The sequence below is a fragment of the Pieris napi genome, chromosome 9, assembly GCF_905475465.1.
Source record: "Pieris napi chromosome 9, ilPieNapi1.2, whole genome shotgun sequence".
Classification (NCBI taxonomy): domain Eukaryota; kingdom Metazoa; phylum Arthropoda; class Insecta; order Lepidoptera; family Pieridae; genus Pieris; species Pieris napi.
Window position 1 is genome coordinate 1,577,817 of NC_062242.1, and position 144,179 is coordinate 1,721,995.

The 144,179-nt window shown below is 33.3% G+C and overlaps 8 protein-coding genes and 1 pseudogene across 18 annotated transcripts in view; 3 read left to right on the forward strand and 6 right to left on the reverse strand.

Annotated features, from left to right (window-relative positions):
* Positions 1 to 27,632: 27,632 nt before the first annotated feature.
* Positions 27,633 to 84,543, reverse strand: LOC125052703 (transcription factor collier). 6 transcript variants are annotated; one of them, XM_047653690.1, is made up of 16 exons: positions 84,040 to 84,543; positions 82,396 to 82,531; positions 76,161 to 76,317; positions 74,344 to 74,407; positions 72,229 to 72,284; positions 63,546 to 63,619; positions 61,859 to 61,927; positions 39,838 to 39,919; positions 36,168 to 36,285; positions 33,895 to 34,052; positions 33,076 to 33,202; positions 32,418 to 32,506; positions 31,487 to 31,661; positions 30,151 to 30,279; positions 29,221 to 29,463; positions 28,621 to 28,731 (listed from the first exon to the last, which is right to left on the reverse strand). In XM_047653690.1, coding segments are annotated over exons 2-16 (1,671 nt in total). In that variant the 5' UTR covers positions 82,524 to 82,531; positions 84,040 to 84,543; the 3' UTR covers positions 28,621 to 28,729. The 6 variants fall into 6 exon arrangements, with proteins under 6 accessions (XP_047509647.1, XP_047509646.1, XP_047509645.1 ...); XM_047653689.1 differs by having other exon boundaries at positions 32,418 to 32,509; XM_047653688.1 differs by having other exon boundaries at positions 36,141 to 36,285; positions 84,040 to 84,542.
* A 13,938-nt stretch (positions 84,544 to 98,481) lies between these two features.
* Positions 98,482 to 104,265, reverse strand: LOC125052542 (trypsin-1-like). Its single transcript, XM_047653456.1, has 7 exons — positions 104,117 to 104,265; positions 103,258 to 103,359; positions 102,012 to 102,124; positions 100,731 to 100,905; positions 100,170 to 100,289; positions 99,542 to 99,676; positions 98,482 to 98,856 (listed from the first exon to the last, which is right to left on the reverse strand). The coding sequence occupies exons 1-7, from the start codon at positions 104,228 to 104,230 to the stop codon at positions 98,626 to 98,628; spliced, it is 990 nt and encodes a 329-aa protein (XP_047509412.1). The 5' UTR covers positions 104,231 to 104,265; the 3' UTR covers positions 98,482 to 98,625.
* Positions 99,010 to 99,128, reverse strand: LOC125052796 (annotated as a pseudogene).
* Positions 104,266 to 105,082: 817 nt separating the features above from the next.
* On the forward strand, positions 105,083 to 110,148 carry LOC125052541 (ovochymase-like). Its single transcript, XM_047653455.1, has 6 exons — positions 105,083 to 105,256; positions 106,585 to 106,730; positions 107,169 to 107,328; positions 107,755 to 107,871; positions 109,005 to 109,130; positions 109,939 to 110,148. The coding sequence occupies exons 1-6, from the start codon at positions 105,116 to 105,118 to the stop codon at positions 110,146 to 110,148; spliced, it is 900 nt and encodes a 299-aa protein (XP_047509411.1). The 5' UTR covers positions 105,083 to 105,115.
* Positions 110,149 to 110,840: 692 nt separating this feature from the next.
* On the reverse strand, positions 110,841 to 116,556 carry LOC125052574. Its single transcript, XM_047653499.1, has 8 exons — positions 116,546 to 116,556; positions 115,036 to 115,198; positions 114,425 to 114,493; positions 113,572 to 113,693; positions 112,650 to 112,806; positions 112,355 to 112,465; positions 111,643 to 111,774; positions 110,841 to 111,056 (listed from the first exon to the last, which is right to left on the reverse strand). The coding sequence occupies exons 1-8, from the start codon at positions 116,554 to 116,556 to the stop codon at positions 110,841 to 110,843; spliced, it is 981 nt and encodes a 326-aa protein (XP_047509455.1).
* A 1,801-nt stretch (positions 116,557 to 118,357) lies between these two features.
* LOC125052188 (mucin-17-like) lies at positions 118,358 to 127,981 on the forward strand. Its single transcript, XM_047652844.1, has 3 exons — positions 118,358 to 118,487; positions 125,506 to 126,528; positions 127,165 to 127,981. The coding sequence occupies exons 1-3, from the start codon at positions 118,454 to 118,456 to the stop codon at positions 127,326 to 127,328; spliced, it is 1,221 nt and encodes a 406-aa protein (XP_047508800.1). The 5' UTR covers positions 118,358 to 118,453; the 3' UTR covers positions 127,329 to 127,981.
* Positions 127,982 to 132,619: 4,638 nt separating this feature from the next.
* Positions 132,620 to 140,139, reverse strand: LOC125052187 (cyclin-dependent kinase 8). 3 transcript variants are annotated; one of them, XM_047652841.1, is made up of 9 exons: positions 139,581 to 140,137; positions 139,056 to 139,307; positions 138,534 to 138,723; positions 137,995 to 138,208; positions 137,502 to 137,670; positions 136,693 to 136,806; positions 136,148 to 136,183; positions 133,692 to 133,764; positions 132,620 to 132,817 (listed from the first exon to the last, which is right to left on the reverse strand). In XM_047652841.1, exons 1-9 carry the CDS (start codon positions 139,824 to 139,826, stop codon positions 132,693 to 132,695), a joined length of 1,419 nt encoding a protein of 472 aa, XP_047508797.1. In that variant the 5' UTR covers positions 139,827 to 140,137; the 3' UTR covers positions 132,620 to 132,692. The 3 variants fall into 3 exon arrangements, with proteins under 3 accessions (XP_047508797.1, XP_047508798.1, XP_047508799.1); XM_047652842.1 differs by having other exon boundaries at positions 139,584 to 140,134; XM_047652843.1 differs by lacking the exon at positions 136,148 to 136,183 and having other exon boundaries at positions 139,581 to 140,139.
* Positions 140,140 to 140,299: 160 nt separating this feature from the next.
* On the forward strand, positions 140,300 to 141,432 carry LOC125052189 (iron-sulfur cluster assembly enzyme ISCU, mitochondrial). Its single transcript, XM_047652845.1, has 3 exons — positions 140,300 to 140,598; positions 140,668 to 140,971; positions 141,170 to 141,432. Exons 1-3 carry the CDS (start codon positions 140,506 to 140,508, stop codon positions 141,241 to 141,243), a joined length of 471 nt encoding a protein of 156 aa, XP_047508801.1. The 5' UTR covers positions 140,300 to 140,505; the 3' UTR covers positions 141,244 to 141,432.
* Positions 141,433 to 142,574: 1,142 nt separating this feature from the next.
* The window catches only part of LOC125052315 (protein Son), a 17,723-nt gene continuing 16,118 nt past the window's right edge, over positions 142,575 to 144,179 (reverse strand). For 3 of the 4 annotated variants that reach the window (XM_047653075.1, XM_047653078.1, XM_047653073.1), the window contains exon 15: positions 142,575 to 143,130. In XM_047653075.1, coding sequence (XP_047509031.1) covers positions 143,107 to 143,130 — 24 coding nt within the window. In that variant the 3' untranslated portion in view covers positions 142,575 to 143,106. The remainder of the gene's footprint in view (positions 143,131 to 144,179) is intronic. The other variant, XM_047653074.1, reaches the window with a different exon arrangement.

The following is a 144,179-nucleotide window of genomic DNA, read 5'->3' on the forward strand; positions in this document are numbered from 1 at the left end:
AACAAAATTCTTATACCCTCCATCTTTGAATATTTAAAGTGGCCGATGTCTCGCCCTCCTGAAATTCATTACAGAGACTGTAAAAACACCCTCTTTGTTTAAACACAAAATCACAATAAACTTGGTCTTGGAATGGCCTATGCATTTTGAGGACCAAAACTTCCTGTTTATTCTTTTAATCGCAATTTTCTTTGTACATTTACTTAGGTAAACATAATTTTTAATTGTAATTTGAAACTATATATTCGTATTTACTTGTCTATGCAACGCAAAGCGAATAATATAGTTAATGTCGTTGTTGAAAAGCTTCCTCACACAGCTTTTAAAAGCACAAATACTTTTACTTTTACTTTTTTATAAATACTTTTAATAGTCTGCATAACTATTTTTGTATAAATTATGACTATACTATGACTATACTGCATATAACAAATATCCTTCCGATATTTAAAAATAAAAAACCGGACCCGGCAGTATATTCGGAACCTTCCCTTAAGTGACTACTTTTAATAATTTATTTTAGTTATTATATTTTAAGGTTAGTTATTGTTTTTATTGTTCTTCTAACTAAATAACATGTAATTTATGTAAATACATATCCGATTAAAATTGTGATGATTGATTTATTAAAAATAACTAAATATTTATTATGAATATAGGTAGTTTATTTATTATTATATTGAACAAACTAAGCTATGACGATATATCGTACGGAGCAATTGGCCAAACTTTTCGCCCTTTATTAGCGAAGCCAACAACTATTACTAATCTAATTTCTTGTTGGATCATATCCTGAGGGAAACGTCTGAGAGGATCAAAGTTGTCGCTAACATAATTATAGAGACAGATTAGTTTTACTCAGGTACTTTGCCCATTTCACCTGACCGTAACTATTTATTAGCAATTAAATTATGATTGATGGATGTAAATTTCTGAGGGTAGTTATAAATTTAAATTGTATAACAAACTAGTGGCTTTATATCGGGCTTTATTTCCGTCTTATTTAGGTTATTATTTAGGTAAGTAGATGATCAGCTATCTGACGGACACATGTTTCTGATCCTTGATATGCCGGTGCCAATATTTTTCTTCAAACAAACAATTGTTATCGAGGGCAAATATTCTTGTCTAGACTCCAAACTGGACGTGTGTAAGGAACAACATATAAGGTAAGGTACAAATCACCTATTTGTTTATTTAAAGAAAATCAATGAAACCCAGAAACGTCTACCCCATGCTGAGAGGTTCCGGGAACCAATACAAAGCCAAACATTTACTTGACTTCATATCCATTCTAAGGATATTTACGCCAACAAGAATATTCGCTAACATGATTATATTCATGCAGGCAATTTTATGAAATTTTGTGAAAAATGATATAACTCAGTACTGTCAAGTTCGTTAGCCGGGTCTCCAGAGGGGATGATCCGTAGCCAGTAACTACATGCTTGTTAACTCGTCTCATATATTATGAAACTCTGTCAAATGTACCGCGTGTAGAGGGTGGTACATTAAAATCGTGTTTTGTTGCTTATTAATTGATTACATGATTTACTCTTGTGGAACATTTATTTATGTCCAACGTATGTATGGCCAAATTTCAGCTAAAAATATTATACAAGTAAGTAATCACAAAATTATTAAAAATTACCATAAACGCACGCACCCATCTGAGAAGTAGACCCAAAAAATCAGTAAAATTCTTCTTTTTTAACCATATTTACTAACTGTTGAGACCGAAACACCAATAATAAATTTACTTTTGTAATATGCATTCGTATATTATACTTTTATATTTGTATACTGTCCGGAGTTTGTCGTAAAAATTGGACATAATTATAAAGCCAATCCATACATATTTACCTGAAATATTTGTCATCTACTCGTTTGATTGACGAAATATTTGGCTTTATTCGTAATTAATAATTTAAATATCTGATCTTTAATCTGATAATTAAAATATACAATGTATAAAATAAAATTGCGGAATACGGTATGAAATCCTTTATGGAGTTGTTCAGTTAGCACGTTTTTAATTTTAGAGTTATTAATGTATTTTTAAATACATTATATTTATATACATTATTATTTGAACATCCCGTGTATAGCTAGGAAGTGAAATAAAGCCTTGCCGAATGTCGTATGCCTCGACCTTTGGGGAGTCGGTCGCGCACTTGTTTAACTTTATGTGAAACTATCTCCCGGCTCAATATTTACATCCTAACTACATTATGCCGTTATACATTTTAATGTCTTACTTTCCTTTATTCAAAGGAATTACAAACTACTTCATTACATTTTTGAAGATATACTTCTTTAGGCGCGTTATGAAAAATTGATGAGAGTGAAATTTTACGATGCGCGCGCACCGTGACACAAAATTAACAGAATGAAGTTGCCCACGGAAGATACTACGGCATTGGACATAATAATAAATATTTATTTATTTAATTTTTCAAATGTAAACTGAACTTTATTGACTTTAATGACTCCTTTTCCAGCCTTTGATTTTTGATTTGTAATTAATTATTTGCATGCAATCAAAAACTATTTTTAATAATGCCAAAGAAGTATAACTTCTTACGCGCGTACATAAGTACACGCACCCTTTTTTATTTTTTTAAATCGTAAACCTTTTTGTACGATATATATTACATATTTTATCTTTGGCTATATTTTTAGTATAATATTGTTATATATGTATAATTTAAGTTAGCTGTTGGAGTACAAAATATATAAATAAAAAATATTATAAATATGTTTAAGGCTAAATTAATTGGTGAGCCAGTGATTGATACTATATTATACTTTTAAATACTATGTAAGATCACACCTATCCCAAAGCATCTCTAAAGGTTCAGGTTCGAATAATCACCAACGAAACCGTTGATTTATCCATTAATCTTGTCTTGTTCATCATCATTCCACGTAAAAACCCCGCAAAACCAAATGTATACAAAGAAAAGATGATTTGTCAAAATAAATTAAGCATAAGACAGTCGGCGGAGTCACAGCCTACTCAAATATTTATATCGGGGTTACCCGCCGTTACCAATGATAATGTACGCAACGTTTGTGATAAACTCCACTAGAGAGAGGGAATTATTTTATTACTTAAATGTTAAAATTTAATAGAGACTGTAAGTAGTGTTATTGGACACTTTCCTATGTTAAATATTCTGTAGTAAATTAGGTTAGTTTTAAATTACTTATAAGTCTTAGTAAAGACACGTGTATAAAAAAAACTTAATTACAGACGAACTTTGGATTGCGGTATACCGAAAGAAATAGACGATTAAAATTCTAGACTGTAAAATTTTCAAAATATACTATTATTTATAAAAACTACGTATACCACAATTTGAAAGAATGAGACGTGTACTTTACTTTAGTTCTGATTTAGTTCTTAAAACTATATGTTGATTTGTGCACATTTATAGTCAGTTTTTTTTATAGTCAGATTTAAACGATATTGATTTACAAGTCCTAAAACTAGTATTAAACAAGAAAATATGACGCCAAAAAGTTTACACACATATTAGAACATCAAAATTTCAAACAAGCAAATACTAAAACTAAATAGAAACTAATTAACAGATATACCAACATACCGAAAATTACCGATTTACTTTACAAATCAAAGATATGACAAAATTAAATAGAAAATTAAACCTTACTTAATACAAAACTACGGTACAGTAGTTGTAAAATATATCAACATTAAAAAAATTTAATCTTTCGTATCAAAATACATCTTCCGTTACTTTCACAATACTCTGTACACGTTTATATCCATCTTTTAGTGGAACGTATAGCAGTGTTAGGGGCAAATCTCATGTGGCTGGAGGCTAACAATCCATCATCGTCCAGCAACCGTAATAATGCCCTTTCATAATACCAAATATACAAAAAGGAATGCCGAATTAAGGTGAAACGAAATGTATTCAATATTTTGAAATGTTGTATGTAAAGTCGAAAGAATTATTTCTATTGAAACATGATTTACTTGTTAATTTATTTATTTATTTTCTCACAAAAACTTAAACTTAGGACATAAGCAAGTGACAGTTATATTCTTACTTCTGTTAATGGAAAAGCTAGTCTGTGTGAGACTGATGCCTGCTAAAGGTAAGAGTACCTGTGTTACAGGTCATCAGGCCCCCACCACTTCGGATCGACAGAAGATCTTATACAATACAATACATTACAATATATAGAGGAAACCACATGGGGTATGTGTGTATGTGTAAATTATGTGTATGTCTGTGGGTGTGTGTCTGTATATGTTTTATATTTTATTACTTAAGTGTTAATCTAATATCAATATGAATTGTGGAGAACAAAAATATTTGTAGATAATATTTAAAAAATGTGTTGTGAATGCAATGATTATAGCTGACAGTAAATAAAACACACTTTTAATTCTTCTACTTCTACGATTTTTTAAATAATGCAATCAGGAGGCTCATACAATCTTTAGTGATAGGGAACACGCTATGTGGCTTGCACGTTGTCGGCCTTTTAAATGTAGTACATTATGTGCCACACGTTTGAACACAGTTTATACGGTTGTATCTAAGTCGTTGCGTTGTTTTGTATTATTTAAAATATCCTTAGCTTATTTAGTCTTTTAGAATAATAATCACACTTAATTTAGATCACAATAACACAAAACAGCGGAAAAAGAAAACAAAATGTAAAAAAATTAAAATAATAATTAACAAATGCTTCGTTTGTGTAATATAGTATTTTGAGTGAAGAAACTTATAAAATAGGAATTTCATGTGTTAATCAAGCATTGCTTTTTGCGAAAAAAAATACCAATGAATTTATATTATATACTATTAATATATATTTTTACATTATTCGGATTCGTTCCAGGTGTCTTAAGTCTTGTCAGTCATCGCAAGTAGGAAAGCGAATACGCTTTGCACGTCTTTAAACACTCTTGTCATGCCGCCATTTGCATTTTATGTCTTTGTAAATTATTATAAACATAATTTACATCCATATGAGCCTTATCCTTACCTTCTTCGGACACGTATCTCGGCGTGGTGATCAGTCCATAGAACGCCTTGTCGTCCAGGGGAAGGTGGAAGGCACTAGACCGCGCGGAAGGTCACCTACGCGTTGGACTGACCAAATCAAGTCTGCCGTAGGTGATTCACTCAATCAGTGCAGCAGGATGACCTCTAATAGGCAACGATGGCGAAACGTCGTGAAGCGCGTCACATCTGCTCCTTCTATTACCACGACTTCATAGTGATCACGACCGCTCTATCAAGAGTGTACCGGATAGGAAGAATAAACATCATTTAAAGTACAAATAACGCACATACTAAATTACCTAACCTAAAATTGTATAATTACTTTAACCGATCTCATCATACATAAGTAACACAATGTAAAATTCATAGCTCATGTCAGTCTTAAGTAAATGCGCTTGTATCAAATCTCCCCGAGGATTGAGAAAATTAAGTGTCATCCATAACAATTCGTACTGTGCGTGTGCACTTAATATTCATTAATTGTGTTCCAAATTTAAATTCCATTCTTAAAGTTATATGATTTCCTTGGAATACGTTTAAATGGGTTTAGATGTTTCGTGTACGAATATAAGACAATAGAGAAAAACGCGTACAATTAATGAATTAAATATTGAATAATTACTATTTCTAATAATAATAAAGCCTCTTTTATTTCCATACGACGACTCATTGGTCTAGTGGTTAGTACCCCTGACTGCGAATCCATGGGTCCCGGGTTCGATCCCCGGCTGAGACGAACATCGATGTGATGAGCATTTGGTGTTGTGCTTAGGTCTTGGGTATTTATATGTCTATCTATCTATAATATGTATGTATATCCGTTGCCTAGTATCCATAACACAAGCTTCACCAGCTTAGCATGGGACTAGGTCAATTGGTGTGAATTCTCTTTATAAATAAAATTAAAAAAAAAAAATTACTTAATTTCCATTAAATCTTGTTAGTATTTGCTTATACATTATATATTTTTAAGATGCTTAAACGTTTCATTTATTCTAAAATAACAGCTACGTTATGATATATGAACCCTTTTAGAAAGTAGCAGAAGAAAATTAAGAGTCGTGTCGTGTGCACTCTGGGGAAATTCGGCCAATCACTGCTCGCTATATCGTTCGTTATTGCTTCATATTACTCTACTGTAAGCTCATAATATATTTGTATCGAAGTTTTCTATCCCATATATAATATAACTGTAGATTATGACAGCATGTTTTAGGCGTTGAGATCAATCTTTCAGTACAAATAGCGTTAAGGGTTATTTATATAAAAGTTTTGGAATTTCTTTCTATGTGCGCATTTAACATTTGCTCGAATGGTGAAGGAAAACATCGTGAGGAAACCAACATGTCTTAGACCCAAAAAGTCGACGGCGTGTGTCAGGCACTGGAGGCTGATCACCTACTTGCCTATTAGATTTAAAAATGATCATGAAACAGATTCAGAAATCTGAGGCCAAGACCTATAGAGGTTAATAAAAAATAGTACACACGTAATTAAACTGGTTTTTCAATGTATTTTTTTCCACTGTACCAAGCTTTCGGTATCCCTAAATTAATCCCAACGCACGGACGAGTTAGCGGGATACTTCATATTAATAATTATTTATTTATTTGCAAGAATGTGGTACAAAAATATTGTGGTCGTATAATCTAATTTTCGCATATTCTGCCACAAAATGGCGTGCAAATTTGTTTTAAACACAAAAAGGTAGAATTTTACATAGTTGTTACATGTTATCATTATCAAACATATCTTCATAGTCAATTCTTATATTATTTTATCACTACACATCACGTTATTAAAAGAATTAGTTTTAATAAACAACTTATTATTACAATCAAATATACAGTATTTACAATTTTCTTAACCTACGTAGCAATAATAAAAATAAATTATATATTATCAAATAAATATTAATTATAATGTTTCACTCAAATATTCATTAGTAGATTATATTTTTTTCCAATAGTAGTTTATTAAGTCGTTCGTTTAAACTCTTGTAGGAAGATCTTTGAATGTTTTTGATAAATTATTATAATCCTTGATTGCCAACAAAAAGTGTTTTCTAACAATTCCAGATAAATTTTTGGCATAAACCATTTCTCCCCACGTCTACTTCGGCAGTTGTCTATTCCCGTTGACGTAAATATATTTATGTTTCTGTGAATTAGAGTTTATTACTAAGAAAGTAATACAACAGCAAGACAGTGGCAATCCAAAGCCAGTATTATAAAAACACTTGTCAAAACACGAACAATAAGCGAATCCCGCTGGAGCAAATTCCGATAAACATCGGTAAAAGCTTTTAAAATTACACTTCATTCATTCCGAGTATTCCTTTGTCACACTCCCTTACCGCAAAGTCGTTTTTAAAACCGCCCACCGTCATGAAGAAATATAAAGATTGGAAGAAATTCAAATCCCGCGGGAGACGTCACATCGCTCCTGGATTACTGATTGATTATGCATTCGCGTCACGGGTGACACGCCGGGGTGAAAACAATGTATAGCGGCGTTTCAACGTGAGTATGTCGATTCTGGTACAGTAAATGTAAAACGAAATTATTGGTACTGCCTTGCGATATTGCGATAACTCACTTTTCGAACTCTCACAGCGGTTTTCGCAGCGGCGGTCGCGCTTAAATCAGTCGTAAAGCAGTCATGTTACTATTTGGCATTCTGATGAACAATAGACTACAAGCTCCCTCCTTATGTGTGAAAGTGTGTTACAGAATCGCAAGGCTGTTCTGCGACTGAAAAATGTAATACAGCCATTTTCCTTGATTTTACAACGAGTAACAAACTGAATTAAAAAAAAACGGGGTCGCGTGTGTATCTTTTTCATGATCATTTGTCAATCTAAAGGGCAGGTAGGTGATCAGCTTCCTGTGCCTGACACACGCCTCTCTTTGGGTCTAACGCAAGCCGGTTTCCTCACGATGTTTTCCTTCACCGTTCGAGCGAATATTAAATGCGCACATAGACAGAAAGCCCATTGGTGCACAGACGGGGATAAAACCAACAACCTCAGGGATGAGAATCGCACGCTAGAGCCACTAGGCCAACAATGCTGCAATTATTTAAGAATTAAAATTATTGTCTAAAAATTTCACGCACGCTCAACGCCCGTATCATCAAGTTTTAACGTATCATTTAAAATATCTAAGCCCCCTTCAAGAATAATAATTTAGATTTTTTTAAAGCATTTATCGGTATTGCCAGTTAATGTTTTCAATATTATTTGCACACAGACATTTAATACACACATTGATAATATTTACATAATCCAAATAACATTAAATATCCCAAGAGCGAATATGAAAGGTTAATTTTCAAATCAATTCCTCTCATTAACGAGTGACCCTTCTCATAAAAGCCCTTCCCAAGACAGTGTCCAGACCCCGATGGCGACCGCAGATATCCCCAAAATGCCCTGCAACTGTCCTGATAAATGCCAACTGTTTTAAACACCCCATATAATGCTCCCTTAACGAACTGACGTGGGTATTTTAAACACGACTTTATTTATCACATTTAGTTTATAGTATTGTCTTTTATTGTCCTTTACACATTTAAAGAAAACACTTTTTAACCGGATTAAAGTTATGTACTATTTGTCTTCAGTCACCGTAACCACGCACGCTGTAAAGCACGCGAAACGTTGGTTAAATTTAAAACGATATAAAATAATTGTAAATTTATAATAATACATAACTTTAATCCGGTTAAAAAGTGTTTTCTTTAAACATTTAGTTTAGTTTAAAACAACACATTTTATGTAAATATATCAAAATCTCATATATATAATACAAATATATTCAATTTCTAAACGTGACTTCATTAAATCTCAATGGTTAATATATTTTACTGGGAAATGCAAATCTCATAGCACAAAGATACCCATCTTTGTTCGAACATATTTAACTCAAGAGTGGCCGGACTGCTTTTCAATTGTTTTTGATTAGTTGTCCCGTCACAAATAGAACAACTATTTAAAACATGGGGGAAAAAAATGAATACTAAATGTTCCGTAACTCGGCACGAAGTTCGCCGGGTCAGCTAGTTCGTTATAAAAATTAATCGATATTTTATCGACACTAAACAAGTCGACATGCAAACACAGGCAGGTAAAATCTTGCATATGAGGTGCGAATTAAGTACGGATAAGATTAAGAATGTTGAAGACAAAAATAAATGCAAATATATGAAGGAGGCTTTTACCTTAAAAGGGGCCATATAAATACAAATACTAGAACAATAACTAGGGCTACATCACCAGTAGCCCCAGGCCTCCACAAAAGTACGACCCACAATAGATACTTCGGAAAAAAAAAAATTCCGACTAGTAAACACTAGTAAACAACTTTTCTTTTGATAAGATTTTTAAATACTAAAAAAATCTACTTGGTTTCACAATTGAAAAACTCGACTGATTTTTTTTCATTTTATTTGGAAAATAATTTGTGGCCAGGGGTCCACTCACGTCTCACACTCCACTCCTTTCATGGCCCGAGGCCTCGATACCTCTAAATCCGGACCTGAACTAAGCTTAATTTTTAGGATCTTATACTAACACAACTAAAACTTAAGAAATGTAAACTAAACAACTGTTGTATGGATTACTTAATAAAGATTTATTAATAACAATAAGGTTAAAGATAAGAAGTCGACACTTAGGGCTAATTGTCATAGTATCGATTTTCCTTAAAGAAGTGTAAAGTTACTTTATTGAAATAATTGTTTAATAAGAACACATTCTTTAGCTTTTGAACTAGCGTGTAAAACTTTACCATACTGTTGATCAATAAAGATTGATATCGCTGTCCAAATAGCCAATTAAAAACCAAAATTTGGAGCGACAACTGTTTGTCTTGTTAGCAATATTTTTAATTGAGACAGACCCTACGCGTGTTGGCAAACAATAGTTCTCACCGGCCATTTTAAAATGACCTTTTCTGGGACCTTTGATTTTAAAGTTTTATTCACTGGAATCATTTCTATAGGTCAAGTTATGTTTGTCGGTGTAGGGTTCATGTTTACCTAAGTCGAGCAAATAATTAAGAATGTTCAGTGGTTTTGTCAACACAATACGTCCAGTATACTGAGGGATCCAATTGTTTGATTTCATATATATTTATATTTGTTTATATTCGTTTTAAATCAAAGATATAAATATTGCCGTCTTTGTTTTATTTAATTTTAATTAGATTATTATCGAAAGCGATTCCGGTCACAAAAGTTCACTTCTGTATAAATAAAGATTAAATAATTGGAACTAAATAAGTATTAGGGTCACAATATATATTAAAAGGCCGGCAGCGCACTTACCTTCTGGCAATGTGAGTGTCTATGGGCGGCGGTATTACTTAACATTACATTAAAAAAATCGATATTGATTAATTTTTTTAACCTCTAATATTCTATTAATTAAAATTTGAATTACATAAATGAATTATGCCTACAGTAGAATTATCAATGATCACCTACTGTTTCTGTATTATTGTCTATAGAAACGACAGATCACCCCTCAATAAACTAAATTTTATAAACAAGTGTTTTAGAAAAGGTTAAGATGATTTTTTAAAGGAAACCAATCGCCAACTTTCGATTCAAGTTAAATTATTAAAAGGCAATTTCTTTTACCCATTCCTTGGATTTTCCCTTATTAGAGGCAATGTTTATTTTGTCCGGGTCCAACTCGCCCGAGGATTCTCGGGTCATTATCCGGCAGGAGCATGTGATCCGTGAAATTATTTCGTACTTTACACAATTTGGCTGTGCGTATGCGCCCTTCTATTTAGGGTGACGTTGGAATTACGTGGATACGATGCTAGAAAACATATAGGTTTTTTTATACACAAATATACAGTATTTACAATATTCTTAATGTACATAGTAATTATACTTTATCGAATAATTTAAAAGTTGGTTGATTCCTGTGACAATGTACCTTTAATGCTGGCAGCATTTCCTCGCTGTATTGCGATACTTTTTGTTGAGCGAGAAAATATTCCGTTATGGAAAATGCAGCCTACTATAATATATACCTAAAATACTAAGAGTTCACTGCTACATGGACTAATCTTTTAAAACTTATATTAATCGTAATTGTTGATAAATATCCATATTAAATATTGTAATAGTTATTGAAGATCTAGCACTCGCACAGCTACATAATATAGCCAGCACCAACGTACTAGGTGCGCCTTTAACATTCACTTGAACGGTGAAGGAATACATCGTGAGGAAACCGGCTTGCCTTAGACACAATGAGTCGACGACGTGTGTCAGGTATAGGAGGCTGATCATGTACAGCGCCACATACTTTTCTTCGCGGCTGAAATTAGTACTACCGTCGCCATTGAAATGTCAGACTGACATTGTCAGTTAGCTCTCAAATACTACTAACTAACTATTACAAACATTTAATAAAAATAGAACTAAAATGTATTTATTTTTATTCCTTGCATTATTAATTATAATAGCAAAGTTTTAATTATCGAACCATAATGATTGCTAGGTATCATAATAGATATTATATTGATAGTTCCTATGTTTTACCACGCTTTTTCATAATAATACCAGTATTTTTTGTTCATTACTATTTCCAGCCCAAATTAGGAATTATTTTTCACTTTTTAGTTTGATGTGCTTTAAAAGCGTGTTTTTTAGTTTTTTTTAAAGTATATTTTTTATATATGGCATATCTATGTTAGTCCCGCCAACCACTCACAATTTCTATAAAATGAACTTGTAATGCAATACATCTGCTACAATGGTGTTTGACATCATGATACATTAATCCGATTCCTATTTATAATTGTGTAACGTTTTTCGAACACATCGTTTAGACATCGTTAGTTTTAATAAAGACTAGCTGGTGCCCGCGACTTCCTCTGCGCAGGATTAGTATTTGGAGTAACTTATATTTCCGTGGCGTAGAAAAGACCTAACATTATGAAATTAAAATTACCACAGCCTGACAAAAAGATGTTAGCCCTAATCATAAGCTAAGCTACTACAGTATGTAGCTACAGTAATTTATAGGAACTATTTATGATAAAAATTTCCATCATTTATTAGATACATATGTGTAACTCTAGCGGTTTTGGCAGCGCACCACAGAACACAATATCTTTATAAATTGTAGCCTATGTGTTATTCTGATGTATAAGCTATATTATTCTATGTTTCATTAAAATCCATTCAGTAGTTTTTCGTGAAAGATTAACAAACATCCATCCATAATTACAAACTTTCGCTTTTATAATATTAGTAGGATTTAGTTGACAGGGTTATTTCGGGTTTTGTAGAAAAGTGACTACAAATGAAGGAGAGAAAAAAGTAAAAAAATAGACGCAAAAATTTATGTGAGTGTCACTTTAGAGCCACTAGGCCAAATATCCCTGCAAACTTACTACGTTTTCAAACTCAACTTTAAATTCGGGATCTCCATCGCTAATGAGATTTACAAAACACCGGCCTTTTAATATTTACGTACCACGCAAGTACAAGTGAAATCAGGAAGAACCTGGTAGTTCACCACGAAATTTGTTTTCACCGTTTGATGACGTTTCGCTCTTAATCAAAGCCAATATTGCGTTATTCGTGTCTTACTTATAAAATGTCTTAATCCATAAAAAGAAAAGAATTAAGAACACTACAATTTATATTAAAAACAAAACTCGTCGTTAATTTTTATTTATTCATTTGTTACGCCTTTTTCCCGAAGGCGTAGGCACAGACCACAGATCTCCACTTACCACGGTTCTGATATACCTCCCACACTTCCGTTTCCATCACCATGCATGCATAGATAAAATTTAAGGTCTTTTTTGTACTTTTTAACTATGTAAACTTAATAATTGCCGTCCGCACATTAGAGGCCACACGTTAGTTGTAATTTGTATAAATATATTAGATTTCTTTTACTGTTATTTAATTGAGAAATAATAATTTCAAAAGATACAGTATTTACAATATTCTTATCCGACATAATATTAAAAATTAAAAATTGATTAATAGATAATTAAAACACATTTAAAAAGTTTGGTCTCTTGCAAAAGCAGTGTTTTTTCTCGCTGTATTGCGATACTTATTAAATTTTTTTTATGTGCGGCTATAAATAAATAATAATCAGCTTATTCGCTACTACGCAACACAGGCGAGTTGCGAGTCTGTTTTCGCGTCCCTGAAAAGCGCTACAAAATGGTAAAAGATTTTACACGTAACAAGTTGAGCGTGTTAAAAAGAATTTCAATTTATCCACGCTCGCACGGCTTCACCTGTCGAGCCTCGTTACAGATGGAGGATATTAATGATTTTCACCACCTTTCCCCTTATTCATTCACTTATAAACAAGATTTTACATTGCGACGGGTTTATTTAGGAGAATAATAAGATTTAAGAAATACATGGGGTGGTGTTAACAAGATTCAAATTTACATATATTTATTTCAGGTTTTTACGTAAATACAAGTGATACATTTGCATTTTTGGTTATATAAGAACTGTACTGTAATGTATATTGGCCAAACGATATAATGATATATGCAGAAACCCTGGGATACCTTGGGCGTGACAGTCCCTTGCTTGAGCCACAGGCATGTTTTTATTATATATAAAATTTCGTGAATTTCATATATATTTGCTTTTGTTACTATTTACAGTAGTTTATCAAATATGGCATATATATTAATGGCAAGGAGTCTTATTTTTTAGACTTTTTTACGGTTACGTTGGAATGAAATTATCTATATATACAAAAGGTGATATGTTGGGTTCGTTTGACCCATTTAGTATTTTACCAACACTGGATTCTTATTATTATTGAAACGCATTTAAAGAAACATTCAATTTAAACTGACGGGATTCATCATTAATAATCATTCAATCATCAATAACTATTCAAATTAAGTCACCAAAACTGGACAGCTTTAGATACCACGAATGTATGTTCTTAATTAATTATGTAAATGTTTTTTATCTCTACTAAATAAAGCGCAAAGTATTGTATTTGTAACGAAAATTGGTCTTTGAATACATTTAGCCACTCGGCCACTAGTGAGAAATTTAGAAGAAAATGCTTTTTGGTTAAATAAGATTAATTTTTATATGAAAAAATCATTGCTTTATTTAAAACCGATTGCCTCTTGTCTACCCTATATCCATAGTTTCCTTGCCACAAACTATCAACGCCGTATGCAAAGATATTGATGGATAAGTGCCTCGTTCGGGGAAATAGCGGGTCTCAACACGGCTTAGCACTTTTAAGGTAACTCAACACCGTCTAACTTTAAAATAGCGAGGTGTTTTAGTTTTATGGAGGACACACGAAAACTTTTCAATATTCGTTTTTGTTTATCTTAAAATTCGTAAATGGTCACCAACATCACCAACATTCTATGCAGAAATAAATAGCCATAGGCTGCCGCAGTTCTTGGAATCACATATTAGTGGGTGCGTTGCCGACATTCATGCGAGGAGTATGCTCTTTAGTTTGGATGTCGTATCTCCCAGGAAAGACCGTCACTGGAAAGGAATTCCACAGCTCGCTTGTGCGCTGTAAAATATTTTTTTCGTTAATAAAGAAACTATATACAATGAATATATGTTAGAAAAAGGAAACACACGTGTGAGTATGACATGAGAAGTTACGAATCAGGCGCAGCGCTAACCACATCCATACATATACCTCGCAATCAAGTAGTCTACGATATCGCGGCATACAAAACCCGATAAATTTTGAGTATTTAAGAAGTCGCATGGGCTTATTCATATGTCTGTTTAGAGAACTATTAGTTAGTTATTTTAATTTTTGAAGACAGAAATGCTTAGAATAACGCACCCTGGATTCTGCAGGAGTAAGTACTTGGTGTTCCTCTTATTTGATTCTTTAAAAGAGCAAGAACTCTTAAACTCATTTCTCCGTCTAAAATGTAAAATAATTCAAAAGTTCCATGTCATATTTATTCATTACGTTGAGCTTGTATCTGATGATAAAGTTTCAAATCCTCAATCGCCTCACTGAAAATCAGTACTATAGTCACAAAGCTTGTTCGAGTGTCTACAGTTGGTCCAAATAACAACTACACAATTTTATTAAAGGCAGTTTCTGCCGCGCACCACCACTATGTGAAACCTGCTGCCCACTGAAGTATTTCCGAACCAATTAGACTTAGGGTTTTTAAAGAAAAGCGCGTACCAATACTTAAAAGGCCGGCAACGCACTCGCGAGATTTGAGAGTGTCCATGGACGGCGGTATCTTAACATCAGATGAGCCTCCTGCCTGTTTTGTTTGTTCCATATAAAAGTAGTTTAATCTTTGATATTGTGTATTATTAAATGTTTCTTTCCTTCTTAAGCTATTGCTATTTAATACCGATACCATATAATAATAGTAGTTATAAATGTATATAAAAACAGTCCCTTGACTTGCGTATTCGAAGTAAATGTAAATTTAGAATCAATTTAACATCTCTTCTGTTGACGTTCATAAGTGTACTTGGTTACTTATATTACTAAAATTATTTTGACTTTGAGTTTGAGTTAGTACACAAAGAAATCAAAATTGAATTGTCTAGTGATTTATTCTCAAATTCTATAATTATAGCAATACATTATAATCGTATTTTCAATTCACCCCTTTCCCGGCATGTGTTAAAACAATTATCGACAATGCGACCACTACAATAACAAGTGTGAAGATGTGACAAGCAATAAATTATGCCTTTGTGTTCATTGACGTTTAATGTACGGTGAAATAAAGACGTTAATGTCGTTAGGGTTAGGCGATTGTAGAGCAGTTTGATTTTTTGTGATACAATAGAAATAATAGTACAATATATCTCGCAATCGGGTGCGGTTCTGTAAGCGTTATATTGTAATATTTACGCAGCAGTATGTTTGTCATATGCGCAATAGAAGAGCGAATATTGAAATTGAAAGAGTCGAGTCGAAAACACAAAATTTTGCTTTTACTTTTACATATATGTATTTTTTCTATGCTATGGTAGGCAAACGGAGGCTAACCTGATCTTAAGTGATACCGCCGCCCATGGACACACATTGCCAGAAGGCTCGCAAGTGCGTTGCCGGCCTTTTAAGAATTGGTACGCTCTTTTCTGGAATGACCCTCGAATTGGTATGGAAATACTTCAGTGGGCAACTGGTTCCACACAATGGTGGTGCGCGGCAATAACTGCCTTTAGAAACTATTATGTATATTCTTAAACTAATATGTGGTTTATTGCAGCAGTTTACAGTAGTCTTATCGCTTAGAAGCATTCGCAATTAACAGTTGAAGAGAAATTGTTTTAATTACAGATGGATGCGTAAAAAGAAACTTATTTCTTAGGTGATTTTCAGTCCCCATCAGATGAACAAAAACGACAGCGTAAATTAAAAAATACTGTTATATATGTAATAAAGAAAGGCTTATTTTACAAAGTATTACAATTGAAGTACACGCATGCAGAGCCTAAAACAGTTAATGATCGACGAAGGAAAATGGCGACTGAATAGTACAAGAAATAAGTGCGTCATTTTATACAGGTGTGTACAGTACACACAGATAACACCCAGGCACACTACACTGATAGATACAACCACTTGTGATTACTCTGATTTTCAGCATCCACGTCAGTTGGATATAAACAGGAGTGTTACATACCTAACAAAAAATACTGTTAGGTTTAGACGAAAATTTTCTTTTACAAAATATTAAAATGGTAGAAATACAATCATTATATACACATTGCACAGCATAATAAAACGGTTAAATATTGACGGAAAATGGTGACTGAATAGTACATTTAATACCTAGGTGTTAAGTTTTATGCCTCGCTGTGTGTGCTGTACACACAACGAGCACACGGACTGATGGTGTCTTTCACTGATTATCAGTGATCCCGTCATGGGCATACACAGGAGCGTAAAATTAAATTACAGAAGATTTTTAAGTAGATTTTTAGTTATTTTGATATAGAAGTATACAACAACCAAATTACAGAATATAAAAGTAATACTAATATTGCCTTGTTCGCCTGGGTAATCGTCAATCATTTTAACACAGTTTTTATGAGAAGAGAAGAGGAAATTTCTATAGTATGAAAAAGAGTTCTGCTATCTGTAAGTACGTTTGAGCATTTAGATTTCTTTTCTCAAACATACTAGTAAAACAAGGTAATAATTTTGAGAAAATGATGGTAACGTAATTAAAGCTTTGACCAACAGTGGGACAGATTAAATACCGAGTCTATTAATTCAGTTTCATTGCGTGTACGATACCAATCACCAATTCCGTATTCAATCAGCGTCACAACACTCAAGGGATGACTTTATTAACAAACGTCCCACATAAAGCGGGAATTACGTCACCTTCGAACGACATTCGAAATTACCTATTGCCAACATTTTTTTTCATTCAACTCCCTGTAGGCACTGAAAACTTCATGGGCGTGGACAATGACAAGTAGAATACTCCCATTGGCTGTTTAGAACACGCCCACCTCGCCAACAAAAAGAAACATTTCAATGTATCGAGCGTATCCCAGGGTAATACTAAAAACGGAGGTTAGAGAATTCGTCTTTCTCTTTCTCAAGTCATTTGTAGTTTTAGGACGGAACGCGGTGAAAATGGTTCGTGTCGAAGTCTCAAGAGACTAAACAACGCCATCTTTTGGTGACCTTGTGAACTACGACGAGTGGAGAGCTTTACAAGATGGCGTCGTCAGTCAGGTGTAAGTAATTGCAAAGTTTTATTTTATTTCAACTTTGAGCGTAACTTGTAACTCTTGTGTTATTTTCAGGAGACAAATCGCGAGATAAATTGCTGCTATTAAGCGATGGTATTTTGTTAGTATTAACCGTGTATTGTCACTTATTCTGAATCTAATCTTGCATAGGTTCTAATAAATATTATAGTCAAACTATTTCTTTTATAAGAAACTACTTAAGACATGAAATTTCATACAATAGCCTAGGTGAAAACAAAGGAGATATACATTGATATATGAGCTTAGTGTATTTTTTATTTATTTCCTTAATTAATAAAACAAAACATTACCATTAAACATTACCAGGCCTTCTCAGTACCGTGTATACTACCTAGTAGATTTGGAACGGTTTAGAGTTGTATAATAATAAACCAACCAAAAATTATTATAACACCTTTGAAAATTTATAAAGTATTTCTTCATTTTAAATTTTCCTCAGGCCTACCTCTAGCATATAATAATATGATTCCTAATGTAATATGTAACTTCTATGTAAAATTCTACCTTTTGAGACAAATTTGCACGCCATCCTAGTGACAGAATATGAGAAGTTTAGATTGTATATAATATTATTTTGTGCCTGACACATTTCGTCCATTTTTGGGTCGACAAGCCTTCATCGCGATTTAACTTCACTATACCAGTATAAATCAAATCAAAATACGTTTATTCAATTTAGATGCTTCTTAGAGCATGCTTATGAATGTCATCAACGTTTACAAAATTCACGAAAGAGCAGGACTACGCCATCCGTTCGCAAAACTACCAGGAGGCCTTGTTCTGAGAAGAACGGGCAAGAAACTCAGCAAGTTTTGCCCTCCCTTTACATTACAATTATTCAAAGGAAAATGTCATAAACCACAACGTCATTAAAGTTACATAAGTAAAAAAACATAAAAATCTGTTCTGTGATTTACCACATTCACCATAAAATATAAATGTACTCACTCGTACGATTCGCAAATCGAACGCTTAACCACTAAAATAACTTATTATATAGTCTGTGAAAGTACAATTTCAAGAGAGAATAAAATCTCGCTTTGATACAAAGGCCGTCTTTAAAATAATGCCGCATAAAATCGATCTTCATAAGAAGCTTACCAATTTTATAAGAGAAGATTAGAACGTAGCTATGCTTGGAGCTTATTATGAACGTTGTCTACGTTGAACTATTTATATATTTGTTACTAGTCGATTTGGTGGACTTTTGATGACTTTGAGAGGATTTTATTTGGTTTTCGAATTACAGGTGTCCTTGTTACACTGGAACTACACTGTGATTGAGAGTTTTTTTTATGGTATAAAATAAATTTTTTGTTCAGAAAATTCTCGGGGGGAAAATAAACGCAATTATTCAAGAGTTCTAATTTTTATTATCGAATACCATTTTTTTATTTTCTGTAATGCTAAAAGGCTCGCTAGTGCGTTGTCGGCCTTTTAAGAATTGGTATGATTTTTTCTTGAAGGACCCTAAATTGAATTGGTTGGAAAATACTTCAGTGGTCAACTGGTTCCACTTAGTGGTGGAACACCATTTTTAAAATCTATCTTAGTACGAATATGTTATTTTTATATGAAGTCAAAATTAATATATTTTTCACAATTACTAGATCCTCCAAATGCTGTCAATGGGAATCGAACCCTTGACCTCTCAGGCTTAGTGATCCGTACATATTTAAAACCTTTTCTCTTTGTCAACATATTCCCATTAATTAAAGAAATGAAAGGAATCAAAATCTCAATTGAGCAATTGGATCAATTGTTTAAAATACTTATCTAAGAAATCGGAACACAAATCAATCTTCACGTTGCGTTTAGGAAAAACGTAAATTTATTGTACAGAATTGCATCGTAAGTAACATTATGGTAATAGGTAATTATCCGGAATCCCATAATCGGTCAGGATAGGAAATCGGCCACCGGGGCCATATTAGTGGTCTGTGCGATTAGAGCTATAAAACTCGATGCGATCTTGATAAGGGACTGCGCGAAAACCGCTAACGGATGTATCTCGGTTTCGCCAAATTAATGCGTATTTGCTTAGGTATGCTAATTCTCATCTATAATATATATACATGTCACCGTAAAATTGTAAAAACCGTTAGATTGTAATCTATCTCGCGAGATTGTAAACTGTCGAAAGATTGTGAACCTCAACGAACTGCTTACAAATTAACGTATTATTATTCGGTAGTTATATGAAATTGTTGGGAAGTAAAATTAATCTGTAATTGACCAAAGAAGTTTCAATGATAACTAAGTTAGTGTAGTACAATCTACCGAATAATAATACGTTAAATTGTAAGCAGTACGCTGAGGTTCACAATCTTTCGACAGTTTATAATCTCGCGAGATAGATTACAATCTAACGGTGTTTACAATTTTACGTTAACATATATATAAATGAATCCCTATTTCCCTTGGTCACGGCATCACGCGTGAACGGGTCGACCGATTTCGCTAATTCTTTTTTGCTGTGTTTATTATTGTCAGGAGAAGGTTCTTATGAAAGAAAAATTATAGTTTAAAAAAACTAATAAACACGCTTTTAAAGCACATCAAACTAAAAAGTGAAAAATAATTCCTAATTTAGGCTGAAAATGGTAATAAACAAAAAATACTGGTATACTGGTGAAAAAGCGTGGGTTGCTCTATAGACGAAAAATATGGCACAGAGCGCCCCACGCTTTTAGTAAACTATTATTTATTTTTAGGTTAATTTTTTTTATTTTTTTTTTCGGATTATTGCATTGTCATCGATCTTTGACAGGTGTGCAAAATTTGAATAAAATCTGTCCGTTTAAAGTTGGTCAAAATCGAGTCCAAAGGAGTCGATTACATACATACATACATACAGGTGAAGCTAATATAAAGCGTGTTAAAATATAAAAAAGCTTTGAGGCAATAAGCCCAATATAAGCAAAGCTGTTACTGTAATTGTGTATGTTATAATAATTAAAATAACACGTTATTTCTATCACAACATTTTTATACTGCGTGTTTCAATGTTATCTTCTCTTGACAAGGGCTTAATGGTGTTTAATATTTCACTTGTAATGTCTAGAAAATTGTAGAAATAAATTAAGAAGGTGTATTGCAGCTAAAGTTTTGTTTTGTTACATATTCTGTGTAAATGTAAATAAAACGTAAGACGAAAAGATCACGTTCCGATTGATTCTGATTAGTCAAGAGCATTACAATTCGCGTTGGCATTATTCATTCATGATATAACTAACAGTTTCGTCCATTATATGTTGTTTTATTGTCTCTGGGTCCTGTTTAAATATACGGACTTTAATATACGTTGAGTACACTGCTCGCTAACGTATTTACGAACCAATTCGACTTAGAGTCCTTTAATAAAAAAACGTAACAATTCTTAAAAGGCCTTTGAGCATTGAGAGTGTCCATGGGCGGCGGTATCACCTAACATCAGGTGAGCCACTTGCCCGTTTGCATGCTAATAATAATTTATTTAAAAGAATATGGTACAACTATGATATAGTGGTACAATCTATAGGTGGCATATGCTGCCACCCATAATGGCGTGCAAATTTGTCTCAATAGGTAGAATATAAGTTACAATTACATTTTGGGTCATATCATTATAGTCAATTCTTATATTATTTTATCACTACATTATCACATTCTTAAATTATATTATAACGTCATCAAATTAATATTAATTATAATGTTTCACGCAAATAATCATAAATAGAATATTATTTTTTTCCAAAAGTACATTAAGTCGATTTTTAAAAACTCGGAAGATATTTGAATGTTTTTGGTAAATTATTATAAACCTTGATTGGCACACAAGAGGTGTTTTTCCTATACATTACAATTATTTTTGGCATAAACTAGGTTAGTATATATTTGAATAAAGAGTATGCATTTGTTTTAGACAAAAATACATAACTATTCTACATGCAGAATTCACAAATTGTAAATTTTTCCCAACTGTAATGTTGCTCTCAAAAACTTTTGTCTAGTTGGCATCCCATCGAGGAATCAGTTAGGAAAATTTTCCGACATTCAAATGCAGTTTTATTAATGCATATTCAAATAGTTTGCTGTTTCCATAAGTTATACTGTACATGCTAAACCACTCTCAGGGGTTCCCAGAATAGAATTATTTTCATAGGCTTTTTATTACTGGTATTTATATATATGTAGGTGAGCAGAGCACTGTTGGCCTACTAAGAGTGGGTTAGAGATTTCGGAGAGTGCGACTCCCTTTACACCAATTGACTTTCTGTCTATGTGCGATTTAAATCTTGCTACCGTAAAGGAAATCGTTAGGAAACCAACATGCGTAAGATCCAACACGTTGACATGTGTTAGTGTCAGATGGCTGATCACCAATTAGAAAAACAAATGATCACGAAACAAATACAGAAATCTAAGGTCCAGGTAAAAGAGTTTAGCGCCATTCGTTTTATGGATGTAGGAATGAAGTAGAAAATGGTAAAGCTCTCTAAATTTTTTTGAGTTTCATTATTTATTACGTATGAACTTCCATTTCCTTAAATATTTTTAAATTTGAGGCGGTACTCTATATGGCTATAACTTCCAATAACGATATTAAATGCGCTTATTTCAGATTAACATATAACTGTAGTGATATTAATTATTAAATATACAAAATATAATTTTCTATAGGGTTCAAGTGCACAGGCTAATTAAAGTTTTAAGTTGGCGCCTGGTAGATAGTACCGGTGACCCCAGAGCTGGTGCTTACCTCGCTCAGCGAATAAGTATCGCAATACAGCGAGGAAATGCTGCCAGCGTTAATGCTACACTGCCACAGGGACCAAACTTTTTAAATTTATTTAATTTTCTATTTACCATTTTTTAATTATTATTAATATGTAGGTTAAGAATATTGTAATTATTATTATATTTTGTAATTAGAAACTATAATTTCCTTTGCTTTGAAAGTTTATTTAAGATTAAATCTTAATTAGACAATTAAACAATAATGACTATATACCTAAATAAAATAAATATAACTTTAATCTGTTTATCTGAACATTGATGGAGGCAAGAGGGCGGTGTATAATGTCGTTGAGCAATTTTGGCAAGGCCATGATGTCCAAGGCACATATTTTGTAATTACATATATTGTAGTCAAATGTCGGATGAGTGAACTGACTAAAGATCTGCTTAATATTCCTAGTCTAAATATTTTTATCTATTACTTTTTAATATTGTGTTGGTTTTTCTAATTTTATCTATTGTTTTTTATGTCATATAAATGTAAATAGCGCATTAGAGTTATCTGTTATGGTAGGTAATTTTATAAAAAAATGTAAATAAAGAATTTTCTATGTTAAATTACAGCCAGTTCACACATTATCAGGTGTTTGTACTAAACAATAACGACACAGGCGAAAGTTCCACTAAACTTGAACTGTTTTCCTCGCTAATTCTATTTCATTATTAACTTACATAGTGAAGTGTTTTATCGATCAGTTGTGGATGATGTAATTTTTATCCTTAATAACAGGTAAATAAAACTTTATAATGTTGATTTTTGCGCAATAAACGTTTGTTTGCCTGTTCTAGAAGAAATTACATTTAAAAGTTCTGTCCTTGTGGCGGAGTACCTTTAATGCTGGTAGAATTTCCTCGATGTACTGCGATACTTATTTGTTGAGCAAGGAAAGCACCAGCTCTGGAGTGTCTGGGTTAATTAGCGTCTGAGCACTTGAACCAAAAGTCTACTGCAAAAGTAATTAAATCAAATTTCAACGATAGACTCTTGTAAAGATATTTAGATATTTCATTAAAAAATATCCACCAATAGTTACTCGATATGAATAAATAAACAAAAGAATCTATCTAGCACGGCGTGCACGCATCGATAAAACAAAAGCACATCACTAGCAACTTTGTGGTGGAGTCGGCATTCGACAAAGATCTCAAGCTGAAAACTTTTAATACTTTAACTCGACACTCACTCAATTTCGCTTAACGCCGCTCGTTGACACGGCTCGACGCGATATCGCTTTATAACTTAACAACTGTACATTACTTGGATACACTTTGCTGTGTCTGTTCCAAATTTGAATGCAAAAACAAAACTACTGTACGTCGTTGCAGGTTTACGAAAAAGTATGACTTCTATGATCCATGACACGAGTTTTTTTATGTCAAACTTAGGAATAACGAATTAACGAATTGCACCACCCAAAACACCACCTCAGTTGTTTTTGTCAAGTGTTTTTGAATACGAAAATGATTTCACTCTTTAATTCAATACTCATATTTTTCTTCGGACCCATGGTTATAAAAATAAAAGTGAAAATGTTTTGTAAATGTACAAAAAGGCAAAAACGCGAACCCAACTTATCAAAAATGAGGGAAACAATCAAACAGACTGACGCCTAGTCTGAGGTGGTATGGTGGTGGAGGTATCTCAAATCTTGCTCTCGTCTCAAAGCAAAATATCGCTCTAATCTAAAAACACTCGTACATATGTGTATAGTACACACAAGGAATAACGGCTTAATAAAATTCACAAAGTGACGACTTATTGAACTTTTATTTCCAATTAAACGCTTCGCCATAATCAACAAGTGTCGCTATCAAAACACCAACTAACCTAATAAGAGCGGTGGAAAGTACTCGCAATAAAACAAAACGTAAAACGCGTAAGAAAGTCCTCCGGGGTGGGTGGGGAGGCCGACAATAGGTGTACTGATAACTTTCCTTCCTAGAGTCAATACCGACCCAAGGGAGTTTTACCCTCGAGGTTCCGCCGCTTGGGAAAACTAGACCCTACAATATAGAAAAGGACAGGCTTACACGCGACTGACGGGCGGAAACGGTGCATCGCTGTACTTATGTATTAATAATATATAAAGGAAAAATGCCGAGGACGTGCGCGGAGTGATATGTTGCGACTGTTAGCGAGAGAGGGATGGATGACATCAATTTGTCGTGTCGTGATGGGGTTTTATTTTGTTTCTGCGTTTACTATATGTTTCGTTGGTTTCAGTTTAAATCGGAATAGTTTTTTGGTGTACTGAAATTTGAGAACACTGTTCAAAAGTTCTGTAAAAGGCATAGGTGACGCATTTCTTACCAAAGATTCTCTGAGGTTCTAGAACAATTGTAAATGTTTTGCGTAATTGCATTGTAGAATAATATTGTCTTTGATTGACATAACCTTTACACATTTAATGAAAAAACTGTTTTTAACGGATTTTTTTTTTTTGCCAAAACCCTCCATCTTTTAGTCGATACCCACTCCGGGGAAATAAATACAGATAATGCAACTTTCTCTGCAGCTGTGATACTTTTTGACATTCAACACCTTTTGTCTTCAGTCACCGTGACCACGCACGCTGTAAAGCACGCGAAACGTCGGAGAAATTTAAAATTATGTTAAATAATTGTAAATTTATAATAATTAATAATACATAACTTTAATCCGTTAAAAACAGTTTTTTAATTAAATGCATTGTAGATTATAGTTTTATTGTAAGTAGTTCGTTTGGATATACAAACGGAAACCTGACTCGGTGTACCGAAATGCGATTAAGGGCGCGTGCACACCGAGCGCTAATTTAGTAATGCGTCGGTCACGTGACCTGCGACCGACACGCGACAGATTGACAGGATGCATCGGGATAATTTGTTCAGTTAGCTTATTTGATAGTTTTGTACGACGTATTAAAATTTTACGACAGACGATGTACTGTAATATTTTTTATAAGTTTTTATTAAATTATTCAATAATTTTCCACATACTGAATTCATTATTACTATTATAAAAATTAAATGCAGACAACAGACACATTATATGTGGACCGAGCTACCCACTGAAGTAATTCCGAACCAATTCAACGTAGGGTCCTTCAATAGCGTACTAATTCTTAAAAGGCCGCCAACGCACTAACGAGCCCTCTGGCATTGAGTGTTCATGGTGGTATCACTTAATATCAGGTGAGCATCCTGACGGTTGCCCCATGTAATATAAAAAACACACTGATGAATAACTATTAACTTAACTTTGCGCTTGTATACAGTAGAATTAACTTATGTGTATATATTAAACTTAGCTTTATATTGTTTAGAATTAATAATATATAAAAAATATAGAACAAAAGTAAATTATCAACATTACCTCTAATTATTTTTTTCCTTATATATTACTGTCTAACTATTCTATGTTTAAAGCAAATAATCATTATTATTATAAATATTTCGATACATATCAGATATCACTAAATATTTTTCAAAGCTCGAATTTCAAATTATGTCACTCAACGGAGAGGCTTGAACGCCGCGTGCGCAGGCACGTGCACCGCACGCGTCGACAAACTGCCGCCACTAAACATTTCGATTATTGTACCGTAATTGAGTTACACAATTTGTATCTTTTCGTTAATCTTCTAACTCGATTTCAAGGAACGATTATTTAAATTCAAGTCTAGGTTTAAACGAGATATCAATTAATGAAGCTTTTTAATTATTTATCGAGAAAAAATAAAAAATTTAAAACAAAAAACTTATCCTAAGAAGGATTTGTTCGTATATTGTTTGATATGAAAAAGTTGAATGAACAGTTTGTAAACATTGTGACCGGTGTTTGGATTGCGTATGGAACCAATATGACTTCTGGTACCGACATCAGAATCCTTACTCTGGTACTTCTGATAGCAACAGCAATACTATTGTTTATGTATGGAAGTTTGATGTTGTTCTCTTAGTATCCATAGCGCTGATGTTTGGATCACCAAAACTCATTATTTGGATCGGGTTCTCTGTTGGTGAGAAGACCGCTCAGATATTGTTTGTTGCCTTTTTAAGAATACCAACGCCGATCCTATACGGCCCCTTAGGGCTATTTGATGCGTCACAAATGTAAATAAAAATATTACACTAACATTTTTCCATGATAGGTCATTGGCACCCAATATCCTTTCTTACCCAGAAACTTCTTGATTTGAATCAAGCTTTTTGCAAATTGATAATTGAAGGTATATTAAACTACTCTAAATATATCTTTATAATAATTAACTTTAATAGTCAGTAGTCTAACATCAAAATGATCTGTAAAGTATAATAAAACATAAACATACGGCGAACACTACTCAATCGAAAAAATCATAATTAGTTTAGAAACGACAATAAAGTCTATTTTAATGTTAATTCCGAAGTAATACAATCCCCATTCTTCACTGACACAATTAGGAGCAGCGATAAACCCATGCATTATCTAGTCAAGAATAACAATAGAAATTATTACCCTTCGAGGACAAAAATTGTTAGTATAATATTACAAGTGGGGTGCCAACGGTAGCATGTGTGAAATCACAATGCTTTAAACTATTTGAGATGTTTTTGTTCATGTTAAAAATGATGGATGGACGCATCCAGTGTGTAATATTATGACCAGTTAAACGAAGATTTCAGTATTATATATAGTTGTATAGTATTATGAGTGCGTGGATTGCTTATGCAATTAATTACACTTCTGGTCCCGACAGAGCGGTCAGGTACTTCTGATAGCGACAGCAATACTGTTGTTTTTGTATGCAAGTTGGATGTTGTTCTCTCAATATCCGTAGCTCTGATGTTGCAACTTGAATCGCGCGGTACAAAAACTCATTCTTGGGATTTCTGTCGGTATCTCTATTGAAAGTTAAAGTCAGGGCTCAGGTCCTTGTAGCATACCAGTGCTTAAAAGGCATCTGAAATTGTGAGTATCGTAGTGGTATCATTGTGAGCGAACTGCCCTTTGTTCTAAAAAAAATAGGGAGAAATTTCTAAGATCTAAAATAAATAAAACAAGTATTAGTATAATATGTATTTTAATGTCACTTTGAACGATTACAATGTACAAGTCTTATTACTATATTTCGTTTCCACAAATTGATTTCGTTCGATTCGGAAGTTCGGTAAACGGTGTCATTTTATTTCGTATACATTTCGTAGCTTCTAAGGGAATAATTTATTTTCTTTTTCGTTGTAAGAAATCCCCATAGAAACGATTTCACTAGGATATGTTTTGTTTCAAGATATGATTTATATTCATGTATGTACACTTATAAGATTAGCGTGATTTAAATAAAATATACAAAGTACTTACAATAAATTTATCACAGATTTTACAAAAGAAATTGAGGGAAATTAACGAAAATGAAATTGAATATTATTAGTGAGCTGATTATTTATTTACAATATGTACATTATACGGTCATATTGAGCAATACTACAAATAAGATTACCAATTTCTATAGAAAAATAGTGCTAATTTTGATGTTTAGCTGAAATTTGTTTAAACAAGTGAAAATCGTTTACTAAGAGTGTCAAGTAAAGCTTAAAAAGCACTATTGCTTTTAACTTGTGTTTACTTTTTAAACCATCACATTCAAATAGTATATTTCAATGCGCTATGATTCGTGTATTATAATCTGTCATTAAATTTAACTACTACTAACTTTACTCTGCAAGAGTTGCACAATAGGCAGGGAAAGTTAGAAATAATTAATTTAGATAATTTAATGAATAATAATTCTGGAAATTTTATATTGAATTATTAGTTTGTGTACATCTTAATTAGCACTAAATAAAGAGTATTTATAAAATTTAATGTTAAAACGTATACAACAATAATGTTAAAAATAACTTTGGATAAATTAAAATACTAAATAACAAATATACTAAAAGCCTGAAATAGCTTTTTTATCATTTTTAACCCGACAAAAGCAATATTATTAAAATATTACTTTCAAGCTGTATTAACAAAACATTATATAGCTATTTAAGGTTAATAGTTAATTCAAGTATTACTTAGATGCAAGTGGAGCTGTCTGCGCATATTGTTGGGCGCTGCACGTTGGTAGAGAGAAGGGATTCACGCTGAACGGTGATGATACAAGTCCTCCCATTCCTGGGGACAATAAAGCTCTTTAATTTTGTGGTCCCTTAAAATTATCATCATCAAAACAATCATCGAAATACGTAACAATTATTGTTAAGCGAGGAATCGAACCCAAGATTACAAGGTTATAGTCAGGACTGCCTTTATTAATATAAGCATTACTCGTTTATCGTCACACAGACCCTTATAATCATAGCTTTGTGATTGAAATTATTATTGACTAGAAAAGTTTATAACACTTTAGTAGAATAGAACAAACATTTTAAATTCCTTATATGCCATCCAAACAGAAACATAACCTCGTCTCGAACCCAAAACAAATGCTTCAATAATGAGGAGCAATTGACAGCAACAGACAATTTTTACTACAACTAGAACGACCTTGAACTAAAGGAAAAATTCATTACTTATTTGTGATCAAACGGTACTATAACGTGCAAAAGAAATATCACAAAAATCAAAAAAGCAAAATGCAAATAAAAAAGCGGATCTACTAACACTGCACGGTGAGATGTTGCCAATTTTGTTGAAAATGCGGCGGACTTTGTCTTACGACCGCGAATGCGCTTCTCTTTTCTTTCGCTTGCCCTTTCATAGCATCGCATTTTGTATGAATGTTTGCGGGACAGTCATCTTTAGACTCCACGTTTCTTTCAATGTAATCGCTATCTTTTGGGTACGTGTTATACTGGTCAGTTAAGTGTCCATTCATATTCGCCGGATGATATGGCCCCAGAGACACTGACGGAACAGATATAGGTTAACGAAAAAGCGAAGCGTATATATATGTTTTGTGTAAATATATATATATATATAGGTGGACTGAAAAGTTCGTAAGCTAACAGATTTTTTTATAGGATTGAATATTTATTCCATCCAGCCTTCGAAAGTGATACTACGATTATAGCGGTCATACAATTTTTCATGTTCCTTGTTTCATTTTTCAAAAAGCCTATTTTGAGGCTATAGACAAATCGTACTATAAAAATGTTATCGAAAAATTGTATGACCTTATGATTGTATTTTCGGCGATTACCTCTTTCAGCTTCAGCTTTTAAGCAATATTAAATAAAAATTAAGTTGTAATAAATTACGCAAATATTCGAAGCTTTTAACTAAATTTTTCTACTTTATATATGACCTCTACAGTCTACATTATATTTGAACTTTAAACCACAAATTTAATATGTTACTAAGATGCTTACGAAGTGGTATTGAAGAAAATATTTTTCTGATATACAATTTTTATGCAACCAATTAAAAAAAACATTTAAATAAGTAATTTAGATGTTGGTGTCTCTGACTATATTAGTTCAATAAACATATTTAAAAATCATTGGCTATTAATAAATCGGTAATAAAAGTTATCTAAACAAAAGAAACAAGCAAAAAAAATTCATTGTATTTGGTCATAAAATTAAAACTCACGTGAAGTTGTGTTGAAGATGGAGGTCGGTGCCGGGTAATGCTGTGGATGGGGGTAAGAGGCGTGCGGTGTGGACGCGGCCGAGCAGTACCGAGGGGACACGGAGCCGCCACCACTACGCGCGTACTCCTCTAGAATAAAAAGCCTGAACATCAACAACATTCCCGTTAGGGAATTCTATCCGAAGAAATACTTGTAACTTGTGTTGAGTAATGGTTAAGCGTGAGCTGCGCCGGAACTATAATTTTATAAACATAGTCAAATAATATTGTCTTTTATTGACATAACCTTTACACATTTAAAGAAAAACATTTAACCGGATTAAAGTTATGTATTATTATAAATTTACAATTATTTAACATAATTTTAACAACGTTAATGTGTTAAAATTAGTTGGATGTTATTAATATTTTAATAACATCCAACACCTTTTGTCTTCAGTCACCGTGATCACGCACGCGAAACGTCGGATAAATTAAAAATTATGTAAATATAATATAATTATGTAATGTATAAATTAAAGTTATGTATTATTATAATACATAACTTTAATCCGGTTAAAAAGTTTTTTCTTTAAACATAGTAAAAAACAAATGCCATCGGAGTCCAATTCTTTTGTTTCATTTGACCCTTTATATTTGGTTAAAAATACTTTAATCTACGTATTATAAAGTAAATACACATACACGAAGTTAAACATATATTCACTATCTTGAAGGTGACATTATAACATACTAAGCTACATACTACATAGCCCCAAAGTGATGATGATGACCTGTCAGTCACTCACAAACAAGCATTTCCTTCAATAGAAGAACATTATTTATAATAATAAATAACTGTTGCTTTATTTTATGCTCTATGAATGAAGTTTTTGTGAGAAAATAAATAAAGATTATTATTATAATAGACAAATACCCTTTAAAAGTAACAAGATGTTAATAAGACAAATGTATAATAAGTAATAATATCAATAATTATATTTTTTTATTAAAATTTTTATGGACAACAGCTAAACTACTTGAAACATCCAGTTATGTTAATAATGTAATGATTTGGTTTAAAAGAAGTCTGTATTAGTATGTAGCAAATATCTAAGTGATTTATTAAATATTGCACTCAAAATATGTATATGGGATCAAAAATTTAATTCTTGCCCTCAAATCTATTCAAATTAACTATTACCATTAAACTAAAAATAACTATTAAAAAGTGATTATAAATGGGGAAATCAGATTTTAGGTGCAATAATGTAAGAATTCATGTGATTTCGAATCACATGAATTCCTATGAAGCTAGGGTATTTTTTTTCCTGAAAAAATGTCTGTATTAACTTACCGTCTGTCCACTGGGAAGCAGCTGAATCTTGAACACTGACAGCTAATTGCCCAGTATAGGAGTTGAAAGGCATACTGGCAGGAGGTGACCTTGGCGCACCCAGACCTAACTGGTTATTCCGGGGCATCGAATACAATGCCTCTGCTAAGTCCGCTGCCCGTTTTAGAATTATTTCCTGTAAAATGTCACTTAATAAATTCTCACTAAGAATATAACAACATTTAAGTACAGTATACGATAGCTTATGAGCTAATTGTGTAAAATAAAAAGTACAACATTAGGCAAGAACCAGAAGATTTATATAGAAACACAATGACATTGTTTAAAAAATTAAGATTATTATTCTTGATTGTATTACAGATGTAACTATATATATATATATATATATATATATATACATATACTATATGTTTAAAAAATTTAAGTAGAGAGTTTTAATCAGTTTAATATATATTATTATTAACATATATCTGGAATTGTATAGGAAAAACACCTTTTGTATGGCAATCAAGACATTCAATAATTTACCAAAAACATTCAAAGATCTTCCTACTAGACTTTTTAATCGACTTAATGTACTACTTTTGGAAAAAATATTAATGATTATTTGAGTGAAACATTATAATTAATATTAATTTGATAACGTTATAACATATTTTAATGATGTAGTGATAAAATAATATGTGATTTGATATGTAATTATAACTTCTATTCTACTTAATAAGAAAAATTTGCACGCCATTATGTGGCAGAATCTGCGAACTTTAGATTCCACCACTATACAATTTTTGTACCATATTCTTGCAAATAAGTAATTATAAATTTATTTTACAAAGTTAAAATATAATATACATATATTTTAAATCGTAAAACTGTACTAAATCTAAATTATACCAAAAGTATTAATGATGTATTTGATTTCAGCACGAACCTTTGGCAGTTTCTCCGGATCGCCGGGATGTCTCGGTATAAGTTTCTGAAGCCTCTGAAATCCGTAATCTATCGTGGGCTCGTTGAGTGCTGCTATGCGAAAGAAAACAAAATCAATCATTAGTCGCTCCACTAACGAATGAAATCCTAATTGATGGATCACATTAACAACGAATTGGGGTCTACATTTTGGACATTCATATAAAAGCGACCTGCTTCGCACGGCTGGACATTTTTTCAAATATGTTGGATATAAATATAGCCTATTTTACTTAGGGATAAATTATCATATCATCGGTCTAGTATTTTTTAGTTAAGTCGATTCAAACATTTAAAAAATCCTCTTAATAATGATAAGTATACATCATGTTCACTATGTACAAAAAATGCAGCAGTGTTATGACTTCAGCGTGCGACTCTCATCCCTTCGATCCTAGGCTGTGCACTAATGGACTTTCTTTCTATGTGCGCATTTAACATTGACTCAAACGGTGAAGGGAGACATCGTGAGGAAATCGTCTTGCCTTAGACCCAAAAAATCGACGTGTGTCAGGCGCCGGAGGCAAATCATCCAATTGCCTATTAGATTGATTGATCGTGAAACAGATACAGAAATGCAAAAATGTTTTCAAAGTCAATAAAATTGAATATATACTCACAAACATAAACGAATCTTCCAGGTGCACCTTTGCAGAACTGTTTACTCTTATAGGACAACGTTACTTCTACAACACCTGGAATATGTCTCGGCGGTGTCTGTACTCGAATCGCATGTGATGTTATCAACTGTAGAAAATATTAATCTTATAACAATAAATAAATAAATAGGCCAGAAGACTAACATTAGGACGCTTGACGTGCTTTTCGTTCATATTATATGTATATTAGGTTTCTCATGTAAAGATATATCATTTTGTACGACAAATTAAGTTCTTATGTTAATAATGCGTATTACTAATGGATCAATTATAACTGTTAAATAAAAATAATTCGGTAGTTGCAAGTTTTGAATTGAACTTACAAGAATTAAATACCAATTTTATGGTGGCTTTATTGTTATGAAGCTATTTCTTGTAGGCAATTCTAGCCCTGCCCTGTTTTATGTCGGTATAGTAGATAGAGGTTTTTAGTATTGATCAATGTTTTATATTTAATAATCCAGGATTTAAAATAAAAATAAAGAAAGAAAATTAAAAGTGAGCGAGAATGAACCACAAAATAGGTAATCAATTTTCCAAATATATATTTTTTTTATTTCTTAATCCTACAGCTAACATAAGTTATATATAACAAAAACAATTATACGTACTAAAGATATAGAGAAAGATGGAATACATAACATATACAAAAAGGTGCAAACATTAGCGAAAGGAAGGAAGGAACAAACAATATTTTTTTTAAATACATTTAACTAAGTAATCCCTTTAAATGTTTACTTAATTAAACCAAGCTTTAGAATAAACCTTATCATATATTACCTCACTCCACACCAGCATAGTGCCAAATACTACTTGAAGGCCATCGAAGAAATTGTCGCCCACTATGATAACGGTCGAACCTCCCGATGTCCATCCTTCACTTGGAGATATTGCTTTGATGCATGGCGTTGCTACTGGCAACGGTGGATATAATCCCGCTAGAAAGAGAGTATTTTATTTTAAATTAGTTTCCTTGGTATCTTTCAGGTCAAATTATTTTACAAGATATGGTAAGACTTAAGACCGGGCACTAATCAAATCACTCATCGTAGATTTGATTTTATTTAAGTATGTGATTCTTGAATTAAAAACAATAAATATGCATTGATCCTTTACAATAATTTCAATGGTTGACTCTACACTAAACAATATTAAAAATAACAAAGTCACCTCTAACGTTTACCTAAATTCGTTTTTATTCAATCATGGCGAGTGTTATGGAGCCTAAATATAATTAGGATTAGTTTGGTCGAGAGCTGTTACTAGTGATTTTATTAAATATTGTATATTTTACGAGTTATTTAAATAAAAAGCAATTCCACCTCATTTGTTCCGCGAAACACTGTATCGTCCGTCTCATCTCACACGAACTTCAGGCATACGTTTGTTTCACCAGAGGAGACTCGCGGGTGAAATCAAGAATTTTGCTTGCCTAATGCGCGCTCTTAAGAAATTATCATTGTCACAAGTCAGACGCAAAGTATAGTAATGAAACTGGTTCTAGATTGTTAGTGTTTTTTCTGCCACGGTTCATACGGATTCACATTTCTTTTATATTTTCCGATACAATAACTTGATACAATTACGGTACTTTATAAGCCGTATTCTATAGATCACGAGTTGAATAAACGCTAGTTAAAACTCTTCCGTTCTTTCTGAAGAAACACAATCGAAACTAAGATACTATCGCTAGAATGAACTATGTTTTGTGAAAATGAATTTTAATGAAACGATATAGAGTTGACAACGTGAAAAGGTGGTTAAGACCTTATTAAACTTTGTAGTGAGGGGGACACGCACTGTAAGACAAGGGGCCTCGTCCTGAAATCTTACAAACAAAACGACGCGGTAATAAAGGCAAGAGAAAGTGAATTTAAGGGGACGAAAGGAGATTACACCGGCGGCGGTTCTTTATTAATTTGAGTAGGTAAAGATTTTTCTGGAAGAAATTTTAATTTTTAATATTCAATAAGCTGGCTTTGAGTATTAAATTAACTTCATTATATTTCTGAAATAGAGAGTCGACCCCTGGTTCGGTTTCCAAAATAAGAATCGTAATTGCTACGGGACGAAGACATTTCCATAGAATTATCAAAACAAAAAATTTTGTCTGATTAATGTGGTTTCAATATAAAGAATTACGGCTCGTAGTGCTTTTTCTATATAGCCACAGTAACGCGTGGCTATATATCCCGAATGGTAATCATTTTTGTATTGTAGTTACGAAGACGCAGAATTACTTTTCTATACACTATTAACCTCTTTAGCAAGTCTTGTGTAGTTGAGAAAATACTAATATTCGTACAAATTCCATATCGAAAGCTGAATTTCTTACATCAAATGATTTTTCCGATACCAAAGAGCGATAATTCGAATTTTTCGCGTGGAACAATTCATGAGGAAATTATCCCTTTTCTCTTCATGCCTCCGACGCCTCCCAGCCACCCTCGGTCAAAGTTGCTTGCGAAATGTCTACACTGATTCTCCGCATACAAACGACATTCTCAAAGCTGTATTACGACTTTACACATTATCTTACCCGTTTTATTGTTCACTTTACTCACTTCCAGTGTATTGTTATTAATTACGCACTGTTTTATATAAAAATAAACTAAATAAGGGTTTTATTTAGTTATTATATAACTAATTTTAACAGAGTGTTTTATCTAAAACTCTCTTTAATTTCAACACAGAGTTTTCAATCACAACACAATTTGACAGAAAAATAGGGGTGGGAAGGGAAAACAATTATGGGATACTATTTAAGGAATATATCTGGAAGTCAAAAAATTTGTTCTACCTCAAACGCTTTCTTTAGTCAAATTTTGTACCAGACGCCGGACAAAATTCAGCTTCATTTAACACGTTACACGTTTGCAGTTAAGTAATATTTAAATTACAGAGGTTATAAATACTAAAACGTGTGCATAAGTTTTTTTTGTACGAAAATGTTCGGATAAAAAAAAGAAATATGAGAAAAATCTATAAAAAATCAATAGAAATAATAAAAACAAAAGAGAACGTACAAGTAGGTTCGATTGCAGCTTCTGTACCTTCTGTAGGGTCTAGCCGTTTCGCTCGGCGGCCATGTTTGCTGTTATTATGAACAAACATATTATCTGATATTGCTAATAGCGGGCCGTCTACCATCACCTGTGTTGATATCACCACCTGTAAAAGAATTAGCTTTAAATAATTGTGACTCAATAGTATATAGAGGTTTATTAACAGTTACTTCAACCTTTAATGTTTTCGATCGCTTAATATGTAATAGCAACATTTTCGTACCGAAGAATTCCCGTTCGAAATAAATAGATTGAAGACTCTGGGTGTAATATTTGAGGCATGTAGTATTTACTATTTGATATTCTGAATTTTTAAATTATTTATTAGACCTTATAGGAAAAAAAATCTTATTATTATGTATGTAGAATTATAGTCTGGCTTTGTAAACAATCACAAATATTACTCTTTTTACGATTCCTGACGAAATATCCTAAAAAATGAATTTGTTAAATCAAGTCACTTGAAGACCTTAATTCAAACTAGCGATTGATTATAATTAAATCCTATTTTTCATAATTTCATCTTATACCAATATAATCATATTCAAATCAGGTAAGTCTAAACCATCTCAGGGACCACCCGGCAATCGGAAGGCCAAATAAGAGTGCAAATTGCACTTCCTTGCATACCTACGCAATCGTTCGACCATTTCCTCAAGTCGAGACATTGGCCCCACCTCCCAAGGGACTCTCCCTTTCTGTTGTGTATGTGTGTGTAACGTATACGAGGTTATTTTTGTAACTATATTTGTGTGATCTTGAACTTCGTCGCTAACCAAATGTTTAGTACATATTTAAATATATGCTTTTAGTGCATGAATTATTCTTTATCGATACATAATTTAAAATTAGTTAGCAATTTCCTAGGTATTTAACATTCCTATTAATAGCTATGTCACCGTAAAATTGTAAACACCGTTAGATTGTAATATATCTCGCGAGATTGTAAACTGTCGAAAGATTGTGAACCTCAACGAACTGCTTACAATTTAAGGTATTATTATTCGGTAGTTATATGAAATTGTTGGGAAATAAAATTAATCTGTAATTGACCAAAGAAGTTTGAATGATAACTAAGTTAGTGTAGTACAATCTACCGAATAATAATACGTTAAATTGTAAGCAGTACGCTGAGGTTCACAATCTTTCGACAGTTTATAATCTCGCGAGATAGATTACAATCTAACGGTTTTTACAATTTTACGTTAACAGCTATACCACTAAAGATTCTTACCCTTGAAACGTGGGGAACGACCACTGAATAATTCAATGACACACGGAAAGTCCAAATATAGACATAGCTACATCGACGTATCGAAATGTACGCTTAATATTAGTTGTATTAAGTTCTATATTTGTTTAAAGTTCGCAGAGGACACGTAAGACAAATATGTCTTGGGAACTGTGGAAGCAAATTTGTACTCATAAGTAGAGTGAATGCACCTTTACCGCAGCGTTAGGGGTGACGTTAATTACTTTATATGGCTGTTAAAGTTTTAAACAAGAAAGTTAATGGTGTTATTATTATATAAATAAGTTCTTTGTACTAGTTACTATATTAGTTGTTATTATTATTATTAATTGATCATTATATTTCTAATTTAAATTTGACGACTCATTGGTTTAGTGGTTAGTACCCCTGCGAATCCATGGGTCCCGGGTTCGATCCCCGGCTGAGACGAACATCGATGTGATGAGCATTTGGTGTTGTGCTTTGGTCTTGGGTGTTTAAATATGTATTTATATGTCTATCTATCTATAATATGTATGTATATCCGTTGCCTAGTACCCATAACACAAGCTTCACCAGCTTAGCATGGGACTAGGTAAATTGGTGTGAATTGTCAAAAAAAAAAAAAATTGTTGCAAGAATACTTAACTAAATTAGCACGGTCTTAAATATTATTGAATTCGTTTAATAACAAGATTTTTAAGTTGTTATTTTATCACTTATCACGGTGCCAACGAAAATTTATATTGCTATGAAAAATTGAAAACAAGTGACTTAAAAATTACCTGCACATTAAAACAAAAGCTGAACATATATTTATTTAATACTTTGGAAATAGAGCCTACTCTACACAAGTAGACATAAAATCATTCTTATGGGGAAAGAATATATTGATAAACTTAAACGCGAGCGTTCACCCACTTAATAGAATTAGAGTTGAGAATTAATGTTATCAAATTCAAACAAATCTTAACTAGAACAAATCAGTACAATTTAAGTAAATAGATAAACTCGAATAAATAAATTTAATTTCATCCCTCGGCTAAATTGGAGGCGCTTCAAATATTAAAGAGTCATGAACGCAACCCTTCCTTCACTTGAGGGCGATACTGTTACTGTATGCCGCAAGCTTTTATTTATTTTAAGAAAAACGAATAACTGTACTTTTAAGTTAGTCTAATAGATTGTTATTCATAACGCCTTGAGTCACACATGTAGTGTTAAAACATAGGTATACAAAAAAGAAGTGATCAATATGAATTAAAAGCCGGATTTATTTATTCATAAAAACCCGCTCAATTATTAGGTAAAAAAACCTATACATATTACGTTGTACTTCTGCCCTTCTCTTTATATAATAAAAATAAATAAAGAGCGTTATTTACAAAGTTATATAATTGAAATATAAAGCATTTTCCTTCTCTGTATATACACTTAAGTAAATACTTCCAACCTGTGTTATCAATTAGCTTCAGTGATAAAATAAATAAAGCACTGGCGCTACAACCTTTTCAGGTGTAGGCTTCAGATTTTTGAATCTGTTTCACGATGATTTGTCAATAAGCAAGTAGGTGATCAGCCTCCTGTGCCTGACACACGCCGTCGACGTTTTTGGTCTAAGGCTAAGGTTTCCTCACGATATTTTCCTTCACCGTTCAAGCGAATGTTAAATGTGCACATAGATAGTCCATTGGTGCACAGCTGGGGATCGAACCTACGACCTCAGGGATGAGAGTCGTACGCTAAAGCCACTAGGCTGCTCTGCTTCAGTGGTTTAGATTTAGATTCTTAAATTGACGTCTTTTTGCCGTCTGCTTAATAAACAGTACAAGAAAAATATAAAGTAAAATTTATTCAGCGGTTGCAGAAGAAAGTATTTGACTTGTACCCTTCCCTATACGCGATAGAGATAGACTTGTGAAACACAGTAATTTTTCCTTTCTCTAGTAAATACAGAAATTTCTTTGTTCAAACCGTAGGTTCTAAGAAACGAACGTTATACTTGACAGCGGAAAGATTGTACAAAATAAAAACTTCGTAAGAAGTGCTTTTGACAATTATTTTATTAGTCTAGTCGACAAGTTGAAAATGGTACAAAATAGAGATACTGCTCTTAAAATTATGTGAGATAGCTCATTGGATCCGGAATGACGTCTAGAAAAATGTGCCAAAAGCGTGTATTAGCACATAAAAAATTGCAAAAGTTATAAACAATTAAAGATGAAACAAAAATGGCATTTTTTGTACCATTTTCAACTTGTCGACTAGACTATATAGACATTTCATAGCTATGATAAAAGCTTGCTTTTTACTTAACTTGGAGGTCATGGGTTTGATTCCCAGCGAAACCAAGCTTCGTGCTATAGCTTAAACCTCATTCTAGGGTAGACTTAGACGTAAATTTAAATTAAAGTTTGTGCTCTTTACCTGAAATCTTCTCATATCCCGAGGATTGCCAGCATTCTTTAAACAGTTCTGATTGCATTTCAAGAAGAACTTTAGAAAAAATCTGAAACAAACAGAAGCGTTTCTTAATACCAAAACCTTGTAGTAATTAAATAAATGTAACAAGCCGTTTCCACTTCACTCTGTTTTTGTTGCTTTTTTTAAACCAAACTATTAGCTGTAATTTGTTTCTTATGATCAAAATTTGTACCTTCCGCCCTTCTTACTTTTTGTGAAGTTCACACTTTTTTCCAACCCAAGCAAAATCTTTGAAGGTCATTATTTTCTAGAGTGGCATATCGTATTACATAAAGCTGATTTGTGCAATTTATTCTTCAAGGAAAAATGAGCTTTATACGGTCGAGATAGGGTCGAGGAGGGTGGCCGATGCGTATTGAGCGTACGATAGGCGATCACGATGAATGCTTCAGTAGAAATATTTTACATGGCCCGCGGCTACAGCCACGCGAATATTGTTGTGCCAACAGACAATGAGATATTCCGAGAGCTGTTACAACTTAACAAAAACTGATTAACAACGAGGGTTTAATGTGAGACGATAGATGAGGTAACAGCTCTGTATAATCCAAAATCTGGCGTTTCCGAACGTATTTGTAGAGCCCGCGGCGTCGCACATCTGTTCCCGCATTATTTATGTTAAACACCTTATGTCACAATATTGCGAGTTAGGAGTTTACGCCTGTCAACCGACACTGGGTCTATGAATGGAGATATTTTAAGAAACTGAGGACAGATATATCGCCTTGACAGTGAATGTGGTTTGTCATTCCGAGAGCCGCTGCTAATAAAATGACAAATTTTTTTAATGTAACAACGTTACGTTGACGTATAGTACAACCCATTAAAACATATAATCCTGCTTCATGTTGGGTTCAAATAATATTACTGAATAGCATAGTATTGCCACATATACATATTTCCACCTTGACCCCTAACTATACACTACCATCTAGCTATAGTAAAACCTATTAAAACAATAGAGAACGCATAGCGCGTGCAATCAAACTCCATGTTGGGTTTAAACAACATTACTGAATATGTATTATAATAATATATTCCCACATATACATATTACCATCTTGACCCCGAACTATACACTACTATCTACGTAGTTTTTTCCATATTTGTTACAATTATTAAGCGTAATTCTAAGAATTAAACTATACCGGTTTATCGGCTAAAGTTGTTGAAATGTTCGCATTTCACAATACGAGTAGAGACCCGACAGGCGCTAATTTATATGAAGCTCCACGTAATTTACGACTACCTTACCACCTTACATCTGCTACTGAATTAGAAAGAAACTTTTATTGAGAGCTTTTAATTTAAAACACCCATTAACTTTAGTTAGGAGCGTATTTCAATATTTTTTTATTATTCTAAACTATCAACTGTGCGTGTGCGTGTTTGTTACAAGGCAAAACCTCCTGGAGCAATTTACAGACAGACATAACATTTATTAGTAACGAAACAGACACACAAAAAAAACAAAAAATATGGAAAAAAAAAGGAAATAGGTACATTTTAAGTTTGTAATGTGTGTGTGTTGCGCATGTGACTGGCCCTGACTCAGCATTATGTTGTTTCGCAGACGTGTTCATCAGCACTGGTCATCCTGCCAGAGACCACAACAGATATTTTGCGCCTCTGACGCAAAAAAATAAAAATAATGTACGTAATAATAATAGTGGAAAAAATTATAATAGTAAAAAATTTAGAGTGAAAGTAAAGAAGTCAGAATTAAGAATGTAATACGAATAGTTTAGAATTACAATTAGATGATTTTTAATTGTGTATCTATAGGACAACGTCTATGCTAGTAGGTACATTATAATACGATGCATTCAAGATATTTTGCAGAATTATATGAAGTTTAAATAGTATATTTTGTTTTTGAAAACCATGTGTACTAGTACTTTAAGAAATATTGAATTTCATTGATTTAAAATGAAGAATTAAGTGGAACACCCTAGCAGCATATTCATTGTTCACGATTATATACTTTACAATTAAATTTCAAGATGAGGTATTATGAAACTTGAAAATCAACGCCAAATATTTATTTATAATTTTGGTACATACTTTAATCGTGAAATGTATTTATTTAGTACTTTTATTTCAATTTTGGTTAAACTTAATGAATAATACAAGTATTCACAGATGTGTTAAGTGTAAAAATTTTGAAATAAAAATCAAACGCGTCCCTTACAAAAATGGCCGCGTTCTATGTGAAAATATTTTCCCCGTAGCAAGTACGAAAGAAAAGAGTGCTTTCGTCGTAAAAACTAACCCTCCCTTTTCATCCCTTACTGTGTGTAATACAGCCCCGTTCTTAAAGGTTTATCTTTAGATACCTATCATAGGAAAACTGCGCTTTGAATAACCAGTACAAGTAGGCCATTTTGATTGACCTTAAAAAGATTTTCATAGTACATATATTCTTTTCTACATGTTTTATTATAGGGATTAATGTTATTCACACTTTTTGTTAACAAATAAATAATAACAATAACAATAAACTTAAATGGTGCAACTGGCGGCCTTATTGCTACTACCCGATCACTTCCAGGCAACCCTAAATAAAGAAAACAGTAAAAAAAGAAAAGATTTGTGAAGCCCAACCTAATTTATAATAAAAACAATAAAATCTTAATTTTAATAAAGACAAAAAAGCAGAACTAAAAGAAAAAAAAACTAATGTTAAGATGTATATATGATAATAAAATATATTCTCGTATCTTTAACTTCTACTGAATCTAATAACGGTTTGAGTTGATAAAATCATAATCACTTTAATAATTAGTAAATTTAAAAAAAATATTCTCTTCTGAGCCTAATTAAGCGGATTAACTATTAGAAGCTGAGATTCCAGCAGCATCAGAAAAATCACAGACATTTTTCAACTGTATACAGTTGTAACATCTTAATACTAGACGACATTCATAACAGGTTTACTAGCATAGTATAATATACATATCAAAATAATAAACATTGATTGCTCATAGTTTCAGTTGGTATCTTGACTATGTAAAAAATCTACTACGGCATTAAGTCGCGGTGAGGGGTGGCGCAGGGTGAAATACTTGAAGCCACCCGCCTCATCCTCCGCGCCCAAGATACTATGTTTATTTGCATAAGATGTTCTCTTTTAAATAACTAAAACTATAGCGGAATAATTTATTGCGCTAACATTCTTTATACTTTCAGGTTCAGGTCCGACAATCGCGATACAGAATTTATATTAGTTTTAATTAGAAGATTTTTTAAACCCAAAAAGCAGGTCCTATATGAAACATTTTAGATACTATTGCAACGAAAATTGAAAATAATTTTCTATACGACACCTATCTGACATGATAATAATTACAAGAGATATTCTCTTGTAATTCTCTCTATTTTTCTGTCGTTATCTTTTTGTTTATCTATTTATCTATAACAAACTGTTAAGTTGTATATGATTATAAGTAAATAATAGTCTTATCAGTAATAACTCTATAATCTACGCCGTAATTTATTGCAAACTTTCGAAGCTTTCATTAAACGAAACCAGCAATATTCAGTATTATCAATCGTAGTTAACAAGTGAATATCGAAATGACCACGAGTCGAATCGAATTGAACAATCGAACGTTCAGGAAGATCGCGAGCGACAACAAGCGGTCTCCACCAACTTTTCCCTTTTAACCTTTCGTCCCCCTGTACTCCCTCGGGAGGCGGTCCCCAGGGCAGGCATTGACTCCCCACGCCCCACCACCACTCAATACCGACACGCCATGCGGACGCCAAAGATTAAGTACGCGGAAGGTTGAACAAGCTTGTAGCTGGTTTCAAAACATAACTGTCCAAAGTTTTAGTAGCTATAAAGTAATAAGAGTGACTATTAATTTAAAAATATTGTCGCTTGATTTAGTTCCTTTGTGTGACTGTTTTCTTAGATATAGTTTGTAACACCATGCTGTGTTAAAAATCAGTAAGATAATATTGTTAACTACCCATTTAAATAAAGCTTTGTAAACTTACCCAAATATTGCATTATTAAATTATTTTTTCGAATGCTTTAAACTTCGAACGGTACGATATTTCTTGTATTATAAAAAAGCTATAAATTATTATTAATAGTTTTTGTCTTAATAAGATTTTTTTTTATCTTCGCTATATTTAAATGGAAATGTAAAAATGCGTCCAGTCTGTGCTGTATAGTCTATGTTAACATGCGACGGGCCCATAACGGGACCAGTTTTTGACTTTGTTTTTCCGCATGTGCCTATATCCCGCGTAAATATTTTAGTACGTACCAAATTCAAGGGTTAACTGCCCCTCGACCTTTTAAGTAAATAATAAAAAAAAAAACAAAAAAAACTACTAGACAGCTTAAAAACTGCTATCATAGTAGAATATACTCGTAAAAAAATATTACCTTAAATACTAATTCAACAGTCGAAACGTAATTTTATGTTTAAATCCCGCGTCCCTTAAACTTAGAAATCGTTAGAAAATTATTAGTAAGAAATAGAACCTTAGACAAAACCTTAGAAATCTAAATGTACCAGTATGAAAGAATATTTATAAAACTTCAAGAGACGCTATAACAAATTTTGGCCTTGGCTTGGAGTTCTGCTGAATATTCTTTGGGCATGTAAGTGGGCCATCTGTGATTGACACACGTCGTTTTTGGGTCTGAGAAGGTCATGTCAGTTTCCCGAAGTTCTTTTATTGACCGAGAAAGTGATAATAGCAGATTTGGAAAGAAAATTCTATATAATTCAGCGGGCTTAAAACAGTCAGTAGATTACTTTAACAACGATATAAAATAAAGTTATTTTTAAATCAAATCGTTCTTGCTATACATTTTTATAGGTACATAAAAATGCCATTTTTATAACATCCATAATATATTCCAATAAAGCAATGTAGTAGTTTTTCCGACGGAGGGGTATCGCAGACGACGCAGCATCCCGTTGCCATGGCAACGCGATAAAACCTTTCCTTTCATAGTCGTAAGCAGTAAAAGTACGATTTTCAGATAAAGCAAGAATATCGTTTGTCTACACAATTTTTATTATGTTTCTCTTAATAATTTATCTATGATCTCTCTCTATCTTTATACAGATATTAATAAATTTGATGGCTTTAACCAAGTTCATATGAATCCACATATACATATAAATTTATATTTATTTTTCAACATTATCTTATTGACTCAGTAGTCTTAGGATAGTGTATATATTTTTTGTTAAAAAATAAACATTAAATAAAATGTTATATATATATATATATATAAATATATATATATAGATATATGAATGTGTTTGTAATGAAATTTAAAAATACAAAGCCAATTAATTATCGACTATAATATTAGGACTGCCCTACTAATATTAAAAAACCTCCCGCAGAAATTTTTTACTACGCTACGCGAGAATTTGGAAAAAAATATATGTTTATCGCAAAACCTTTCCTATACTAAGTCGGTCGCCTGACTGAAAACGCGCTCGGCGCCGAGTAGTTTCTATTGACAAACGCGCTGAATACTCTCTGCGCCTACCTGCTTATGCTAGTATACTTACGGATATTCATACTATTGAACGAGTATCGCGAATGCCATATCTACGTATCTGTATGGATCTATATCTAATAATGACGGCTCTATTTATAAACGCGACTATCAGAAGTTTGTCGCCAACCAGATACCATGCTTGCTATACACTCGCATATTAAATTTTAATACCAGCCGATATCTTTTATTTAAACCTAAACAATCAAATATTCAGTATTTATATTTTTTAACCACAGTACAAATATAAATAATTAAAAATTAAAACAAATTTAAAAAGGTCCCTTGTACAGTGTACCTTTAGTGCTGGCATTTCCTCGCTGTATTGCGATACTTATTCGTTGAGCGAGGAAAGCTTTAATTTTACATTTTATAGAAAAAAAAATACATTTAGTGTTAATAAATGTTATTAAACATTAGATTTCCAAGCTACAAAAAAAATCCTCTGGCATACTTCGTACTGCAAGATATGATCTGTTTCAGTATAACATATTTGTTTTATCGTAATCCTTTTAAAGTTTTCCTAGAGGATTGGAGTAACAGGAAAAGTAGATGAAATTGAAAATTCAAATCCTGTACAGTCGTGTACAAATTAAGTTCTTTCGGGTACAATCAACATATAAAGACAAGGGCAACATTACCCGTCACTTCATTGTGGGCACCGCTCTAATTGTAACTACACTCTGGGGCACCATCAGCCGCTCAGCGCTATAGTAGGCGTGGGCCACTAATCTTCGACCCCTACATAAACGACAAGTACAAGCTAATACGGTTTTTACTAGCCACGTAATAGAACACTATTTTGCGCGCCTGCGCGGTCGACATTTGCGAACATAGCGAGGGTTAACGCACACTATCAACTCATTAAATTGCATCGCCTTTTTAATGAGTCTGAAAGTGAACAAAGGATATTGAGCACGATTACATTAAGTACGTTGTAGTAAGATAGTTTGTTTTTGTCGACAATGAGATAAGCATTAATACGTACTAATTTCCAACTCGAGATATCGTTTGAAATTGTTTTCCGTCTTTTGTTGTTTGATTTGAAAAAAGAACAATTTAAATGTATCTGTAAATTGCTTTCGGGATTCGAATGTGTTGTTATGGGGAAAATTATAAATATATCGAAAACCTTAATTTACAAGTAATCAATCGGCGCTACAACCACCTTAGGTTTGGACCTCAGATTTCTGGTGAAATTGGTTCGGAAATACTTCAATAAGCAGCTCAAAATAATGGTGGTGCGCGGCAAAACTGCCTAAAAAACGCTCAGTTATGGAACAACGCACGTCGAGGTGATAAGGGTGAAATTTCGTATTCTGCCTCGACGTCCGATGATGAAACTGGTTCCATATAGAACGACGGACTTCGAAGCGAGTGGAACATTTTTCTCTCACATTCAGGACCAGCTCATATAAATCTATCTACATATATTATCGGTAAATAATTTTTAATAGATATAAATAATGTTGTATGCGATAAATGGTACCAGCTCATGCTAAATTTAGAAACGTTCCATACGTAGACAAAATGAATGTCCAACAACAATATTCCGAGCTCCAAAGCAATACATTTGTAGAACACATCAGCATAAGTACGCCACCCTCTCATATTTACACGTTGAATATGCTATAAAGTGATATCACTTGATCGTTTTCCGGGTAATAGTTATAAATTACCCGGGTAGTTTATAAAAGCCGGTTAACCCGAGGTAAGCGGACAAGGTCCATAATTTATTATTGGGAAATTCGCGTACATGTTTTCATATTCTCTATTAATCATGTCTGTAACGCTAACAGTCCTATTATAAGTCTGATTATAAAGATTTATTCATTGCTTTGACATGCTGTCGTCATTTTATCAATTCTTAAAAGACCGGCAACGCACTAGCGAGCCCTTTGGCAATGTGAGTGTCTATGGGCGGTGATATTACCTAACATCAGGTGAGCCAAATTCCCGTTTCCCTCATGTTACATAAAAAAGAAGCTCTAGACAGAAACCGGTGGAAATAGTGACCACAACACTAAGACATGAGCTACAGAAAAGAGAGAGAGTATTACATTTATATTAATTACAAAAAGATGATGATGAGAGAAGAGATGATTCAACTAGAGATTAACGCATTATATACATATTTATTCATGTATTTTTTCTCAAAAATACATACATTACAGTATTGGCTTTGATGCCGACAAAATATATATATAATATTAAACACACAGTATCGCTACTGTCGCTTGTCGGAGACAGCATTCAGTAAGCGCAACGTCTTTGTTAAAGGGGATCTGTGCAACAGACTGGTTCTGGCCCTTGGTATCGCAAACAACCTTGGACTTCGCCATATATTCCCTAGGTACGAGTACTAAGACACCGAGTTCTTGGCTAACACTTGGGCTGCTCACCAACCCACAAGACTTTAAGTATATAGTAGGCCATGCGTAATTTTTATTTCAATTTTATATTGAAAAGAAATTACGCAACAAAAATGGCGGCCCATAGGACTGATTAGCGATATCAAACTCTAAGTTTCAAAAGAATTTCAAGACTATATATAAACGTCGAATTACTGTTCTAGTAAGTACTTATACTCCACATTCAAGTGCTTAACAGTCTGAACAAAAGAAAAATTATAATTCTGTAATATTTGAGCTAAACCAAAACAATAAACGTTATATCGGCGATCCTACAAAACGGCGATATCAAAATATAACGACCGCGATAAAAACGATGAAAAGAAAGGAAGTAGCATCGTATTATATAGTGTATAAAAAATTAAGCAGAATGCTCTTAGTAATTTGTAATATCATAAATGAATTTTATAAAAAAAATTATCACTACAACCTTTTTAGGTCTGGGTAAATCTAATAGGCTAGCCGGTTTCCTTCACTATTCGAGCGAATAGCGCACATAGAAAAAGTTAATTGTTGCACAAACGGGGATCGAACCTACAACCTCCGGGATGAAGGTCGCACGCGGAAGCCACAAGGCCAACAAGGTAAAACAAAAGTTATTAATACTATTTTTCGTAATACGTCAAAATACACAACAAATCCAATCGCTTGTATATTTTTATTCCACGATATAGAATCTCTTTAATTATAAGGTTTTTGTCAATTCGCCTCAACAAAGCGTCTTGGAGCAACGTCATTAATCTTAGAAAGGCTGGCAGCACAGCAAACGACCTCCCGTTAAGACCCTCCATGGGCACCCGTAATATTCTTGCAAATGTAAAAAATACAACAAAACGCCACCAACTGCTAAGCTAAATGCGACCTTGTTGTTATCGTAATTAGTATTAGTAACGCATGCTTCACGAGGAACTTGCAACAGTTTGAAATAAGTAAATGTGGCGCGGAAAAAACTTCGTAGAATATACTTTTTCGCAGTAGGATTGTTAAATATATCGTCCAATCAGTATCGCAGTTTGAACGGGGAATTAGCGTTAGAAGTGACGGGCTGAATCCTGGTATCCTTTTATGGCCGGTAAAGGGTAGTCTTATTTGAATTTGGAAGACGAAATAAAAAGACAATGAAATCTGCTCTAATTTAAGCGGAGCGAGTTTCTAGACGATTTCGGGGATCAGCCAGGAGGGCTTAATTAATGCATTAAAATTGAAAGTCCGTTCCCCCTCATGAGTCGGTTTTGTCATTTTGTACGCTTAAAAGTGAAGGGTACATACTCTAGAACTTTCATATAAGGTACTAGAACGTAAGGTACGTGCATTGTCTTCACATATAATTATTTAACAAATGTAAACGAAATATTGTAATCCTATTTTAAAAGAGTAAGTGTGGAGTTTCTTGCCCATTCTTCTCCACCCGAAACTACCTTTTGGAAGAGGCAACTAGAATCATCTTTGTATTTTCTTTGACGTTCAAAAGTGCCATTTTAGGTGGTCTAATTGAAATAAATGATTTGACTTTGACTTTGATTAGAAAATTGACATCTTTTTTACTCGCTTTATATTAGCTTCACCTGTATGTATGTATGTAACCGACTCCTTCGGACTCGATTTTGACCCACTTTTAACGGACAGATTTAATTCAAACTTTGCGCACCTGTCAAAGATCGATGACAATGCAATAATCCGAAAAAAAATGAAAAAAATAATTTTTTTTTAACTAAAATTAAATATAGTTAAAAAAAACTATAAAACACGCTTTTAAAGTACATCAAACTAAAAAGTGAATCTGTGCCATATTTTTCGTCTATCGAGAAACCCACGCTTTTTCACAATAATACCAGTATTTTTTGTTCATTACCATTTTCAGCCTAAATTAGGAATTATTTTTCACTTTTTAGTTTGATGTGCATGTATGAAGCGCAAACTAACTGTTATGGTCTCTGGCAGAATGACCAGCGCTTTGGAGCGTCTGCTCCACAGTATAATGCCGGGTAAGGGCCACCACAATACACACACATAACACACTTAAAATGTGTTATTCCTGTTTTTTCTTTCCATAATTTTTTGTTATTTTTCTCTTTTGGTTATTATTTTGTGTTTCTGCGTGTGTGTCGTTGGTTATAAATGTTATGTCTGTCTGACAAAAATATTTTCGTATTAAAAAATATATAAAGCCTTTTTCCTTTTATATAAACCTTATCACAGATAATCGACACTCACGTCTCCTCGCACAAAGATAACGGAGGTCCTGATTCCGTTCTGGAAACCGTTAAACGAATCGTATTCGATGTAATGAAAGCTAATTCTTTCATTAACTTCTTCGAATAGGAAAACTGCGTCCTTAATAGATATTTGTGGGAATAATAAAATTTACTACAGTTTCATTATCCACAATGCTTATAGTAAAGTTTATTATTTCCTATAACTGATTTGTCTGCATTAAGAATCTTTTGCCATTGTTACGAGTATGTATAATATATATTTAATAACTTTTGAGTTGAGAGTACTTTATAATATGCATACTAGTTGTGCTGAATTTAGTATATCTAGTTCTTCAGCTTCCGCTGAGCAGGCGAAAAATAATAAACGGCTCAAATATAAAAGTCTTTCCTACAACTTTGATTTTGTTCCCTTTGGAGTAGAGACTCTTGGGCCGAGGGTTCAAGTGCACAGGCGCTAATTAAATATTTAAGTTGGCGCCTGGTAGATAGTACCGCTGAACCCAGAGCTGGTGCTTTCATCGCTCAACGAATAAGTATCGCAATACAGCTAGGAAATACTGCCAGCGTTAAAGGTACACTGGCGCAGGGACCAAACTTTTTAAATTTGTATTAATTTTCTATTTATTAATTATTGTTATTATTACTATGTAGGTTAAGAAAAATTTAAATACTGTATATTTGATTGTTATGATTACTAATAAAGGTATATATAAATTAATAACTTTAATCTCGGTAAACGGTTAACAAATAAATAATAAAATAGATCAGTGGCGCCACAACTTCTTTAAGTCATGGCCTCAGATTTCTGAATCTGTTTCATGATCATTTTTAAATCTAATAGGCAAGTAGGTGATCAGCCTCCACACACGCCGTCGACTTTTTGGGTCTAAGACATGTCGGTTTCCTCACGATGTTTTCCTTCACCGTTCAAGCAAATGTTAAATGCTCACATAGCAAGAAAGTCCATTGGTGCACAGCCGGGGATCGAACCTACGACCTTAGGTATGAGAGTCGCACGCTGAAGCCACGAGGCTAACACTGCAAACGATAAACGGCGGTCCAAAGATTTTTATTCAATGTTTTTCTAATAATCTTATCATTATCGACTGATAAGTGCATTGATATATTCCATTTATCAAACGCATAAATCGAAATCCGATCTGACAAGGCGTTAATGGGTAGCTCAATGCAATTTAAGCGAACCCCATTGATACTATAACTGAATTTCTTTTTGTAGGGAGCTAAGTGCAGATGTACCCAGAAAACGTATTCTAAAATATCTTTAGAACCTGTAAAACATTGGTTTTGGGCATACAAAGGTAGTACTCGCTACAATAAGTGATAATAATAATAATAAATTGTTTATATGCCAATAGAGTCGCACGCTGAAGCCACAAGGCCATCGCTGCTCAGTCAAAATAAATAGCATTAAAAAAAAAAATAACAACTTAGAGATGTTATTATGATGCCATCAATAACTTGTTTTTCAATAGCGTGTTTTTTAGTTCTTTTAAACTAAATTTATTTTCCACATTTTAGTCCTAGCAGCAATACGTGTTGTCTCAATTTAATCGTATTGCTTTGTGGACTTAAAATAATTTCATTGTTTTTTCGAGATAAACCTATGAAATTATTATATTGTCGCTGATTCTTTATAAGTGTACAAAGTTTGAATTAAATCTGTCCGTTTAATGTAGGTCAAATTCGAGTCCGAAGGAGTCGGTTACATACATACATACATTCATACATACATACATACATACAGGTGAAGCTAATATAAAGCGTGTAAAAAACCAAGGCTCTCACACATTTCTTATACCGTAAAAAGTTGTAAGATCCATCTAATACCAAGTCGGTCGTATTATTCAGTCAATTACTTAAGGACCTTCTACTAAGACTCCTTACAACATCGTATACTGACTATATCAATAACATATATTTTATGTTTTAAATAAATTCATTTATATAATAATAAGTTTTCTTCTCAACTTGTTATCAATTCATTAATTAAAATTGGGTTCAGTGTTGTGAATCACGTTGAATGAGACATATTTTGACACATTTCTGTTGTTTTCTTATGTCAGTCTTAAAACTGTCATACCAACCTGTCCATTATTATTTCACCCTTACGCGAGTGATACATGACGAAAATTGGATTTACTAGTTACAATTGAAAAAGGCGCTTCTATCAAATCCGACCCCTGCGATATGTTTGCCGAAATATAGTTTAAAACCTCTCTATTCTCGTAGAATATACTCGTCCAAAAGGCCATTCAATATCGTATTATTTACGTAGAGAGACACATTTTTGTATATATGTATATAGAAAACTGGGTTTTGGATAGACTTTTATGCTTTTAAATATATAACAAAATAAAACAGTGGCGCTACAAACTTTTTAGGTGTGGGCCTCAGATTTGTGTATAAGTTTCATGATCATTTGTAAATCTAATGGACAAGTAGGTGGTCAGCCTCCTGTGCCTGACACACGCCGTCGACTTTTTGGGTCTAAGGCAAAGCCGTTTTCCTCACGTACGTGCGAATGTTAAATAAGCACATAGACAGAAAGTCCATTGGTGCACAGCCAGGGATCCAACCTACGACCTCAGGGATGAGAGTCGCACGCTGAAGCCACTATAATTTGCAAAACCCCATACTAATCTTGGTATGTATGCGTGAAATACCTACTAGAAAATCTCCAGTAGTTAAATCTAAATCAGTTATTTTTACACTAGGAATCGAATCCAATAAATACAGACACGTATTAAGTTGGCATGTTGATTTTTAATAAGCTGTGACTTGCTGGTAAAAAACTATATTCAAAAACGTTAACTAATAATAATTCACGGACAGGCATTTTTAGCTAGCTATAAAATGATTTGAAACCGCTTTCATATGTATGCCTCAAGCCAGATAACACTATCGGTAAACAAAGACAAGCAAACCACGATAATGCAATTTACAAAGCAGGCAATCAGGGGCCACATTGTTGTTCGCCGTCAAAGAGTCAAAGCAAGGAGCTCTGGGTTCCTTAATAATTAATTGGCGCTTAAACGTGCTGACGTCTTGTGTCTGCCACTAAAGGAAGCTAACGGCTCGTATACATACCCCTTTTATACTTGACTTATGATTAATTCTAAACAATATAAAGCTACGTTTAAAATAATAAAATACATATGTTACGTTAATAGTTATCAGTGTGTGTGTAATAGCAGGGGGCATACGGGTAGAAGGCTCACCGTGTGGACACTCACGTTGTCAGTACGATCGCAAGTGCGTTGCCGGCCTTTTAACAATTGGTACGCTCTTTTCTTGAAGGACCTAAGTCAAATGGGCTTGCCCCAAAGAACTCCCTTAAAAAACGCTCAGTTTTGGCACAACGGACGTCGAGGTGACACAGGTGGTATTTCGTATTCTGCCTCGACGTCCCATTATGAAACTCAACACTCTCTGTGGTAAATGCGGTAGTGTATTTGAAATTCAAAGTAAAGAGTTATATTTTTGTTTAAAACTGTTTTCCTTGAATGACTGTTCTTAATTTTAAATAATACTCCAGCAGTCCAGAAGAGCTACAACCCTTTATGGGGTTGGGCTCAGATTGCATCTGCTTTTGTTGGATTATTTATATTTTACAGACAAGTAGGTGATCAGCGTTCGGTGTCAAATTCAAAGTCAAATCATTTATTTCAATTAGGCCTATTAAAAAGTTTGAAAGTCAAAATTACAAGTTAAAAATATTTAAAAAATATGACTCTAGTATCCCCTACCAAAAGGTCTCATATGGAGAAGAATGGGCAAGTAACTCCTTTGTCTTACAGATAATCGATTTTTAAGATCTAGACATCACAGTTTCCTCACGATGTTTGCCCTCACCGTAGCTGTAGGAGGAAATCCTAATTCCACATTCCACAGAAAGGAAATTCCATTTGTGCACAGCCGTTATTCGAAGGCAAGACCAGGGAAAGGTCTTTTAAGCCACTAGGCCAACATTTCTCTTAGGTCCTGGTCCGCAGGGGCATCCCCAATAAGAGGTTAACAGGATCGGACTATTTCATTGAGATACTAAAAAAATACAATTTAGAATTTCACTTTCATTTAATAGTCAATTCAATCAAAAATGTATCAAATGATATTCCTTAATGGATATTAAAAACAGATATATTCCATTAATATTCCGCAATTATAAAACAAAATTGAAGACTGAAGAGGCCATTAATCAAATGAAAGGTCACGATTACATTCAAATCATGATAACTAATTGAATAAGTCACTCGTATTTAATTAGACTTAAGTGAACTTTTGATTTTCAAATAATAAACGCTTAGAGACGGTATATTTTTCCTTTTGTTTTTTTTCAGCCTTTTGACCTCCAAAAGATATAGGCCGCTCTTTCGATTGGTATAAGGATAGAAAATGACACTTTTAAAAAAGAAACTATAACCAAGTCTCTAAAAGGTATTATACTTTTTTATTATTTCACGAAATTATTAAAAAATATATTTTTAGTAAGACTGATGTCGTCTTAGAAATTGAACGTTGTTTTATAAAGTTATCCATATATTTTGTACAATCAAAATAAAAAATGAAACAACCAAATTACTTTAAAATGCCTGCAATTAGTAAGTTAAGTTATTATAGTAAGTATTCCATTATAAGCGTTTGTACACATTAATACAGGAATATACTATGTATCTTTACGACATAAACGTGTTTGCTCATAAAACAAATACCATGTCCACAATTCTCTATTCCAAGACTAAGTTCACAACAATTTGTTTGCTATCTGACCCCACCTCACGCAATGCCATCATAAAGCGACAATTAACTTTACTTAATTTCACTACATTGGAATAGGTGTGCTCTTAAATGTGACGTGAAAAAATTTTGCTTCGACAAATGACAGTCTGAAATTCTTTTTAAGCTCCGAAGAGAGAGGGACCGATAAAACCTTCCCACTAATTAAATGAACACGGAGTTGTCTTTTTAATAACGGTTATTTTGTTGTAATAAAATTGGAAAAAGCTTGCCACTAATTAATCGAACAAAATGTGGCCGTATCTATATCGTCTAAGTTTTTTATCGTATACACACATATTTTATATCTGTGGCCATAGGTCAGAATGATAAATGCAATTTCATAACTTTACAGAACAAGCAATTATTAAGAAATCTTAAAGGCACTTTTAAAATATGAAACGCTCGATATATGTACTTATCACTGTCTGATCTATGACCACAGATATATTTCGTACGTACATTGCATGTACCAAAAGCAACTAGCGTAAAAACTGCTGAATTTATTTTTAGTTCCTTTGAGGACATTTTATTAATAGCTTTTGACAGATCCTTCCTATTACTTTTGTCTTGTCTATGAAAAAGCAACGAAATTCTACTTTTAAAATAATGTAATAAAACCGCTCATAGATTAGAACTAACATCAGGATCGTACTAGTTGCAATTCATCATTATTATTCCAGACAATTTATCAAGCGGTTGGCTCGCCTCGCTCGACCGGATCGCACATTCTAACGAGATGGTGAATTTTCACCGAATAATTTCCGAACCGACGAATCACGTATTGGAATCCAAAATGAGGTCGAAATTGAGATAGAAGACTTGCACATGGCTAAGAATAAAATGTTTAAGTTTAAAAAGTTCGATGGCTTCATTATATGAAGAAAGTCATCATTTGTTTGATACAAGTATAACTTTGATAAAAGATTTATCTACATAAGAAGAGGTCTTGTAAATGATGATATTTTTTAATTTACGAGACATTTTGCAATGCCTTGCGAGTTGAAGGGTCGTTGCGATTACTCGAGCTCATTACGGCGACATCATATTTCAATTTACGATCGTCACCCAGACTTATCGAGTAGAAATCAGAGGGTACCAGTGCGTCTATATTACTATAAATCAGAAATACGACATCTCATTACTTTGCTTCCTCGATTTATTTTTTAGTACCAATTAGATGTAAATCTTTTTGTTCAATAAAAAAAATTAAGCAAAGGCCACATTACATAGAAAATTTAAGCTGAACGTTAGATAAGTCGACAAGAAAATGCTTGGTTAGAGGGAATAAGAAAACGGTCCTAGTTGTTAAGTCTTGCACAGTTTTGTCGCTATCTTAAGGATAAGAAGCCTAATCACCGGTCGTCGTGCTTGTATCGGGCCGTAGCGAAACGCGGCCTCCCCCAGGGTACACTTTTGGGACCAGTTTCCTTTTTTGTATATATAAGGCTAAGTGTGACGATTTCTTTTGTTGAATCACAGTTCTTTGTTTGATATTTTTGTATGATCTAATATACTTTTTCTATTGTATTTTTTATTAAGATAGACTTTTGTTTTACTCAATAATTAGAGACACTTTAATTCAAAGATTAAACTTGAGTGTGTTTTCACGACGCGATTTTATAAGGCTATTAATAAAGACTTATGAAGTTATAGAAACTCTTACAGCAGAACTTTCAAACCTACCATTCGGGGGTCGCGCTCGAATGAACTTTTGTTTGCAAACTATTTGTTATGGGACATTGCCTTGTTAATGAAGCCTCTATGTGCCGAAAGACATTATAAAAATACGTTTAACTCATAACACAAACTAAAACAGGAACCATAAATACAAGATTCTAAAGTTAAAACAAATCACATAACGTAATAAAGGAAATCAAGCGTTCAGAAACGAATTTATTTGGCGAAAAGAAAAGAGGCGCACCGCGGCGCGGCGTGTCTAATGAGATAATATAATAGCAGTGATTCGCTCCCACCAATGTTCACAAGACCGAAAATTACCGGAAAACTGCAGTCGAGAGATTCTCGTCTTTATAGAGAAACATTTCCCTAATGTAAAATTAGAATTTCGGCCCACAAATAGGTACTATTTGTGGTTAGGAATGTGTGCGAATTTATTGTTTGTTCGTAAAGTTTTTTGTATTAATAATAATACTGCGATGAATTAATTTCAAAACTATACAGCATTATTTTAGTATAAATCGATTTCATCCAAAATATGCTATCAAATAGAGAAACGGAGGGCTACATCAAATTGGGAATCGATTTTGTCACACCCGAAATAGGGTGTAAAGATTCCATTGTAATGAAGATGTATGCCATATGCGGAGTTATAAGTTTTTTTACATTAGATGTATTTAAGTGGTATACATCAGACAGCCATCTGTATTGATTTCCGGGATTTTCGGACCTCGGGTTTTTTAATCGGTTAGAATTCCACGTGTAATTTCGTTGTTAATATTTTTTCTGCTAAACAAAAAAAATCTGGTATTTTTATTTTGTCTTGTACATATTTTAATTGTATTTTTTTGTAATAGGTATTTATGTTTACCTAAATTGTCATGCATATATAAATAATGTATGATGTGGTAAACTTTAATTAATAAATAAATAGACACAAATATATGGAGTAAACACTTTATACAAAGAAAATGTGTGAACGGCGGAGCTTTGAGGTTCTTACAAAAATGACTAAAAAACAGTTAAATAATATACAAAGTGTGATGACCCTACTTTTAATGCTTACATTGATTCCATGTAATCAATTATGATTCCCTAAACTATTAATCTACTAATAGCAAGTCACAATATGTTTATAGAATAGTTTAATACGATCATCAACCAACCCTCGGTCATCGTTTTAAATTCAAGTACAAAACATCTTAATCATTCCGCTTCATAAAATTCTTAAGTGATTGCGTAGGGAACATTGAATTGGAAATTGATTTAAAGTCCATCAAAGTAGAGTATGGGTATCCTAAATTGATGTTTTATTAGGTTTTTGTACCTCCAGTTACAAATAAGTTTTTTTTTAATTGAACAAGATTTGAACGTTTTTTTTCAATCCGTGTATGGCTTGTAGGTGATACTGACAATGCCAATGGACACCTACAACGCAATGAGGCTTGCAGTGGTGGTGTGTTACCGACTTTTGTGATTTTAATAATATATAATAATCAAATATATATAATATAATAGAATTGAATAGAAAATACATAACCAAATTTTATAATAGTTAAAAGTCACCCCAAGACAGCGACCAAAATGTTTAAGCTCACTAATTAACAAATACGTAGATTTTAGTTATTACAAAATGTATATTGAATAAGTTAATAGTAGAGTCGGCAACGGGCAGGCGAGCAGAGATAATGAAATTGTGTACAGGAGCGCGACGAGCCGCGATCGTGTCTCGGGCAAAAATCCACTTAACAAATTGCTGCTGATTCGAAGGGTTCTGGATTGTTGCCTGCTTTTACAGTTACGTCAGTTATTCGTGTTATCCGTACATACATGCATCAATTTCTGCGATCTTCATTTGTTTTATGGAATTATCCTATATAATTATAACTGTGTGGTTGGTAGACAAACGCATGTTTTATAAATTTAATTTCATAAAACATTTAATTTGAGATAAATTTAATTGCTTATTTATTTATTTATTAAAGCACTCATCATATATACATTTTCTATAGTATGAATTACAATGTATAAATTCTAAAATATATGACAATTATGGTCAACAAAACTGCGAAAAAAAATCCAAATTTTAGTTTTTACTTATAAAAAAATATTATTTACTTTGCACAAGAACAGAGTGTCGATCCCTCAATAGAGACTGTAAGTGTTATTGGACACTTTCTTATGTTTAAATATCCTTTTTAGTAAATTAGGTAAGTTTTTTAGTTAATTATTGGTTTGAAGTTTGGCTTGAACGTATTGTTAAAATGTGCCTTTGTGCAGAGACTAAAAACTTAATTAAAGATACTTATCTGTAAGATAAAAGTTTTTTTAGTTAATTGCCCTGCTAAATACCTTATAAAAAGCAAGTGTTTTGGGGCACTATGTCGTATTTTTTTTTAAATCAATTTTTGTTCTAAATCTTCACATATAATTATTATCAAATCAATGTATCAAAATAGTGTAAAACTATTTCTTACCCATTCTTCTCCATATGAAACCTTTGGAAGAGGCAACTACAGACATTTTTATTAATATATTTAACTTGTAATTTTGTATTTCAAAAGTGCCTTTTTAATAGGCGTAATTGAAATAAATGATTTGTCTGGACTTGATTTGTAACGTTAACTAAATCCCATTTTGGTGTAAGACAGTAACTAAGCTTATAGACAAATATCTTTATACGGCACTAAAATTATTAACACTAACAGGTAATTAACATACAAACAGAATGCGACCTAATTCTGTAATTCACCATCCATTTGCAAAATAAACAATTATAGCACACATAAAATAATTAAACCATCAACGCTATTACGGCCGACGCTGGATAAAAATGGAAAAAATACCATTGCAAGGAGTGTAATGAATTCGGCGCGGCGTTTTGCACGCAATTGCACAATTTCAATTATCGAATTACTAAGCGACTGTACCGTGGGCGGGGTGACTGATGAATTAATGTATCGAAGAACGACGCTTGTTTGGTCTGTTTTATTATTTCGTGTATAAAGCTTTAGTAGCCAGAGTAACTGGTCAACTGGTCAAAAAAAGGATGTTTGTCTTGACACGTGTATTACTTATTGATGATCTCGAAATACTTCAAGTTTAATTTGAAGTTTTTTATGGGACTGGACGCAAACGCAGACGGGTCACTTTGAATTAAGTGATAACCACTGCCCTACAACCGGGCTAGCTGGTGAGTTGTCGATCTTACAGGGAATGGTAACCTCTCTTGAAGGCCCCATAGTCGAGTAGAAATACCATGACAGCTGGTACAAATAGTGGTGGTGCGCAATAGCAAGTATCTTAAAAAGCGGTGTTATGTGGTATACTAATTTTTAAATTTATTCACTGAATAAAGTGATAAACGCCTGCAACACTGGTGGTTTGTGGATGAATTGCCGATCTTTCAGGGAATTGTTAGCTCTTTTCTCGAAGGCCGGTTCGGAAATACGGGTGTATACGTAGGTGCGGGAACATTAAAAAGCGCTGTGCGCTTGTGATGACATAAGATAACTGCTATGTTAAGGCATCGAAGTTTTTTTTATTTATATATAACCCCTAATTTAAATCCATAGTAATCATAGTAATTCACAATCAAAGTATTAGGAGACGCCTATTTCCATTCAATTGACGAAAAAGCAAATCAATTAGAACCGCGTTAGTCCTACCCTCACCTATGAAGTTTTCTATTTCTATTGTTATGTTGGTATTTGACAGCCTGATTAGCTTGCGTTCTTTACGAAACTTTATGAATAACTCAGCATGGAGGCTATTCTGTGTGACTTTTGTACGAGTTTCGTGGGTTGATGATTAGCCGAGACAATCATGATTTTTAGCCCTTTAGAAAATATTTACCTTTTAATTTCATGTTAATACACTATTTTAGTTACACAACTTTGTTTAATTGACGGCAAGATAAAAAAAAAACAACGATTTTTTTTAAATTTCGCAATAAATATTTTTGAGTTTTAATAATTACTTGATTTTACTCTAATTAAATTAATTAATAGATAGGAAGTGAACAAGCACAGATTATTTCCTTAAGTTTTGTTTACATTCCCAGTTATTAAAAAACCTGTCTCACCGCTTTAATTAAAGTACCCATTCATCTCTTTTCATTGCAGTGTAAACACAATTTGACAGACAGAAACAAAAGACAACTTTAAGATTATGCAAAAAACATGTCTTAATAATAATAATAAAATTACGCAATATCTTTAAGATAAAAGGATGTGGTCGAGTAACAAAGTAACAATATAACATTTTGTCCATCACCGGAATAACAGTTACACGAATCTCTAAATAGTAAGTTCTCCCGACCTCCCTATCTTTAATAAAAGCAGTATTATTAAATACGGTAATAGTAACCCGCAAATTTCTACAATATCGTAACCCATAAAAAACTGTATTCACGGCTTATGCCCATGTGTACAGTCTATCAGTATCATAAACCGACCCGACTAAACATAATAATAAATCGTTTAGTAAAAAATCTAAAATTAAACCACGTCCGATCAAAACTCCTGACATTCCAGAAAAGTTAACGGATAACAATGGTTCGTATGCATTTGCGTTAGAAAGTTTTTTAAAATCTGTCATACAAAGTGATAAATCACCGTAAATAGATGTGAATGAGTTAATTTGTTCGAGACAGACTTCGCAGACGAAATAATAACAGTACCAAGTTAAGAACTGAATAATTAACTACCCTTATCCGTGCGTCCCTTAACCAGTGGCAGATATGCTGTTATTTTTAACGAGATGATGTATAGCAAATATGTTTATTTATAAGGAATTTTACAGCTACTATATTATAAAAGAAAATACTTAGACAATATATAAAAAGAAAACAGTTTACAGTCATAAACAAATTATATGAAACAGAAAACATACGTCAATTAAGTACGTTCATAGATCAAAAAATTAAATTAAATATTAAACAAACGAAAACTTAATATTTTAAAGAAAAAACTAAATTGTCCCTTCGTAAGTAGTATTGTAATTTCATTTATTATAACAGCTTGCCAACGTTCGGCACACTACATTATAAAAAAACTAAAGGAAAAGGAGGTTGGCTCTAAGTAGATACAGAAAGGCTAGATCAGAGCGTACTGTAAAAAAATGGAGGAGGCCACGAGGAAATGGACTAAATAAAGAGAGTGATGATGATGAAATGGTAATTGATTTCAACGTATGACGCAACTGTGGATATTCATATAGAATATATAATACGATTTAACTAAGATTAGGTTAGGTTAGGATTAAGCTAAGGCTAAGATTGTAACGTTTATATTATTATAGTTACGTAGATTAAATCGATAACTTACCGGTCTATTATAACAGGATCTGATGGTGTTTCATTTCTATTTCCACAACTCTTCTTATCACAGCAACGACTGCAAAAAAAAAATTATGTAGGTAGCTAAGGAAAAAATACATACGACATACCCCACTAAATCTAAATATTGGCGAATATGTGCATATGTGTAAGTGTGTATGAAAGACTATGTATGTGTTGACATACCGTATTTCCAAGTATTTCAGCAGGTAAGTAACTAATAGAGTTACATCCCACAACGAATCATGTCAATTCTTTTTCTTTAATAAACTTCAAGATATAACATTTACTAAAGTCTATCAACTGAATTACAAAAGTACTATTTATTAAGATTTTGTAGGAAGCCATATCCACATTAAGAAAACTCTTGCGCCCTACGGCTCCTTGACGCAAAGGGCAAAGACATTGAAAGGACAGGCTCCCCTGAGACTCCTCCCCGAAGACGAGTGACAGGGATGCACATATCGTGCAACACGAGACGAAAACATTGCGTCTAAGGTGGAATAAAATTTTAATTGATCACACATACAACACTTGTGTATTTACGCACAACTACATAGACAGTGCGGCGAGACGCGTAACGGAAAAACCACCCCAAACAAACTGTTTAATACTACCGTGTGCTTGCTTAAGTTAATGTTCTATATTGCATTAAGTACGCACGTACAAAATTAGTATACGTAAATCACACACACACAATCACAGGTAATATTAAAACTTTAAAATTATACTCGACTAAAACTCTTTAAGAAACATTCCTAGTGATATTTTACAGACCAAGTGTTTAACGCAAGTAAAATTGGAGATTTTCAATTTATGACAAAACAATTCTTCCTGGAGTTGATGATAAACAGGAATGTCTCTGCCATAACTCGTAGGGTTGGGAAACCACAACAGATATTAATTGATATTTGAATCATTTCGATATGTAGGATTCTCAGAAGAATGATTAGCGAAAGTTAACAAAAGACTGCTGGGAATAAATAAAGTTTTTCATATGATTGATGATTGTTCCCGAGAATCAATATTTACGTAGCGCGCCTTATTGTGGTACTTCCGTACTTCTGATAGCGACAGCAATACCGGTACCCACCGGTTTTGTATGCAAGTTCTATGCAAACTTGGGTTCGCGCGGAAAAATTACCCATTATTGGGGATACCGTCTGTATTGGAAAGTTACGTGGAAATTTAACCGCGCTTCTCTATTGCGTAATAGAGATCTCTGCGGGATGAGTAGCGACTTTGTTGGATACAATTTTTTTATACGGGAATGGACAACTGTCGAAGTAGACATGAGGAGAAATTGGTTATGCCAATTAATCTGGAATGGTATGGAAAACTTTTTGTATGGAAATCAAGGTTTATAATAATTAACCAAAAACATTCAAAGATCTTCCTGCTAATGTTTTATTATATTTATGGTTATTTTAATGAACAATATATTATAATATTTGATAATGTAATAATGTATTTTAATTATGTGATCATGTAGTGATAAAATAATACAAGAATTGACTATGATGCAATGATTGATAATAATTAAAATTCTACCTTTTAATTATATGTATAAGACAAATTTGCACCCCATTATGTGTGGAATAAATATAAATAAATATAGTTTAGATTGTACCACCATAATATTTTGTACCATATAAATAAATTATTATTATTATTACCTGCACATAACTTCGTGTGTCAGCAAAACCCTGCACATCTCTGGATTCTTGTCCTGTCCTTCATAGACGATGGGCTGAAAGAACAAAATAATTAAAACCCAAATATGACGCATCGTTTAGACTGGGACAAGATTAGGCATAATTTAATTAAAAATCGGCTTGTAGATAAGATAATTTTTCGTCTTCATCAAGTTATTACTTTTTGCTAATTTATGCACCCTTTAATACATAATCACATTTCATTATCTAAGCCGAAGGTCATTTGCATATCGTGAACCAGCTCAATAGAGCGTTTTGTTTCATAAATATTTTAATATTTTTATTTATTTAAATGTAGCTAGCTATACTCAATGGTCACATGTTAGGGAGTGGACGGGTATTGCGACTGTGGAAGCGTTGCTGCATCTAGCACAGGACAAGACACGCTTCAAGAGAGAGATGTTTCTTCAAAGAAGAGAAGATACTCAATTGATGTCTAAGACTTAATTTAGATTAGTAACTAACTGCTAAGTGACCTTATTATACATATGAATTCAAATTATTATGTATCAACCGTGGTTCTCAACATATATAAAACTAGCGGCTTCGTATGGGTGGACATTTATTTTTTAAATATTTTTTGTAAATATTAATATGTTCTTTAATATTGTGGAACATTTTTTTTTTCTATCATCAATACTTTTCGCAGCGCATGCGATGCGATTTATAGGATTTTTTTTTAATACTTTGGACAACATTATTGTAGTTTTAGTATGGATGCTTATATTTTTCTTGCAATAAAAATAGCCAATATTAATCAGTGATAATGTAGCATACAAATGGTGAAAGAATTTTTTAAATCAGTTCAATACTTGTTGAGCTAATTACAAAAATACTTACATACAAATATTTCTTCTTTATAATATTAGTATAGATTACTATATAATTCATATTTCTTCGGAAACTTTTATTCAATAAATTACCATACACAGTTTATCTAAGTTATTAAAGTTACGATAAAATGTATTCACTATTTCGACCCCATACGAGCTGCCCCACACGTGTTTCGTTTATCTATTAATATCTAATTATGGTGGGCCCCGGGCTAGGGAACTAATCCCGACCATTCGATCCTTTGCCAAATGTTCAATGCAATGCATTGCTTCTGATCCAAGTTTAATTTTGTGCAAACTATTACCTAACCTAGCCTTTTAATTTAATTGTTTTGTTTTTTGTTCTTATCTCTTTTGTTTTTTATTGTTATAGTTTGGAACAAACTGTATTTAGTAAAAGTCAATCTCGTTGATAAGTCAAGAACTGCTTAAAATTTATGTCGCGTACATTGCGTCTATTGGTAGAAGACTACCTTTAAAATATTGGTTGCTTTTTATTTTTTAAAGATTAGAGATTAGATCTTGATTTATTCAGTAGTTTTCTAATCAATTTAAAAAAGAAGCATTGATAAGGGCCTATCTACGCAATCCGTTGTTTTACTAGTAATTTTTTGCTTAAAATCTAAAATTGGAAACGTAATTTTTTTTATTTTGTGTTATAAGTTACCTTATTTTCATATATTTTAGAAAAAATAGCTTATAACACTGAAGATATAGCATTATATATGATATGTTATACTTTAATAAATAAAATCTGACTTAAAATAGCAGCTTAACTTGAGTGTCATTAAAAAGAAATTCAGAATAAATTAATCCTTAAGTATAAATACCGTAGTTAAATCTTATAAAGAATAACCATAATAACATAGGATATGTAATCAAAATATAAAATTAGCTTCCTAAGACCCTTAAGCCAGCAGGATAGATTTTTCCCCAACAAAATATTTAATTGAATATGAAAGAGTGGAGCATTATCATCTTTTGTACGAAGGATTTAGCCGGATTTGTGGAGATAGGGCGTTTTGTAAGGTATTTAAGGGTCATATGAAAGTATTTTTGGGCAGCTAAATAGCTGTAGGGTATAATCGGGCAGCAGGTGATATCAATAAGTGTATGGAAAAGGTCATTTCAAAGTCAATAAGTGTGTCGTATTTCTGTAACAAGTGCTGCCAGTGTTTTGTTCGGATTTTTAATTGTGAACGTTCATTTGTTTTTAGTTTTCTTTTCTTGTATAACTTGTTTGACTTCTAACATTATTCATAAAGTATTAGAATACTTTTGCAATAAATTAATCTCAACAACTCGAGCACAACTTGGATTAAATAGTATACAGTTTAGATGTGAATATTTTATACGTAATTTTATGAACGAACAGAATATCAGTTAAACATAGGTTCGTGTTAAGTATGACAATGTTCTACTGGTGAGTTTCGTGTAGGAGCATTAGTGGACATTTTTCGTTTATTCCCTGAACTGAAAGAGTCCCCGCGGAGATCGGGCGAGAGGTATTGGCCGTCAACGCCGCATGGGATTCAATCTCTGGGGAATTTGTGGGGATTTAAAAAAAATATATTCCTATTACAAACCTACTCGTTGAGGTATTAAGGATAATTGTGGTATTACATGTTGTAATACATACTATATGCATTTAAAATCCCGAAAGCATGTCAGGAAACGACTATTCATACTCTAACTAGTTATGAATAAAATAGAAAGACCAAGGAGGGAGTCAACTTTAAAACAAGATTGTAATACTATTATTTAAATAAAAAAATATCCTTAATACTGTAATTATAAAAGAAACATTTGTGTATCAAATTTTTAATTTGTATACGATTTTCAAAGCAGCAAAAAGCAGTGCTGGCCTAGAGCCTCAGCATACGACTCTTATCCCTGAATTCGTAGCTTTCAATTTCTGTGAGGAAACCAGAATGTTTCTCATCCAAAAATCGACGATGTATCAGACAGCTTACTGCTATGAAATAGAGATGATTAAAGAAACGGACAGGTTCGTAGCGCGACAGAACTATTAGAAGATTTTAAAAAGTGAAGATGCACTATAACTCAATTCAATTTCCGTGACATTTAAAAAACTCTGATAAAAAAATCAGTGGCGCTACAACCTGTTATATCTTGGCCTCACATTTCTGAATCTGTTTTATCATCATTTTTAAAAAATCTAATAGGCAAGGTGATCGTGCCTGACACATGCCGTCTAATTTTTAAGTCTAATGGTGCGCTTACACGAGGGCAATAATTGCTCGGCGATACGAATGGACCGATCTGGAGCAATTAATGGAGCAATTTCAATGAATTCAATAAATTTCAATAAATTATTTCGGCGATATTGCTTCTAATTGCTCCAGATATTTCATATCGCTCAATGTCGCAGATTCGAATTGACGAATATCCAATGGACTTGGAAATTCCTAGCAATTTTTGTATATGTCTCATTCGCACTTGTTTGTTTTGCGGCTTGCCGTCTTGCTTCCGCGGGGACAGCGAGAGGTCTAAATAATAATAATTTCTAATTACTTTATTCAAAAGTAATTCAAAGTATGTTCGTGACATTCTAGTAAAGTTTTTGAATAATATATTATCTAATTCTTGAAAAAAAAAACAATTAAATTAAAAAATTAAAGAAAAATTAAAAAAATAATAAATTAAAAATTTAATTAATAAATTATTTTTTTCTTTAATTGTTTAATTTATTTTCACAATGAAAATTGCGGCCTCTTTGCCAAAAACGATCGCACCCAGATTTGACGCACCAGACGCCTATTCCTTTTCTTTCTTTTTTGTTTTTGATTAATAATAAAAAAAGCGCAACAAGCCGCCGCAGCAAGAAGAATGTCGTCCATAGCGAGCGAATACGGAAATGCTCGTGTATGACAGTATTGCCTAGTTGATGAAGTTGTGCCATATCGCTCAATATTGTATTGCGCAGTATTGATGCTTGTTGCCGTTGCCGTAAATTGCTTGATGTAGTCGTGACGTCATAATTGACGAGTATTGACTGGAATTGAGCAATTTTAATTGCCCGTGTAAGCGCACCTTAAGACATGTCGGTTTCCTCACGATGTTTTTCACCGTTCGAGGAAATATTAAATGCGCACATAGTAAGAAAGTCTATTGGTACACAGCCAGGGATTGAATCTACGACCTCAGGTATGAAAGTCGCACGCTAAAGCCACTAGGCCAACACTGCTCTATAAACTCTGATACTCTTTTTAAAACACAAAACTTGTCATCAGTAACAAAAGATTAATTTTTATCACACTGAAACTTACACTCGCAAGCATGAAGTGAACAAAGAGGAAATAAAAATTCCTTTAGAAAAGAAACCGACAAGACGCAGTGCGCTGCAAACAACGTGATTTACATGAGCGACAACAATTCTAGACTTTGAATTTGTTTCTGCTTTTGTTTATACTTGATGTTTGTAAAACTAATTATATAAAGACGGCAAACAACATTTAAACCCTATATATATTTTTCTAGGTTTTATAAAGTTAAATAATATAATGAAAAAATTAAAATATCTTACATATATTATGTCAAGTGACATAAATTAACATCGTCGATGAGACGGCAATGACAACATTATAAAAGAGTTAATATAAAATACAATATAGACAATAGTTTGTATAGGAAAATATATTATGTTTTTCTTACTCATATATAATAATGTATCATGTTTTATTGCAAATTTTAGAGATAGAAAACGTCCCTGGACACAGTGGCAGGGGAGTAGAGTAATATTAATAATAAAAAAAACTAATTATATTATTCTAACATGAGACAATTCTAAATCCCAATTTATTTAGTTAGTCAGGTACGGAGTAACTTATACTCTCCCTCCTTTTAGAAGAACGAGTTTTGACCACCGTTATCCAGATTGAGCATTCTGCTAAATGAGTCTGGATACCCATAGATAGTTGTTCCCCTTACACTTTAAATTAATTTTCCTTTAGTTTTATAATTTAATTTTTATTTATCCCTTCGTGTATGTTATGCTTTCCTATAAGTGCTCGTCTCATTAAATCTTGTATTTTTTTTCTTATATTATAGTAACAATATAGTAAGAATAGTAACTGGATCTTGGCCTTTTCAGCCTCTTCGGTCATTTTATAGACAAGTAGGTGAACAGCCTTCTGTAGACACATGTTATCGATTTTTATATTTGAGATATGCCGGATTCATTACGATCCTTTACCGTAGGAGAGAGTACTAAGGCCACACAAAAAGAAAATTCCATTTGTTCATAGTCGTGATTCGAATCTAAGGCCTCAGGGATGAGGGTCATACGCGTAAGCCACTAAGCCAACACTGCTGATATAACACACCAATAACTATAGTATATAAAGTAAAGATTAATAATATATATTCATTATTCCAAACTTCTTAATTTGATAGCGACATCCGACGATATAAGTAATACGATACACTTGCATGGGAAAAATTTCAAAGTTTGTAATGCAGTAATCGACTATTATCACAATGGCTTCCGAAAGTCATTTCGCCAACAAAAAGAACCAAATTAATATGTTGTTTGAACGATGTAAAGTAAACACAATCAGTTGGTCACGTGCTACGCGCACGGCGTCTATTCAAACCGTCCAAGTTCTATGGGATTTGGCCGAATCTCATTTTACGTTCTTAAGACTATGTTCAAACAGAGGGTCTGATTTTAGATATTGATATGATAGTGATTTAGTGTGAGAATATAAATAATCCCCTCTTTGTTCGAATCTATACTTATATTATAAAGAGGAAAGATTTGTACCTATGTAAGTATGTTTATAACGACTCAAAAAGTCGACCGATTTTAAGAATTCTTTCACCATTTGAATGCTACATTATCACTGATTAATATAAGCTATTTTAATTGCAATAAAAAAATAAGTATCCCTACTAAAATTACAATAATGTTACCCAAGGTAACATTATTGTAATATAAAATAATTCAAAATATCTTTCATCGCATGCGCTTGCGCAAATATCTTTTAAACGATTGATGATAGAACAAAAAAATATTCCACAATATTAAAGAACATATCAATATCTACAAAAATGTTTAAAAAAAATCCAACCGTGCGAAGCCGGAACGAGCCTTTAGTTTATTAAAATGAAACTGCAAATGAATCATCAGCGTGAAAAGACAGCCCTTTAGTAATTAATTCTTGGTTACATCTAGCGTCTAGACGTCTATTTTTTCGGTGGATAGTTGCGTGCAGGGTTCGCATGCACGGTTACCACATTAGCTGATTGCTCGTGTGCCCTCAGCCTAACGTTTTAATACAATTAAATCAACCGCAATTCGCTATTATCCGAACGCCATCTTTGTCGACGTTTAGTTCAATGACTGCTTTGCGTGTCACTCTCGTCTTTTAAACGTTAAATCATATGTTACAAACATATATATATATATATATATAAACATACTAGCAGACTCAGCCAAGCGTTGCTGTGGCTATATTATATTACATAGTAGTAAGCTATTCAAGAGAAACGGTAGGAGAACACCAGTCATGGGGACCACCATGCTTTTTTGGTGGTTATTCCATTAGATTGTAGCGTAGATGTAGATGAGAAACGTTGCTAATTTTAACACAGCGCTATGTTTTAGAATTGTAACTGTCAAACAATTTGCAATAAAATATTGCGAGTATAAATTGAGATTTATGCTATCCTATCTTTTAAGTTAGATCAAACTGCACAGGGTGTGCCAATTTGATAGAAATCGGTTAAGTAGTTTAGGAGTCTATAGCGGACAAATAACGTGACGCGTAATTTATATATATTAAGATAATACTTGTTTACAGAATAATTCGCCATGTCACGAAACAAAAGCGAGGGTCTCGCAAGGTTTGGCAATTATCACACACGAGTTTATTACATAAATAACAATTTTAGCTTAGCAAACCATCATGAAACTTTGTGTACTTCACATATATAATTTCAACACGTCCCGGCCTCTTAGTGTTGTGTAACAAGAGGCCAATTACGAAAGATTTATGCCATGAACATAATTAACTTAGGCCGAACGTTGTTAACTAAGAATTACGGAATTGTTTCGCATTTGTTCCTTTTCGTTGCAATCTTCTGCCATCTCATTTCTATTGTTTATTTAACTGGTAAAGGAAATTTATATAATTTGAGTAGTGTTGGCCTAGTGGCTTCAGTGTGCGACTCTCATCCCTGAGGTCGTAGGTTCGAGCCCCGGCTGTGCACCTGACTTTCTTTTTAGAATTCGCTCCAACGATGAAGGAAAACATCGAGAGGAAACCAGCTTGCCTTAGTCCCAAAAAATCGACGACGTGTGTCAGGCTCAGGAGGCTGATCACCTACTTGGCTATTAGATTGACAAATGATCATGAAACAGATACAGAAATCTAAGGCCCACAACTAAACAGGTTGAAGCGCCATTAATTTATTAATTTTACACGAAATTTATAAACAATTATGATATCATCATTTTGATTTAATTTGTTTCACCTCAGATTTCTCAGTATCTATTTCGTCACTTACTTAATATTCAAGTATTAGCTTTTTGTATCACACGCCGTCTATTTGTGTCTAAAGCCGTTTCCTCACGATGTTTTGCTCCACCGTACGAGTAAACTGTTTATTGCGCAATCAGGTAAAAAGTCCTCGATGTCATGGTACAGAGTCGCACATCCAGCCCCTAAGCTGGTAGCAATTAACAATAACAAAGGCGAGAAGGCTGTTTAGTTTTGTAATCTAATTATAAAAACAATTAAACTTAAGTAGTTGATGTCTATTATATGAAAATATTTCTTCGTAATAGAGAGTGGCCGTTGCGTTATAAAGAGTAAATTTGTGTATGGGGTTTTTGTCAAACAAATTTTACCAGTTTTTACGTTATAGAGAATTTTTCGTTATAACGAATGACGTTATAAAGAATGTACGATGTATTAAAATACTAATAGGAACAGTAAAATATGATTCCCATAACCTTAGGGTGAATTTATGTCAATTTAAGTTGACCAGAGGTTGGGTGGGCGTGCAGATTGTACCTAATCTGTGGGCGATGAGAATTGGCCGCGCGTAGGCCACGTGCACGTCACGTGTCTGTGGTACCCTTACAGAGGTGACTTGTGCATATTTCCTATTACTTGATGTTATTACTTATTAGTATTGTGCATACACTAATCTTTCTTGTAAGCTGATCTGTTTTCTAGGGATTGTTAACGCTACGATGGCTACGGCGTAGCTACTGGTTGACGGGTTTTAGCAAGTTTTTTTTGCTATGGTATGCCTTATATATAAGAGTAAGATAGATGGAGAGTAAGACTAAGTAATATCAGTATGTCAAAAGCCAATTGTTAAAACGTGCTAGTCTCGACTCTGAATTGCTTGTGATGGTCCCTAAATATTTGAACTTCGAGTTGGGCTAATGCATTTATGTGTATTGATCATAATTTTATTGTAAATAGAGTCTTCTAAGCAATTATTATATCGCTCAAATGAAACCCAAGAACGAACTATTTAGTAATACCGAGCTTTTTAACAAAAAAATATAGTAAAGGAATTGTTGTTGATTGTTACCTCTGTCCATGACAAGAATTGCATTAATTATAATTAGTTAAAAAAAGGTTTAGGTTTTATGTTTTCTTCTTTTGTTTATAATATGTTCTTCGATTAATTTTTACATTAATAAGTTTTCTATTGTTTATTATTAAGTTACGTAAGAATTACTAATAATGATTCCATTACAAAATATGAACATAAAATCATTAAGAGTATTAAATAAAACTAATGCAATATGAACTATAAACAAAACTCACCTGTTTGGTAACGGAGTCTATGAGCCGAACGAATATATCCTGTTCCTGTCTGATGCCTGGAACAAACGCACTACAGTTACATAAATCATCATTTGAGACAGAAATGTTTTCACAACTCATTTGTACTCCCTAACGTTAGACTTGGTACACACCCTTTAAAACGTAGGATATACACTTTATATATTAGTGATAGGTATTTTTTATACTACAAAAATATATATGTATAATTGAAGTTATACTTCTTTAGGCGCGTTATGAAAAATTTATGAGAGTGAAATTTTACGATGCACGCGCACCGAGACACAAAATTAACAGAATGAAGTTGCCCACGGAAAATGCTACGGCATTGGACATAATTTAAAAACAACATTGGAATAATAATAGAATTTATGTTACACTTAATGTAAGAGAATAATAATATATTTATTTATTTAATTTTTCAAATGTAAACTGAACTTTATTGACTATAATGACTCCTATTCCAGTCTTTGATTATTTAATTGTAATTAATTATTATTAATAATTGCAAAGAAGTATAACTTCTTACGCGTGTACATAAGTACACGCACTTACACTTGGTTACATAATTTTATAGAGCGTTAAAAAACGTATTAGTAACACCATAGAATTTACATGAATTGTAAATAAGTTAAAATGTTTTAACATACAAACTATGTAGATACATATTTCATAATAAAATATTACACAAGAACAGAGTGTCTTCCCCTTAATAGAGATTGTAAGTAGTTTTATTGGACACTTATGTTAAATATATTTTTATTCAATAAGTTTCAATGATATCTTTGTGTAGAGACAATTATTATTTACGTGATATTCAGATAAAGCAATGAAACGTAATAAAACTCTTTATCAATCAGTGTGGAGACTTGAAATAACAAAACTATTTGAACTAGTGAATTAGTGTCAGTGCACGAGTTAGTCCTAAACAGTGGTAAGTGAAAAAAATAAACAAGAATGTCTTCTATTTATTAGAGACTGTAAGTAGTGGACACTTTCTCATGTTAAATATCCTTATTAGTAAATAAGTTAGGCAGAAAATACTTATTAGTCTGAAGTTAGGCCAGATCGTAAATTTCCATGTCTTAGTGACATAAAGAAGTATTAAAAAATAATAATAAGTATGAAAGCGGAATAAAGAAATTATTTAATGTTCAAAATAATCTAAACCCAGCTTTAACAGTGTTACACATAGCAGCAATAAAACGCAAGCAAGCTTCCTACGCCAAAGACATTGCACAATTTGTTAACTCCTTCAAATTACATTTTCCTTTTTCCTTACAGGGATTATATTATAGCTGAATTAAGAAGCACCCTAAGCGTTAATTTGTATGTAATTTCCTTGCCATATTTAATTTTGTGCGATTGCCACGCATTTATAGGGCGATAGGGAAATTATTTAGTCACGTATCCGACACATTAAAAATAGGAAATCATAATTGATTTAATTTAAGATTTTAGTTTATTTTAATTAAACCCTTAAATTTTTTTGATACGCTTTTGATGTTACGGAAAATAATAACTACATAAACTAACACAAATTTGTGGTGTTTATGTTTTTTTGTTTTATTCATACATATTTTGTTCTTAGTTTAATTTATATATTAATAAGTGATCTATTGTATTGTTATTAAGTTAGTAGTATAGCGTAAGAATAGAAAATAAGGTAATAAATGAACAAAGTTAAATTATATTTATTCAAAATCGTTAAATAGATCTCAATTATTATGTATTTCTCCAAACCGAATATTTATTCGAATATAAACATACTATTATTTAGTACCAATTTTCCATTATTATGACCGAACCAAGACGACCAATATTTACTATCGGCCTATGCATTGTCTAGAGTAGCGATGAGAGAATAGAGCATTGCACTGTCTACGCTGTATGATAGAATTTTAATAGGACTTTAGGGACTCTACTAAAAGGTTTGATTTCAGAAGAGAGAAAATATATATTTATATAAAGCGACATAATCCTAAAAATAGGCCCAAAGAAGAAATCATAGGCTGCTCGTTATACAATATACTTTCAGACTAAATAATATTTTGTTTGTAAATTATTAAAGTGTGGAAATATTTTAGTTGAACTCACCATTTGCATAAAGCAATTGAAGCCTATATTGAATCCCGTTGTTTGTTTTTTGTCCTTCGGCTTCCTGTAAAAATAAACATTTATATCCGTGACAAGTTTATTGATATTTTTAACTAGCTGTTCCCAAACTTCGTTTCACCTTTATATAATTTTTTTACTTTTAAGTAGCTACATACTAACATTTGGAACACTATGCTATGATGACCCATAGAGATTGTTCGCTTTTGCGAAACAAAACTAATAAATTTTCCTTACCATAAAACCTTTTTCAAAGTTCAAAATAAGGAAAATATATATTATTTATAAAAATATTGAATTATAGACTATAGATTTTAAAACACTTTCATGAAACCATAGACATAAATTCCATCTACGAGTATTTATTGCTGGCCAGCGACAAATTGAAAAGTGTTTGGAAATTAAAAACATATGCATACTTCTTTGATTATAAATGGGTTTTAAAAAGTTTTTATACCGGAATAAAAAGTAAAATGATAGCATAGTACCAAGTAAACAAGCTATGATAGCATGTTTGCTACTAAATAATAAATGCTGGGTGAACAAACAAGATGTGTGAATGCGCGACCCGCGTGGCCTACTTATGTTATTTCTACAATTTTTTCCCGCGTTTTTACTTATGTTTTAAATTAACTGTATTTAAATTAATTTATGTTACGCTTGTTAAGTGTAAATACCATTTCCATACAACGAAAACAAAAACTTCATTGTTCGTACATAAAAAGAGATGCCTATTATATTGACAAATGATCTTGAAACTGATACAAAATCTGAGGCCCAGACCTAAAAACGTTTTAGCGCTACTGTTTTTTTTTTGTTTTGGCCCCATTATTAAATTCTAATCTTAATATAAAAAAATAAAAATCTTTAAACAACTCAAACACTATTTTAAAGTATTTAAATATAATATAATACCACCAACGCAGTCAAATTATGTAAATACAATTGCACACAATAGAGAGCCATGTACGATCCTGATTGATGGACGAACCGGCTGATTCACGATATTTATCAAATGGATTTATTGATAAACGCACCATTTATACATTGTACTAATACAAAGAATAATTTTAATGCTTTAATCTCGTACCAGTATAAAGTATAAAGATGTACCTACGGGGTTCTTTTTTAAAAGAGTTGATAATATAAAAACAATATTTTTTTAAATACATAGGACCCCTTTTTCGGATTAATACTGCAGCTAAGTTTCATCATCGGACGTTGTAGCAGAATACGAAATTCCACCCGTATCACCTCGACTTCCGTCGTTCCACAACGGAGCGTTTTTTAAGACAGTTTTTGTGGAACCAGCTGCCCATTGAAATATTTCCGAACCAATTCGACTTAGTGTCTTTTAAGAAAAGAGCGTACCAATTCGCATTCAGATTGTCCATGGGCGGAGGTATCACTTAACATTAGGTAAATCTCCTGCCAGTTAGCCCCCTGTTTAAATAAAAACCCCCTATATAGTAGCCTATCAGGCACGCCATCTGGCAGATCTGTGGCCAAGAAGATAGGCCGCAGAGGAGTGACAAATCTCCCCTCCTCCTCCTAAAAGAGAGACTTTATTTGATTTAACTTAGGTTTAGTAAAGTTGGCGTCGCCCACCGGGCCCTAGAGACAACTTCTTTGGAAAGCTGGCCGGACATTTTTCACAATTCTATGGCAGAATTTTTCCAGCAAAACTATAAATATGCTAGAGTAAAACTACATACTCCAGCTAGTTATAGACCGGTGTAAACTAAATCATTGTGATGAAGCCATTTTAATTCAGTATATTGCATTAAAAAGTATCTTACTTGATCCTTTTCTATAAAGCCTATGAAAGCAGTGCGCTCAATCTCGATTGGTTGTCCCGCCCGATCATACAACGCGACCACGAAATGGAAGAAGTTGCTCTTGCGCAGGTTGCTAGGAGGTTGCTTCTCGAAGTGCGCTCGACCAACACCCACGCTACTAAAAAAAGAAATTAGAATAACATTACAAATGGAATCAGTTTATTTTATCCAAAACTGCACTATTCAATTACAAAAATGTGACAGTTGCTCCTCTTAAAACAATATATAAATATTTATTAAGATCCGTTACGTAAATAAAACTTTAATATCCAGACGTGAATGTAACAAAAACAATAGATTTGGCGGCAATGGCGGCCCTTGGCGCCACACTCGATGTTGCGTCAGTGTCATCCAGGATACAATTCAGCTTTCATGTTGCAAACTGACAGTTGTCACTGTCTTATTGATGTAAGTGTTACAGTAGGTATCGTATGATAAAATATGTATTTCGTATTACTGGCTTTAAAATAAAAGGCATTTTCGTTGAAATATGTACATATCGTCAGTCACTATTAGGCAATATTACATTAAAATTTTTGGTTATGATATTTCAATTATATTTGAATTTAAGCTGTCATAAAAAGATTTAGAATATCTTTAAAAATCATTTATAATTTATTGCTTAATTAAATTGTAATTATAATCTCGGAAAAATAAAATATGATCATCGTTATAAAAACACAAATTTACTTAAATGAAAGACAAAACATAAACCAGATTATACCCATAAATTACTCGAATAAAGACAGTCATAAACTACAGAACGTCATCTATAACTTTAAAACCACAGTGACTAAACATTTTACGGTCTTATTCAAATAAACGGAAACAATAGAACAGATTAAAAATCCTTTCAAAATGATTTACGATACTGCGGTCGGAAAGATATGACTATTTGCAAATTGCCAACGTCCACTTTTTATATCAATTCAACCCTAAAACGCGGGCTATATTTGTCCATCGACATATAAAGTCTACGTATTTTACCGTGAGAATCTATTACAAAAACGGCTAGTATTTTAATACAGAGTAAATATACTAACCTCGCCTAGAGTTTAAGCGTGTGTTTTTCAACATTAAATATGTGTTTCAATTCCCAATCAGGTACAAAAGATCTTTTTAACAAATGAAAAATGATTATCTAAATTGATAAGCCGAAAGTTCGATACTTTGTGAAATACATGTATATGGTTGCTAAGCACCTTTAAAATTAATCCCAAAGTAATAATCAAAAGATTTGATCGTCTAGAACCAATATTACTTACTGAAGACGTAATTTCCATACGAGATTATATGAAAGAGCTGTACTGGCACGAGCTATTTTTAAGGCGTTTAAAGCGACGTTGGTGTATTGAGGAATAAGTCAGGGAATTATTGCCATACTAAACCTTTATTAAAGTGATCAACGGCGATGGAAGTTATAAAATTGACCAATTTATCATCGATATAGCACAGTATACGTGACAACACTATCAATATGGCATTACCCGGCCTGTATTACGCTACGGTAGCCCATTCATCTCTCCGCTGCAGAATTTGCGTAAACAAATTGGTTTCGCGATTGCCATTTTATACCCTCGCACGCGATGCTCCATTGTTTTATTTATCGCCACCAGTTTCGGCAGCGCACTCGCGATTAGGTTGTAGCGCTTTTTTCGCTTACAGATCACGGTAGATTTGTCAATCTTCGGTGCGATTTTGTTTTTTGGTAATGGCAACATTTTTACGAGGAATTTTGGAGTCTGGCGTTTTTTTGGATGTCCGTTGAAATGTGTAATTAAGCGCAATATCAGTATGTTTTGTTTTTAATATAATGAATTATATAAAAGAAAATGTTTAAAATTAAATACATAGGTTATATAATTTATAAGAAATTATATTGAAATCCTTCCTTATATTAACTATTACCTTTCAATACTACTTTACTATACAATACATTAAAAAAACACATGTATTTTTTTTGTTGTAAGAAGATTCATTGCGATGTTTTATTTGTGTTAGTAACTTTGTGTGTCGAGCAGTGTTGGCTTAGTGGATTCAGCATGTGACCCTCATCCCTGAGGTCCTAGGTTCGATCCCCGGCTGTGCACAAATTGACTTTCTTTCTATGTGCGCATTTCACATTCGCTCGTACGGTGAAGAAAAACGCGAGGAACCTACTTGCCGTTTAAATTAAATCAAATCAAATCAGATTGACAAATCATGAAACAGATACAGAAATCTGAGGCCCAGACCTAATAAGGTTGTACCACTGTTTTATTTTTTAGTTTTTTTTTTATGTTACGAAGGCAGATGGGCAGGAGGCTCACCTGATGTTAAGTGATACCGCCCATGGACACTCGCACTGCCAGAAGGCTCGCAAGCGTGCTGCCAACCTTTTAAGAATTGGTACGCTCTTTTCTTGAAGGACCCTAAGTAGTTTTTATGTGCCACGCACATTTGGCTTATACATATTTTAATTACCAAAATGCATATCAGATTAATGTGCATCATTATATAAGAGTAATTTGACAAAAACCATGTAATCGTTGAAGGGTGGGTCTTAATGACTTGAACTTAACAAATGAGCCTGTCATCGCTGCCGCTCGGCTATCTATTCGTATTTGTCATTAAATTCGGGATTAAATTTTGATTAATGATTTAATTATGGAAGTGTTTTAATGTCTGAATTAATGATAATACAATTAGTATAAGAAAGTATTTTTTTTAAAAAGTGGCTTGTGTATAATAAAAATTTACAGAAGAGACAATTTTATTTAGACTCCATTTTTTAATGTTGTCTGTGCTGTACTTCCTTCAGTCAGACCGACAGACAGTCTTCTGTCGTATATACTCATTAATTATATCTATACAGATATATAAAAGATAATCTATGAAAACTTTTTTATCTGATTTATTTTTTATTTTATTCACAATGAAGACGAGCCTAGAAATTTATAAAAAATCGGTTATTGCAACCGTTCACGAGTGTAGATAGTAGTTGTGTTATATAAAAGATAATCTATGAAAACTATTTCATCTAATTTATTTTTTATTTTATTCGCAACGAAGACGAGCCCAAAAATTCATAAAAAAAATTCGTTATTTCAACCGTTCACGAGTGTAAATAGTAGTTGTTTTATATAAAAGATAATCTATGAAATCTATTTCATTTAATTTATTTTTTATTTTATTCGCACCGAAGACGAGCCCAAAAATTTCAGAAAAAATCGGTTATTGCAACCGTTCACGAGTGTAAATAGTAGTTGTTTTATCTAAAATATAATCAATGAAAACTATGTTATTTATTAAGTTATTCAATAGACGACTTATTGAAAAAAACCCATACTTAACACGCAAGTAATGAAGTACAGCATTTGGTTTATGATGTATTGATGCACTCTCGAATTAGTACGCATTGTTTGCGAAGGGTTCTGACATCTGTCGTGTTTTAGCTCTCGAATGTTTATTCTAGCCATACGTAACTCTATGCCAACAATTTACTATAATTGTTTATTTTTTTAATTTCATTGACAAACACTTGTTGGATGGGTATGGTTAAATTACTTATTGGTTATACATAATTAATATCTCTATCTATCTATTTGCCTGTTTTACTTAGGCAAATAGATTTTTGTCTTGTTATTGTTTACCGAATGATAAGTGTTTTTGTTGTATAATAATAGTTTTAGTTACAATTTTGCGTATATATCTAATATATAAAATTCTCGTGTGGCGGTGTTTGTAGTTAAACTCCGAAACGGCTTGACCGATTCCCATGAAATTTTGTGTGCATGCTGAGTATGTCTGAGAATCGGACAACATCTATTTTTCGTCCCCCTAAATGTTAACGGTAGTCCGCCCCTAAAAATTTTTTTTTAAATTTTTAGATTATTTTTTTTATGATACAGCATTAAAAATACATACAACCCCTAATTTTCACCCCTCTACGATCAACCCCTATTTTTTATTATAAATGATATACATGGCAAAACGACGTTTGAAGGATCAGCTACTATATAACTACATATATTTTTTAACTATTCTTGTTTAATATTGAATTGTTTATTTCACCAAATTTAAACAAATAAATAGTAAGATAATTATTTGGTTGTTTTAAAAACATTAAAAATATATTAATGGGTTTAATATATTGTAGACGGAACCTTATGGTCTTATTCTTAACTTTATTAAAAAGGCTGGGGCCGCCGCGGTGGAAAATAATAAACGGCTCAAATATACGAGTCTTTTCTCCAACTTCAACTCTAGAGTGGAGACTCTTGGGCCGTGAGGTTCCAATACACAGGCGTTAGTTAAAGATTTAAGTTGGCGACTGGTAGATAGTACCGGTGACCCCAGAGCTGGTGCTTTCGCTGAACGAATAAGTATCGCAATACAGCGAGAAAAAGCTGACAGCGTTAAAGGTACACTGCCACAGGAACCAAACTTTTTAAATGTGTTTTAATCTTCCCTAACTTTACTAATTATTTTATTTTAAATATACCTAACAGTGCAATAATAAACAATTAAACAATCAGAAACCAACAAATAGATGTTAAAAGTTGAAAATTTCAAGCTTAAAAATCTATAATTTTATTGACGAATTTCTCAGTCCATTTATTCGATTATATAGCTAGCTATTGAAATGTAAAATGGTCCGTTCATTATCAGTAGGTACGCGTTATGATTTATAACGCCCTTTTCATGAATGCCCACTTGTTACCGCTAGTTCATTATCGGAACGAATTTGCGCACCCCTGATTGGACACGGCACCAGTTATTGTATGAGAATAAATCATTGTGTTTTAGTATGTAGACGTTGAGAACAAAGTTGTAGAGCAGAATTGCTTTTGGTTTATATGATTAGGATTAGATTTCGCTAGAAATATTTATTTACGAAAAACACAATCCTAACAGGTGACCTGAAATCGTCAAGAATGAGAAAAATAGTGGCGGAGAGTTTATTGACAGTTCTTCTCTTCCGTTATACGCCCTTGATATAAGAACTGGCAGTAAATGTAAAATTAGAAGCATTTAATGTATATTTATTTTTTGACGTTCAAAGTGTATATTATGTCTATATGAATAAATTATTTTTGACTTTTGACTTTTGAAATGCATAACCAAGGAAAAGAATTTACACACGAGACAAATATAAGAGATTAATTAGGAAAACAAAATCACATAATACAAACAAATAACTTTAGGCACCAACTTTAGTTGAATACCGTTAAACGTGATATATTTAGCATATGCACGGTAGTCTAAGCATTTTTTTATTTATAATATTTTTATAAATACTTCTTTTAATAATATGAAAATTGATTTATTTTGTCATAAATATGTTTATAGGTAACATAATCAAAGAGCAGTGCATTTTAATTAAATAGTTAAAATGTATTACAAATATTTAACTGAATTTTTTAACCATCAAAAACAATCGCATTTCAAAATGAATCAATTTAAATTTGATCAACATTAAAAAAAATATGGTTTCACTTATATCTACTAAGATTAAACATAACTTTAATATACATATTTGGTTGGTTGGTTACTTTTGGTTTTTATTACGTTCTTAAACGAGTAATTACCAAAAGTCGTGGTCGGAGTTGTAATACATTAAATAAACGTCTTTTCCTTTTTAAATATTTTTCTGTATTTACTACAACACAATAGCCCCTATCGAATTCAACCCATAATCCCGTACAGCGGATTTCGTTAGCCACTTCGTTAATACAATTTATCGAATTTGGTTGCTCTTTTCGTCCACTAATTGGCTTATTATACCCCAAATTCAGAATACATCTTGTTTTCACATTCTAAATTCAAATTAATTAGATTCTCTGTTATTTGTGAAGCGAGCAGTCTACAATTGCCATTTTTAATTGATAAATATAACACTCATTTATAGATAATACATAATTAAGTTTATATACTAATTTTCTTTTATTTTATAAAGACTTACTTATGTTTGAAAAAGAAAATTAATACTTTTAGATATTTGAATTAAGTAAATGTTTACACAAATATATATCTTTTCATTGCATAAGTTAAAGCTATATTCGTATGGTCACAAATGTACAAATTTGTTTAGTAATAAACCCTGGTCATAAACTTTTATTTGAACGCGAATCGAACCAGAAACATACCGTAGGTATACCTTAAAACTCTTGAGTGTTATTTAAAATTCCTATTTAATTCAAGTCAATGAACTTACTTGGTATTGTCAACTAAGGAGCTGGGTGTCATCCACGCTCGCGTGAGCGGCTCTTCTTTGAGCGATGTGACAGGTCCTCGAGGCTGTGTATGTACCCCTGCAGCCTCTTGGTGATGTAGGCCGAACATAAGTCCACCTAATGAAAGAAAATTCATATTTCAGTAACAGATTCAACGTAAACTTTTTACGAAATTATAAAACATCTACGTCAAAGCAAAATTATTATTGATTATAGGTACTTAAAAAAAGGTCTTTAACGGAAACGCGATTTATTATATTATTTACGTTTTAGTGCTTTACAGCAATCTAAGACAGAGATTTTAAAAAAAAACATAAATATACGAGTGCTTTTTTATCATTAAAAGTCAATTGTGAACATTTTAATTTAAACTTTAGCTGGAAAATTTCATGTTAAATTTTCAACGATTAGGTTATGAACCTACTATGAGAAGATCCATTATTTAATGGTAACCACTTCTTGTATTCGTCTTATTAGACGTAGTTATTATCATAACTACATATTTTTTGTCATCAAGTATGAGAGATATGGCTAATTTCAATTTGTCTATATTTATTTTTTTTGTAAAGGTTCCCAAAGGTTATTACAAAAATTATATTATCTTACACTCATATTAGTAGGTATCTTACACATTTCTGAGTTCAATTATCATGGGTATCAATTGGAAACAGATCGGTTAATAATAGTTAAAGGTATATTAAGACACAATACTTATTGTGACGAATATTGAAGAGTAGATACCCAGATAACCAAAACAAATGAATATTGCGGCCGGCCGTGTTAAAGAAAACAATTAAATTATTTCAAACATTGCTTATAGGTATTTTAAATTACTTTTTAAATTAACGATTACAATTTTTAATATTATTTAACTTTAACTTGAAATAAATGATACAAAATAATTTTGGATATTGTAATTTTATGACATTTTTTTTCATCAAAAATGCTCTTTAAGAGAAAATTTAATAAAAAATTAAGACTAATTTATTGTAATTTTTAATATATTTACAATTTCTTTAAAATTGATAGCTAGGGAAATATAAAATAGCCGTAGTAATTTTTAAAAATACTTTTACAAAAAATGACGTCACGTGATAATTTCTAAGAACTTTTTGTGACCCAAATAAAGTTTCACTTAGCGTAGCACATCGTAGCTATCCGTAGCACTCGTAAAAGCAAAGTCAAACAATCTACATTCTACACTGATCCGAATTTAAACGCGTTTATAACATTTTATCACTTTTACGTATATTTTACTTTGTGAGGGGTTTGAGCTTGATTTAATCAGATATTACATTATTAAATTACTTAAATTAAACTATGGCGTGTCAAGAATACCAAATAATATGTCATTATTCAAAGACAAAACCAAGAAATATTAAAAATTGCTTAGGACAACGATTTTCCACTTAGTAGAGAAATGCCCATATATACATTTTCTCGAAATTTAGCTTTTTTCTTGACCAAATTTAAAAAAATATTACTCAGCTTTATTCTTAAATAATCAAATATTTAACAAAACAATATTTTTTTGTCTTTATAACAGATTTCAGCACCAAATAATAACAAACAATTACATGTTTGGAATTTCGAGTTTTTTAAGCGTAAAATGATAAATTACATACCGGAGGACCTCGGCGCGCCTGAAGGGTACAGTTTTCGTCCCCATCCCACGGGATCTAGTTCCAGCGGCGGCCACGGCGAGCCAGTGTACCCGCCCGCCGCCGCGTTTAACTCGTCCGACCGAATCGCGAATCACGACCGGACACCCGATCGGGCGCCCGAGAGCGCACGAACACACGCGGAAAATTACGAACTTTAACACGAAACGGCGTTCTTTTTTTTCTACTTTTACAACTTTTTTTATTTGCACACAAATATTATATCTATCTCAATGTCCGCTGCATTTTAAAACACAAATTTAATCACTAGAATTTCAGTAGGAAATAATTAGCAAAATAGAAGAATTCAAAGATCTAAATGTAATTCAAGATTTTAAATAAATTCTAAAAGTTCTAAGTACCGCGGCGGTTATCGCTAAGGGATAGAGTCCCGGTTGTACGGGCGATCCCGTTGTGAATTTGCGGAACACTAACAAGCGTCGCGGGAGCGCGCCGCCGAGTGCACGAGTTGCGCTGCGTCCCCGTCCGTCCCCGCGGACTGTGGGAGGCGCCCTTGGGACACGCCCTCGCCTCGAGAGCGGGACGACCGCACTAGCGCAGATGGCGCCACTATCCAACAATTCCATCACTGTTATTAAATTCAAATATCGAACAGAAATCCCCAGTTTTAAATGAAAAATTCAAATATTTTTTCTGGTATTTTTCAGCCAGCACACGTGCGGTTTTAACATGGATGTGTATAGTAATGGCGGCTCGCTGTGGAGGTTCTCCTCGGAGACCGAGTAAGGGATGAGGCGATGAGACGAATAGAGTCTCTTCGGGCCCTCAACTGGGACGGCCCAGTAAGTATTACTTATTAAATGTTACATTGACGATGATGAAATTTCAGTGGGAATTGACTTTAACAACTGCTAGATGAGGTTTCGTCGTCACATTAATTATTGAATATGTGAAGTTGAGAAGTTTGTGATGTGAATATATTATGGAGTAGGATTGGGCATGAAACATATATATTATATTATCTAAGAATCTTACGACCTGTGTAAAGAAGTGCTTTCATTCATATCTAATTCGGAAATAAATATCTTAAAACTCATGACAAGATAAATATAAATACAACGTTTTTGATGGCCCGTTTGCCTGTAATTTGTTTGCTTTGTTTAATATTTTGAAAGGAGTACAGCCTCTAGCTATGGGTAAATCTGGCATTCTGATTGTGAAAGGTCATTTAAGAGCAGTAGTTTATGAGTAACAAACACCTCATCGCAATATGTATTTGTATAGGCATTTAATTCGTATCGAAGGTGTTAGATATCTGTATGGCTGTAGATTATTAAGTAAATAACCTGTAAGATTCGGATTTGTATAGGATTTAGCTAAACGAAAAAAAAATACTAATCGATATTCATGCCGTTACATGATGTAAAACGAAGTTGTTAATTTCCAAAAATACAAAAATGACGACTCCGCATCAACAAAGTCTGAACTCAGATCACTCGAGGTGCTTTGGGAGGTCTCAAAGGGACCGCCTCTGCCACGCCCATTAGAAGCCACGCCCATCCGCTAGTGCCTAGAGACTTGTGAAATATTGTTTTTTGACTCAAGATATATGGAGTATGATCGATGAAATAAATAGCTATAGGTACTGTAAGATATTGTTTAGTTATAACGAGAAAAACAATTGAATTCCAGGATCTAGAGGAAACGTCTATGTAAGCTTTGATAGAAGATTATTTAATCTGGAAGAGAAAAGTAACATATGTCTTCTAATGATGGATGGTATTGATGGAGCTTGTTGTTGTTGTTAGTAGCTGATGTCGTATAAGTACAATAAACGAAAAAGAGGAAGACAATTGAGAAGGTGGATAGAGCAAATCGAGGAAACAGCAGATGGTACATGGCAGAGAGTGGCACAATGCAAAGAGGAATGCCGCGATTTGGAGATTAAGGTTGAGGATTCTGTAGTCTTAGTATAAGATTTGGTTACACACTTCTTGCACATTACCCATAATATTTCTTTTTTTAGTTTTTCTTCCTTACTAGGGTGTCCTGGAGATCACCTGTGAGCGATAAAGCCGCCCGTTTCATCCCTTATAATTTTTATATTGTTGTTTTTCATTCAATGTAACGAAGTGTAAATAAATATTAAAACAATTTTTTAGATAAGAGAGAGACTGCCACATCAAGTTAACAGATAAATAATAATTCTAAGATACTATTTTATATCTATTAGGTTGCAGTTTTTTTAATCTTATTTCCAACAGATTTGTCGAGTATTTTCTTAAAGTAAATCGGTCTCCACAGTAAACAATAACTGTTTTGTGTCCCACCATCACATAATCACAGAATTTTACACAAAGAGATTTAATGTGCATAATAAGACTTTATATCTGAATACACAACAATAGAAAAATAATGATTTCAGTAATCCTGATCAACCATACCATAACCAATAGAGGATACCGTGAGCCATTTCTGCCAAAACCCTCCATATTTTAATCGATACCAACTCCGGGGAAATAAATACAGATAATACAACTTTTTCTACAGCTGTGATACTTTTTGACATCCAACACCTTTTGTCTTCAGTCACCGTGACCACGCACGCTGTAAAGCACGCAAAACGTCGGTTAAATTTAAAATTAATTTTACATAATTGTAAATTTATAATACATAACTTCAATCCGGTAAAAAAGTGTTTTTCTGATCAACCAAGCTGTTCAGTTTTATAATATAAAGTTAATCAATTTTTCCAGTTGCATAAGTTTATATAAATTAAAGATTAAAAATATTAAACCCAGTCTAATGAAAACCGTTGCAATTTGCATACAAACCTCATTTCCCTAACCTAAAACAGAACAATAGATCTAGATGTAGGCATTACAATTAGGTTAGCATTGTTCTCCAATGCCTAACTAGATTGGTCTATTGGGATTGACACAGACAAGAATTACAAATCAATACGTGGCGAGTTTCACCAAAGACAACCTAGATTATATTAACACCTTCACCAATATTTAAATTAATCTTTTGGTATAATGTCCTCTTTGTTGATAAAAATTTGCCAGCTTGCACGCTTTTACCTAAAATACTTTTTTATCTCCTTTTGTCAAATTGTGTTAACGGTGTGATGAAAAAAGACAGATGAGTTCTATGAATAACATTGACTTTATAACATAAATATTTCTTTTCGCTTTAATATGATTGTTTTTTATTTAAATTGATTTAACTGTTCGCTTTTCTGGAATAAAAACCTAAGTATTAAATAAAACTAATTTTTCATTTCATAAAAACCTTCCTCAGAGTTTAAGGAATAAATAAAATCTCTCGAATTGGCCCAGCCGTCTTCGAGATTTGCGCTTAGCAATTTTGCGATTCATTTTTATTTATATAGATAGCACTCGAAACATCAGGGTGAGTTTAAATATTTGTGATCAGTTAATGCGCTATACAATTGTATAAAAACTTGAACACAAAATATGATAAATAATAAAAAAAATATGCATTAAACTAATTCTGAATCGTTTTCCGTTTCATTGACCATAGTTTATATTATGGTATGCTTCCTCGTTCCACAACTGAGCGTTTTTAAGGCAGTTTTTGCGCACCACAACTTTGTGGAACCAGCTGCCCACTGAAGTATTTCCGAACTAATTCGACTTAGGGTCCTTCAAGAAAAGAGCGTACCAATTCTTAAAAGGCACGCACCGGGATTCCTTGACATTAAGAGTGGTCTTAGCAGTATCACCTGACATCAGGTCAGACTCCAGCCCAATTGCACTCTGTTCAATAAAAAAAGTTGATCCCAATGTAACTTCATCATTCACAAACATTGACGTAGAAAAGTATATTATAGTCGAAATGATATGAAATATCGATTTTATTTAACACCTTTAACATATCATATTTTTTATTAGAATAAATATAACAGGCCATTTTCAATATTATAAATAACATTTACAACCTCGCAACATTGAATGAATAAAATTTTATTCGCGTTCCAAAGGAAAAAAACTCGTTCAAGTATCCAATATAATATTAACAAGTATCACGCTCCAACGACACCCCACTTCATTTTAATTCGAAACCTAAACTCTGCTTTAAATTACACTTTTTGCCTTATAACACCCCAGTTGACCGTAAGGGCTACTGGCGTTCTTTCTAGTGTCAAACGTAGTACCTTTAGAGGCCCCCTGGGGGGTACTTTCAGGCCCTTAACGTTTACGACAACACGATTGCTTTTCTATGAAGGGACTGAAAACGACAAAAACAGACAGATGCTCACGACGGAAGTACTATAAGTGGTTTTCAAGTGGCCAGTCAACATTTTTGTTTAAGTTGTTACCTAATTAATTATGTCTTTATTGGTGTCTTACTGTCTAGTGTAGATATGTGTGAAGCATGTTTCGGTATTTTTTTAGAGGATTTAGACAGGATCTTAGGAAACCATTCATTAAAAATATTGCATTTAAAGTTTGACTTTACTCAAAAAATAACGTTTTATACACCACTATAATGATACATATATTTTTTTCCTGATTTGAGGTTTTATGATACAATAATATATCGTTTATTAAAATCTAAACCTAATCAAATGTACAGTATTTATAATTAACCTACATAGAAATAATAAAAAATTAATAAAAAGAAAATTAAAACGAATTTAAAAGGTTTGGTCCCTGTGGCAGTGTAATTTTACCGCTTGCGATAGTTATTCGTTGAGCGAGGAAAGCACCAGCTCTGGGGTCACCCGTACTATATACCAGGCGCCACCTAGGTACCTACATATATTCAATGATAATGAAGATATAAAAAAATTAAAATGTGTTGATATCTGTAAGATTTGGGAACCCTTTTAAGTCAAAAATATCTGTGTCAGGGTTCTCAGCTCTTCCACAACAAACTTAATAGTTAATTCCATAAAAATTTTGATTTGTTTTAACTGTTTACAACTTCATCCAATTTTTTGAACAAAAAGCATTCCGTGATGCGTAATACGCGTGAGTGCAAGAGTTAGTGAATGAGTTATGATGAGAATAATAAGCATAATGCGCACGAGTAGCTCATCGTAAACTCAAACTCAAAATATCAAGTACACTTATGAATCGTCAGAAAGAAGTAAAATTAATTGTAAATTTACATTTATTACCAGTTCGCAAGTCAAGGGCGTAGAGCGGGTAAGAAAAACTGGCAAGAAACTTTCCGCCACTCTTTTTAATCGCCAAGAATTGAGTCATACAAATTGTTTGAACTGGAGTTAAAACCTTGATACAGATATGGAAATCAGTAAGTGTGAAAGGGAATAACAGTGTATTAACCGAGTCTTTAAATTTTCTACCCTTGCTTTAGCGTTTATTGTTAACAAAAATTAATTGACACAGAACATCCGTTAGTCAAAAAATGTGAAGTTAATATATACGTAATGTTATTGGTAGAACCGGAACCTCTCACAATAAAAAGTGCCGCTACACAAATGGCAACAAATTTACAACAAAACCGCAGTCACGTCACAAAAAGTACTAGAAAAACACCCGCTGCGTGTACAAATTTGACAAACATTTTGTCACAATAACGATACTTATGGCCTACAGTAGTTCCATTGAAAACAAATAAACCGCAAAGGGATTATGATCACTTGTCAACTGAACGGGTTACCGCTTACTAGAACTTTAACCGTAAGCTTTTGTTTAAGATGACTTGCAGTTTTGTTGCATTTTTTCCTTAGTATCTTTATAGCAGTGATACTATTCTACTAATTTCTTCCTTTATGTTATACGTCTTTGTATAATTAACATTTAAGCAGTCAGCGTTTTTAAATTAACAAAAAACAATTTATTCACTATATATTTAATATTTCTATTCAAGATTTTGCAAAATATGGAATAGATACGTAATACGTGTCAACTGGTAAAAAATAAAGCAATTAAATATCTTTCTTTTTAATCAAATGTCCTTACATTATTGGTTAAGTATGTAGCCTAGTGAATGCTACTTGTAGCTGCAACTTCTTGATACTAATAAACCTTTTATAACTAAACTTATGAGTTAGTAAAACTAGTGTAGTGAATAGTGCTAGTGCGGTATCTCGGAAACACGATAGTGTTAAAACATTATAGAACACTGAGACTGATAATAAATAAATCAGTGCCGCTACACTTTAGGTCTGGGCCTCAGATTTCTGTATCTGTTTCATGATCTGTCAATCTAACAGGCAGGTGATCACTGATCAGCCTCCCGTGCGTGACACGCCGTCGACTTTTTGGGTGTTTCCTTCGATGTTTTCCTTCACTGTTTGAGCGAATGTAAAATGCACGCATAGAAAGAAAGCCACAGCCGGGGATCGGACTTTCGACCTCAGGGATGAGAATCGCTCGCTGAAGCCACTAGGCAAACACTGCTCTTAATGAACATTACCTTAGTTTAAACTATTCGCCTAGTATTGTAGAACATTAAGTCAACATAATATTACGTATTAGCCATAATTATTGTATAGGCTAGATAGTAACTTTTGTTAACTTTATTGTACGAAAAAAAAGTATGTATGTATGTGTATTTTATCCTATCTTTAGAAAAGTAATTAAAAATGTCAAAAGGGTGTATATAATATTGATATTACAATTGGAATTATGAATGAATTAATAATATCCCACTTAAATGCAGACGAAAAATAATCTCGTATAAAGAAAAATGCGGGCAATTTTCATCAGTATAACATTCATACAAATGTTATTTTCATGATGCATTTCCCACAATTTTCAAGGCATTCTGAGGTAATGTCATAATACGTTTACAGGTTGGCATAACAAAGAATAAAATATATTTTTAAAGTTACTTTTTAAATTTGTTATTATTTTATTATTTTTATTATGTAGGTTAATAAAGTTGTAAATATTGCTTGCGACAGCTTAGGTATTTTGGCCTCTTTGCCGTTATAGTATTGTTTTGAATCGCCTTTTGATACATTTTGGTTTGTATAACGTTATTTTTAACCTGTCTTAGTAGAATTATGACCTTTACCTATTTAACAATGTACTTATATCACGATAAAATATCGAAGGTAACGTTGGTATTGATAAATGTATAATTAACCAGAGCTTTAGCCGGTAGAGGCAAACCTGCTTTTTTTAGAACAGGGGGAAAACGGGCAGGAGGCTCACCTGATGTTAAGTGATACCGCCGCCCATGGACACTCTCAATGCCAGAGGGCTCGCGAGTGCGTTGCCGGCCTTTTAAGAAATTGTACGCTCTTTTCTTGCTTCTTCGCACGCAATACTTCATTACAGAATACTACCTTTATGCTTTCTATAAGTAGTTTTTTTCCAAAATTCGAACCGTACTTCTGCCAAAAAATAGACAAATATGACACAAACAATAAAAGAATGTGCCTCTTTGGAGGTTCCATTTTGTGTTTACTCTATGTTCATATTTGAAGACCGTATAACTTATTCAATATTTCCAAATTGGGCGCGCAACGATGTAATGGAAGCGAAAAAAACCCGGAGCCCAATGCAAATGGATTTGCGAGGTTATTATTTATTTAATCCTTACTTACGGCGAACTCGAAAAATGTATCTAATTGGTTATGACAGTCGGTTTATAAGAAGGGTAAGAGGGAATAACTGAGTTTTTTTACTGTTTATTTTAGCGGTTTGCTTAACATAATTTCTTGTTCAGATTGATCAAACTTAGAAGGTTGAAATAAAACCAGTGGCGCTACAACCTATTTAGATCTGGGCCTCAAATTTCTGTATTTCTCATGATCATTTGTCAATCTAATAGGCAAGTAGGTGATCAGCTGACGCCTTTTTGGGTCTAAGGCAAGCCGATGTTTTCCTTCACCGTTCGAGCGAATGTTAAATGCGCACATAGAAAGAAAGTCCACAGCCGGGAGGATCGAACCTACGACCTCAAGGATTAGACTCGCACGAAGGCAACAATGCTCAGAAGGTTGGTACAGACATTAATGCAGTTTTGGGCCAGTATGAAAGCCAAGAAAAGTGTGAAACGTGGAACAAGTTCCAATAGCATTTAATAATCGTCTTTGCTAGACGTAAAACCCGGAAGTCTAGGATTCATTTTCGGCGATTTTTGTTTTGGGTTAATATGCATTAAATGCTTAGATATTCCGTTACAATAAGGTAATACACATTTCAGCGCCTTTTCCTCATCAGTTTAAAACCAACCTTTAAATATTGAAAAGATTCGAACCGTCGAAACTAACACAACAGTGATTTAAAATCTGAACACCAAAAATTTTCCCTTCATTCACAATAGATACAATTATGAAAATATTCATCAAAAATACCCTAAAAATGGGCCCCGAATTCGCCATATGACCATCTTGTCAGTCCGACCATTTATCATGGAGGATGTGACAAGTGAATTTATATAAAAAAACAAACAGGGCACCACTAGTGCATGATAACAATTTAGCTCTTCGTTTAACGTTTTAAATATAGGGTAGGCAATAACAGAGACTTACAGTTAGAAGTCAATTAAATGTATGGTGTACGTATTAACTATAATTATATTTCTAACATATTATTATCATTGAAATAATACTGAAAGTAGAGATGTGGAGTATTTCTGCATCTTCTACCGCAATTACCATGGAGAGTGTTCAAATGAGTTGTTTGGACTACTACCTACCTGCATCATCATCGGACGTTAAGGCAGAATACAAAATACCATCCGTATCACCTCGACGTCGTCGTTACACAACTGAGCGTTTTTAAGGCAGTTTTTGCCGCGCACCAGCACTATGTGGAACCAGCTGCCCACTGAAGTATTTCCGAACCAATTCGACTTAGGGTCCTATATATCGGGACAATCGTATAATAGTTTTATAATATTTTTAGTTAAAATATGGCGTATGTATAAACAAACACTACTAACAGCAAGGCTCTAGTCAACTACGTACTACGACAGGATTAAGATATAATATTACGCATAGCAACATATAACTTTTAAAGAAGTAAAAGACCTTTCTTGTATTATTATGTGTCTCCTCGCCCTCTGTACGACAATACTCTGAGCACAAAGCATAAAGCAGGGGTGATTGCAAGGGTCATGAACAATAGGAAGATGGCAATTTGATATTCCAGCCACATTTTTAATAAGCGCTAGTAATGGCTCGAGTGGCCCACTCTTTATAGCTTTTAAAGGCCATGCTATTCAGATGGTCACTTGTATTGGGGTAAAAGAAGTTAAAAAATCTGAACACAATATGAATGCATCAATATGTGTTAATTTTTAAAGCAACCAAAAACGTTTGAAGAAACTATCTAGCGAAAATCTTAATTTTTTACTAAGATTCTAGTTGTAATACTGGATTAATAAATCCCGGTGGGGAGTTATTAGGAAACGAAACAGAGGAGGCCTGCTCACGAGATGGGCGGATTATCAGTAAAATGGTTGGCTCGAGCTGGATGCTCTCAAAACCGAGGTACCTGGAGAAGGCCTTGGAGGAGACCTTCACCTGCGGAAGGGTTCTTGCAAAATATTTATTAACCCTGTGTTACCTTATACAAAAAGAAACACCTACAGAGGGTAATGTAAAAGAAGTGCATAGATAATTAACAAAAAAAACTCAAAATAACATGTAACTATAGTAACTAAAATAAAATAAAGTACAATCTAAAGAAAAAATAAAAATATTAATATCTATAAACAAAAATTATTAAGAAATAGATATAAAAATAGAAAAAAGAACAATAATTAGTGTAGTTAATTTAAAAAATATGTATATTATATAATACTAAAAGTATAAATATAAATAATAGGATTAAGTTTGCTTTGTTCTTTTGCAAGAAATTTAAAAGTTTTTTAATTTTTAATTATTTTTATTAATGTAATAAATAAAAAATATGTTATGTACATAATACGCTAAAATCTATACACTTTATTGACAACTTGTGCCCTTTACAAACATTATCATAACTGTATTATCCACAAGGTGCATATTTTATGAACATAGTAACGAAGTATTGTACCACATCTGTTCGAATATCAGATCCGAGTGGCTTTTTGTGTTTTTTGACATTGATGTGTTGTTTAATGTGTTTTTGGTGCTGTACAACTACTAGTTGGTAAAACTGTCTTCGTAACTAGGGATCGCAATATTGCATTTTAACCGACTTAAATAATGTTAGGTTCGAACCCCGGCTGGAGCAATAGACTTTGTTTATATGTGCGTTAACACGTTCGTACGTTGATCGTGAGTGCATGCTTTAGAGTTTAGAGTTTAGACCAAATAATGCGGTGTGAGTCAGGTAGAAATTATTTGGTTATTCTGCGCTAATACTCTGTAACAATAAGGATTCTCACTGCAACTTCAATCAACTTTTAGTTTTTTACCGATTCCAAGGTTGTGACATCTTTAGAGAACCGATTAAAACTATACCGAAATTGCATACAAAGGCGGAAGATACATTTGGAAGGCGTATCTTTTTGATAGAATTATTTCGTACTAATAACATTACTTTCATTCATTCGTCACATGGTTAAATGAATTAAATAATTGTAAATAAAATAAAGAAATTTAGTATTCTTATCTCGTACATTATTAATAGTCTCAAAGAAATATATCGTAGTTTCTTGAAGTTCCTATACTTGTAAATTTAATTTATTATTAATGTGGGCGCTACTGGTACAGTACCACGTTTTCGCCTGAGCGACATATTTGTGAAGTATGGAGGTATAGGAGATACTGTTTAAAAACATACTTATAGATTGCCTATGTGTAGCAAATACTATTTTTTTTAATACGGAAGAGACTTTATTATACACGTGATGTCTTTTTAATTTCCTAGAACTATTTCGATGGGATGCCCAACCACCTGGTGTCACAGGCTGCAAATCTGTTTCATTTTAATTTCTTACTTAAACTTTTTGAACTATCCGTTCACAGTACATTCTGTGTTCGTGGTGTTTAATTAACTAGAGCAATGAAGCTTTTGTCAGAGCTACGTTTGTTTTATTATCTAGTTCGTACTAGAATGCCCCATACGCTGGACAGTCCAGCAGCATGGGCAGCAATGTTTTCTCACCTGCAAATACCCTTAAAATAACAAGTATTTTAAAAATCAATTTTGTTTAGAATTTGCGTAGATAGAAGCTTCATGATAGGAACGCGTAAACATTTATACTTAAATTAGCAATGTCTAGATTATTCTAAAGTAATACCTGAGTAATTAGTTTACTGTCAGTACAATTAAAGTTTACACAGATGTTGGGAAGTTTAGTACAAACTTGACCAAACACTGTGGCATCGCTTAATTAGTGTTTCGGTTAACTTGTTCAACTTAGCAGACCTAATTAAGATCCTTGTGAGACGAAAACAAAGCATTACCGGGAATAAGAAGGACGAATGTAGATGCCCCCTATATACCTGAAATAAATATATTTTCTGGTATTAAAATAGCCTACAAACATATAAACTTAAACAAATAATAACAAAACCACTTTAATTCCATACTATAAAAATTACAGATGAAATGGGTGTTAGTAATCATAACTATCAAATAAAAAATAATAAGTACATAGTACCTAATAATAAAAATAAAATAAATTTAAAAAGGAATTAAATTAAAACAAATTTAAAAAGTTTGGTTCTTGTGGCAGTGTACCTTTAACGCTGGCAGCATTTCCTCACTGTCGCCTCAGATTTCTGTTCTGCTTATGTATTTGTAGATCAGCCTCCTTTGCCTGACACACGCCGTCGACTTTTTGTTTCTTAGGCAAGCCGGTTTCCACATGATATATCCTTCACCGTTCGAGTACAATGTTTTAACAAACCCGACTTTGTTTTATACAATAAGAGTTTGAAATACATATTTTTTTATAAATTTTGATGATCCATAATATTTTAACTCGGCCGATCGTCACATTTGATTCTTTACTTCGCTTCGCTTTGACGCTGGACGCATGTTGAAGATGTTTTTGCCAGTTTTATTTATCAATATTATTATTTCTTAGTGAGAGTTATTGCATATTTTGAACTAGGCAATGTATTACTTACTATACTATTAGTCTGGACCTCTTGTTCCTATATTAATTTCCTCCTTATCCTTGACAATTGTGTGCCTTTCTTCACGTTAAGAACATATATAAACGAGGTATGTAAAGCTGTATTTTATTTTAAGATAAAATTATGTAACAACAGCCACCGAACCATTCTATGTGGTAGGTACATATATATATATATATATATATATATATATATATATATATATATATATATATATATATATATATATGTACATGCCAATCTTAATCTTCAACCTAAAGTAAACTTAACATGAAACTAACCCGTCAGTTACTCAAGTAATTAGCGATGCGTGTCTTAATATCCGGGCAGTGCATCACTGAGGTCGTGATAATTAAATGCGAATCTCAAGACAATACCTGAGATTTCCAGGCGGTCGCTACACACTGGATGATTGTAGAGAAAGGATGGCGCAATATTTTCTACTTGGGGAAATCCGTTGCGCATTAATGATGGTTGGTTATCGTAAGCACAAATAAATAAATCCTAAATCCTAAACTAAAACATGTGTTAAGCAAATCTTAATATATATAAATTACGTGTCACGTTGTTTGTACGCTATGGACTCCTAAACTACCGAACCGATATCAATCAAATTTGCACATCGTGTGTAGTTTGATTCAACTTAAAAGATAGGATTGCTTACATCTCAATTTATACCCGCAATATTATTTTATTGCAAAATATTTGTTTATAGTCACAATTCTAACAGATGGCGCTGTGTTGAAAGTTTCACATAAGCTACAATTTAATGGCATAACCACCAAAAAAGCATGGTGGTCCCCATGACTGGTGTTCTCCTACCGTTTCCCTTGAATACTTTGCTACTATGTAATATAACAAAAACCTTAGCCACAGCAACGCTTGGCCGGTCTGCTAGTAGTCTATAAATGTTTGACTATGACGAAACGGAAAATTTGCTAGGTGTGCTAAAATAATTTCCACATATCATGGTCTTAAGCTTGAGCCTGATACCAACCCACACACACCCTCACAAATACTCACACACACACACAGAGAGAGAGAGAGACACCCGTACAACTCTATTTCTGTAGGAATCTAGTTGCCTGTTGATTAGATTTTTTATTTCCTTTTTAGAAACTTTAAAATTTTGTTGCTTACATCAACAATATATCATATGTCTACTTTTTTGTTATGACTCAGTATGACTTTGCTGTGCCTGGTTATCCATATCACAGGTTCTAACCTAGGTTGGAAACCAGTCTCGCAACACCTTCTTAATTGTAATCGTACATTTGTTTCAAATGATATATGGGAGAAAATAAAGAAATAGTATTATGTGGGACTCGCTATTGTGCATACCCACTAAAACCCCAAACCACCACCAACAATCAGCCTAGGGATGCGGTAACAGCAGAACCTTATCCACTTTCCGACGGCGTTGTTAGTTATGACGCAAAATTGAAAGAAGTTTTTAAAATAAGGTAAATAATTAAAAAGTTGTAAAAAATATTGTTTTTATGTAACATTTTTTATGGCCAGACTACAAAAAATAAAAATAAAGTGTGAGCGTACCAAGTACACATGCTAGAAGTGAAACTTCTTTGTAAATTTATTATTACTAAGGTAAAAGCCCCAATAGATGACCATATACAAGTATACGATCACTCCATGTATTTGTATACCTAAATTTGTGAATAGAAAAAGAACAAAAATAGTAATAATAATATTTTTTAGTAATATAAATAAATAAATAAATTCTCTTTACGAAATTTTACTTTTAAAAATAGAATTTCTTCATGCTACGTTCGCCCTTTCTCATTCTCTCTCAATCGGTCTCAATCGCTCTCTCCCTTTTCTTCGACAAAAACGCTGCACATCTTCGTGACGCTAATATTATTATTATTGCGTTTCATCCGTAAAAATTTTACCCTCATGCGCCTAAAGAAGTTATAAAACACAAAAATACAAAAGTACAATGCAAAAATACAAAATTATCTTAAATTAAAATAATTTTCTACAGAAACCTTATAAAAATCACCTAATGTGCATTCACCCATCCATCCCGGTGTAAACTAGCGGAAGTTATAATTTATGGATTTAGTTCCGGAGCTCGTCTCGAGAGGGAGCTAGTGAGACGGTAACGAAACACCTGATATTTAATGCATACTGTCTGAGATCGCCTTAAAACTACGCACAAGAATTTCTTTCCTTCATAAACTATTACTAGAGATTTTAGATTAACTTGTTTATTTCAATACGAAAATATCCAATTTTTGTGTTCATTGCAAATACATGCAAAGAATCTCCAAAATCTTTCTAGTAATGTCGCTTTCAGGGATTGATAGACAAAACACCTCGTTTTTGGTACATTATTTAATATTTCGTTCTCATATTGATAAACTTATTTAATGTAAATCTAGGTTCTTTTACTGCATTTTTGTGTTTACTTTGAAATCAATTACCATATTACAGTAAATTTTGGCGCCATCTGTTGACTATTAAGTAAATCACTTAGATCCATTACGTTTTCGCTCAGCTATTGTCTACTAGTATCACAAATCTTCCCATAGGTGGCGCTGTTATAAAAATACTTTCAATGCATAATTTAAACTCTTTAAAAATATTGTATAAAATATTATAACGCTAATATTGTATAGGGTATAAGATGAGTTTTTCACAAATGGTACGTTATGCCCCGACGTGTAATAGGATATACTAGTGTAGACTCCAGGATGCACTCCGCAGATTCCACCCCAAGAGACGACTCCAGCTAAAACACCTCGACAAACAAGTGGTCCACCTGAATCACCCTATAACACAGAAGATATATATTGAAAAAAAACTTTAGAGGTGTCAAGGGACACCCGGATGGAACGAAATTCCTTTCGATTAATTTATATGTTAATTGGTATCATAACAGTATGATAGATTTTCTCGACACCAATCTTACGACGAAAAAAAAAAGCCAACATCACGAGGTGTTCCCAGGCGGTCACCCATCCAAGTACTGACCTCGCCCGACGTTGCTTAACTTCGGTGATCGGACGAGAACCGGTGTATTACAATAGCAAATAACAAAAAAGTGTCGTGACAACTTTTCGTAAGAATTTTTTCCGTCTAGCCCCCTTTCACAAAGCGCGATAAGGAACTTCGTTCCAATAACATATTTAGATACTAGCTTTGTTCAGCATTTGTTCCGTTAGTTGTTTGGGCTATCATACACTACGCACTGTTATGACTGAGAGGTTTGATAGTTGCTGTGATGTATTCTTAATATTTCTGTCTTAATTTCTATTCGAGCATTTCCTATATACATACTTGGATCTATATCTAGATTATTTCCTATAAAAATAAATCATAATTAAAACACGCAGCCTACACACGCGTGCATGCGATGATCTTTGATGTGTCTTTCCTTTGAAGTGTTCTACTATCAATTGGTAAGCAGCCGGATTCTGATGATTATATCTGTTTGGTAATAAAATAGACAATAACCTGACAAGAATCCTTTCCTTGTGCCCCAGCGCACAAAACAGAGAGATGCAAATATCGTGAACTGTAGAACCATTCACAATATATCTTTGATAGTATAGGTACGCAAACCATTTCTAGCTTGCGGGCGGGTTTATTCTGCAAATCAAGGGTCAAGTGTTACTCCTCCCTGATGGCTCGCAATGCACACTCTGAAATTGGGTCTTCATGGGCCCGTAGACTCAGTTGCCCCTTTGTATAAAAAATATTTACTAGTAAATGAATGTTAGATAATTACTGATTAGTGTTGGCCTTGTGGCTTCAGCGTGCGACTCTCATACCTGAGGTCGTATTTTAGATCCCCGGCTGTACACCAATGGACTTTCTTTCTATGTGCGCATTTAACACTCGCTCGATTGGTTAAGGAAAACATCGTGAGGAAACCGACATGTCTTAGACCCAAAAAGTCGACGGCGTGTGTCAGGCACTGGAGGCTGATCACTTACTTGCCTATTAGATTTAAAAATGATCATGGTTGTAGCACCACTGATTTATTTATTTCTTATTTACTGACTAACCTATTTCACCTAGGCTTTAGGTAAAGGGCTCCAGCATACTTTATATATACCTATTATAGAGTAATTAACCACACCTCTTCTTTCAATCCAAATCCCGAAACTAGACACAAATCATTTGCTTGTAATTTGTCTTCATTTTCTGAATATAAACGAATTGGATGAACTGTGTCTGTTACGATAAAGTCTTTCGACACCTTAACAAAATCATTCAATATTAGTTAAAGGAACAGTAAATGAAAATATCTTTTACACAAACGGAGTAGAGGTCATAATGAAAATAAATCTCATTTCACTTTGCAAATAAATCATTAATTATAAACCAGAACTAACAACAACAAAAAAGAACTGACAGAAATTTTCAGAACTGACAGAATTAAAAACAGAACTGACAGAATTGACAGAAAAAAACAGAACTGACAGAAAAAAACAGAACTGACGCGAAAAAACACCTTCCTAGTTATCCCTTATTTTTAAAAACAAAATCAGTTTTATTGTACAAGTGGGTACTCTCCCGTCTTTCGCACAAATTTTGTTTATGCATATAATAATACAAGAGTTTAAAAAAATGCAAATTGGTTTTTATAAATACAAGAAATTAGATACCAACCAGAAATGTCATAAATTTATTCCCTTACCTGCAATATAGCTAAATCATGTTTTAAATACGTGTGATTATATTGTTCATGTTTGTAGAAATATTGTATGCGCCTCCAGTGCTCATGCGCAGGCTTGTATAGAATTATCATTGCAGATTTATCAATTGTCCCAGCAACGACTCTTACGTCATTGAGATTTTTCATATTTCCTTTACTGAAAATTTATAGGGAATTGAACGTTAAATAACGGCTACCTGCTACTTAAAACTTTTGCTAGATTCATCTCCACTAGGTTTGAACGGGGTCTTCTAACATTTTAGTATTGAAGTCAGTTTGCGTGGTGACTGGTCGGACTTGAATTCGTGTATGCGGTGATGTTAGTTATTTCGACTATGTATTTGCGTGTTGTTCCCACAAGAATGTAAGTGCGTGCTCCTATTTCACCATGCCTACTGCTGATAGGGGACAAATCTTTGTTTTTCTTTTTTATTATTATTAATTAACTATTAATTACTTAAGATATTATGTGGAACTGGTGTAATACAGCTCCTTACAAACATTGTGTAAATCAAAACTTGGCGATTAAAAAGAGTGGCGGAGAGTTTATTGTTCTTTTCATCCATTCTACGCCCTTGATTTGAGAACTGGCAGTAAATGTAAAATTAGAAGAGGCAGCAGGGATCAGCCTAAACAATCTCCATCCCGATTGAAATTCCGATAATGTTAGGTTAGGGTTGCGATATCTTTAACCAGCATACAAAAACTTCGGGATCGTCTATTGGAAGCTAGTGTGTATAGAGCAGGTTCTATTGATGTATTTATATTATATAAATGATTTATTTTCTGTAAGTAGGTTTGTACAAACACTTTTACACGTCAAGCATATTTTTTTTAAACTAGATGAGTTCGACGTTTCCTAAGAAGAAACGCCGAAACAAACTCAGAGGTCACAGTCTCTTTTAAAGTCCAGACATAACAAGATTATGTGAAGACCATGTAGATTGCAGTCTGAAATGGTCTTTTGTGGAAAGAACCACACAGATTGAGTGGACCTGTCAAGTCAGTGCATTTGTCAGTAAACGTGCAGCTCAACTCAAAACTTAAGGAGCTTAACGATTCGACGAACAAAGAAAAGACATTTGGGTAGGCCGCATAAATTACTCAAACTGTCAGACTATGACTAAAACTGAGAAAAGGATAAAATAAATAAAAAACAATGATCCACGTAGTCTTCACATTCACAATAATTAAAAATAGTATAAGTAATACTTTATAATATATATTCTATATATATATTTACTATATATTTTTATAGCTTACTCTGAAAATATAAAGCAATGCGCAGCAGTTAGTACATATCTCAGTGTAATTAAAGATCCACCACAAAAGGACGACCATGACACACCGTACCAATTCTGTTGCCTAAGTGCAACCTGTAAACGATAAAAAAGTTTAGACACATTCGTAGGTCAATAGATACTCCATCTCATAGTAATTACAGTAATTACACATACGCGGATTGCCTAGGTTCAATATCTAGAATATCAAAATAGAAAATTAACAAAAAATATTCCGCTCAAATTTTTTATTTTACAGAATGATATAATAAAATCATAATATGTTACATTAGAAAACCGCTGTGGTTTGTATAAATGTTACCATAGCAGTTTTGGAACGCGACAAATGTATATAAAATAGTTTTTCAATTTGCCTTTATGTTGGTTAAGCTATCCAATAGCTAATTGGGTAGTCTATTTATTAGCCACGGTAGCAAATACCTCAACGTTCTCTCGCCATAGACGTTGTTTGCTTTCGATGTTCAGAGCCCAATCTGCGTAACAGCTCGCTTCTGTACATCATGCTCCACTAGTTTTTTTATATCATCTCGAAAAATGTCGAAGCTCGAATAGAAGACATTTACTTTTTCTATTATGGGTAGTATTTTTTCAGTGTTTAAAAATTGCCCTTTGTTCATTTTTATATGAGTCGAGCACATTTCTCAAGACGTGTTTGAGGATTCGCATTTGAAGGTTATATATTAGGTTGAGAATCGTTGGTAAGTTCTACCGTGATTAATGACAATTGTAGACATCATTCGGGGTTTTTGAAGGCTAAATAGCACCCACGCCCCATCGGTAAGATTAACATTTTTGTATACACACGGCAAAGGGCAAAAAACTAGGTGAGGGGTACCGGGTTCGATTCCCGGTTCGAGGGCAAGTTTTAATTTAATTTAAATTTGTTCTCGGCCTTTGGGAGGGTTGTGCGGTACCGGGCGAGGGCTTAAACCGTACATGGAGGACATGGTCGAATTTCTGAGGCAAAAAGCATGAATTATAAAAAATCTTATACTTGACGCTGGCTAATGCACAAACCGTGCCATAAAAAAAAATATCAAAAAAAATTGTGATTTTTATTTTTTCTTATAAAGAGTCCAGCATTATAATTAAAGAGTATAGCGTAAAATTATTTCATTTCACAAGTAACCTTAAATACCGACAGTTACCTAATATTGAATATTCATAGTACAATAAATCAATGACGAATTAATTAACACTCTACTTACCTGGTATGGAATTTGTGTAATATCTGCTTCAACGCCTCCAAGTATTTTTAACGGGCATATATCTAAAAAGGATTTATATGCCGCGTTTTCTCTTAATATTGCCTGTGAATAATGTACATAATAAATAAGCAGTACAACGAAGAAGATGAAGTACCATAAGCAATGGGACATGGGGGGAAAACACGTCTCTCACTTCAGAAAAGCGTAGGGACAGAAGACGCCAGGCCCTATGACTAGGTATTATTAGAGCCTACGCCAGTCCTCTCGCGCATTTCCGTCACAAGAGAAAAATATACTTATCTATTTATAATATCTTATATATAAAATTCTCGTGTCACAATGTTAGTTACCATACTCTTCCGAAACGGTTTGACCGATTTTTATCAAATTTTATATGCATATTCAGTAGGTCTGAGAATAGGCTACTATCAATTTTCATACCCCTAAGTGGTTTTAATTTAAATTTAATTTTAACGTGCCATTAAAAAATAGATATACTACCCTAAATTTTCACCCCTCCATCACCAACCCTTATTTTTCATTTGTTAATTAAAATCTTATGACTTGAACTCTGAGGTTTGTATAGAGAAAAAGGTAGGCTAAGTAAAATCACATTAAGGAGAAACGAAGTTCGCAGGGCAGCTAGTCTCTTAATATAATCATGTCAAATATTAGGAAATTTAAAAAATACATTTGTAGGCAAAATAGGCAGATTTTAGGAAATCATCTTTCCTTTATAAACCAGCCTTTCCTCAGTTTTCTTTCTTTGAAAAATCGCGGTGCACATACCTATTATTAATTAATTACTTAGTATTTTGTAACATTATTTGGGACTAAGAATGTAAAAAAATCCTTTTACCGTAAAATCAAGGTCATGAGAGTCCTTCCGTCTTTCGCCGTCATCTCTGGTACGTCCAACTGAACATATAGAGAGAATAATATGTAAATGTATAACACTGTGATATAATTTCATGGAATTTTAATTTACTTATGATATCCATTAGAACTAGTTTCTGTAAAATATTAGATGACAGAATAATATTAAACTGACATTTTGTCAAAATATTTTTTATTTCGCCTGAGCAGTGCTAGACTTGTGACTAAAGCAACCATAGCACCAATAGATTTTATTAATACTATGAAAAATAATAACACTTATTAATTACTAGCGACCCGCCCCGGCTTCGCACGGATGCATTGCTGATACTAAATACACTACAAAAAAAATGTGAACGTTTACGGGTATAAAATATATAGACTTTGTCACTCACTGAATAAAATTACTAATTAAAATCGATTTGATTTATTCATTACTGCCCGTGGCCCGCACGCGTTAAATTTTTATTTATTATGTTAGCGGAAAAAATGTAATTATTTACGACATCACATTAGAAACCTCAAAAATAACAGTATTTCTCCACTATTTAATGGATGTTATTATACATATAAACATTCCTCTTCAATCTCTCTATCTATTATTAAAAACCGCATTAAAATCCGTGGGGTAGTTTCAAAGATTTAAGCATATATAGGGATATAGGGACAGAGAAAGCGACTTTGTTTTATACTATGCAGAGAAGATGCAAATATTAAAGACAGCACAGATTCACAAATCTTGATTGGATTTAGTTATAGTATCACTTAAATAACACGGACGAGATTCCGATGTCCAGGCTTGTACTGATAAGCGGCGAGGGTCCCAAATAATCCCCATGAACCAAGCAGTCGGTGGTATGCGTATGTCCTTAAAAAAACGAAGCCACAGATCACATACTAGGAATAACTACTGAAGTAATTTCTAATCTGTCAGCAAAAATCTGTTTGTTTCATAATGTCATTGAGCTTTTAATTTTTATCAATGTTCGAAATTTATATTTTACTATTTATTACAACCCATTTTGTTAATACAAAGGAAGTAGAGAGAGGTTTTTACAACGAATATATAGTTCCACGTGTTGTCAATGGTCATGCAGCAAAACATGGAGATGTTCCATATCAGGTAAACCGTTTATGCTGACATATTGGAGAACAGAAACCTACTAAAAAAATCTTATATTATATCGACCATTTCCATTAAAAGGAGATTTGGAGACTCACTGTGGACGCTCTCTGCCCCATCTAGGGGTTATTAAATCAAATAATTTTCATTAAAGTCAAGTCTCTCAACCAAATTATTTAATGGTGAAATAGTTTAATAATTTTCACGGAAATAGAACCAACGATCACTAAGCAAGTAAACTACAGCTTACAATCTGTATTTTTTGTATAGCCTATATAAAAGTCAAATAATTTATTTCAATTAGGCCTATTAAAAAGCCATTTTTTAAAGTCAAAATTACTCGTTAACAATATTTAAAAAAAAGGACTCTAGTTGCCCCTTCCAAAAAGTAGTTTCATATGGAGAAGAATGGGCAAGAAACTCCATACTTACTCTTTTAAAAAAAGTTTTTTAAAAGTTTTAAAAGTTTTTTAAAAATTATTGTAAAAAATAGTTTTTACAATAATTTTTATACATTGATTTGATAATTATATGTGAAGATCATGTACCTAGAAAAAAAACTACTATATTAAAATAAAATAGGCGCATAGTGTTATAAAAACAATGCAGCAGATAACTAAATTATTATGTAGATATATGGTGCTCACATAATTACAAATATTGCAACTATAGATTTTACATTTTTATATAATATATATATATATAATATATATATATATATAATATATATATATAATATATATATGTATCGACACCTGATGTGACGAAAATATGTTATTGACTGTATATCAAGAAATAACTTATATACCTCGTACTTACGGCATGTTAGGTTATCGAAATATGCGACGTAAATCGAAACGACGTAAGTCGAGAGATATTTTTTCGTATGTTTACATGTAAAACTCTAGGGTTAGGATCCACACGGACTCGAAATTAAAAAAAACTGCATTTATAACAAAGGATATACATACTTTATTATCAAAATTATTCTTAAAATAATTATATATATGCATTTTGAAATTGCTAGTTATTTTTTGGTATTTGTGTGTTATTAATTTTAATGATAATTATAAAACTTTAATTTCTTCTTGCTATCGTACAGATCTTGGTAACACTGATAGGCTGCACAAATTTTGAAACTTCTCTCAAAATTAGGATAATTTTCTTCAAAAATTTTCATGGCATTCTCCAAATTTGCACAAGACAAGCGTATTCTCTATGCCGGAAATCGAAACAAATGACGTATGCTTGAGGAATAATGTCAAAACATTGTTCGACGTAACTTGAAACGACGTAAGTCGAGGACTGCCTGTACTCAAATGTTCTAGGTGGCATTTAAAATGAGGACCCCACGCCGCAAACTCTGTATGACGTTTTGTGGTGGTGTAATAATTTCCCCAACCAAACTGCTCTCCGCCGCCCATTGTTTCGCTGAGGATCCGAGCATTTGTCAGAAAATATGTGGCAATCAGGGGTAGGTATTGAAATATATTCACGTCGAACCTAATCGGATAGTTACACACCTGTATATATAGACATATTGTATGGTATATATCATACGGGAATATACATATATCTAGAAATGTTTAAAAGAGTTAAATTTATCATTTATTATAGACTACAGTCAAAACCGTTTACGATGACATCGTTATATTGCCCAAAATCCCGGCTGAATTCTATTGTATTAGGTTCTTCATAACGTCATCGGCTGTTACGACTATCGGTTTTTACGACCAAATATGAATAGTACCTTCAATGTAGTTATAACAGATTTTGACTGTATTAGTTTAAAGTTTTTTTAGAAGAAATACGTAGATTGTTTAATGCTTTCAGGTAAATTCGGAATTTAATGTAAATTAAATTATTGCCAAACTTATTAATTGTAGTTCATAATTTAATTTTTTTGTCATAGACCAAAAAGAACGCTAAGCCACACGTACGCTGTAGCGGGTAACTTGAGAAATTACGATGTCTATAGCGAAGATTCAGATGAACATGGTCAGTGGAGAACACTGAAGTCCGTAGTATATCCAAGAACTTACAAATTTCCAAAAGACGACATTGCAATTCTGGTTAGTTTATCCTACCAACTTAGTTCTTTTTAAGACTGGCTACAGAAAAGCGCGTCCCTAATATTGGCTTCTCTATATCTAATTTTTAATTCAAATAAGCTTAAGGAATTAAATATTATGACAATATCTGGTCAATATATTCTTAAAGCCTTATTGTATGATTTTAAAACAAATGGTGACTTTCACCAGTGCAACAGAACTAATCTAAGCAACCAACCATGCTCCAGAAGATAGTCGTTATATGGAAAATGACTTTAGAAACGCCCTTGACTTGCAAATTAAGCTGGGGCATGACACAAAAAGGTCGGGCAACACTGGTACATTGCATCGCTGACTGCGTTATATGGAATGTATTAAGTTTTGCTAGTAGCGAGCCAATCAAAGTGCGTGATTCCGATGCTTTAGGGACTGTATTTTGATTTACAGTACACAGCCAAACCCTTTCACTTCAACAATAATGTGCGTGCGATTCCAATAGCGAAGAAGTATATCGACTACCATGGCAAATGCCTGGTTTCCGGATATGGGCGTACGTCACGACAAGTTAGTTTATTTTAAATTATATTAACGCGTTCCTGGACCGGTACTTTATAACTTCCAATAGAAATAACGATTCCGACGCTTTTGAATGCAATTTTGATGCGTACTTCTAACGTAATTTGCCTATAGAGAATTGTTCAAGTATCATGCGCAGATTAACTTTATAAAACTCATAATAGAAAATAGTATTATATGAAGTGACTTAGGAATAATTTGCATACAAATATATATATTAATATTATATTTACTGAGAAAGATTTACAACTTACTTACTAAATATAAAGTTCTTGTTACGCTATTAAACAAATATTAACATATAATTTAGTACTTAATAATTAAATGGATTGGTAACAATAAAATCATTTTTATCCAACTATCTAAGTCTACCAATAAACTTAGTTAAGGAACACTTAGGGTAGTATAAACTATATACTTATAAAAACTTATGATACACTATTTATTCCACTGAGGAACTCAAATGCCGTCACCACACTTGAAGCGATCAGGTCAATCAACAGTTAAATTGTGAAACTTACCCGCCGACCTAACCACATAGCTGCTCCGTCTGTAATTGGTGTTGACTTTACGTGTTTACAATAGGTGCATATTTTTTGCGGATTATACTCACGCAGACACACCTTTCTTAGTAACTCAGGACAGTCAACTTTACCTGTAGCTAAGATTAAATTTGTACCATCTGATAGCCTCTAGCCATCGTCAAGTTCCATACGATTGCTATATGTTACACAATCTCAAGCAAAGCTTCAATTTTGCCAGCGCAATTAATCTGATAGTGCCTCACGCCGTTCATCTGCTAAGTGCTACACTGTTTGAACGCTCCCCTTGCCATTTCTACAAATTTGGTTCTTATAATATCTGTAGCGATGTTACAATATATGAAATTTCGCGGTAGAAAGACTCAATGAAGTACGCTATCGGGATTGCTATTGTTACAGAGTACCAAGTCTGATAGTTATTAGCATCTTTATTATTATTTTTACTTTATTAGTATTGGTTTACTGTAAGGATCATACACTAGTATCTATTTTTTGTGAATAAATAAATAAATCTTTGAACCGTAAACTTTAACTTAAGATCTTACTTAATTATCGATAAACAATATTAAGATTTTCTAGGGGACTTCAGATAAACTTCTCCTCGCACACTTACACCTTCTGCCAAATAGGCAATGCGGCCTAAGGTTTCGGAAAAATATGAGAAAGTTTGTTTGCACGGACACTGTTGTCAACGACGTTGGAAAGGTAAGGTTTTTCATTTATTGCTTTTGTGAGTTTTCTCAAACTTGATGTTAATAAATTATAGGAGTTACCAATTTCCACTTTTATAGAAACTATTCCGTAGCCTTTTTATGTTTGATTATTCTCTAATATTCTTATTTTTTTAATACGAGTTCCTTCAACTAATCATTCAAGCCAGCTCGCACATCTTGGTTAAAGAATCGGCAAAGACCAAGTCATTGTTCAGAACAAAATCCAACCCAAGATTATATTAGATATTACTTCTTATAACGGAACATGTTCCGTCCCGTGAACGCTGAGGTTTTTTTTTTTTAACGTCAGGAAATGCTTTTACGCATGTCCCTGCTGAATTTTACTCCAGCAGGGATTATGTGGGACTCAGACATAATATCTACAACCCTACCCACTAAAACCTGACGGATGCCTTCAGCTCGCCAAAGGGCGGAGACAGGTAACAGCTGAGCCCTATCCTTACCCCCGCCAAACGCGAATGCCACAATACCACCATGACTCCTCCCAAATCTTCAGAATCTTAACTTAGGGCAGACGTGCGAAAGCACGGCGTCGCTGCCCCGGTCGTCGTTTTCTTACCGGCGGAGCATCAGAATTATTTTTACCAAAGAAGTTTCACTTCTGTCATGTGTCTTATACGCACGCACTTTTTTTTAATTTAATCATTTTTATTTTATTTTATTTAAGAATTTTCCTTAACTAAATCTTTGGAGAACGCGAATTGATTACAGTTTAATTGATTTATCTCTTTCATGAAGTAGATGTCGTGATGTGTTCAAGTATAACCTACACTTTTTAGGGAGATTCGGGCGGACCTCTTGTATGCAGTAAAACTGGAGACCCCAACGAAGGACCCAATGGAGTGTTGGTTGGAATTGTCAGTGGTAATCAAAGACGCGCCGCGTCTTTCTTTACGCGTGTTTCATACTTCGCTAGATATATTGAAAGAAACAAAGCGACTTTGGCACAGCCTATCTTTATATTATATACAACATTTTTGCTACTTTGATTTTGTTTTATTTCTGTAGGCCTAATTTATTTAAATATCGATTGGAATACGCTTACTCTGTGTCGTAACGTAACTGGGGCCCGTGGCAAATTCATTTGATGGGGTCCTATCAGTAAAAATCGTCACATTGTACTCAGTTTAATTTAAATAAACTTCGTACTCAATTACACGATGTATTATATAATAGATCTTGTCTGTGTTGTAAATATATAGATGTATATAACGCGGTCCCCCATATAACGCGGTCCGGGTGACTACCGCAAAATCGCGTTGTAGGAGTATTCTCGTAAAACCGTTTTTGTGGACAATTCCAAAATTAGGAAAACGAAACGAAAAAATTTAATAAAGTTAAGTTAAATTAAAAGGCCAGCAACGCACTTGTGTGTGGCAATTTGAGTGTCCATGGGTGGCGGTATCACTTAACATCAGATGAGCCTCCTGCCTGTTTGCCTCCTGTTTCATAAAACAAATAACTCAATTGAAACCAGTGAAAAGGTACACAAAACTAAAAATTTGACAAATCATTAAAAATTTCACACTACAGAAATATAACTTGAGAAATCTTCGCGTTATAGTGGATTACTGTACAAAAATCATGCTCGATGTACATTGCTCGCATGTTACTAAATTGTATTATTATTAAAATAATATTAAAAAGGAAACTTCCATATAGTACAATTACTGATAATATTTTACTGAGAAAACATAATACATATAACAAGTATATTTGTATTGAATTTCATAGTGGAGGATGTATCTGTCACCCATTTGTGAAAGATACCGGTGCGGACGTGCAGGCTGGGAAGGTTTCGATTGATGAGTGACGTCACACCAACCAATACACCCTTCTTTTCGTCTTCAGCTGGGTCCCCAGTACCAAAGCAGACGAGTCCACCTCCTTCTGCTTCCTATAATCGATCAATAATATATAATACTAGCTGGCCCGGCAAACGTTTGTTTTGCCATGTACAATATTATTTGTAGGAAACATTTTTTTCGTTCATTAATAATAAAAAAAATAGAGTTTGATCGTAGAGGGGTGAAAATTAGGGGCTGTATGTATTTTAGAGCTGTATCATAAAATTTTTTTATTTTTTATTATTTACCCCCTTATCACTTAGGGATTTGAAAGATAGTAGCCGATTCTCAGACTTACTGAATATGCATAAAAATGTCATAAGAATCGGTCGAGCCGTTTTGGAGGAGTATGGGAACGAACATTGTGACACGAGAATTTTATATATTAGATATAAAATAAATATGATGTCGATATTGTCGTTCGGACGTCACTCTCCCGCCGCCTCGCACCACCGCCCCCCTCCCCCCTCCTAGTGATACTTAAAAATCGCTTCTGCGCAGGCAAGGACATTTGTTCAAGATTTTTGCCGGTATCTGTAGATGAACTGAGTTGCTAGACTTTTGTTTACAAATTATGTTTTTGATCGCAATATATATTAGTTAAACTGTCCTCATTCAATTAAAATTGTTTCTTACTGTGGCTGCCAGTGCTCTATCGAATTCAGTGCAATAATATTGCCAGCAACTTCTCAATAACTGACGTTCACACGAACGTTGATTGTGCACTTTTAAATCGACCGTAAAAAGGCTCTTGTCTATTGACCAACTCTGAAAACGATATATTTATTTTATAGATATGAATCTCTGTTATTAGCTCCGTCATTGTGTCTATTTTACTGATATATTTATATTAATATTATTATTAATAATTTCAATCACAGTCACAGATGCGATGATTTCTTCTCATTTCCATTATTTATAACAAATTCTACATATTGCACAAATTTAAATTACAACAAAATATGCCTGGAGAAATTGATACTGAAAGAATGGTGCGTTCACATAATATTTGATTATCGATGCGTTCACTGAATTTTTGTGTTTTTTTTAATTAAAAAAAATATACATATTATATGCTTTTAGTATCCTTTCAAAATGAGATTTATAAATACGTAGTATGTAATGATATCTTGAATTTTTCGACGAAATTTTGAATTTGTTATACAATACAGGGACGCGTTCATGTACCTACACACCAAACAGATCCCTTGGTGTAATTTCTTTACTCGATAAATTCAAGATTCAAGACATTCAATTGCTAGCAGAACTAATTCTGCAGCATATATCAATATATTTACGTAAATTTATGTTACCTATATATGTAAAATGTTATATTTAATATCCTTACTTTTGTAGTCTTAAGAAGAACACCCATACAAACTCCATCAAAATTATAATTTTTTTGAGAGTATGGAATCTTGTTTACAAACTGATTTAATTCCCACTTCTTATTCACCTCCTAGAAACATAATATGCTACCATTAAAACATTATTAATTACTCGCGAGCCCTCTGGCATTGAGAGTGTCCATGGGCGGCGGTATCACTTATCATCAGGTGAGCCTCCGGCCCGTTTGCCCCCCGTTCTATAAAAAAAAAAAAACATATAATTAACATTAATCAGAAAAACATATTCCAACTTACAACGACAGCTAAATTATAAGCTGGAAATCTGTAGAATCGTTGCGTATAGACGTGTTTAGGATTCCTCCATTGCTGTACATCATGAGAAAGAGGTTGCTGAGCTATGGTGTGGAGTATACCACCAACAACACGTATTTTGTCTAGGCCTCGCTTTAACCTGTATCATAGAAGATATTACATTGTCTATTCTATAATCTATGTTAGAACATTAGAAAGGGTAAGGTGGGGCATGGAACAAAAATTTGGGAAACACTGCTTTAAAGATATATTTAAAAGATTGTATTATTAAGACCCCTTGTAGCCAACCAATCCCCAACACGGCAGCTTCACAGGCAAAGAACACATATATACATATTTTTAAGTCAACGGGAATAAACATCTGTCGAAGTAGACATGGGGAGAAATTGGCTGTGCCAAAAATGAATCTGGAACTGTTTAGGAAAAACACCTTTTGTATGGCAATCAAGGTTTACATAAATTACCAAAAGAATTAAAAGATCTTCCGACTACAGTTTTTAAAAATCGATTTGCTGTATTACATTTGGAAAAAAAATTTATTTAATAAATGATTGTTTGCGTGAGACACTGCAGTTGATATAAATTTAATAACGTATGATATCATATGTACGATACAAATATTATAAGAATTGACCAATTCATATGACTAATAATGTAAAATATAAAATTCCTTTAAAGACAAATTTGCGCGCCATTGTGTGTGGCAGAATATGCGAGCTTAAGATTGTACCACCTTACACATTTTTGTACCATATTCTTGCAATAAATTATTTAAAAAAAAATAACTAAACTACAGGGGAGTGACTAATCACCTAAAGGAAATAGCATAACTAATTAGGTCACGCAATCAGTCAGTTAAGCAAGTACGCATAGTAAAACCAAGTAAAAAATAATTAATTGTAACCTTTTTCTGTTTGTATAAAAGCAATGTGCGGAAGTCAAAACCCTGTCTTCACTGACAATGCTTCCGGTACAGAAAGCACGATAATCCAGTTTCCATTTGTCATACAATCGGTAAATAAAAACCTGAAAGATTTCCGGTTTTAAAAATGTACCTGTGTCCGAGAATTTTGTAATTTGGTTGAAGGTGTGGTAGTTTTCCAGCCTACAGTGATGATCCTCGCCTATTATTATCCCTTACTTGCCGCCCCGAAAGCTCCCGTTTTTAACACTGGAATCGTGATGTTGGCCTGAAGGGCCTTGTTTGTCCTAGCTGAAGGAGGCCAGGGGCTGATATCGAGATGGGTTTACTCAGTAGTCCAAATTACTTCGATAGCGCGATTCAGGTATAACGTCATCGTACGGATTGTATCCGCAGATTGTAGGGCTATTATCCTATACAGCCGCTTGCGCCGAGAGAGGGCGTGATTCTCAACTCTGTCGAACCTCGGTTATGGACAATAAACGTTTAAAATACAAAGATACTATCTGACACGGCAAACGGCCATGTATATTATTTCTAGGAAACGTTTAATAAAAATAACTATCTACTATAATAAAAAATAAGGGTTGATCGTAGAGGGGTGACAATTAAGGGTTGTATGTATTTTTTTTGCTGTATCATCAAAAAACTGTCTAATAAATAAAAATAAAAAATTAGGGGCGGTACCACCATTTACATTTAAGGGGATAAAAGGTGTTGTCCGATTCTCAGACTCACTGAATATGCATAAAAAATTTCATAGGAATCGGTCGACCCGTTTCGGAGGAGTGTGGGAACGATAATATTATATATTAGATCAAATCAATTAACTTACATGGTGTGCCAACGTACCGAGCGTTATTTGTTTTGTATAGACACCAGATTTTAAGATGACGGTCGGAGCCTGAAAAACATTTTATTTGCAGCCGGAATTAAACATTTTATATTTAATTAAACATAGAACAACCTAAAATTTTACATGGCAAAGGAAAATTGCTTATTACTAATAAGTTCAGATTCATCTCTTTATTGACAATTGAATCCTCTTAAATAAACCGGCTTGGGTTATAAAATATGTCAAATGTACTTCATTGGAACACCTCCAAGTGATTTTTGCTGCCGGAAACGCGAGACTCCTGCATAATTAGTTACATCAAATAAGTGCGACGACATTTAAAACTGTTAGGTACCAATAAACCTTACCACAGAACGTCAGTACTGTATAATTATACATAATACAAGTAACAGTGATTCTGGTAGTTTATTTATAGGGGGCAATCGGGCAGTCGGCTCACCAGATGTTTAGTGATACATAGACATAATGTCGCGTTTCTGTACTGCGCTAGAGATTATATTAACAGGTTCAATTCCCGAGTGTATCAAGTGTTGTATCAAGAGTCTTGTTGGTAGAGTCTTGGTTGTGTTATATATATCCAAATACTTTACCTTTTCTAGGGTAACATTTATTGAATTTACACAATTTAATACAATCAATAGTATACTAAGATATATTGCGTTAGAGTTATTTACACATACATATTTATATAAAACTATAATTATGAATGCTATATAAAAATATTTTTTGCATTCTACGCGTGTGATTGACAGACTTTGTCAGGATTATAACAGACTGCTAAAGAAGATTTCGAAATAATACAGTTTTTACATCTTTAACTCGCTTCTATGATTTATGATTTAAATGTCAATATCCGTAAAAGTCCGTCAAATATTGGATCTGAGGGTTGATGCATGACGCATTCTTTATCACTAACTAGCTGACCTGGCTAACTTCGTTCCGCCCTACAAACTTATAATATCGTTGTTACTTTAATTTAACTAAATTTCGGATTTCATTAATGTTAAGTATTACATTAATACCACTTTTTTGCAAATACAGAAATGTTTTATTGCTTGCCATTGCGAAAGAAGAATGGCAGTTTTACACATTAGGCATCTTCTCTCTGGCGTCAATATGGCGATACTGCATGTTAAGCACTTTCTGATATCCAACATCTTTTGATCAGGATCAAAGCATGGTTATGCATCTCCTCATTCACCTCAAGATCGGAATTTCTTGAACTGACACGAATTCGACGTAAAATGATGCGTAGTTTTGTCAACAGATGGCATCATATGGTTTTTGCATTCGTAAAATTAATTAATTAATTTATTGTTATTCGATAACTTATCCAACATTTTATTGCTTATTCTGCTATTCGGGACGGAAACAAATTTAACAAATCAAAAACCATGGCAATCGGTCCAGCCGTTCTCGAGTTATAAGTGTTGTAACAAACACGACTTTCTTTTATATATATAGATAAAAAAATCCCAACAAATAGAATTAAATCTGTGAAATAGACTCTTTGGAATCAAAAGACTGACGACTAATTGGTTTAGTGGTTAGTACCCCTGACTGCGAATCTATGGGTCCCGGGTTCGATCCCCGGCTGAGACGAACATAGATGTGATGAGCATTTGGTGTTGTGCTTAGGTCTTGGGTGTTTAAATATGTATTTATATGTCTATCTATCTATAATATGTATGTATATCCGTTGCCTAGTACCCATAACACAAGCTTCATCAGCTTAGCATGGGACTAGGTCAATTGGTGTGAATTGTCAAAAACAAAAAAGTAAATTAAGTAAACGAATTAGGTTTACTTAGATATTGCATTTGGTTGGTTATATACTGCTTGCTGGTGCGTTATCTGAAGTAACTCCCAACTCTATAAAGGGCAGTCACAATTGTATGTCTGTTTTATTGTTAACGGGTACAAAACAGATTAAAGTTTCGCAGGGAATCGAACGTTCAGTAATACGCCTAGAGCGTTACTAGCTGGAATGTTGAATTACCACTTGTAATTACCATACTTGGCCTAGGATATATGTTTATTATTATGGAACATAAGATACATGTATCACTTGTATCTTATGTTCCATAACTTGTATCTTACGTTGCATACATCCTCACAGTCTATTTTCTTAGGTAGCATACTCACTGCTTACCTTAGAAATGTCGATCGTGCCCTCCATGTACGGCTTAAGCACTCAAATTAAAATTAAACAGAACACAAATTTAAATTTATAAAAATAAAATTGCTTTCCGACCGGGAATCGAACCAGATACCCCTCACCGCGGATACTTAATAAGACCGCTAGGCTCCGAGGCCCTTTAGAGCGTTACTACCTGTCCGTAACGGTATTTAACTTTTACACAAAATGTATCCTGTCAATTGTTAATAATAGACATCGAACAAGAAAATGTTAATTAGACAAGCCATTTGCCGAGTACATGACTTGTTTGGCTGAACGAGTTATTCTTAGGAAATTCGGTAATCCGAATAATTAAATGCAAGAATTTTATACAACTTTAATAGTGCATTTTAAATATTAGTTATAAGTTATCGTTGAAATATGTAATAGTTATTAAGTTTTAATTTATGCAAACGCAGAAAGAAATTGTGGAGAACACATTTCAATACAGTTGTTTTTGAACTCTCAACGATTCAATGTATTTACTTGGTTGTGCTACTGATAAATATTTTTTTTTTGGCCCGTAGGGTTCAAGTGCACAGGCGCTAATTAAAGATTTAAGTTGGGGCCTGGTAGATACCTACCGGTGACCCCAGAGCTAGTGCTTTCCTCGCTCAAGGAATAAGTATCGCAATACAGCAAGGAAATGCTGCCAGCGTTAAAGGTACACTGCCACAGGGCGTAACTATTTAATTTTGTTATTTTTTTTATATATTTACTATATAATACTATGTTAAGATAATTGTAAATACTGTATATTTTTAAACGAATACTAATATTATAAGAATGTTATGTAATAATTTAAAAAAAAACAGCTGAAATGATTCAAAAACACATTCACTATTAGAATGCTACATAATCCCCGAGCGTCGTTGGCGGTTTTTATTTCCAAAACATTTACAAATCAATTGAGAAAGAAATTATTTTATTAAGAATACATATATATATTATATATATACTAGCAGACTCGGCCAAGCTTTGGTGTGGCTAAAGTTTTTGTTATATTACATAGTAGTAAACTATTCAAGGGAAACGGTAAGAGAACACCAGTCATGGGGACCACCATGCTTTTTTGGTGGTAACGCGATTAAATTGTAGCTTAATATGTGAAACGTTGGTACATTCAACACTGCGCCATCTGTTGGAATTGTGACTATCAACTAATAAACAAATATTTTGCAATAAAATAATATTACGGGATAAATTGAGATGTAAGCTATCCTATCTTTTAAGTTAGATCAAACTGCACACGGTGTGCAAATTTGATTAAAATCGGTTCGGTAGTTTAGGAGTCCATAGCGGACAAACAACGTGACACGTAATTTATAATTAAGATAAATAAAGATAATATCTTAGTGCTACATTAAGCAAAATAATAAAATGATGCCCCCAGCAGCGTCAGCGTATGAATAATTTCAAATCATTTTCATTGTCGACAGTGTTTTTTTATAGGATAGAGGTCAAGCGATCCTACGAGACGCCCAAAAGAGCAGTCATCGCAGCCTATGGTCACCCATTTTAGTAGGTGCGTTCGTATCTCCTAAAGAAGTCCCCCACCGGGCATCGACTCCAGCTCACTAGTTCGCAAAAGAAAAGTCTTGTGAAGTGTGGAAGACATCCAGCCACCAAATAGCCATTATGTTAATTGACAGATAGGTCGCAAAAACACGAACTCCACGAAATCCACGCTGCAAACGGAATCGTTTACTAAACAATGCTTTTAGGTGAATTTACCGATTATCCAGTTCGCATGTTCGTGGCACGTAGGTACAGTTAAATGGTGGCATTTCGAACTGGTTACTTGTTTAGTTTGTTCACGACCAGCCGGCATGGAGCACGCACTTACGCTCATCGCAATCTCGTGTAAGTACTTTTTACGAACATTGAACCGTGACTTCCATTGAATCGACTTTCACTATTGTTATAACTTTGTTAGTCAATACAGGGCTTACACGCCTATAGCATTTGAACAAAACACAAATATGCAGTATTTACAATATTCTTATAGTAATAATAGATAATTAAAACAAATTAAAAAAAGTTTTGTCCCTGTGGCAGCGTACCTTTAATGCTGGCAGCATTAGCTGTAGCTATTACTTATTAACATTTAAAAAATAAACAGTCGACAAAATGCACCAAACTTCATATAGTATAAGATCCCGCTATACAACGACCTTCACCAAGATGCTTATTTAATGAAACTTATTTTATATTTAATTTAATATGTCAATAAATATAATCCATATGGGTTGCCTAGCAAATTTCAGTCCAGAGTAAGTTTAATTAATATTTAAAAAAAAAAAAAATTTATAATTTGCATGTAGTAAATTTTTTGAACTTTTTTCAATCAATATTTTTAATCAGGGTAGTATTATATATGTATCACTAAAACCTTCTTTTATACTAAAGATGTATATATACTTTAGTGTCACATAAAAAATATACATATAAATAATTAATTGATTAAAAACAACCTAACGTTTGCATATTCTATGGGCTTCATACTTTCGATTGGTATAGAATTTATCTAATAATCATACCGGTGAAATGTTTAAAAAAAATTTTTTTTTTTAATTAATTAAACATACTCTGGACTGAAATTTGCTAGGCAACCCATATGGATTATATTTATTGACATATTAAATGATATATAAAATAAGTTTCATTAAATAAGCATCTCGGTGAAGGTCGTTGTATAGCGGGATCTTAGACCAATACTAATATCAGGTCGAATTTAAACCTTCAGTTTTAAAGTTGGTTTATTACAATTTTGAGATACTTAAAACTAATTCATAATTTATATTTTATTATCTGCACATGTATCGTACATAAATTTACGTATTAAATCCCTTAAATATCACAGTACGAGCTTATATAATGCATAATTTTTTTTATAATAATATGGAGATTAGTCCCGATTTGTATCGGTCGATTTAGGGCAGTAAAGGTCCTCTTCTTTCTATTAATTATAGTGAACTTATTTCAAACTATACTGAGTTAGTACCTCTAAAGAATGTGTTGTTCTCATTAGTAAATTAATATGGGTATAACGACGCGACGATAGCAGTGTAGAGACTAAGAAATGAGCGTGCATACGTACAAATAACATTAAACTATACATGTCTATGTTTAAATAACAAACAGCTTTTTTAATTATTTAAAAAAACTGGTGTAACTTAAAATCTGTTAAAATAATTAACTGTTGGAATCGAGCTTTCGTTAACTGTCATTTTCATACAAAGGTCTATCCACAGACACCGATACAACCTCCCATGGATAGTTTGTTTCGACAGATGGCTATTACAATCCGTCGATTGGTTATTGGCACACTTGTTACAACATTTGGATGAAGATTGAATTTGAATTTGAAGATTAATATCTCAGATGGTGGTTTATGGATTGAGATATGTTATTGGGTTCGAGCGTTAATCTGACTTCCGTACGTCAAGTGACGCATTTTGATGTACGGAACTCATAGTTCACGTTACGTTTACAAATCTCACCTAAGTTACACTCTGATTTCTGAATGTTATTTTCGACGCATAATAGCCACCCAATAAATATATACAATATACATAGTTCTTCCTTCGTAGACTGAATGATTTTACAGTTGATTACTTTGTTTATATAAACCGCATACAATAACGGTTCAATGAAATTACATAACCGAAATGGAAGTAATTTTAATAACATACCACGATTTCTTACATATCCGTGCTATTTGCCAATACTTGTATACAATTTGTTATTTTAGCTACGGATATAGTATTGATTTGTAGAGAACTATTGGATCAAGACAAAGGAATCTTTCCATTAGCGTGCTACTTTACTCACTATGCATAATAAATCCTCTGTAATAACATAGACGCAACAGGTACGACACAGAAGATACGAGTGCGAAATACAGAGTAAACTCTTTATAACGTCCTTCTTTATAGTAAAAATTTGTTTGGTTTAACACAAACCCCATACAATCATTCAATCTTTATAAAGCAACAGCCATTCTCTATTACGAAGACATAATTCACGTTTCGACAACAACATACTTAAGTGTAATTGTTTTTATCATCAAGTTACCTTTTCAAGTGCCAACAATTTTAAGAAAGACACCTGAGGTCATAAACAGCCGTCTCGCCTTTGTTATTGTTAATTGGATTAACACGTGTGCAATTATTCTTAGATAGTTGTAGAAAAATTCGTATTGTTTCATGAAGATGATTCCACCACATCTCAAGACATGCACAAAATACTAAAAAAATACAAAACAAATATTGGCATAGCAAAAGACGTTAGGCAAAGTTGTTAATGGTTAAATTTGTTTTTTTTTCTCTTAACTCCGTGTAACGGAAACTCTCCATAACGAACAAAAATACTCGATCCCTTGAAATTCGTTATATAGAGTTTACACTGTATGTTTAATTAAATCGAACAGATACATTTTGTTTTGTAATTATCGCAGGGGGTAATTTTAATTTCGAAGATGTGAAACCTTATCCAGTATCCATCAAATAGTATTAACTTAATATAATTATTTCCTGCTATGAAAGTTTAGATTAATAGTAATTGACCCCTTTAAACTCTATCATACTGTTCACTGATTCATTACGCAGCTGCAAACTGACTTCTAGATGAAGTGGTCTTGCCTTATATGTTATTTATGCTCTATTTATATTCCATGACTTCTGACATTCCTGCGTATCGTAATTTGTCTAGTTACTCATGAAGAGAATAGTAACTTAATACACCATTGTATTTATTATTGTTGGTGGTTAGAACGTCGCAGTTTTTTTATGCAAATAGGAGACTCATCTGATGTGAAGTGATCCGGCGCCCATGGACGCTCATTGCATTGGTTTCCGAAAGTGCAGTTAATGGGACTCAAATGAGAAGGTCTAAATCCAGTGGCGTAACTATACCTATATATCTGGGGCCCGTGGAAAATTCTTTTAAAGGGGCCTTATGAAATTAAAATTTAAAATTCTTTCTTATTATCAATAAAAATCGTCACGTTGTACTCAGTTTAATTTTAATAATCTTTGACATTTTCAGAGTACTCAATTACACGTTGTATATGTCCCACTAACGGTCATAGGCCAAATCAAATCAAAAATCATTTATTCATGTAGGTAAAACAATGTACACTTATGAACGTCAAAAAAAAAGAAATATAAATTAAATGCTTCTAATTTTACATTTACTGCCATTTCTCAAATCAAGGGCGTAGAATGGAAGAGAAGAACTGGCAATAAACTCTCAGCCACTCTTTTTAAGCCAAGTTTTTGTTTTACACAACGTTTGTAAGGAGCTGCTACCATTAAATCGTTGTACACGTGTTCAACGGGGGTAGAAACTGGGCTTGGGTCCTTCGTACCAACGGCGAAACTCCCCCCTGGAGCAGACTAATTCTCGTAAATTAACCAATCACTCATCAGCCATTTATTTTCAGTTTGCTGATAGTAATTATCGAACAACATCTACATAAACTCAAACAAGTTATATCAATTGTAGTTGTAATTGTTGCGCATGCTGTCTCTCACATTTCATGACTCAAACTTTATAAATATTCAATGAATTTCTATCATGTAATCGTTATAAGGCATAACCGGCTTCGACGTTTGCTTTCATAGTTGATATTAATATGATATTTATCGACGATTTAGCTTTACAAACTGAGTAATTTAGATACAGTAGACGACCTTACATACCTGTCAATACATATCCTATTAGACGATACAAAGGCTATAAACGATTTTCCTGTCGCCTAAGTGTATATGTGTGTGTTTGTTTGGACAACCAAACAAACAAATACGAAATTTAACACACATAGTTGCGGTTCCAACAACAGCAACGTTCGTTCTTTTTTTGTGCACAAAGTGTAGTTGCAAAAACAAATATTTTCTGCAAACAAATTGTAACAAATATAGGCTTATCATTAATGATACCTCCTTTAATAGTAGACACTCTTGGACCGTGAGGTTCAAGTGCGAGGAAATGCTGCCAGCATTAAAGGTACCACAGGGACTAAACTTTTTACATTTGTTTTAATTTTCTATTTATTCATTTGTAGTTATTATTATTATGTAGGTTAAGAATATTGTGAATACTGTATATTTGTTGTTGGTAATAAATTTGACTTAATAATGATAATATTTTTCTTCGACTTCTTTAAACAGTCACCGTTGCAGAATATTCGCAATCCACACGCAAAATCACAATGTGAATATTATCACGTACTCAGATAATTCAATTCGTATTCAAAAATGGTATTCAAGCTAGACATTCCTACATTTTGTACATTGCATTATAAGAAATGTACTGAATTTTTTTTTACTTAACAGGTACATACAATATACTTGTATTACACATTACTGTATAACTGTATTATACAATAAAATAAATCCTAAACCGGTGGTGTTCACTTGGAAATAAATTATACTAAAAATATTTTAGGTAACCATTTAATTGGAAACAAGGTCACCTATAGTTTTATTTACCTTGTATTCAGTCTTTCTCAGGAATTCTCTGACAAATAGTAAACTTTGCAGGGCAGCCATTTTAAAATAATCATGTTTAATTCATATTCTGTTATTATGAAAATTGGCATACAAGCAAACAAAAGTGTTTCTTTTGAAACAAAATAACAACATTAAATTACACAGTTTTCTAGAAAAGTCAATGAGCGTCTATCAAATCCGTCACTTTACCGACTGATTAAATTTATAACACATGGAATTTATTTAATGTAGCCGTAATATTTAGTCAGTGTAGGATCCAAGTATGATAAAAAGTGGATTTTGGATTTTTTTCAAATCCGACATTGTTCTACGATCATGACGATTTATTTACATAATATTCTACATAGGTACCTATAACAAGCAAGTTTAAGCGTGGTGAGATACGTATATTTTAAGTTACACAATCCTTTAAAACATTTGCGCGTCTAACGACTCCTTGCCGATGTTTTGGAAGTTTTATCTAATAATGATACACCTAACGAAGGCTCATCAAGGGCAGTATCTAAATTTATCAATGAATGGAAAAATACTCGTCAGAGGGACTTGAACTTCGGGTATCGTTTTGCAAAGAACGGACCTTGAGAACCTGTTTTGATTCTGCCGGGATGTTGTTTCTACGAAATAAAATAAAGTATTTCTTTTTGACTTTTTGGCGAACTTAAAGCTTTTATTATGATATTGCTTGACCATTTTGATGTGTTCCATTTCAGTTGATACAATACTGGTTTCTAGTTGATAGCACAAGGCTAATCCTCTAAGTATTTGAATAAACTGAAATTTGACTACACTTTTTAAAATCTAATTTAAAATCCAGAATAATGTGAAATTTGTTGTTGCAATTGTCATTCTTTTGACTCCAAGGCACGATACAAACACACCAACTCCATACTTGTCGCGTCTATTCCGTAAGAAGCGATAACAAGTGTAGGGGAGACCGGGTACAAAAGTAACGGCGGGTCGAAAGTAACAAATGCTCTCTAGATTCATCCAATGGTCGAACATAGCTTCGCCGCCGTCAGGCGATAGCTGAAAGCGCCCCCCTCACTTGTAGTTAGTCGCCGTGTACTTAAAGCACTGTTAGGTTGTGTGAGAGGATACTACGTGGTTTTACAAACCAAAAGTAAGTTTTTCGTTATTTTGTTATTTAATGTTTACATAGTCGTAAAAGGATGGTAGTAATCTGAATGTTTGCATATCTATTTTTGATTAGATTGATTGTACATTGTTTAAATTTGTTTTTGTTTAGCACGTTCCGTTTTTAGGTTATATTTCATGTTTCAACAAAAATGAGGAAGGGTACAAAAGTAACATAGTCCTATGGGTACACAAGTAACAAGTTACTTTTGTCCCCGTAATGATTTAATTACCTTTACCCCAACAGAATGCCGCGACAACGCATAAGAACAACTACACGACACATAAGTGTATAGAAAAGCGGCGGATATTTTTTTTACTGAAAGGTGGCACGATAGTCTGGAAATGGCTGGTAATGAATGGTTGACGGTTTTTTAAAACGGCACCCGAGCCTCTGTTTGAGATCTCAGAGTTTCAACGAACATAATGTGAGCAAAGTTTTTGATAATCTTGCTGAGGTAATTGATAGGTACAAATTTGATCCAAAAGATATCTGGAATATGGATGAGACAGGGGTCCACTGTCCAAACTTAGCACGATTGTTGCTCAAAAAGGAACTGAACAAGTAGGTGCAGTAACCTCAGCAGATCGTGGAAGATTAGTAACTGTTGCTGTTGCGATTAATGCTCAAGGAGGACACATACCTCCTTTTTTTGTATTCCCATTGAAACAATTCCAAGACCACATGATACTTGAGGGACCTGTTGGTTGTGCCGGAGCTGGCAATGCCGGATGGATGCAGAATGCAGAACTTTTACTTTTTACATAAATTTTTGTTGATAATAAACAAGTATTACATATAATATTGTATTAATTACCAACCTCTTCTTCTTGTTACTTTTGACCCACAACGTGTTACTTTCGACCCGCCTACGTGGTCGAAAGTAACAACTGACGTTTTTTTTTTAACTCTCTGTTATTCATATAAAACACACCATAGTAAAATAAATCGAGCTGCTAGTGTAAAGAACATAAACTGAATTTATATATGGTTATATTAATTTAATGACAATATTAAAACCTAGCCACAAATCAAGTGTGAAGTACAAAGTGTTACTTTTGTACCCGGTCTCCCCTACATCTACAACTTTAGACTAATTTGTTCCCTCAATACTAGTAATTGGAGTAGATAATCTTCAGTCCAATAGATGTCTCTTGTGTAGTAAATATAAAACTTTCTTGTCCCAAAAATATATCGAATGCTATTTGCTTTATAACCAAATTCATTTAAGTTTCAGTGTTCCAACTATGTGGAGCAGACACGACAAAATCAGTACCAGGATGGTACGCTGCTAATCTTATCAACGAATCGAACTATTCGCCGAAGCCGATCACCGAGATTTTCTCTACCGAAAACCCACTCTCTTCGGATAAACCCGTTGTTATACTGCAATCAACACAGTCGCCTATAACCCAAGATATACTGTCCACTCCTTCAACATGGAGTACTGGAAGTACAAGTACACCAAGCACGAGTTATACACAGACACAGTTTCCACGGATTCTGGGAGTAAATGACGGCCAAAGACTACTGCAGTCAGGTATTCCGTCCACTTTACCACCAACCACCTATTCCACGCAATTACCAATAAATAACATACAGGATGCAATAGGAAACCATGATGTTTCTGGCATAATTGGAACATTGGAGCAGATACTGCAGTCTCGCCAGGCTTCATCGTTTGGACCAAGTCCAATCCCAACAGTGGCTGTAACTCCTTCTACCATACAAACCTGGTTGCCAACACAGTCGACATTACCGCCACAATCAACAGAATGGAGTACATTTTCAACAGGGTCGCCTATACCCTTCCACGGAGAAACGTTTAGTACATCATCACCATACATCCCTACACTACCTCCAAGGTCCAAAGCTGCTCCAAATCTTCAGCCAAGAAGACCATGTGATCAAGCAAAAGAACAGTTGAGGCCGCAAAAATTCAATTCTTCTACTCCCACGCTTCTAATGCCACTTCCTAAACCAATTCTTACGATTCGTCTGAAAGCGCCAAAAGGTTCGATAACTAATTTACACATTAACCCAAGTACAACAACAACGACAAAGAAGCCATCAACAACAAAAAGGAAGAGTACCAAGAGGAAGAGTGATTACAACACATGTTTAGACTCTTGTAAAGATAAAAGAGATCCGATTTGCTCCGGCCCACAAGGAATCACTCCTGTCGAATCAAATACTTTAAAAGGCTTCCCGTCTTTATGTCATATGGCGTGCCATAATTCTTTTAGAAAAGAAAGTAAGTATAAATCAAATCAAAATATAATTTATTCAAGTAGGTAACTTAATGTACACTAAGGAGAGGCAGAAACAAACTTTTAAATTTTTTAAAAGCAGGAGGCTCACCGGATGTTTAGTGATACCGCCCGCCCATGGACACTCATATTGCCAGAAGGCTCGCCAGTGCGTTGTCGGTCTTTTAAGAATTGGTCCTTTTATTGAAGGACCTTAAGTCGAATTGGTTCGGAAATACTTTTATGGGTCAGGTTCCACACAATGGTGCGCGGCAAAAAATACTTTAAAAAAACGCGACGGAGGTCGAGTTGATACCGATGGTATTTCGTATTCTGCCTCGATGTCCGATTTACTGCCAGTTCTTAAATCAACATACGAGAAGAACTGGCAATAAACTCTCCGTCACTATACAGTTACCAATATTATATGGTTATAGTCTTTTGTTTACACCAATAAACTGTTTCTGATAAATTAGTTTTTTCTGCTTTTTATCCGAAGTGTTTAACAAATGTAAACAAACAAAAGTATCTTTAATACTACTATGAACTGATGTATTCAATCAATTATATTATATATAATCAATTATATTATATATTATATTATCTCACTAATGTTACACAAATATCGTTTACCCTTTCAGTTACATATGAAAAAGTCGCTGACGGCCGTTGCGGGAAACTACGAACACGTATACGCACGATTGAGAAGAACAAGATAAAGCGAGAAGATTTGAAGAAGGCTCAATACACTGTATCGCACTCCGGTCCAGAGACAATAGTCGAATTTTCGTCATTGAAGCGTTGATTTTGCGTCTTAGTTATACATAATATTGGGACATTTCAGTCAATTATAATTTTTCAAGGAAAGTGTTAGTAGAAATCCCAAGGATATTATACCTAGATGTGAATAATTAGACGTTATACAAATGTCTATTTCCTGATCATTTTTGAACAGCATCCAGCTTTTTTTGTCTCTCGAGGGTTTAACTAAGGACGTAATGATTACTGCGAAGAGATGTTATATAGAAATATTTTTATTTTTGGAAAGTTCTATACATTTCGTCAAATTTATTCACCACGCTAACAACTACCCCAGGGCACATTTTATTCGATAGTTTAGTAAATATGTGTCTGATATCATAACAGTTTCCAACAGCGCCTAAGCATTGATCATCCATACCTAGTGCTACTGTTTAGTTCCAAATACGGCCACGGAGCGCTGATCAAGTTTCACATACAAACAAAAAATATTGTAAAAAGTGTCTGCGGAAAGTAAACTATCAAGGGTCGCTGCAGTGCTTCTTCTGTTATATTGATAATACTGTATGTTAGTAACCATCTTGATAGTTAATATCAAATTAAAAGTATATATATGTCACCGTAAAATTGTAAAAACCGTTAGATTGTAATCTATCTCGCGAGATTGTAAACTGTCGAAAGATTGTGAACCTCAACGAACTGCTTGCAATTTAACGTATTATTATTCGGTAGTTATATGAAATTGTTGGAAAGTAAAATTAATCTGTAATTGACCAAAGAAGTTTGAATGATAACTAAGTTAGTGTAGTACAATCTACCGAATAATAATACGTTAAATTGTAAGCAGTAAGCTGAGGTTCACAATCTTTCGACAGTTTATAATCTCGCGAGATAGATTACAATCTAACGGTGTTTACAATTTTACGGTGACACAATATAACGATTAGTTTACACAACAGCCACACCGGTTTTCTTTCCGCACAGGCTACTAAAAGTACGATTAGACATTTAAATATAAGAATTGGTTCTCCATATCTCTAAATGGTCAGCTTTGGATCTATCTATGTAACTTGCAATAATTTAAGTGTAAATAGACCATAATTTACATAAAAAATGGAAACAGTATTTTCTAAATAGTTATAATTGTATTCATACTTTTGATTTATATTTTTGAAAGCAAATCAGATATAATCAATAAGTATGATATTTAAGTGTCGGTTGATACATAATCCGTCCATTATTTTTATGTTTGCATAAAACGTTGAAATAAAAAACGATCTTTCATTAAATATTTACAATAATCCTTAAACTAACCTCCTATTAAATTAATAATCTCGGTGGCTAAGTAAAATTTCCATGCCAAAACACCAATAAATCTCCTTCAACTTAATTTTTAATTATTTAATCACATTTTATTTATTTACCCTTGAATATATAGAAAAACAAATAACATACAAATTATAAGGGATGCAACGGGCGGCCTTATCGCTAACAAGCGACCACTTCCAGGCAACCTTAGTGAGGAAAAAAAAACTAAGAAAAAAATATGACGGGTAAGGTGCAAAATGTGCATAACCAAATCTTATAAAAAAAATTATAGGATCACCAACCTTTATCTATTTTTATCTTTATCTAATAATACAAAAAATGAAGATATCTATCTATCTAATATCAGAAATGCCGAATATATATATGATATTTAGTGTGCCGATTTCGTGTAAGGGAACGAAAGTTTATCAGCCAATCGCAGCTTTGCATGACAACCTTAGCTTTAAGGCCCATTTACATGATGCCATTTTCTTGCCTGTAGCATACAATTATGTCGACGCAATAAATGAGTTGCATGGTCTAAACAAAACGTAACATTCTTGATCAATGGGAAAAGTTTCCTTTCAAAACTATCATTGATGTAAACAGCACGTACAATAATATCTTACGCAATTCTTGTACGCAATTACCTCTTCATTTGCAAACATGAGTACAGTGATTGAGGGTGTGTTAACACGTTCACTGCGCCATCATTTTTAAAGAACTTTCAGCTGGTGCTTTGGAGACCTAAAAGATCTCGTAACAAGCCTATCCCTTGGTGCGTATGAGACCTTATCAGTCTCCTAAAAATACACTTTTGAAAATAATTTATATCTTCCAAAAACACAATGACATATATTTTGAAGTTTTTGTGGGTGAAAGATAGCTAATTGCTTTATATTTTGCTAGGTTCGCACGCAGTTACGACACTAGAATAAACTACAAATACCAAAAAAAAATTAGATATCGATTGTATGATGTATCTCGTACCGCAACCGAAGATAGTTCAATATGTGTAGTAAGTAGTGATGGGAATAAAATAATATCTCAGTTATCGATTCTAAAAGTTTTATTAATTATGCAAAGTGTTTTTCATTAAAACATGGTAAGCTCATTGATTGCTTGCACATTACGCGCAAATGGTAACAATTCGTTTAGTTTTTTAGAAGCGTCAGTGCTGTTTAACTGCGTGTGCTCCAACGAAAAAGGTTAATCGTTAAATATTTCATAATCAGAATCACTGTCATTATTAGTCAATGGGGGGCAAATTTGAACATTTTCCAAAACAAATATTTTACTGGACGATGCAGCAGTATAATCCGGCGTTGATTTTCACCAATAAAATAGATTTTTTACACTTTTTTCTTTTAAATTTTTATCAAAAATTGTTTGTTTGTTTGTTATCAAAAATAATCAACACGCTGGTATATACGCGAGTGTTATTTCCAAAACGTGCGTCTACGAGGCGTACGATTTCACGAGTACCGACATATCTCCTAACGCAAGGAGCTAAAACAATTACAGTACTGTGCGTTAGGGACCTAATCCATCTCTAATTTATTTTTTAATGTCCTTGAAATTCGCTTTAAGTAGGAAGCAAAAAGGGATGTATATTTGTCCTGCTCATCCTTAAAGAACTTTACAAGTTAGATCCTCCCGCAAGGAGTGAAAAAACACGATTATGTTCAAGGCACAATATAAAAGTCCTGCAAGAGATCAGCCCTGCGATTCTGTAACTCACTTTTCGAACTCACACAGCGGTTTTCGCATCGGCGGTCGCTCTCAAATCAGTCGTGAAGCAGTCATTTTATGATTTGGCATTCTGAAAAGGTGGGAGCTTGTAGTTTATTGTTTATCAGAATGCCAAATCATAAAATGACTGCTTCACGACTGATTTGAGAGCGACCGCCGATGCGAAAACCGCTGTGTGAGTTCGAAAAGTGAGTTACAGAATCGCAGGGCTGATAGATCTCGTAATGCAACGAACGTGTTAAATTAAATTAATTTAAATTTTTTATTTTGTTTGTTATTTCCTTCGGTCCGAAACCGTCAACTACAAATTCCTGTGAACGAAAGCATTACGTACATTGGTTCTTATAATTTACATTTTCGGTATCCCATAAACATTCATGACTGCGATAAATCTCAAAGAACTTTATTAATTCAGTTCGAATTTAAACACCTTTTTACTCATATTCATACCTCTCTGTTAAATGGTTCTAATCTTTTAAAAATACTGAGCTCTGGTGGTGAGGGTCTATTTTAAAAAACAACAATTTATGTTTATAAAGAGCCAAAGATATTACACTATCCGCGTCTAGAATAGAAGTACTAAAAACAAAAAACAGAAACTATCTTTTTATATAAAATTCAAACAGGTATTCTTTATATTCTAAACTAAAACTTTTTCTTTACATGTGACAAGTGTTGCCTGCCTTTATTACATTAATATTTACATATTTAAACTCCAACACTCTTCTAAAATATTTAAGACTTGAATGAAAAATTTGTCAATGCAAATACGTGCAATACTTGAGGCCCATTTACACGATGCCATTTTCTTGCCTGTAGCATACAATTATATCAACGCAATAAATGAATTGCATAGTCTAAACAAAACGTAACATTCTTGATCAATGGGAAAATTTTCCTTTCAAAACTATTATTGATGTAAACAGCACGTACAATAATTTCTTACGCAATTCTTGTACGCAATTATCTCTTCATTTGCAAACATGAGTGCAGTGAGTGAGGGTGTGTTAAATTAAATTAAATAAATTAAAAATTAATTTAGTCTAAATTTTTGATTTTGTTTGTTATTTCCTTCGGTCCGAAACCGTCAACTTCAAATTCCTGTGAAAATGCTGCTAGCGCAGCATTAAGTGCATCGGTTCTTATAATTTACATTTTCGGTATCCCATAAACACTCATGACTGCGATAAATCTCAATGAACTTTATTATATTAGCAGAACTGAATTTAAACACCTTTTTACTTATATTCATACCTCTCTGTTGGATGGTTCTAATCTTTTAAGAAGACTGAGCTCTGGTGGTGAGGGTCTATTTTAAAAAACAATAATTTATGTTTATAAAGAGCCAAAGATGTTACACTATCCGTGTCTAGAATAGAAGTACTGAAAACAAAAAACATAAACTATCTTTTTATATAAAATTCAAACAGGTATTCTTTATATTCTAAACTAAAACGTTTTCTTTACATGTGACAAGTGTTGCCTGCCATTATTACATTAATATTTACATATTCAAACTCCAACACTCTTCTAAAACATTTAAGACTTGAATGAAAAATTTGGCAACGCAAATACGTGCAATACTTGCACGAAAGCGCCATTAAATGGTATACGCACGTACAAGCCTGTGTTTAGACAAGTCAAAACTTGAAAGCAATAATCTCCTTAAAATAGTTGCATTGGTGTAAACAAAAGGCATGTGCAATTATTTCCTGGTCAAAACTTGAATACAATAATTGCATTCAAGTTTTCAAGTGTAAACAGTTGCATACAATTCTTGAACGGCAATTATTGCGCTTCATTTATTGCATTCAATTATTGCTCTGGTATGTACAAGAAAATGGCATCATGTAAATGGGCCTTTGCACGAAAGCGCCATTAAATGGTATACGCACGTACAAGCCTGTGTTTAGACAAGTCTAAACTTGAAAGCAATAATCTCCTTAAAATAGTTGCATTGGTGTAAACAAAAGGCATGTGCAATTATTTCCTTGTCAATACTTGAATACAATAATTGCATTCAAGTTTTCAAGTGTAAACAGTTGCATACAATTCTTGAACGGCAATTATTGCGCTTCATTTATTGCATTCAATTATTGCTCTGGTATGTACAAGAAAATGGCATCATGTAAATGGGCCTTTAGATTGGCCCGCGCATTGTTTCTAACCTTTTTACCAGGAATTACGAATTATTTCACAAACAGTTTATTTAATAGCTAATCGAAATTTATAGTAACAAATTAAGGGAATGTTTGGTTTAAAATAAACACAGCATAGTTTAATTAATTAATTATTTAATTTTATAAATATTGTTATATCAACTTTTTACATTGATCAAGATTTCAAATCTTCAAAACCTCTGTTGGAAATTTTGTTGTTGCTGGTTGGCATTTTGTTGTTGTCCGTACATCATCTGTTGCTGTTGATGGAACTCTTGTTGGCCGCCACCTTGGTTGTTGTTGCCTTGGTTTGGACCTGAAAGTATTAATAATTGTTTTCTTTATCTTTTGGAACTCTAAAACGTCAATCAAACTCATATATAGTTTCAAGAGCTGTCAAACCGAGAGCAACCAAGTCGAGATTGTGGCTTGAGATACGAATAAGAATACGGACCTTAGAGCCGAATATCTACGTCAGACACAAGGTTAATTACATAATTATTATTTAAGAAGGACTAAAGCAGACTACTATCTATACAACCTCCGGATCATTTAAAGTGCTTGGGATAGTAAAGAATTTTTATTAAATTGAATTTCAAGCAAATATGCTTTAGGTAATAACCTAATTAATAATAGTATATTTAAGTTATTTAAAGCAACATAAATATTTCTAACTAAAAATCCCTTGGGTCTAAATTTGGCATAAATTTAACGTACTAAAAAAGGCAAAAGAAAGAGGGTACGTCGAATAAAGTAATAAGATGGGCATATGGTCTGCTGAATAGATGGAGCAGGTTAGCTCAGGGAAGTGCAGAATGGCCTACACCAGGTAAGGCCTATGTCAAAGGACAACCTGACTGATAAAAGTGATTGCCATAAAAAAATGTTTTTCTTACCAATTAGAAGTAAATAACAATTAAGGAAAATCTTTATTTATTATTTATTTAAGTCAAATGTGATGTATTTAGACAGAGGTGATAGTCACGCGGGACTTGTATTCATATCAGCGCTGAACTTGACAGCTATTAAGTTGAATATCTATTAATTATTATTCATTCATAAAACGGTGTATTTGCAGCGAATCACTCATCTGTCTCTTTTCATCACAGTGAAAATCACAATATGAGAGAAAGAGACGCAAGATCATGTTTCGTTTCTATGAATAATGCAGCAAACCTATAAATGCTTACCGGACATCCTCATTCTCTTCGCATTGTTTGCAGCGTGATCATGACTATTCGCTTGGACCTGGTTTTGTTGAGTCTGCGAAGAAAATATTTAGTATTACTCCTGTATAAAAATATTAAACGTTATTATGTATTTCTTTTTGAAATTCAAAAAACTTCTTACCAGCATCACTACATGGAAAGAAGACTAACAACAATATCAAATATAATCTTTAAAGTCGGTGTACGGACGATAGTTTAACGTGACAACGTCACTTAACATTGTGAAATGATTGAACACTTTTATGAATAAAATTGGATCATTTTATTGACTTATCACTATTTTGTGTGGATACAAAGGAGTGAATACTCGGACGTAAAGGCCAATCGAGTGGAAGAGAGATAGATACGGCGCTTGCTCATTCATGCTTTTTCGTGCGTGCAGCCGGCGTTCATCGATTTATTAGACGTTGTCACGTCAAAACTACTACATTAGTGCTCGTTCAGACACGGCGGGAACCGCGCGATTGTCAGATCGTGCGGTTTGAACCGCAAAAATGTCGACTGTTCAGACATTGGCGGTTAGTTAGCGATCAGTTTCAAGATGGAAGTCGAAGAGTAACTAACGTGGCTGTGGTTGATAAAGAAAAGGCAGATTCAGAGAGGATCGACTGACACATAGTAAATTTGTAACACTATTGACTATTTGAGAATGTCAATAAAATCTTTTGATGAACTCATTGAACTAATCAGGGAAGGTATTTCAAGCTCTGAAACACATATGAGGGCAAGCGTGTTACCAGAAGAAAAACTCTCCACTTCATCAATAAATAACTCAGTGTCGAAGCGATAGCGAGCTCACGGTGCTCTTGTTATGACGTGTTAATCGCGCGGTGCCCGCAATGCTTATGAACGCTGAGTAATTGCTCGTTCAGACACGGCGGGAACCGCGCGATTTCAGAATCGCATGGAAATCGCGCGGGTCTTATTTGTATGAGTTATTAAGTAATCGTTCAGACATACCCGCGCGGTTAATCAAACCGCGCGGTTTCCGCAACCCAACCGCCAGAAAATAGAATCGCGATACTCCCGCGCGGTTCTATTACTATGAAGATCTTACTCAGCGTTCATTAGCATTGCGGGCACCGCGCGATTAACACGTCATAACAAGAGCACCGTGAGTTATTTATTGATGAAGTGGAGAGTTTTTCTTCTGATAACACGCTTGCCCTCATATGTGATTCAGAGCTTGAAATATCTTACCTGTTTAGTTCAATGAGTTCATCAAAAGATTTTATTGACATTCTCAAATAGTCAAAAAAATTTCGCTCAAACATTCTTAAATTGGGATATAGTGTTACTATCCTCTTAAGATCCTCTCTGAATCTGCCTTTTCTTTATTTTCTGTATCAACCACTGACACGTTAGTTACTCTTCGACTTCCATCTTGAAACTGATCGCTAACTAACCGCCACTGTCTGAACAGTCGCCATTTTTGCGGTTCAAACCGCACGATCTGACAATCGCGCGGTTCCCGCTGTGTCTGAACGAGCACTAAGATCTTCATAGTAATAGAACCGCGCGGGAGTATCGCGATTCTATTTTCTGGCGGTTGGGTTGCGGAAACCGTGCGGTTTGATTAACCGCGCGGATATGTCTGAACGATTACTTAATAATTCATACAAATAAGACCCGCGCGATTCTCAAATCGCGCGGTTCCCGCCGTGTCTGAACGAGCAATTAATCAAACTATAAAAAAGTATTCGTAATATATTTTCTTTATTAGTTTCTTCTTTTATTGCATGTACAAACATAAAGTCATATTTAAAGACATCCTGTACGTCTACACTTGGCACGGGCGTCAATAACAAGTTCCTACTTCCTATTGTGGCACTTAGTACCTATCATCATTGTTAAATATTATAGCAACGAATGTCAACGCTTCGGCGGATGGAAAAATTGTGTGTTTATGTTCCACCGTCACATGTTTTTCATAAAATAAAATGGCCTATTTCGCTATAAATTCGGTTTAAATTGACAATTGACATTGGAAGGTCTAAGTCATTTTAATGCGCTATATACCATCATAATACAAATATTGAAATGATAATGATGTTTGCTTGTATGCCAATTTTCATAATTACAGAATATGAATTAAAATAGTTATGACAAAAAAACTAACATGATTATATTACTTTGAAAAGGCTGCCCTGTAAAGTTTACTATTTGTCAGATCCGTCACTATTCTACGATTATGACGATATTTTACTATGATTGCATTGCATATATTGTACAATAGAAAATAATAAATAAAAGTTTCTGGGGTCAGCTACTACTAGCCCTATCAACAAGGAACACGCTGTATATTATAAATGACATGCGAATACAAAAATATATTACAATGAGCAGAGATATGAACCTTCTAAGCTCCATAATGAACAGATTTTAATGAAATTCGGTTCATTAAAATGAATGCTTACCATAAGTCTCATTGTCTGCTCATTCTGTCTTCTGTCCTATAAATGAAATAAAAAAAAATAAAAGCTCATCATTCCAACTTATATAAAGCATTTAAATTAAACATGCATTACGAAATTATAAAAGTAATTATTAAGTTTGAATCTATTACAAATTAATTTTAAAAAATGCATTAACATATTAAAATTAAAATAATTGCTTTGGGAGCGTTCAAGTATTACGTCACGCAATTTTTGGTTGGACCCCCCCCCCCATGTAACGCACCGTAACGTTATTCTGTACCCAAGGATAGTCAAACGTTTCGTGACCACCTAGTGACTATTTATACCTAAAAGTTACCATTATGTGGTGTAAAGTACTGGAAAGTCGAAAATAATATTAACAATAACGCGTAATTCAATCACCGCCCCGCATCGTAACGTTTTACAAAAGGACCCCCCCCCCCCCTCCCAAATTTCGTTACGTAATACTTGAACGCTCCCTTGAAAGAAAATTCGAAAAATATATTGAGTTATAATAATTGACACAAACAAATAATAAATCTTACATTTGGTTGTTGCTGTTGATTCTGTCTGGCCTTTGAATCGCTTTTGTCGTCTTGATCGTCGTCCGTGAGGAATTCCCTCTTCGGATACGGTATAGGACATCCGGCGAATACATCCTGATATGTTTTTATAAGTCATAATTTTAAATAAATTACTGATATTTGTTTATATTCAAATCGCTCATGTCTGTGACTGCCACATCCAGTTGACAGATATTTTTTATTAATTAAAAATAAATCAAATTCCATCCCTGAGGTCGTAGGTTTTTTTAATTTACTTTCAATGTGCGTCTTAAACACTCCCTACGTAGGGTGAAGGAAACCTTGCGAGGTAACCTTAAGAAAACTTAAGAAAAATTAATCTCGAAATATAACGACTGAGCCCTCAAGGGTGACAGTGCAACTGTTTTTATTATAATGTTAATTTTTTTAAATATATTATTAATTTGTATAAAATATCAATAGTTAAAAATATATATTTTTTAATATTTAAGTCACGTGACACAAAACTACTAATACTGTCTTGGAGTTGCAACGGAGACTGTTTTTGATACAAATAAAATGTGTATTTATGTAATTTAACACAAATCGCAGGTAATACGTGGAATGGTACGACGCCATCTTGCTTAGAGACTCGTTTTGGCGCGTCTTTCAATTTTGAATGTTCAATTTTAATTTTTTTAATTAACAGAATTATAAATAACAATGTCTATAATCTGAATTCTTTATGAAAATCTTATCAAATATAATATAATATCTACCAAGTTAAAATAAATATGTATAATATTTTTTTAACAAAGATAGTCACATACCTGAGTTGGTAATGGATCCTCGGAGAAGTATGGATCTTGCATAGCTTGTTCCGATGTTATTCTCCTATTTGGATCCATTAATAAAAGCCTCTGTAGTAAGCTGAAGGCTTTGCTGTCAGGCTTTATTTTATGTCTGTCCATGTATTTGCTTAGTGAACAGTTTTGATAGCTGAAAAAAATATAAGAATTTATTAATTTGTGTAAACGTAGTGGGCTTTTAAAGGCGGTTTTTAAATAATACAAATTATATATAACTACACAATTAAATTATTAGTGTATTAAATTACAGTACACTCACAACTCCTTAAATTAGTTTAAGGAAGGGGCAAACGAGCTTGCGGGACGTCCAAAAAGGGTAGGTCATCGCAGCCCATAGACACCCATTTTTAGTGGGTGCGTTGCCGGCCTTTGAGGGAGGAGTGTAGATTGCACAACGCCGGTATTAGGTTCGTTTAAAAAAATATAATAATTATGACTATTACTAAATACTCACTTAGACCGTTTGAAATCCTTAACTAAAGTAGCATGTTCAGGCATTTTTCTAATATCTTCCCAGTCTTTCTCTAAAGGAAAGCCCATGACATTGAATATCCTATCCAACTGATCATGATGGTATGGGTTGCTTGTCTTTATGTCTTCTTGACGGCAATGGAATATTGGTTCGGATGTCAGTAATTCTGCAAATATACAGCCAATTGCCCAAATATCTGAAAAATAGATACATATCTTACAGAATGAATTCAGTAGAAGGGTTTTTTCCGGAAAACTAATTCAATTGTGATGTGCTTCTGTGTAGATAAAACATGTTGACTCTAGCATGTTTTGGAAATTCATGGTGCTTAGGAATTAGGATTAAACTTAAAAATTTACAATTTCAATCCAGATAAATTAATTATTGGAGCAAAAAAATACTGTATGTATGTATATATGTGTGTATATAAACATTCCTTAAATTGTCACAGTGTAAAGCTATTTAAACACTGGACAATTTACAGATACGTGTTAGTATGTATCTGTCTTAAATCAAATTACCTATAGCTTTTGTATAATGCCGAGCACCTAAAAGCAGTTCTGGGGCTCTGTACCAGAATGTTACCACTACTGGATCCAGATCAGCAAGTGGTTTAAGTGGTGCATTAAACAACCTTGCAAATCCCATGTCTGCTATCTTCACTCTACCTCTTTCTGGGCCTTCACCCATCACTAATATATTAGCTGGTTTCTGGAAAAATAATTTTAACACCATATAACAGTACATATTTATTTAACTTATGTTATGTCAGCTTTCTTTTCATGAAATATCTTTTATGTACTGTGTGTAGTCACTTAACTAAGGTTACACTAAGAAAACTTTAAATATTTTAAAACTGTTGTAGTATATGCAATAATATAAGTTTTTAGATGAAAATTGTTAGATGTCCTGGTATATGTTCCTTTATGTTTCAACCACACTAGTGTAAACTTCTTTCTTTTAAGGTATTTACTTATACCATAATAAATAAAAATAAATAAATGTATTGTTAAACATTAAATTAGTTTTTCTATTAGACTTACCAGATCTCTATGTAAGACCCAATTGGAATGTAAATAATGTATGCCATCTAAAATCTGATATAATAAACTCTTAACCATGCCCTTGGGGACCATAACAGACTTCTTATTAGCCTTTGCTGCTCTATGGAACTTGATTATATGCCAAAGGTCATGTTCAGCATAGTCAAACAACAGCCAAACTTTTCTATCAGTATGTGATAGAAATACTCTGATTAAGTTAATAACATTTGGGTGTTTCAACTCTCGTAACAACTGAAAATTTTAAATTCACATTCTTAATAACTGTTTCAATTGAAAGGTAAAATAATATAAAATCCCAGATTTATACAAAAAAATATTTAACACATTGTGCATACTTGAAAGACTGATTTGTAATCATTATCTAACAGAACTGAATTAAATGTTATAGTAATGATTTAGGATGGGTTTTTATTTTGGCAATCGACCTGCATATAAGTTTTTAGAATAAACTCACTCTTTGTCTTGTAGAAAATCTATGGTGTTCTAAGAGGCCTACGTACTTACTGCGATTTCTCGACAGGCTGACATGGAGAGCCCTGTACCTTCAATTTGTTTTAGGGCATAATCTTTAGTGTCTGATCCATCTTTCCGCCGGCCTTTATATACATGACCGTAGGTACCACGGCCTACCTTACAACCTTCGAAATCGAACAAATCTTCTACTTTAGAACGTTCATTCTGTGTTTTTATTTTAAACTCATAGTCCATCATAACTGGTGCCATAGTTTTATTTTGAAAGTTATCTCCCATGTTGCGGCTTCTATCACTATTCACTAGACTAGTAGCTTATAATACACTTGTATCACTTTCAGTTATTTTAGTAAAATCTAGTATACATTCTTTACAATGGGATACAATTTGTTTTCCTCTCTTAATTAAGCTAGACTATCGAGGTGTATCTTTAAAATATTAGAAAATTTCTGCCCATTGTTTCTAATTCTCCACACTCGCTCAACAATTTACAGTTGCTACTTGTAAGTTAGGACTTGGGGGCTGGGGCTTGGGCAGCTTAGTTAATACTTAATAGTTAATACAATACAATTAACAATAGTGAATAGTTTGCAGTTGAGCACAGATTTAGTAGAGTTAAAGTGCGTTGACAAATTGGTTTAAAAAGGTTGGTCTGTTAAGTGAGACGCTGTCATCAATTATCCTTGCACTACTCAAAGCTGTCAAGTGTCAACTCTACTAAATCTGTGCTAGTATATTAGGAATCTGTGGCTTGAGCTTACAGTTCAGAGTTCCAGACTTCAGAATAATTTTCTTTTCAGTTTTGACTTTTATTTTCCGAGTTTGCGTCGTAAATTTAAAGTTCCTCAAAAATTGCGTGCAAATTGCTCAAGCTTTTGGTGAAATATTACTCTAACCTACTAAGTCCTCAGCATTAACCAAAAATAAAACTTAGGAAGGGGTCCGAAATAGTGTAACAATGGCATACTTGTTTCCGAATTTATGTCGTTGCATTTGTTTAAGAAATCGCAGCGGCATTCATATTGCCCAAACTGCGTCATATCATGCAAATGTAAGTATTCGATATCCAATGTCAAGGTTATTGATTATTCTACCGGACGATAAAAATTGTTTTGTTTAGGTTATTGATCATTACGAAAACCCTAGAAATGTCGGTTCATTGGACAAAAAGGACAAGAATGTTGGAACAGGGTTGGTAGGAGCTCCAGCTTGTGGTGATGTCATGAAGTTACAAATCAGAGTTGATGACGATGGCAAAATTATTGATGCGAAATTTAAGACATTTGGATGTGGCTCAGCTATTGCATCAAGCTCCCTTGCAACAGAATGGGTCAAGGGAAAGACAGTTGATGAAGCATTAAAACTGAAGAATACTGATATAGCTAAGGAACTGTCCTTGCCGCCTGTCAAGTTACACTGTTCTAGTAAGTAAATGTAATGTAATGTGTATGTTTTTCAATTTTTTTTTAAATAAAAACCAAATTAACAATTATGCATCATTGCTTAAAATGTATCTCTTATAACTACATAGTTAAAAGTATATAAGTTTCAAGAACCAGCACAACCAACATATACATTTACATATGTTGATTTATAATTATTATTTGAAATTTTATGTTTAGTGCTTGCTGAGGATGCCATCAAAGCTGCTCTCTCAGACTATAGAATCAAACAACAGCACAATGAAAAGAAGTAAATGAGCTTTAGAGGAACTTATGAGGAACAGATCTGTGATTGTATTAAGGATGTTGGATAAAATTAAAAATTTATTAAATAGAACTTAGGAATTTTATGTTATCTTATGTAAACACTGCTATAGTCAATAGCTATTATCTTGTGGCAGTATAATAGTTGTTATTTTCGAATAAATAGATGATGTGACCTATACATATTTATTATTTGAGACCTCCAATTACTATAATGGCTTAATATCAACAATCACATTGTATCAATGTAAAATTATAGAAAATTGTAACTTATTTCACCTGCCTTAATGTAGGACCCATGCATATTTTTAAGGAGTGCTAGGAATGTGAGCATTATTTTGATACAGAGTTGCTCTAAAACTATATATATTATATCAAAAGATATACATATATTGAAATTAAGTGATGTAAAAGTCCATTTTATACTAAATAAACATTACTGAATGGATTTTAATGAGACTTTACAATATTACAGCTTATACATCAGATAAACACGGGCTACATTTTATAAAGATATCGTGTGAATTGTCCAAAATATCAAGTAAGTTGGAAAAAATCCACCATCTGCGAGCTATTCTGGTGTGCCCTGCCAAAACCACTTCAGTTACACGTATGTAATGTATGATGGAAATGATTATCCTAAATAGTCATACAAAAAAGCCCGCCACATTATATATATCTATATGTTATGTGTAAGCCATTATAGCCATAACTACAATAAAAATTGATAATTTATTTCTTTTGCACATTCGGTAGTAATACATTGATTCCTAAATGAAAATATATATTTTTATTGCTTCTGGTATTGAAAGTAGATAAAATGTATTTCACACTACATCATTTGTACAAATATTATTTTAACCCCGCGCAGACGAAGTGCAGGCACCAGCTAGTTACACCATAGATGAATAGCAGAAACAAGAATTCAGATTATTTACCTTACCTTCACAAATTCTTCAACTTTGATGATGCTATGCTCCTATTAGGGCAAGTGTGCTAAACACCTGTATACCTGGACAAATGGGTGGTTAAGTAGTTTCTCAGATAACTCTGTTCAAACTAACTCTTCAGCTTTATAATAATAGCTTAGATTGATAATTTTGTAATTTGGGTATGGGTTTGTTTAGCTTAGTTTACCAGCTTTCTTTACCAATTAACCCATATTTTTTGAGCTGAAGTTTGTTAGTGCTACTGGTCTGCAGCAAATATTTAAGTACTCTCCCATTTGTCAATTGGTGGTTGGATTCATATATTGGCATTAGTGTATGTACTAAATATAGGACAATCGGTAGTATTAAAACGACAAGATTTATTGAATAGTATTTATTGCTGTATTAATTTTATTTAAAACAAACAATCAGTACAATATACAAATACCTTTCTGGAAAATTAATTTTTAATTAAGATTTAAGCTACAAATATATTTACACTACAGGATGCTTAAATGACATGGCAATTCATTGTGAATATAGAAAATTACAAAAATTTAATTGGAGTTTTTTATTTCATATTGCTAAACATGTGTAAAAAAAGTATTTTCTATAGAAAATAGAATGCTTTACATAAACCAAAAACACACTTGATCAGTCAAATAACACTATTTTTTTAGTCAATCATCTCTTTTTCTGAAATTGTGATCGCAATGTAAGGAAAAGGGAAAGAACTATGTTTTCATAAAAAATAGATAATTAAACTTTTTATGAAAAAGGGCCACCAGCTATTAGAGCCAAACCTTTCAGATTTCATGGGACTAACTATTTTTACATATCAACAACTTTTTAATAAACTTCGGGGCCCACCATGACTGTCAAAATCTGCCAAGTGAATCCCGCTGACCTGCAACTGGCCATCTGCTAACCGGTTATGTTGTCTCTGGCCTAGAATGGATGTCATACGATATTACCGTTGATATATTAAAACAAGTAATTATTTTTGAAGTTATACTTCTTTAGGCGCGTTATGAAAAATTTATGAGAGTGAAATTTTACGATGCGCGCACACTGTGACACAAAATTAACAGAATGAAGTTGCCCACGGAAGATGCTACGGCATTGGACATAATTTAAAAACAACATTCGAATAATAATAGAATTTATGTTACACTTAAAGTAAGAGAATAATAATAAATATTTATTTATTTAATTTTTTAAATGTTAACTGAACTTTATTCACTCCTTTTCCAGTCTTTGATTATTTAATTGTAATTAATTATTTGCATGCTATCAAAAACTATTTTTAATAATGCCAAAGAAGTATAACTTCTTACGCGCGTACATAAGTACACGCACCCTTTTTTTAATAGGACACGCCCAGAACGAGGTTTTGTTAGTCTTCGTTGAGTCACGTGACCATTGTATTATATGTTAGCTCATTATAAACTAATGGACCGGCGCTAAGACGTCATGGTAGGCCCTATGTGTCGTGAAGAGATGAACGATTATGGCAAGAAAAAAGTAAATATTGCCTAAAAATCATGTGACCCGCTCAATTAATTATGAAATTACGATAAGTTAGTTGGCACGTTCTGGCCAAAAACCTAAATGGCTAAATGGGCTAGGTTAAATGTCTAAGGCATATTCTAAGGCAAACGAGTGTCTAAAATAAAATCTCAAATCGGCAACAATTTTAGCATTGTCCTCTTGGACTATATTGTAACCTGAAAGACTCCTTAGGTAAATCAAAGCTCCCTTACGTCAAACGGGAGTAATTTCACACTAAGTCTAGACTCTATTATCATAGAATCAGAGATCCTACAGATATTCGTTTTGTTTATTGTTTTTGATTGAGTTGCGATATACTTAGCCTAGAAAAACGGCCCATACACAAATGTCACTTTTAATTGACACAAGCGGTGCTTTATATATGTCACCGTAAAATTGTAAAAACCGTTAGATTGTTATCTATCTCGCGAGATTGTAAACTGTCG

Excerpts from the sequence above, each read along its gene's own strand:
- LOC125052189 (XM_047652845.1), top strand. The coding sequence starts at position 140,506 with ATGGCATACTTGTTTCCGAATTTATGTCGTTGCATTTGTTTAAGAAAT. Across the intron at positions 140,599-140,667 it reads CTGCGTCATATCATGCAAAT|GTTATTGATCATTACGAAAA; the intron begins GTAAGTATTCGA and ends TGTTTTGTTTAG. Across the intron at positions 140,972-141,169 it reads TGTCAAGTTACACTGTTCTA|TGCTTGCTGAGGATGCCATC; the intron begins GTAAGTAAATGT and ends TTTTATGTTTAG.
- LOC125052188 (XM_047652844.1), top strand. The coding sequence starts at position 118,454 with ATGGAGCACGCACTTACGCTCATCGCAATCTCGT. Across the intron at positions 118,488-125,505 it reads TACGCTCATCGCAATCTCGT|TTTCAGTGTTCCAACTATGT; the intron begins GTAAGTACTTTT and ends AATTCATTTAAG. Across the intron at positions 126,529-127,164 it reads TAATTCTTTTAGAAAAGAAA|TTACATATGAAAAAGTCGCT; the intron begins GTAAGTATAAAT and ends TTACCCTTTCAG.
- LOC125052542 (XM_047653456.1), bottom strand. The coding sequence starts at position 104,230 with ATGAAATTATATCACAGTGTTATACATTTACATATTATTCTCTCTATA. Across the intron at positions 102,125-103,257 it reads TTACACAAATTCCATACCAG|GTTGCACTTAGGCAACAGAA; the intron begins GTAAGTAGAGTG and ends TATCGTTTACAG. Across the intron at positions 99,677-100,169 it reads GATTTGGATTGAAAGAAGAG|AATAAACCCGCCCGCAAGCT; the intron begins GTGTGGTTAATT and ends CTTGATTTGCAG.
- LOC125052187 (XM_047652841.1), bottom strand. The coding sequence starts at position 139,826 with ATGGGAGATAACTTTCAAAATAAAACTATGGCACCAGTTATGATGGAC. Across the intron at positions 136,807-137,501 it reads AGGATCCATTACCAACTCAG|GATGTATTCGCCGGATGTCC; the intron begins GTATGTGACTAT and ends AAAACATATCAG. Across the intron at positions 136,184-136,692 it reads ATCAACAGCAACAACCAAAT|GACAGAAGACAGAATGAGCA; the intron begins GTAAGATTTATT and ends TTTCATTTATAG.
- LOC125052574 (XM_047653499.1), bottom strand. Across the intron at positions 112,807-113,571 it reads TTTTATACAAACAGAAAAAG|GTTAAAGCGAGGCCTAGACA; the intron begins GTTACAATTAAT and ends TCTATGATACAG. Across the intron at positions 112,466-112,649 it reads CTTATAATTTAGCTGTCGTT|GAGGTGAATAAGAAGTGGGA; the intron begins GTAAGTTGGAAT and ends TTATGTTTCTAG.
- LOC125052541 (XM_047653455.1), top strand. The coding sequence starts at position 105,116 with ATGTTCGAAATTTATATTTTACTATTTATTACAACCCATTTTGTTAAT. Across the intron at positions 105,257-106,584 it reads ATGGAGATGTTCCATATCAG|GTGGCATTTAAAATGAGGAC; the intron begins GTAAACCGTTTA and ends CAAATGTTCTAG. Across the intron at positions 107,329-107,754 it reads AAGACGACATTGCAATTCTG|TACACAGCCAAACCCTTTCA; the intron begins GTTAGTTTATCC and ends TTTGATTTACAG.
- LOC125052703 (XM_047653687.1), bottom strand. The coding sequence starts at position 82,523 with ATGTTCGGCCTACATCACCAAGAGGCTGCAGGGGTACATACACAGCCT. Across the intron at positions 34,053-36,140 it reads AGCTGCAATCGAACCTACTT|CGGGATTATATCCACCGTTG; the intron begins GTACGTTCTCTT and ends CTCTCTTTCTAG. Across the intron at positions 31,662-32,417 it reads ATCCGGAGAAACTGCCAAAG|GAAATAATTCTAAAACGGGC; the intron begins GTTCGTGCTGAA and ends GACATTTTACAG.